The sequence below is a fragment of the Equus quagga genome, chromosome 13 (assembly GCF_021613505.1).
Source record: "Equus quagga isolate Etosha38 chromosome 13, UCLA_HA_Equagga_1.0, whole genome shotgun sequence".
Classification (NCBI taxonomy): Eukaryota; Metazoa; Chordata; class Mammalia; order Perissodactyla; family Equidae; genus Equus; species Equus quagga.
This window is the reverse complement of record NC_060279.1, coordinates 17,101,127-17,225,593: the sequence shown is the minus strand read 5'-3', so window position 1 is coordinate 17,225,593 and position 124,467 is coordinate 17,101,127. Positions and strand designations below refer to the sequence as shown.

General features: G+C 40.0%; 2 protein-coding genes across 6 annotated transcripts; both read right to left on the bottom strand.

The window, feature by feature from the left end:
• Positions 1–5,863: 5,863 nt before the first annotated feature.
• Positions 5,864–53,931, bottom strand: DHX9 (DExH-box helicase 9). The gene is made up of 28 exons (XM_046682558.1): positions 53,836–53,931; positions 50,675–50,807; positions 49,886–50,026; positions 38,854–38,965; positions 37,756–37,868; positions 37,015–37,163; positions 34,593–34,639; positions 32,594–32,730; positions 32,148–32,237; positions 31,891–32,052; positions 31,672–31,749; positions 30,688–30,879; positions 27,811–27,952; positions 27,296–27,378; positions 23,150–23,306; positions 20,716–20,816; positions 18,916–19,129; positions 18,642–18,736; positions 18,290–18,363; positions 16,963–17,115; positions 14,865–15,025; positions 13,931–14,042; positions 12,938–13,099; positions 12,696–12,823; positions 10,454–10,683; positions 10,172–10,287; positions 9,361–9,561; positions 5,864–6,514 (listed from the first exon to the last, which is right to left on the bottom strand). The coding sequence occupies exons 2-28, from the start codon at positions 50,783–50,785 to the stop codon at positions 6,121–6,123; spliced, it is 3,855 nt and encodes a 1,284-aa protein (XP_046538514.1). The 5' UTR covers positions 50,786–50,807; positions 53,836–53,931; the 3' UTR covers positions 5,864–6,120.
• A 13,648-nt stretch (positions 53,932–67,579) lies between these two features.
• On the bottom strand, positions 67,580–109,784 carry NPL (N-acetylneuraminate pyruvate lyase). 5 transcript variants are annotated; one of them, XM_046683199.1, is made up of 12 exons: positions 109,740–109,784; positions 105,916–106,001; positions 96,830–96,903; positions 95,002–95,089; positions 90,846–90,903; positions 89,742–89,817; positions 81,765–81,857; positions 80,340–80,488; positions 80,169–80,215; positions 77,789–77,894; positions 74,643–74,682; positions 67,580–72,009 (listed from the first exon to the last, which is right to left on the bottom strand). In XM_046683199.1, the coding sequence occupies exons 2-12, from the start codon at positions 105,981–105,983 to the stop codon at positions 71,825–71,827; spliced, it is 984 nt and encodes a 327-aa protein (XP_046539155.1). In that variant the 5' UTR covers positions 105,984–106,001; positions 109,740–109,784; the 3' UTR covers positions 67,580–71,824. The 5 variants fall into 5 exon arrangements, with proteins under 5 accessions (XP_046539155.1, XP_046539153.1, XP_046539154.1 ...); XM_046683197.1 differs by having other exon boundaries at positions 109,646–109,782; XM_046683198.1 differs by having other exon boundaries at positions 77,789–77,873; positions 109,646–109,782.
• Between the last annotated feature and the right edge of the window lie 14,683 nt (positions 109,785–124,467).

Here is a 124,467-nt window from a genome sequence, read left to right as displayed (position 1 = left end):
AATTTATCACCTTATAGTTCTGTAGGTTAAAGTCTGACATGGGTCCCACTGGGCTAAAATCAAAGTGTTGATAGGGCTTTGTTTCTTCCTGGACATTCTAGGGGATTTGTTTCCTTGCCCATTTGAGTTGTTGGCAGAATTCAGTTCCGTGCAGTTGTAGGATGGTGATCCATTCCTCGATGGTTGTCAGCTGAGAGCTGTTTCCAGCTTCCAGTGGACACTGCATTCCTTGGGTTACGGCCTCCTTTCTCCATATTCAAAGCCGACAATGGATTGAGTCCCTTTCCTGCTTTGAATTTCTCCTGCCTCTTCTTCAGTCTTCTCTCTCTGACCCACTCTTCTGCCTCCCTCTTCCACTTTTAAGGACTCTTGATTAGATTGCGCCCACCCGGGGAATCCCGGGTAATTTCCCCATCTTACAGTCCTTAACCTTAATCACATTTGCAAAGTCCCTTTTGTCACCTAAGATATGTATTCACAGGGTCTGGGAATTAGGATGTGGATATCTTTAGGGGGCCATTATTCTACCACCTATCTTAACCAATTTTCTAGGTCAAGGGAGGCCCAATTCTAATTTTACTCCTAAAATAGGATTTAAGAAGAGTTTCCTCCACCAGGACCAACTATCCAGTGCATAGCTTGTCTATGTTTAAAAGAGATTCTAATGTAGAACCTAAAGGAGAGATGGTTCCATATTTCTGCCCTGCCCTCCCTTTTCGTGCACATACTTGGCTTTCCTACTAGACTGTCTTGGAGTACAATTCCTACTAGAATTTCTTGGAGTACAGACAGCGGGTCTTAGTAGCCATCACATCCCAAACTACTGTGAATGGCAAGTAGTTTTAAAAGAATGCTACCAATGGGTCTCTGCCTAGGCAAAAGACTGAAAGGAGTTTTACAATCCAGGACTTTTAAGGGTTATCTCATCACAGTTGGTGAGGATGGAAATGGTAGGATTCAGGGGGTGAGGACTGGCTAAATCGAGATTAGAAGAGTGGCTTTGGTGTGGAATGAAAAGGGATGAATTAGAACCCCTTTTGGCCTTTTCGTAAGGGCCTAACACTGAAAGTGGCCATGCCACTGCCATGCCAGTAGCAGCTAAGGTAGACCCTCAGTTGAAGAGCAGAATGGGAACCATAAAGCTGGAGCCGCTTGTCAGTCTATGAGGTAGAAGCAGTGAAAGCGGCAGGTGGTTTACAAACCAAAGGACTGAAAGGCGCTCCTCAGCAGCACAAGGTAGAGAAGTTGCTCTGGTTATAGGAACAAGTTGCTATTCTTTGTGAGACACCCAAGTTGGGAAGTGTATGCATGCTATAGATTTAACAGTTACAACCAGAAAGCAATAAATTTGAGAACAGGGCTCTAATTTTTCAAAGTATTAAAGTGAAAGAGAAAACTACATAAATATACTATATGTTCAGTGATTGAACCAAATCAGGTCTTCTTAAAGTACAGACAGATTCAGAGTCTGTGAACTACCTAAATGTTAAGTGAAAATCTTTTTTGAGGAAGATTGACCCTGAGCTAACATCTGTGCCCATCTTCCTCTACTTTATAGGTGGGATGCCTGCCCAAGTACGGCTTGATAAACGGGGTATAGGTCCACACCAGGGATCTGAACTGGCGAACCCTGGGCTGCCGAAGCGGAGCGCGCAAACTTAACCACTACGCCACCAGACCGGCCCCAATAAGCAAAAAATTTGGTGTTCATCATTTTTGATTGAGAGTCCATAGCTTTCATCATATTCTCAAGAGCCTCTCAGCCCTCAAAAGCTTAAAACCACTGAACTAGATAATATTTAAGTTTTCTTTTACATATTTTTTATTGTTATTCAATTGAGGCCTAAAACAGTTGTCTTTTAACAATTTTTTTTTTCCTACAGGGCACTGATTTGTTCTGTAGAAAACTCAGGCAACTTTATAACTCATTAATATTTTAATACTAAACATTATGCCATTATCTATTTTTTGGTAATCTGATATTTTCAGATTTTGCAGTTGCATAAGAAAGATGAACATTTATTTACCAATAAAATTTTGAAGCCATTGGCAGGTACCATTAGAATACTAGCTTAATTTGGAAGTGCTTAGAACAATTAGCAACACCAAAAAAATGTTCATTTTATTTAGATCAGCAGGTTAACCTAATCCTATTGTGCTTCCTAATATTTTAGTTATAAATTTGAATTATTTTAGTAACTACTAAAATATTAAAAATAACCACTAAGTATATTTTACTTTTTACAGGTTAACATGAAAATATTATGCAGGTTTACCAATTAAGATGAAAAACATTAAACATTGGATTATGTAGCCAATTCTTTTTGTTTCCTTTAACTTAAATTTTTATTTTTAGATTTGAAAGAAATACGCAATTTCAAAGTTTGGAAATTCCTGAAAGATCTCCTATTAACATTAATCCTAAGGTCACCAGCTCATCCTGGTTTGCTGAGGACTTTCCCAGTTTCAGGACTTCGAGTGTCTCAGGAAACCACATAGTTTTGGGCAAACTGGGCAAGTTGGTCATCTCAGTTAGTTCCCAGGAAGTAGATTTTCTTAAAAGCTAAATTATAACCAAAGTAGTCTGATAAGTTCAGATGACATCAGTTAACTTGGAAAGATTCAATAGTAAATTTTCCCCACAATTCAGAAAACTTTTATACTGCAAGTAATAGGACAGTCCACAAATATTAAAGGTACACAAGTACACTTCTAATAACTTTCCTGTCTTCTGGCCAATTCAAATCTAAACCTTTCAGATAAATCCAGTGGAATTCAGGAAGCTTTTTCCAGTTAAAATCAAAACTCACAAGTCAGTTCCAGTCCAATCAAAAATTCAATTTCTGGTGTTCTTTACTATCCTCCCATCCCAATTCTGCTTCTAGATTCAGAGAGAGGGAAACTGGCATTCAAATATGTGCCTAACCACAGGTGATGATGTCCTCTTTCTAGTTGTCTGTGCTGACTCTGAACTGATACAACTGTTCATGTTCTCCTGGTCTGTTCCTCTTGACATAGCTTATGTCCAGAGGGTTTTATGTGGAGCTTCACAGCACGGGAGATCCCATCAAGTTGTAGCTGATTTCTCAAGGACACTGTGCCAACATATTTTCTCTTGACACAGAGAGCTCTGCAGCCTCGCTTCCTGGAACTGGCACATCAGCTTACTCCCCCAGTTAACTTTTGGGCATTTCTCTGAGCCAAAGGAAATTTACATTTCTCTTCCACATCACTCTCAGGTTGTCACTGCTACAACCTTCAAACTTAGAAGTACACAGTGAAGATGCCAGTATATAAGCTGCCAATCACAGAACAGGTACAAGATGAGGCCCACACTCATCCGTGCCTGAAATTCTAGAAGGGCAGACCCAATTTTGTCAGTGCCAACTCTTACTATATTCCCAAACCCCAATGTATGTGTGTGGTGAGAGGAGGAGTGGTGAGCAGCAACTTGACACCTTTCTCCCAAAATTCTCTGCATCCAGCCCCTTTCACCTCCTGAATCTCCTATTCAGGGATGTAATCAGCCCTCATTTTGGAAAACCTTTCCCCAATCATCTCACACCTGCTGCACCATCCCTTAGACTGAATATTCTCTGTCATAGGCAGACTGCAGGAGGACGGTTGAGAAAGGAAGGAAATGCAACACACCGATGTCTCCAGGTATTAATATACCACAGAGTAACATTAACTGTAGCTTTCTGCTCTGTAAGTCTGATCATTCCTTCAAAGGAATCTGTGGATGTTAAAAACTGACTTAAGTTGACTTCCAGTTACAGCTATGACAGTCTGATACTTGAGTCCCTCCAATGTAAACAACTAGAAAATCAAACTATCTTAAAAAACCAATATATACACAGATGCACATACTCACATAATTATATGTTTACATATATATATTGTGTAGCTATGTGTATGTGTATATGAATCAACTGCTTTCAGATATCATACAACAGGCAATGCAGAACTATGATCCCCAAAATAAGGGAAAGAGATGAGATGAGCCCTAAGATGACTCCTTCTGTGTGGAGGCACTTTCTGGATCATAGCAGAGGAAGAAAGAACCAAGCAGAGCACAGACTCACTGAGTTGAAGAGAAAGAGATTGAAGTTTGGAGAGGGTAGCTAAAACTTGTGGGACAGTACAAAGAGGAGGAAGCTGCACAAAGAGTTCTAGAAATCTCCATAGGGATTTCCTTAGGTTTTTAGCTGAATACCAAAAGATTATTAGAACTACACCTGAGTGGTTCTTTCAAATTTTGAGAATGTAAGTTCACATCGCTTCTGGCCTTTTTGCAGCTATCATTTGACATCTCCTTTCTAGCTGAAGTTGTTGGAAGAATGAGTACCAGCCAAGTACTAACACCTTTTATGGAAGTTTTCAGGACATGTGCAAAGGGCAAGAGAAAGCATGGTCCACTAATGATGCCAGAAGTTCCATACGGCTGTGGGAGTGAGGAGGTAAGAAGGGAGTTGAGCTTTACCCTGAAGGCAACAGGAAGCACTGGTTAAGCCAGGAGCGGGTGATGGTGGTATTAGATTTGTATGGGAATGTTTATTCTAGCTGCAGTGTGGAGGAGGGACTGCAGACAGGCAGGACCACAGGCAGGAAGATCAGTTAAGAGGCTGCTGCATCACTGTACATCCAAGTTAATGAGAGTCTGAATAGAACAGAGGCCATTGGTTTATAAAAGCACGACTAAAAGATGTTTTGGAAGGTGACCCGACTACATGTGGTAACATACACAGCTCTGGCAATTAAGTAGCTGAAAGCTTCTATCTGTGATTAAAAAACAAACAAAACAAGTGAACAGGGAACAGACTACAGGGCATAGGGTGAATTGGGGGTTTTCTTCAGTTTGCAAAGTGCTGAATTTTTATTTCTGTGGGATATCTAAGCAGAAATGTATGCCCAGTGAACAGCTTGTTTATATGGTTTGATGCTCAGAATGGAAATGTCAGTTGGAGGTACAGATTTGAGAGTCCAAATAGATAGTCACCAGCTTAGTGACAGTAAGGTGAGGTGAAGGACATATGTGGAATGAGAAGCGGATTTTGAAAAGGACACTAAGACAAAATCTAACTTGCCCAAGATCACCCATGTGTCAGACAGCAGCAGTAAGATATGAGCCCAGTTCTGCCTAGTCTAAAACCTTTGTAATCTCTACTATACTGTGCTATTTCTCAAATGAGAAATATGTGAAAATTCATTGGGAACTGTAAAGCTTTATAAATGTATAAACATCTCTACTAAAATAAACCAGTTTAACAAATATCCTTTGGAATACATGTTAATGTAGACAGTTATTTGTGAAATATCCAAACTTTCTGCACTAGTAAAGCTTCACTTACCTTCATTCTTTGCCTAAATATAATCTTTATTCAAGAGTTTTGTGGATTAACTTCTAATTAAAATTAATTTTCTAAAAATTAATTTTTACACTGGAAACGAACATAGAAAAGAGAACGCTGACCTTGGTCTTAGATTTTTCAAAGATAAAGCTTGAGAAAAAGTCGAAATGTTTAGCCCTAGGTCAAAAATTTTATTCAGGTGCAGAGGTCCATGTGCATTGTGTACTGGCCAGTATTTACTGTAAGAATAACAATCCCATTCCGAGGTGATTTATTCTGACTACTACAAGAAATAATAGCACTTGGCATACTTTGAAACAGAGTGGACAGTTTTTCCTCTGATGTTTAAAACTAACATATAATTGGCATTGTAAAATTATTCTAACATGTAAGATCAACAATTAACTATATGGCCAGCATTCAGTGTAATACTGAATACTGTAATTAGTGTAATGCTGAATAAAATAACATCATTTCCTACTGTATTAAACTAAACTCAAGAAAATATCAAGTTAATTTTAAAGGCAAATCTTTACTTCTTAAAGAAAAAATACAAACTGTGGTACTTTTATAACAGGTCATTATATTTTACATAATATAAACAAAATCACTAACGTATCTATACGCTTGGTTTCCTTAAACTACAGTGAACCACAGAATGGGTGGAAAACGGGTTTACTTATCGGCAGCAAATAAACAACTTGGGGAAATAGGTAGCATGCATTTTTTTTTTTTACTCTCTATGCATAGGCACTGACATAACCAAGCTTTAATAGCCACCACCTCCTCTTCCTTGTCCAAAGTAGCCACTCCCATAGCCCCCTCTGCCACCTCCTCGCTGAAATCCCCCGGAACCTCTGTAGCCTCCTCCACTAGACCCTCTGTAGTCTCCTCCCGAGCTGCCTCCATAGCCACCTAGGGAACCTCCTCTGTAGCCTCCACCACCACCTCCACCATAGCCTCCCCGATAGGAGTTGGAGCCACCACCATAGCCGCTGCCACCATAGCCTCCACCTCCACCATAGCCTCTGCCACCTCCATAGCCTCTGCTGCCATAGCCTCCACTGCCATAGCCACCACTGCCGTAACCAGAACCTCCCCTTCTGTATCCACTTCCATTATCATATCGGGCCATCTTGGGAGGACGAGGACCATCTCCATACCTAGGAAAAGATAAAACCACCACTTTAGCAAAGCCTCCTTAATACTGGTCAACTAGTCACAAAATAGAAACCTTTAGTCATATTTGAAAATTTAATGCATAAACGGAATGAAGCCAAATGCACAAATACAAACTGAAATGAAATAAATCTGCTACTCCAAGAGAGACACAGGAGCTTGCATCAAATGGAACCACGTGCTTTTCTTACGTTCTTTCTGATTCATTCTCAAAGATTTTAAATTTTGGCAGTATGTCCTAATGGGGTTCAGGGTAGGCCACTCCAAGATGCGCCAGTCTGGTATGGGGCTTATTTCGAGCTGAAAACACTAAGGGCTCAGAAGACTCAGAAAGAGCATCAACCTCCCCCCGCCTCCAAACTGTCTAAAAGAATTTAACACAGAAGGCCTGTTCCAGGAAGGAGCTCATCACATATGACAGCTATAGTATGATGTAAAATAAGTGTGATAGAAAGACACCAACACACACATTTTTTTGGCCCAGCAAAACCTATTTAACAAACATTTGCATTCCATCTCCAGGTAAATTGCCTTTCCCTCTGAAATCCCAAGTCACTACCCCCAAAATCCTCCTTGTCTATAGCTGAAGATATTTAAACAGGCAGCCTCAGCCAGATGGCTGAGTTACTCAGCTTCTCCTGGGTTTCTCCCACGCATACATGCTATTAAACTTCGTTTGATTTTCTCCTGCTAACCTGCCTTTTTAATTATTTGACCAGTCATAAGAACCTTAAGGAAAAGGGGGGCGGGGGAGAGAGAGGAATTCTCCCACTTCCCCAACAGTTCTTACAACTTTAAGATAGTTCTCTTTCACTGAGCTCAACTATAAAGCATTCTAACAAAGCAATAATACATTAGAATGAGGCTCCTGGAGCTAGCAATAAATTACTTGATCTTTATCACCAAATATTTTCCTGCATTAACTCTGAAATTTTTTTTTTTTTGAGGATGATTAGCGCTGAGCTAACATCTGCTGCCAATCCTCCTCTTTTTGCTGAGGAAGACTGGCCCTGAGCTCATATCCGTGCCCATCTTCCTCTACGTTATATGCGGGAGGCCTACCACAGCATGGCTTGCCTGCCAAGTGGTGCCGTGTCCACACCCAGGATCTGAATTGGCAAACCCTAGGCCGTCGAAGTGGAATGTGTGAACTTAACCGCTGCACCACCAGGCCGGCCCTCAAACATGTTTTTGAAAAATGTCTTTGGTAATTCGTTTACAGCTAAATCTATTTCATGTGGCAAACAAAGAAAATGTGCAGAAATCATGATGTCTCACCAACTACTCCAATTCAACATACTCCAAACTGTATATTCCTCCTATGCAAACCTGTCTCATCTATTTATTTCTCCCCATTTCAATTCTCCCTACTGTAATTCAGGCCATAATTATATTCATACATCTTAAAATCTTTCTTGTATTTATCTCATCCTTTCTAGTTTCTGGACTTTTGCCCTTCACAGAGCAGATTATATGTGAAGCCTCCTCGATCACCATCCCTCCTGCCGAAAGTAACTTATCCTCTTCTCAACACCCATGAGCACAGCATCTGTATCTTCCTAGGATAATTACCTTCTATCTTTGTTTTTGTAGATTCTCCTTTTCTCAATAATTCCTCTACACACCTCACCCGCTGGGAGGAGCACAATGTAGCATCATAATTAGAGCACTGTTTTGGGAGTCATATCGCCTAAGTTGGACTCCAGTTCTACCACTCACTAACTCTATGACCCTGGGTCTTAACTTTTCTATACCTAGTTTATTTATTTATATTAAAGGGGATAGACCAAACATCAAAATGAGTTAATGTCAGAAAAGCACCTGCATGGTGCCTGGCACACACTAAGTACTATGTGTTTGGTTAATAAATTTTAAAAAGCAATTAACTCAGTTATAGCCAAAATGGGAAACCAGAATCCATAAAGCACATAGCAGTTCTGTGTAACAAAATTCTAACAGTTTATAACCAAATGCAATAAGTGATCCTTGATGAAGAGATTCAAGAACATTTTTAGGTAAGTATAAAAAGTTTTACACATTTGTGTATTAGGTAGTGTTACTGTAACACTTAAATTTTTTTAGTATGATCAGGGAATTGTAGGTATATTCTTAAAAGATATATGAAGTATATTGATGTAAATGTCATAATGTCTGCAACTTAATCACAAATGATTAAGCAAAAGAAGTAGGTGTGTGTCATATATATAAAAGCAAGTGTCACAAAATGCTGACAAACGCTGAACCTAAGTTAAAAGACTGTATGGCATGCTCACTGTACTATTCTTATGCCTTTTCCCCAGTTAAATATTTCCAAATAAAAAATTGTGGCCAAAGAGAAATTTAAAAGGTGAAAAAAACTAAAGCAAAGAAAACTTTTTAAGAATTAAGAGAAATTTCACACTTCTTTGCTTTAAGGTATCCACATTCTTGTATTTCCCTAAGATAAACCCTGAAGCTTTTCATCTGAAGCAGCAGCAACTTACCCCTCATCAACATTTTTTATTTAGAGATGGCAAAACAGCACTGTGCAAAGAGGACCGTCTGGGCTCCGTCACTTTCCTGTCATGTGACCCACCCTGGACTCTGTATGTACTTTTAAGGTCCCTTTCTAGCTGTAACATGCACTGATGTAACAGATTATTAACAGAGACAAAAGCAAGTAACATCCTTTTTTATGAGTGTGTTAACCAGAACTAAATTTCATATTCAGCGTTTGTCTAGATTTTTAACTTAAATAACAAGGCCTCTACCAACTAACTATGGGAATTTTAGGCCAGTATAAGCTTACTGTCCTCTGCTTGGTTCCAAGAGAAGTTCTTGTGGTACTCACCGTGTCGTGCCGATCATAAGGTTGATACCAGCAGCTGAAGGCCTAGAGATCTGGCGGATTGTGTTCAGCATACGCTCATTAACAGGGTCCAACTGGCTGATGATATTAGGCTGTTTGGTTACTTCAACAACCAGAGCCTCCATGGCTGCCCGGAGAGCAGTGACACAAGCAGCAGCTTCATGAGATATTTGCAATTTGATCCTAAAATAGAGAAAAACAATAAAAAACGAGAGGGGGTACACACAGAAAAAGACTATTACCTCTCAATTTTACACATGGCAAGTGATGAAATAAATTTAACTTCTTACCAAGTACCAATACTTCCAACTACTGTAACAGCCTCAGACTTAAGCAAACACAGGTATGAAGAATACCAATAATCTACACTACATAAAATTCACTGCTAGCTATTGGCACAAGTTGTAAACCACAAAATCTATCAAGCAAAATACTGTTAGCAATACAGATCTCTCAGGCTCCTACAAAAAATGAAACGAGACTCAGATTGTTGGAGTTTTTTAAGTTTTCAGGAATATGACTGTTCACTAAGCTGTATTCCCTTTTTGCCAAGTGCTTTCTACACACTTACCACCAGTCTCTAACCAATGTATAGAGTACATGAAAAAGGTACTCAAACTCCAGATTCTAATTCCTTAGTATAGTATTCATGGTGGTAGATGCAGTTCCAAGGCCCAATGCATTTGCTTCTACTGATATAGCTGATTTAAGACTTACCACTAAGCATGAACCACACTACCATGATATACTACTCTAAGAATTCAGTCTGGAGTTCACATCTGAAAATGCATACCAGTCATCTACAAGCACAATCTGCCCATCAGATTGGACTTTCTTGGATGCAAAGAGAAGCAGCTGCAATGGGGTGACTAAGGTCATGCCTTTAGCAGAGATGGCCCGGGTTCGAATCTGCAGATGGAGAAAGAGGCAAAGAGAAATACTTGACATTCCAACTGACAGTCAACTGCCACATAATGAACTATGCTTTGAAAATTAAAACTCATATTCCGACCGCCCATTAATGAGTTAAGATGATTTGGATTTTCAATAAACTTCTAAACTAATCTTTTCTTACCTTTTCACCAAATACAAAGAAGGGAGACGGGTATTTCATGTCTTGGCTGCTAAAAGGACAATTAACAGATGACTTATGGATAAGTGCATTACGCCCTTCAGTGGTGAGAATCTTTCTCTTTTCCTTATGATAGCATACATTTGGGTATACACCAAAGGCCAGGAGAGAGATAACAACATCCAAATTATTATCTGGTCCAGTGTTAGTAAACACTTGTGTCAACAAACAATCTGTTAAGAGGAACGGGGTAAAAAAAAAATCAGATATCTGGCTGCTACTCACATTGCATATAAACTAAGAGAATTAGGAGAACTGACTCCTCCTCCACCCTCTTTTTTCAAATAATCTTCCTAACTTCCTCTCTTCTCAGAACTCTTGTACCCAGATTAAGTTCAAGGAGAAATTCTGCTAAGTTTCCACAATAAGAAAACTAAAATGTCTATAGTCTCTTATAGACTCAACCATAAGATAAGCTTGGAGTGATTACTTTAAAAGAAAAAATCTCTCAATCATCTACTCTCAGAATAAGAGACTAACACGCCGCCAGTCTAAGTATTCCATCTGCTGTTCTTAAACAGCTGTTCCTTCTAGAGAAGATGGAGTACCGATCTAAAGGGAACCCACTGGAATGAGGGCTGATGTTTTCACTCAGACTGTTTTATGAGTACTTCATCACAGTTTGGAAAGTATGAGGGTTAAGTGCTAGGAATGTGAATATATTTTGTTCTAAGACAAACCTGAATTCTAGTCTTATAACCTCCTAATGGAATGAGTCTGGACAAGTAATTTAAACTTCTGTGTCACTTTCCTCTTCTATAAAATGGAGTAGTAATAGCTGCATCTTAGGATTGTCATGAAGATTCTATCATATAAAAAATGTTCTGCCCTTTTCCTTTGATTTTGATAAAAATAGACTAATGTAGCCAATGTACAACAGATGAGAACTACAGTAGTCCCCCATACGAACAATTTTGCTTTCTACAGTTTCAGTTACCTGTGATCAGCAGTAGTCCAAAAATACTAAATGGAAAATTCCAGAAATAAACAATCCATAAGTTTTAAAATGCACACTGTTCTTAGGCCATTCCACTCTGTCCTAACCCAAGACGTGAATCATCCCTTCGTCCACACTGTGTACACTACCCACTTGTTAGTCACTTAGTAGCAACTGCAGTTATCAGATCAATTGCTGAGACATGGCAGTGCTTGTGTTCAAGTAACCCTTAGTTCACTTAATGGCCTCGAAGCACAAAAGTAGCAATGCTGGCAATTCGGATATGGCAAAGAGAAGCTGTAAAGTGTGTCCTTTAAGTGAAGCAGGTACAAGTTCTTGACTCAACGAAGAAAGAAAATCATATGTTGAGGTTGTTAAGATTTATGGTAACTTTTATTACAGTATATTGTTATAATTGTTCTATTTTATTATTAGTTATCGTTGTTAATCTCTTACTATGCTTCACTTATAAATTAAGCTCTACCATAGGTATTTATGTATAGGAAAAAGCATAGTATATAGAGGGTTCAAGCATCCACTGAGGGTCTTGGAATGCATCCTCCTTGAACAAGAGGGGACTACTGTATTTAGATAATATCCCTTTAAAATTTGCCATCTGTCCAACTACTTTCTATCTCTCAACTAAACAGCTATTTCTGGTTATGTGTTCCAGCTCTCAATGTTTTAGGAAATAACTCGGTCTCTCTTGGTACAATAGCTCAACCACACACAAGAAGTGAGCAGTTAGATTACAATTTCTACATCACATGAAGTCCTCTGTAACTGTCCTCGTACACCAAAACATCAAAGCCACTGAAAATTTAACAGGATAGAGTTTACTTCACATCTAACAATGAATATACGGGCACACTGATAAATCACTTCACAAACCACTATTTGAGGTTATTCAACATACTCCTGATTCTAAAGCACTAAAAGCTAGATCAGTACTCTTCACAAGATAAAAGAGATTTTTAAAAAACCTCCCCAAAAGTAGCACAATTCTTAAAACATCTAGTAATCATCTGTGTACTATGGTACAATCTGAGTATAACCTTTTGTTCCTTTTTTAAAAGACTGAATTAATGTGAAAAACTGATTATCACCATAGTTTAAAGAACCAAGAAATAGCTGGGAACACAGAAAAGGCATAGGGTCCAAAGTTTAAAGCTAAAATACACTGCACTGCATGTGTGTGTACTACATAAATGTCACTTCAGATATGTCTTAAGAATGTGAGAGTTTTACCTTCTGGAAATCCAGAATTAATGAGAATCTCTTTGAGCTGAACTTTGGCTTCCCAGGTCATTCTTAGTGTAGCCATATTGAGTCTTTTGTGCTCACAAAAACGTATCTCTGCTTCTTCTCCACCCATTCTAAAACAAACAGGTATGCTGAGAGTCATTCTCAAAACCCAGAGAACTAGATAGAGATTAGCAACTAGAGACAGTTCACCCAAATTTTACAACTCTCCTCTTTCAAGCTCATACCTAGCATCATCCCAAGCTTGGAATACTGATAAAAGGGCCACATGATCAGAAAATCTGTTTCCAGCAAAATTTCGATGCACATAGCCCAGTCGCTTTCCTTCACTGATGAAAGGCTCTGGAAAGCAGGTGGCAGCAGAGATAGTACAGACAGCATCTCCCACACTGAAACACAGACAGATCACATCTTTTTTCTTTCTTTCTCTTCTTTTTGGGTGAGGAAGACTGGCCCTGAGCTAACATCTCTTGCCCAGCTTCCTCCTTTCTTTCTCTCTCCCCAAAGCCCCAGTACATAGTTGTATATCCTATGTCCTTCTAGTTCTTCCACGTGGGATGCCACCACAGCTGTGTGTAGGTCCGCACCCAGGATCCCAACCAGTGAACCCTGGGCTGCTGAGGCAGAGCATGAGAACTTAACCACTACATTACTGGGCCAGCCCCCTAGATCACATTCTTGTTCCAGCAGCTCAAGCAGGATTGTCAACTGTGGGTCAGTCTTTATCGGCTATGATCCTGCTTTATCAGCACTGAAATTGGCTTAACAAAGAACTTTACCGCTGCTCTCTCCAAAAGGAGAAAGGGAAAAAATGAGTTCTTATATTAACGGATGAACATTTACCATAAATTATGATCAAAATTTATATTTTTCTTTCCCTATTCTCTTTCCCATCTTACCAAATGTCTTAATTTTCAAAACTTTCTAATAAGATACACCTGTTTTCCTAATGCTACTTCTCGTTCAAGGACAACTACTTAACCTCCTAAGAGGAACTATACTTCTCTTTTGAGAAATCTGTGCTCTTCCCTCAACAAGTTGGGCCTAGTGTTCATCTACTGGTTCATACTTTTTCTCAGTATCTAAAGTATGCCACTTCTCTACTTAAGAATATTTAATTTTTTCTTCTATCTGAGCCCATCCTGTTTTTGTGGGGCGTGGGATAAGATTTGTCAAATTGTTCTACCATTTAACTACCAGCAATAAAACAAAGCACTTACTAGAAAATACACCCCATTATCATCATTTTGCCAAGACGAGGCTCAATGGGGAGTTTCGCCAGGATTCGTCCCAGAGGAGTCAACTCATCATTGGCATCTAACGCATCAAGCTCTATGGGGAGATATTTCTTTGTGAGCAGAAACAGTAACAAACAACCCTTTAACCTAGGCAAAGATAAAACATTTCTTTATAGATTAAGGTTACAATCATATACTTAAGTTTTCATTATTTGTCAAGCCAACTGCCAGCATCATGCCCACAGCCAACAATTCTCTTAAAAATAGAAAAAAGCCAAATCCTGGAGCACCTAATAACAAGAAGGTACCAGAATTAGGCCCCGTATGTTGTAAAGCTAAAGACGGTCAATGAGAAGTCTATAAATACAGTAATAACTATAACGGCAGCATAAGTACCTATGTGCTCATAAGTCTCATACTATCTACTGATAATTTTGAGAGAGAAGGAAATGAAATCTGAAGAACAAAAGTCTGAAGTTCATCTAGCAGATGAGTACTAGATTCAAAACTCAAATTCAGATCCCCCGGCTCCAACGCCCTTATTCTTCCTACTGAACTACACTGCTTCTATAGTAAGTGTGACTAGAAAACATAGATAGATGTTCTAAGAGATGAACACAAAATACCATGGGGACCATGAGTAATTCATGTTCTGATCATTATATGTTGGTTAAGGGATGACATCCTGCCTTTTCTCCATTTCTTTCCGAAGTAAGACTCATGTTACCACTTTCTTACCTCATATTGTTCATTTGATAATACTGACCATACTAGTGCATAAGGCAACTTTGGAAGCCTTATTATCACAGCCCTGTGGACTGTATCGTCTTCTTGATTCATTTGTTAAGTGTTACATGCCAGGACAAGACAGATGGTATAATTAACATGTGTTAGGTAGGTCTGTATTTGTGGGTACCTCTAAGAGTGTGCTCTGCTTCAATCACAGCATCCAAAGGTGGAGGTTCAATTGCCTTGGCCAGGAATTGGCCAATTGCTCCCAGACGCAGAAGTTTTATGCTCAAAGCAATTTCATGCAATGGTGTTCGGAACATCTCTGGTGTCATGTGGGTTTCCAGTCTAAGAGGAAACAAGCATAAATAACCATTGTCCCCTGTGTACACGTTTGTTTAATAAAATCTTTGCAGAGAAAGAATCAGATAGATATAGTTGCCTATCCTTCATCCTTTTACAATCATCAAAGAACATTTTATATTTACCACAAAGACTCTCTAACTGGTTCAGTATTGGCTTACGACTTTACACTTATAGCTTAATGGCATTTTCAGCTGAATGAAAGAAGATGAAAAAAATTATGCACAATCCTCATTTTCTTACTCCCACCTATGGGTGCTTGAGGTCCTGCCTGATGACAAACATGGGTCAAAAACGGTAGCGAGACCTTCTGTGAGAGATATGGGCTAATACTAACATTTCCCCACTACCCCCCCCCCACCCTTCCTGGTCCATATAAATTTAGTGCAACTGGAAAAGACCTTATAGATCATCTAACCCTTTACAATTTTAACAAGAAAAGTTATAATAAATTAACATCAACAATGATAATAGCTAACATTTACTGAGCACTTACATGTTAAGCACTGTTTTCAGTATTTTACACTATTAACTCATTTAGTTCTTCAACTAATCCTATGCATGAGGTATTACATTATTTTCCTTTTTCAACTGAAGAAACAGACAGAGAAAGATTAAGTAACTTACTCTCATTTTATAGAATGGGGAAATAGGCCCAAAGAGTGTAAATGTTTAAGGGTATGCAATATATCAGGCACAAGTAGCATTAAAATCCAGGTCTGTACATTTCTAATTCAGACTTATTCCCTACAAATTATTTATGATGAAGATTCATGGGAACCATTTACAGGTGGTTCCAACACTGCTGGCAGGACTTAGATGAACTGAAATCAGGTTTACATAAATGCATATAGCATATCTATTCCCCACCCTACAGAGAAAAAAACAAAAATCCCTTCTTTAGGTCTATTCATGCCATTACTAATTACCAGGTGGTTTTACTCTAAGACGTTAAGAGTTAGTTGTTTCTTCAGTTCAAGGGACAATCTAACTTTTAAAAAGAACTAGGTATATCTTCCAAATGTTGCAGCCAGTCTCCTGAGTTAACTTCTGATGCTCAAATAAACCCACATTTATAATTACTAGGGAGCCATATGTTACCAGTATAAAAGTACATCAAAGCTGTTTTGATTTTTCTTCAGTGCATTATACACATCTGGTCATCTAAATTAGTCTGTCCCACAATTCTTTATCGTGATAAACATACACACACACAAAACCCCAACCTACCTTATCAAGTGGTTAAAGCTAATGCACACCATATGGATCTATAGAAACACACACCTAAGTACATATCTTAAATCTATAATTCAGAGAGATAAAGATTTTTTAACCAATAGGTCCCATCACAAACATTCCCAAAAAAGACTCTGTAGTATAAATGAAAACAGACAAGGTATTAACAGACTTGGATTTCAGTCCTGGACAAGTCAGCTATGCTCCTTGAGCTTTAGTTTCCTTATCCAAATAATACTCTCTGTATCTCAGGCACATAAGGAAAATCATACGAGACAGGTGATGCGCTAACAGGGAAAAAAAGAAACATTCTATATATATATAAGTACTATTATTTTAATGTCATTTGAGAAAGCTAACCACTCCATAAACATCAGTAATCCCAACGTGATAAAGCTATGTGGAGCCAAAATAATGTCCAGATAGCCTCCTTTAAAAGGTTATTAGTAAACCAATATTGAACATGCCACCATGAACTATTTCTGATTTCTTTTCATTCTTACCACAATCTCATTATCCAAGATGCTTCCTCCAATATACTTAACTGGTGGCAATTATGCACTGAGTTCATTAAGTTCATGGCAGGGCGGGGGTGGGGTGGGGTGGGGTGGGGTGTGGATATGTAAAGGGTTAAAAAAAAAAAATCTTTCTTCAAGAAAAAACCTTTACTCATGAACTAGCCTCACCTTTCAAAGCGGGCTCGGCTACAGAGGTGGAAACAGAATCCAGGCCGCACACGGCCAGCTCGTCCTTTCCGCTGCTCAAGGTTTGTTTTAGATGCCCATACTGTAGCATAGTTGGTCATATTGTTGTGAGCAGTGAACAGCTTCACTTTCTGCCTAAATAGGAAAGGGTGGTTAATTCTAAGACTCATATGTACTACCAATACATAACTATTATATTTCCACTAAGTGGCAGATGCTCTCCAGATAGCTATGCTTACTTGTGATGTCTATTTGTGAACAGCACCAATAAGAATTTGACTCCACACTCTCCTAGCTATCAACCTACTAAAAGGCAATAATACACACGTGCCACTTACTAACTTGATGGATGATCTTGCCCATGTTACTAACCTTTCTGTCCCTCATTTTCCTCATCGGAAAATGAGTATAACACTATTACTTTTCTCATAGGGTTTTTATGCATAAACTTTAAGTGAATTAATGAATGTAAAGCTTTTACACAGAATCTGGCACATATATGCAAGTAACTGATAACTATACAGGCCAACTCTATCCCAAAGTTTAGTTTAACTTTTAGGGTATCTATGATCTAAAGATTATGCACTAAACCAGAATATGTGGCAATTCTGATGATATCACCAAGCAGTGTGTGTGTGGTCCTTTTGAACCTCTGTGCAATCTCAGAATCCTTCAATGTTACAGACAGGCAGCTAGCCCTAAACAATTGGGATTGGCACAAAAGAGCCACACCCTAAAGTGGGCACTGGCAAATCTGTTTCAACTGCCAGCAACGGCTGAGGGACTATACAGAGAACACATGGGACATCAGAACACATGGGACACAGGGGACATTTGACTTTTTTTGTCCCCTCCGTATATCAATTACCACATATTACTTACCTATACATAATGCCTCCCTGTGTATTTCTCAGGCTCATCTCATATCAAATGTGAAGTCTTTTAATTCTTAAATGAGTGACCTACAGGTAGGATACTTGTCCTGAGCTAAATATTGGTCATCTTTATACATGCTATTGTATGGCAGTGGTCAAGGGAAACACCCAAGGCAAAATGAGCAAAACACCAGCAGAAGAGCAGTGGGAAGCAGCCAGAAGTTAGAGTTAAGCTTTGTCACTTTTTACCATGATAAGTGATTTGTGATGATCGATACCAAGAATTATCAATTAGCCTATTACCCAGGAAATACAGATGCACAGTAATTTTGATGATAAAAATAAGGTGTTTCTGATTCTCTTAACTGATATTAGATATTACATGGGACATTCTGAAGATTTATTCTAGGCAAACAGGTTCCTTGGGAACTTACTTGCAGGAGTCAATGACATAAACAACATCATTTATAGTAATGCTTGTCTCAGCAATATTTGTGGACAAAATAACCTGTGAAGAGACAGTAAGGAAAATTACACTTCAGAAAATATTTTCCTGTTATGTACTTGAAAAGACTGATTTGCTTGTGTAACAACTAACACGGAGAATTACAGAAGTCTTTAAAAAAATCACTGGATAATGAAAAATCTGCTAAGCTCAGGAAGAAAAGACCCTTTCTTCCTCAAATTATATGGATTACAATTTTTTGGATAGTTCTTTGAAGGCACGTAACATTTGTTTGATATCTATGTCACTTCCAACCCCAAAACTTAATGTTTATCATTTACCTTGGTTACTCCAGCTGGTACCGGATCAAACACTTTGCGCTGTTCCTCTCGAGGAATCTGAGAATGCAGAGGTAGAATCTGATACCTATGGCTTCCTATAACAATACAAAAAGGTTAAGGTCTAAAACTAGGAGCCTAGTTTAAAACTGCTCTACATTATGCATCTTTTTATTCAAAAACTGACACAACACTAAATTCTGTTTTCACATTTTGGCTACAGCACAAGCAAAAATACTCATTTTTCACTCTCAAATATGAGAATTCAAAGACTCACCAAAATGTGGATTCATTTCCAAATGCTTCTGCATAGTATAAATCAAATTCCAGCCAGGCAGAAAAACCAACACAGCTCCAGGAACATTAAGGGTCTCAATGTACTTAAGTAGAGCCTCAATGAGTTCAAAAGGAGTTTCCTTTTCATTCAATTGAGCCATGCTCATCTTTGTTTCTGGACCGTATTCATCACCACAGATCAGGTTGCAATTTGCCTACAAAAAATAGGGAGATATATTCTGGACTGTCTCAATTACTACAGCTCATGAGGTAACATTCAAATGACACCCAATGTCCTTATTAATTCTGATAAGTCACATCTAGCATATAGTAATTTAATTTCCAAAAATGTAGAACCTACTGGTTGACATACCAAATTTTTCTACTGAGTAATATTTCCCATAGAACATGACTAAAATTCAAGCACAAACTCTTAAATTTGCCTCTGAAACTTCTAATGGCTCCTTCTACCAAGAATATTTAACTCTTGGGACTAAAAACTCTCGGTTTTTCAAAAATACTTTCCTTACTGATTAATGAACTGTTCCTAGGATCCTCTCTGTGTATCAATTCCTATGTAATTACTTCATCTATACACAATGCCTTCCTGTGTGATTTCCAGGCTCATCTCATGCCAAATATTAAGTCCTTTAATTCTTAGACAAGTGTCCTGCAGGCAGGGTATTTGATCATTTTCACCTATTTCTGAAATAATGTGGTATTTTCCAAAAAGTCTGCCTTAGAATCAATGATAAACCAAGCCTTCAGTAATAACAAACAAAGCTGTTAAAATTGGTCTTCTTTTCCTCTGATAAGCTTTCTATTTGCTATTTGTTTACATCCTTGAGGTCTTCTGATTAAAAATACCCAATCCCAGGTTGTTTTCTATCAAATTCTGCATTGCTGGCTGTCTTACACTATTCATTCTGTTCAAATTTCCAGCTCCAAGATGCATTTTTATATTATCCTGGGTCCAATTCTCAAGCACTACAGAGTAACTGTCGCTTTTCTTTACTGTTTCTTCTTAGGAACCCCCTCCTTACGCTCTAGTTTAAAACTCTCTCCATCTGATAATGTCATCACCATACAGTCTCTCTACTCTAGGACTACAGTTGCTGCTTCTTCAACTTTACCGTACACATGGATCATCTGGATTATCTTATTGAAATGTAGATTCTGATTTAGTAGGACTGGGGTGGGGCACAAGACTGCCTTTTACCTGTTTCCCAGGTGCTTCGGCCCATGGAAAACTGAGTAGCCAAAGCCTTATAAAATGGAGTTATCTCTAGCTGCATGGGGCCTTTAACCATCTTACCCTTTCCTCTTCTTTTGTTTTGATCTTCATGCCAGAGATGATTTAACTCAGAGTATGAAAAGAGCTTGTCATTGAATGTGGAACTCTTTGGAGTGAAATGAGTCAATTCAAAGACAGACATTGTAGTCAGTTTTTTAAAAAGTTTTTTTTTTTTTTTGAGGAAGATTAGCCCTGAGCTAACATCCACTACCAATCCTCCTCTTTTTGCGGAGGAAGACTCGCCCTGAGCTAACATCCGTGTCCATCTCCCTCCACTTTATATGTCGGACGCCTACCACAGCATGGCTTGCTAAGCGGTGCCATGCCCACGAACTGGCAAACCCTGGGCCGCTGAAACAGAACGTGCAAACTTAACCGCTGCGCCACCAGGCCAGCCCCATTAAAAAGTTTTTTATAATGCTAACTCATTGTATGTTTTTAACTAAAATCATTCTCTTCTCTACAATCATTTGCCCAAAATCAAAGTTCTTCATGAAATTCACTTACATCATCATCCTCACCACCATCCTCCTCCTTATCCTTCTTCTTCTTGTCCTTTGGTGGAGGAACAAAGTGGGTCATCTGAATACAGTCTTCCAAAAAATATTCTGCCAGGACAATCCAGTTAGGTAAGTACTACCAACTTTCAGAATGCAGCAGTCTGTAAAACTCATTTTCGAACTCCTAATACAAAATTACCTTAATACCCTTCAATCTGATTCTTCAAAACTGCCAACAAATTCTAGTGGCAATAGCCTCTTTTCCCAATCAAACTCAGTGTTCCCACTTCTTGGACCTTGGAGGAGGGTGAGGTATCTTATTACACATTCCTACAAAGCCAGTCAGGCTATCCTCTCTATACAATATTCAGTCAAGGAGTTCACGGAATGCCTATTGTGCATGTGCACTACGTTGTACATTCCCACGGTGGGTGAGGTACATGTACAAAGAAGTAATGTCAATACAGTAACATACCACAGTCCATCCTTCCTCTACCAGAATGTACACATAAAATGGGTTCCTTTTAGTTACTACTCTGAAGAAGGACCTCAATGCAAAGGTTGGAACATCTGGCTGATCAATTATGCTCCTGAGGTTGTCTGATGGGCCCAGATGTGTCCCATAATCTAAACATTTCACCTCTGTACCCTAAGTGCCCCAAAGTGCCATTCTCATCACAATACATCAAGGGTACATACTATCAACGTGACTCATCACTGATGATGTTAAACTTCCTTACCTGAGGACTGTAGTGTCTGTCAAGTTACTCCACTGTTAAGTTACTCTCATTTCCCCCATCAATCTTCTACTCTTTGGAAGCAAGTCATTAAGCACAGTACACTCAATGGATAGGGAGTTAAGCTTCACATTTTTTGAGGGAAAGGGAGAGTATCCATCTAAGTTTTTTGGAATTCTTCCATATGAGAGGTTTATTACCTATTTATTTCTTCAACCATCATATAGATCCATAGGTATTTATATTTTATACTTAGGGTTATAATCCAGCACTATGTTATTTTGGTTTTTTGCTCAAATTATTCCAGCTTTGACCATTAACAGCTTTCAGGTTGGCTCTTCTGTCCCTTTGTTCCCATTATTGTGTGCTGTTTTAAAGCACTTTCTTACTTTCAGGCACTGCAAGATGCTCCAGGTTCATCTTGTATAGTCACTGCTTCAGCCTTAGAATCACCCATTTCTCCAAGGACAACTGGTTCCTTTAATTGGAGACCGTATTGGAAATAAGATCTGGATGTTGGGCATGTTCCCTACTACTGGGATGTCACTGCTTCTAGGCCTACTCAGCAGACAGAGCTAGGAAATATGTATGTATACTAACCCATGTATCCACACACATCTATAATTACTTCTGTACCTATCCATTTGTATCTAAACACAAATTCTCACTGATGTCTCTAACTATAATCCAGTACCACATGGTTCCTTCAAGCCTTCCCTCCTTTCTTGTAACCTCTCACTCCAAAGATAAACCTGGTTCCCACCACCTAACATCCATTTACTTATTTTTTTCAATCCCAGTATACACGTAAAGCAGTTTTAGAATTGTTAACCTGTACCCTCGTAAGATACAACTGCATTGGCTTCTCAGAGCTACCCTTACTTTCGAATTTCAAAAATCAGAACCCTTATGTACCTACTCATCATTTCATATCTGCACTGCAAATTTTTTAGCTTATTTTCAAGCCCTCAATTAGACTATTTTTTTATTTTTTGCTGAGGATGATCTGCCCTGAGCTAACATCCACTGCCATCTTCCTTTTTATTTGTATGTGAGCCACCACCTCAGCAAAGCCACTGACAGACAAGCAGTGTAGGTCTGTTCTTGGGAACTGAACCCTGGCCACCAAAGCACTGTGTGCTGAACTTAACCACTAGCCCACCAGGGCTGGCCCTGTAATACATTTTTTTAACCAAGCTACTACATGACTTTCCTAGAAGATGGTGATGATAAAACTTCTAAAGGAAGTAAAGAAGCTCTTAGCTACTCAGAAATACTTGACCTTGAAACACTACTTAATCTCATTTCAAAATCTGCTTGATCTGGCTCTAAGAATGATTCTCTTGTTAAGTCGGCCCTGGCTGCGTGAACTTTTAACAGTATTTCCCATGAAGTCTATAGGCCATATTGATTTACACTTGACTGTATATAATTTTAAAACTTAAGTTTGGCTCTAAGTAAAGGCCAGGAAGTTTACTGGATATGCAAATTCCTCAAGCAGTGAATGAAACTTGTTCTCCTCCTCAGATTGTACTCACTGCTGCTCACCTAAAATCCCAAGATACTACGATGCATCTAATAGTCCAATGTGGCCAGTATTTTAAATATCCTTCAGACTACTACTCCAATCTCCAGAATTAAGAAAATCCAAACACTACTGCACAAAAGATGTTCGCCCTCCCACCTGACTCCCACAATACTTACCTTGAACTGGGTAAGTCCTCCCAAAAACTTCAATGATAGGGCAATTGAAGAAATATTCACAGAACATGCTGGTATCAATAGTAGCAGACATAAGAACAATGCGAACTTCAGGATAAGCCTGAACCACATCACGCAACACTACCAAAAGGAAGTCAGTCTATTAAAACACAAACACAAATGAAACCAAAATTGCATAGTAAGTCTGTGCTAATGAGAGACCTAAAGGATTTCTTGTGCTATACAGCCACAAGACATCAGTGAAACTCGGTTTCTTAGGTGGCTTGTAGAAGTGTTAAGATAAAGGGTTACAATGGGATGCAGTTAACGGTATTTTTAAGAACACCTGTAGTCTAACAGCTGTTGGGATTAGAAATGAGTGCTATGTGGGTATGGGAAGGGAAGAGAAACAAACACTAACGAGAGCAAAGAATTCACCTAAGACTTTTCAAGGAAATTTATGTAGGCACAAACTTTAACTAGAGAAAAGGGGAAAGCCACGATGAGCCAAAAATCAGTTATCCAATCACCTGTAAAGTTAATCTTAAAAATACTGAAAAGGTCATATTTGGTTCAATCAAACAAAATAATGGCCAAGACATTTGTTATTTAATAACGCAAAGTATCCTTTAGCCCACCTAACAACACAGAAGCTAAAACTCTGATAAAACTTTTCTCTGGCTGTGTAGTCCTCTCGCCCATCACTCTCTGCCTCCTTCAATTAAAGAAAATCACCATCTTGAATCTTTTATTATTCCTTTCCATAACTTTCCTCTCATGTATACAGATACCTAAAATATATATATATATAAACATATGTAGAAATATGTTTTTAAATTTACCTATTCTTAACTTTACAGGAACATATGATATTTTATATAATCTTTTGGGATTTCCTTTTCTACATACTATAGTACTGCTAAGATTCATCCATAAGTGTTACTACAGTTATTCTGATGACTGTTTAATACTCCAATGTGTGAATATAACAATTAATTCACTAGTCGGTATCTGGTGGTACCTACTCAAGGTATCTGAGTTGTTTCCAGCATTTTATTATTGTGAACATGTGCCACTATGAACATTTTGTTCATGTCTTCTGCTCGACATATGTAAGCTTCTATAGCTAAGTGTGGATATGGAACTATAAAGTTAAAGGGTGTGTAAATGTTGAACTTCAGGAGACAATGCTAAACTATTTGCCTAAGTGGTTCCATCAATTCACATACCACCATGAGCAGTGGATAAGAGATCCTGCTAATCCTCATATTCTCTAACACTTGGCATCACCACTTAAATTTTATTAGTCAAATTGATATAAAGTAGTAAGTACTTTATTATAGTCTTGATCTAAACTTTCCTATTCACCAATGGGACTGAACACCACCTCATGTTTATTAGCTAAATATGTGCTTTCTTTTGTAAAATGTCTGTTTGTATTTTTTGCTTATTTTCTATTGAGTCGTCTGTACTTTTCTTACTGATTTGTAGGTGGTGTTTACATATTTCTATATTAAAATTTTGTTGGCTACATTAGAATCTTCTAGCTTGCGGTGTACCTTAAATTATCTTTTGAATGAACAAATAATTTTAATATAGACAAATATATCAGTCTTTTATTTCATGTTTAGTGTATTTCACATTTTAAGAAATCCTTCCAGAAGATCTAGAACTATGTTACTTAGTACAGTGGCCACTGGCCACACGTGGCTGAGGATATGAAATGTGCTTAATCTGAGTTGAAACGTGCTGTAAGCATAAAATACACATATTTTGAAGACTTAAGATCAAAAAGAGTGTAAAATATCTCAATATATTTTTTTATATTGACTACATGTAGAAAATATGTAGATATACTGAGCTTATTTCACCTGTTTCATCTTAAAATACGTAACTAGAAAATTAAAAATTACTTATGTGGCTCAGAGTATATTTCTATCAGATAGTGCTGTTTAGATGTTTACTTGAATAGATTTTTCTATTCAAGAGTTAAAATTGCCTTGGCATTTAAATCCTTAATCTATCTGGAGTTGATTTCCGTGTTTGGTTACGAAGTAAGGATCCAATTTCAACTATCTCCTTATGGATGACCATGTTTCTAGCTCCATTTATTAAATAGCCCACTCCCTTTTCCACTGATCTGATATGCCATCACTCTTAGACCAAAGCTGCATACAACACACAATCTGTTTCTACACTCTGTATTATTCCACTGGTCAAACTGTCAATCCACATACTATACTACCTTAATTATTATAGCTTCAAATTAAGTCTTCATATCTGTAAAGTAAGACCTTCCATTCTGCTCTTATTCAGAAGTCCTGGTTATATTTTGCCATACATCTTACCCATAAGTATTTATAATCAGCCTATTAAATTCTGTGAAAAATCCGGCTGAGAATTTGATTAGAATTGCATTCAAACTGTGGATCAACTTGGGGACAACTGACATCCATATAATATTCAGTCCTCCTAGCCAAGAACATGATCTGGTCTTTTTTAATGTTCTGTAATAAAGTTTTATTTTTCTTATAGAGATCATGCATGTCTTTTTGCTGGATTTATTCTTAGGTACTTGACATACTGACTACTGCAATGGTATCTTTCTAGTTGTTTTCTAGCTGTTCGTTTATAATATATATAATGCAACTGAATTCTGTGTATTAATCTTCTATTCAGCCACATTGTTAAATTTTCCTATTCTCCCACTGTTTAAAATAATTGGTCTGTTAAGTTCCTTTGGGTGTTCCCCATAAAGTGACAAATTTAGATAAGGTTCATCTGAAAGAGAACATAAAAAGTTTCTGCAAAGGCATTTTTCACTGTGAATGGTATATTAGTATAGACCTGACAGTCTTTCCAGGAAAGTTGACCAAAACCACTTAATTTTTCTTACGAAAATTGCAGTGATAATCCATTATGTTTTCAGTATGATTTGGAATAATTTAAACTTTAAGAATACTGGTATGTTACCATGCTAGTTAGACAATATTGAATAATTTTAACTAATTAGAAAAAAAAAAAACCTATAAAGAGTTCAAGCGATTTTGAATGACAACAACAGCAAAAATTTTAGCCTCAATGACAAAAATTAGCAAAAATTTCTGATTTAAAAAGCCATCTGATAAACCATCCAAACTTTCTTACTTCCTTTAGCTCAATCATAAAGGTCAAAATTTTGGCAAAACTAAAGATGATTAACAACAATGGCTGTAAAAGTATTTTCTATAGAGGAGGCCTTCTGATGAATGTTTTGCGGAATAGGAGTCTGGTGACAGTTTGAATGACATACTGTCCCCATCCAATAACACCTGTTTGGATATGTAAAATAGTGGTATAAAAGCAAGTCATTGCTTTATAGTATCAATTTTTTAATTATACAATTATATAATAAATTAATTCTATACAAGTTCTGCCAAGGACCAGAAGAAGAAAGGGGATGAAATTCTAGTTTTTTCCTAATTCTGGCAGGATTATCATTAACATCTAAAAAAGATAAGAGCTGTAAATATCCAAGACGACATTATTAATTATATTAAATTTTAAAATTATAAAATCTCCAATTCAAAGAAAAACTGATTATTAAAATTCCATTATCTATTCATAGTCATAAACATTAGTTCAGTTGCTGAATTATGCTAGTTCTTACTGAGCACTGCCATTATACTTTTTCTTTAAAGACTGGCACCTGAGCTAACATGTTGCCAATCTTCTTCTTTTTTTTCTTATTCTTCTCCCCAAAGCCCCCCAGTACATAGTTGTATATTCTAGTTGCGAGTGCCTCCGGTTGTGCTATATGGAATGCTGTCTCAGCATGACCTCATGAGAGGTGCCACGTCTGTACCCACAATCCGAACTCATGAAACCCTGGGCCACCGAAGCGAAGCATGCAAACTTAACCACTCAGCCACAGGGTTGGTCCCTATACTTACTAATCACTTTTAGAATTGTGTGAGTTTAATAAAGGAAAAACAGGCTTAATGGCCTTGCTAAAAAAAAGGTGTCCAACATCTTAAGTGACTGAAGTTCATAGTTTTGATAGAAAACGTAAGCATGAAGAAAAGGGAAATAAAACAAAGACTCTACTTTGATTTCTCTTTGTACAGAATATGAGGATCAGTATCTTACTGTAACGCTCAAGTTACTCACATTTATGTCTCTTTCGTGTATTTCATCTACAATTACATGACTGATTCCTCGAATGCCTGCTTCTAATTTTCTTAGGAGCACACCTTGAAAAGAAAAACAACTGGAGATGAGTTTCTATTTTGATTAAAGTAGGGGGGCATAGAAAAGTGCAAAGAAACAAATTCTAGACAACTATGCTTCAACTAATATAACCCCAAGCATCAATTTAGGAAAGAAATAATCACTTGTATATTTAAATTATTAAAAAGGCTTTAGTGTACTCTGAAACACATTTGTTTAATGAACACATTTGTCTATTCAAAGATAGAACTCTAGTAACGTATTTCATTTTCTCTGAGCTATATCCACCAGTAGGTACATACTATCCATGAAGGAAAAAACTGCCAAAAGTTCTACTTAAGAATTCTGCGATTGGCTCCTGGATTTCCAGCCATTTTGTGTTGCTACCGAGTGTTCTTCACAAACAATACAATACAAAACACAAATGAAACACTAAAATAAAACTCATTACTGACCTACGGTACAAAACATTATACTGGCATGAGGGCGAGGAAGTACAGACTCAAATCGAACACTATAGCCACAGCTTTTTCCGGGCTCTTCTCCTCTCTCATATGCAACTCGCTCGGCCACAGAAACCGCACTGATTCTCCTGGGCTGAGACAAGGAAAAAGAAAACTGATATAAAAGCTACAAAATTGCAGTTACATTTGTTTATTAGAATTATTAAATTATTGTAGTAAATCTGTCCCAGTAAACAACAGAACCAATAGTAATGTTATCCTTAGGAAGCTCCAAATCTTATTAAAGAAAAAAATCAGGACAAAAAATGTTACCAGTTAATTCTATGGCAGACACTTAAAAAATGCTGTTTTTCATTTTGTATATAAAATGATTCCAAGGTTTTTATAGAAAATCAAATTTCTCCACCATTGGCCCAAACTCTTAATGATATGCAGAGTGATTTTCCAGTAGGGAAGGGGGCAGAGCGTGCATGTAACTTTTCTTGTAAGTGCCTACCACAGTGAAGGCATACGTTTAGAAAATTACTTAACTGAGATATATGGGTATTAGGAAGGTGAACAATCTTCTATGCCAAATCTACTGCAGCCACCTTTCATTCACTTATTAACTCACAAGGTAAGCATTCATTGCATATTTGCAACAGGTGCCACAGAAGGTGCAAGAGAGGAAACTGAATGAAATCACTCCTGTCTTTGATGAGCTTACATATCAAGAAAAACTGTATACTACTGTTTCCAGCAACAAATATGCTGAACCCTAAAGGGAATGCTACAGGTTAATGTTTTAAGCTTTGGGCCTTGATTTTTCTGAAAACTGTTCCTTAGGGTTCCTTATCTTCTAAGTACACAAAACAATATTTACTTCGTGGATACTACGCCTATTACGATGCCCTAAAGGTACAGCTATGGAGGGACATACAGATTTATAAAGACCAAATGCTTCTAAGTTGTTTTGGAGTTTATTGTGTGAAAAAGTTCCTAATGTCAGGTTGTATTTTAGTTCCTTGCTTGAGAAAACTTTCTGAGTTTCATATTTAGCTCAGTACCTACATGATGACATTCCAAGTTACGACAAGACTATTTAGGAAATCAGATGCTAACACAATCTTAAAAAAAACCAAAAAACCAAAAACCCAATAACTTCACTATAGCTATCAATATCCTTTGAATTAACACAAAATACAATTTATTAATTTCTATATCCCTAATACAAGGGTCCCTTAGGATATGGGGTTAGTAACAAATACAGGTAAGTGTACAATCAGCTAGTTCGTATTTATTCTGTCCACAAAAATAAGGGATTAAAAGATGCCTTCTTGAACATACTGTGTTGAATTTTCCTGACCTCGTATTTTGTCTGGTTTATGTGCCTTGACTTGCTGAACTATGCTAGCTTTTATTGACCACTCTGATAAGTACTCTGCACCTCACCAGCCCTCAGTAATAGTGTCACACGAAGGACTGAACTCTGTCTGTCCATCAAGAGAGTTCTGCTCATAGCTATGCGAGGGAATGTAAGAATGATATTTCACTAGAGATATAAAATACAAAGTTTTCTGGATCCTTTAAAGAAGTTCTTTGCATTCTATAAACAGGTAAATGCTCAATACTACTTTCTCTACTTTTGTTTTTCCTACAGTTTTCAACATGTCTACTAAATAACTGGCTTCTAGAAGAACTTGAAATTCACTAGGAAACTTGACTCTCCTGAGGTGTAACCATAACGCTACTGGGAATTCAGGGGTTGCTTTTATCACCTTGAAACAACCATCTTCAGACACCCTACTGACCAAATTTCCTTGAGTATGAACAGAAAACATCAATATCAAGACTCAAACAACAAAGAAACAAATGACCCTACAATCTCCTCCTCATATTTTATATGCTTCTCTGACTTAGCAGCTTCTAGTTTCCTCAACGGCCCTGTCTGTAAAACGAAAATATTTAAAATACATTCTAAAGAGAAGCACTTCTTTTATTTACAACTGACTCGACTGGAAATCTGTGTGATTTTTCCTGAGGGCAGTATGGCAAAGTGCAAAAAAGTGAAAATACGCACACCCTTTGATCCGATAATCCTACATCTAGGAATTTATTCCAATGAAATAATCAAACAAGTGTATAAAGATGTATGCGCAAGTACGTTCATCCTAGCATATGTAATACCAAAATATTAGGAAGAATCTTTAAAAATCTTCCATCATTTAAGAATAAGGGTATAAGCATAAAATGGAAAATTATAAAGTCATTAAATAATTACGCTGTTGCTCTCAGGCCACACGTTTACGTAACAGGGACAGGTTAAGATGGCGTACGTGCAGCTTGTATACAATAAAGTCTGAAAGGATAAAGACTAAAAGTAAAATGATTTCTTCTGGATGGTGGGATCCTGAGTGGGCTTTCGTTTCTTTTAAAATTTACTCTATTGGCTAATTTTTTCCCAAGGCGTATGTACTATGCTCAGAAAAAAGGCAATTAAAAAGTAATCTAATCCTTATGATAATTCTTAGCTCATTATAAAGACTGGCAGGATAGGCATTTTGTGTGGGAGAACACTGCTTAATCTAAGACTACTAATGAATGTTTCAACACTTCCCAGACTGGATGCCACTTGACAGCCTATGAAGAAGCTGATCTTCGTATCCCTTGAATAATTTACCCCTTTTCCCTTGATCTCCTGTGCTTCCATAATTGTTTTACATACTGTCCCACAGTGAATAAATACAAAGCAAGGCTCACCGATAAAACATCTATCAGTACCTGCAGAGCCACCTTTTCACATACGGCTTAAGTAGCCTACAGGTATTTCCACCTCTCAAACTGCAGCCACACCAGATACACACCTTTGTAAGTTGGCTCGCTACTTACCTGAGTGACTACAATATTACACTCTGCTGCTCGGTCATTCTGGATAAAGTCATCTAGAATAAACTGGGGAACTTGTGTGGTTTTACCACATCCAGTAGCACCTCGAATGATGACAACTGAATTTTGACTAATCGCTTCCAGGATTTCACTTTCAAATTTCTTCACAGGCAGTAACTCCCTCTCCTGTAAGATCTATATTAGAAAAGTTACACCTCAGTCAGATTTCTACCAATATACACATTAGAAGTAACTGTCTTTATTTTTTTTTTTTAAAGATTTTACTTTTACTTGTTCTCCCTAAGCTCCCCAATACATAGTTGTGTATTTTTAGTTGTGGGTCCTTCTAGTTGTGACATGTGGGACACCATCTCAGCATGGCCTGACGAGCGGTGCCATGTCCGCACCCAGGATTCGAACCAGCGAAACCCTGGCCCACCGAAGCAGAGCGTGCGAACTTAACCACTCGGCCACAGGGCCGGCCCCCAAAGTAACTGTCTTAACGCTAAAAAAATGTGCTGTCTCTGCAAAAACGTATTCCTTCCCACTGGCTTAGTACTCAAAATATACTTTTTCATAAAAGTATATATTTCTATCTCTAATAGAACTGCCTCTTTTTTACTAAATTTCTGAAGAATCTATCTTGCGGCCTTGTCCACACCCTTATTTTCCTCCTTTCTCCTTGAACATTCCATATACATTCCCTTTCTTCTAACATTTCAACATTGCTTTATTCATAAAATAGTGAAAAACACCAAAAACAAAAAAAGAGCATTACTCCAAATCTTTCCACTCATATTAACTAAAACTCACAGGCGCTTAACTGACAACACCTACCCTCAGAGGAAACTAGGATTAGAAGTTTAGAAAGTATCTTTGATCTTCCTTCCTAGAAAGGGCAAAATACATTCTTCACGTTCCTTTTGCCCACACTTAGAAAGTTCTGAGGCTCTGGGCACCATATGTCTAAATACTTCACAGACTTACTGCTTGCAAATCATGATCCTGTTCCAGCTGGTACATTAATTCATTCTTGAGGTCCATGCTTATTTGTTCTGGAGTAGCCTGTAAAATGGGAAGGCAACAGTCAAACAAAAGCACATAACTCTGCCTCAAACTGAAGTTATTTTTTATCTAGACATCCTTTTGAAGTACATGCAAGAGTAAAACACAAGAGTCTGATCTCAAAAACAATGCTGTACTTACATAAGCCAGGGGCCCCTCATCAATGTTGCTACTAGTCCATGGATTCCAGTTGGATTGTGGAGGTGACCAAGGAACCACACCCATTTGGTTTTGTCGCTGAGACGGCTCAAAGTGAGCCAATTTGCCAAGGTTGAGTACAACAGGCACAGAAGGATCATCAGGCTATTGAAAAATAAGAAAAACAAAAAAAGCAATACCAGTTGCTTATCTGACTAGAAAGTTCTATATAAAAGTGAACTAAATAGCTGTATCCTTACCGGGGGAATGATCTCAAGATTTAGCTCTTGAATGATGTTTTGCAGCTGATGCTCTAAATCCTGAGAGAGGTTAACTTTGTAAGGCTCCACCTAGAGAGAAAGTATGGTCATGAAACTCATGTAACGCACACATGCACTACTCACATCTACTATGGCAGGGTTAGACATACGCAGTCAGCCCTAGGCCTACACTATTCCTACAGCCAATGAGTCAGTTCCCTTTCGTGAAAGAATTACTTCACCAATTATTTACTTGTTACCCACTATGAACACAAAATTACGCCATTTCCATGTCTTGAGGTAAGACTACTAAAACTATAAACTAAACTTGAGCCAAATACTTGAATCTTTTTTTTTTTCAGTTTGCTTTTTCTTGCCCTGTTTTGTTGTTTTCAAATACTTGAATCTTATAATATCTCCTTGGGCTACTAAGTCTAAAGACTCACTGTCTCTCCTTCTTTCTTCTTTGTAAGTCCAGAGTAAGCTTCAATCACTTCAAGATGGTAGAGTTGTCTGACAAGCGACAGAGCACAGGACTGTGCTGCCAGTTTTTTATTTGATCCATGTTCGCGTGCAAAAATCCCTATAATTTAAGGTCAGGATTACCGAGGACAGAAGGATAAATCATCTGAGTAAATAAATACCTTAGCATAAGCAACTAGGGGTTTAGGTACAAAAGCCACACTAAAATACAGAGTATGCCACGGGTTCTAAGTTCTTTTTCATTCTAACTGCTAACCAAAAGCAATTTCATACAGTTTATCAACTAAATAACCAACCATCTTGATTACACACAAACCATCATTATAACAGCAAATAACCTAGTTCACAAATATTTTAGGTTTTGCAGGCCACACGGTCACTATCACAACTACTCAACTCTGCCTTTAAAGTGTGAAAGCAGGGCCGGCCTGGTGGTGCAGCAGTTAAGTTTGCTCGTTCCGCTTCTCGGTGGCCCAGGGTTCATCAGTTCAGATCCCAGGTGCGGACATGGCACCACTTGGCAAGTCATGCTGTGGCAGGTGACCCACATATAAAGTAGAGGAAGATGGGCATGGATGTTAGCTCAGGGCCAATCTTCCTCAGCGAAAAGAGGTAGTTAGCTCAGGGCTAATCTTCCTCAAAAAAAAAAAAGTGTAAAGCATCCATGCACACTACTTAAACTAGAGTTTGACAAACTACAGTCCCAGGGACTAAAAACAGCTTTTATGTTTTTAAAGAGCTGTAAAAATAAGACAAACATAACAAGTGATGTACGTGACCTGCAAAGCTTAAAATATAAATGATCTGGCCTTTTACAGAAGTTTGCTATCCCCTGACATAAACAAATGTAGCTATGTTCCAATAAAATGTCATTTATAAAACAGGTAATGGGCTGTATTTGGCCAGAGGGCTGTAGTCTGCTGATCCTGGCATTAGACTGAATCTAGTAGTTACTCATATCCTTAAAGAAAATGCTATATTCCTCTCCTCCAGTATCATTCAGCTTTAGGAGAGATGACACAGAGCACGGAAGGGGCACAGATACCTTCCTGCCTAATTAGCCAATTCAGTCAAATTAATGATGGTCAGATCAATGGGCTGTCAGAAGTCAGACTGCCTTTACCCTCTTAACATTTCATCCATTCAAAATAACTTATTTTTAAAGTCTAGGATAAAGAATTCAACATCATCTCCTGATGACTCATTCAAAGGTTTGATTCTATCAGGAAAGTCTTTCATATACTAAATTTAAATCATCATTGTTAGTCATACAATTCTCACACTGGAAAGAATCTTAGGCTATTCCTCTCAATGTGCAGATAAATAAATCGAGTCCAGCAAGTAAGGTGCGATTTATTCAAAGTCACAAAACTTTGTTAGTAACAAAACCAGGTACACAGGGCTAGTTCCTTACTTTCAAGCTAACACACTGCCTGCTTTAAACTTAGATATTATCTAAGACTAAAGAATACACGCATCATGTCTTTGCTTTTTTATTTCCTTTATGAATAACCCCAATCGACTACTCAGGGTAACTTTCTCACCTTTTGTTCTTGACTCTATGACCCTTAAATGCTATACATTCACCTTTAGGCTTCTAATCTCATCACCTGATTCACTCCTTTCTAAATTTCACCTAGCTAGTTTTACCTGAATAAACTAAGGAACACTTTCACGTAGAAAGATAAAAAAGATGTTTTAAAGTTCTTTGACACTAGCAGGCTCCTAAGTAGTCTACCATCTCTTACTCTTTGAAATATGATGCTGGCATACTCTTTTCCTCACATGCAAACTGGGCCCTCTACTTCATATAATTACTAATATTCTACAACATCCTAGATGCCACCTTCTAACATGCACTCTTTCAATTAACAGAGCTTACATATATGTGGCTCAAGACTTTAATGTGAATATTATTCCACTATACAAGACTCAGAGTATCAGAGAAGCAGTAACACTTACTTCTGCCCAGCTGCTTGATATAAATGGTCATTTCTGCAATAAAGCTCCTGTAACAACATACACAAACAAGGTTAGGAATTTCTGTTAGAAATTACTAAATCCAGGACTCCCAAATCAGGCAGGTTTCCAACTGCTTAGGCAAATCACAGCAAAAAAACCATTGTAAACATTTATTTCTGTTCGATCCTAGAACAAATGAAGTATTGAAGTAAACTTCAAATAATGTATGACATGGCAGAAGACGGCTATAATCAAAGTCCATGAGCCAATTGTTTACGAAAAGAAAATGTTAGGGTTTTAGATTCTGTATTTACTTACTCTTACCCTTATTGCAAAGGTTGCAGTTGAATAGCTATAATGCACTCGATGAAGAGGAATTTTCTACTTAGCTTGAGGCCAAAAAATAAAATAGCTCCAAAACTCTCAAAATTATAGTGATTATTTTAAGATCCCTTTGCACAGGCCACCCACTAATAACTTCAATCTGTTAAGCTAAGCTAAATATATGCATGCAAGCACACATACACATGGACACACAAACACTATGCATATATCAGTGGCTCCTGAGGCAGGGGTCTGGTATCTGCCTGCAGTTGGAAGCAGCCCTTGATAAAAAATTTAGCTTATTTATATCACATTTATTTAATTCAGGTTCTGGAGAGCAAAGTATTTTTGAAAATTATAACTAAAATTGCCAGCAGATTCTAGGAAATGAATTTAGGTTTTAACGAGGGAAAAGCTACCCTCTGAAAACTACGCTTTCTGGTCCTTCCACTGTTCAGGTATACTCTAACCTTGACTTTGTGCTGTGAATAAAAGGTTAGGTGAGGCTTAAGAAAAAAATAAATGTTAAGACTCCTTCCTATACCTCTTGTGAACTGACCTTCAGGCACAGCGGCTTCAGGGGTCAAAGGCCACTGGCTTTCAGGGGAACAACGTCCACCCTTTCATTAATGACACCGATGCCAGTATGTTTCTCAGCCAGGCTTAAAGTCAGCACTCAATCTCATTCTCCTCCACCTAGGGGGAACAGCGACACCAGAAATCAGTTTACAATAGTTTCCCATGTGATTGCTTAGTTCAGCCTAAGCAGTAGCACATGTGTGTATGAACACAGACCTCTGGTGTTGCTGTCTGTTATGCCTTTAAATAAAAGACATACAAGGAGCAATGCTGTCCTAGCTCCCCCAACTGTCTTTGGCCTCCCTCATCGTCATATCCTGAATTCTTCAATTCTTTGTATCAGAAGTCAATGGTAAGATACTGTTAAAAAAAATTTACAACAAGCTTCAGCCACACTTATCTAACTGTTCTTAAGGTCACCAAATGCTACTAAACCCAATTGGTTCAGAAAGACAAAATATTAAAAGTAAAATCATCAACAAATGTTATCTTTTCTTTACAACCTGTAAGGGTTTTTAAAAGTCTGACATCAGAATTAAGTATTTGAGAATTCAGGATTGAACAAAACAGTGGGCAGGAGAGGGAACCATGCTCTGAAGATCATTTTGACCACAGTGTCAAAGTTTTATTTTAGTAATAATTATTTTAGGGTTACTAGATGTACCCAAGGGAGAACACTTTGATTTTCAAGGAAAATACTTTTAATGTATTTTGAATAATTTATTTCATATAAGTAAAGGACAGCAAATTAAATCATCAAGAAGGTTTCCATTATAACCTTCCCTCCCTTCCAATGAAAATATAGTGCCCCCAGAAGAGTCTAATCCATATGAGCCTTCCTGGGAGTAATAATTACTACACCCTGGAATGCTCTCAGGAAGAACAGCAAGCAGGCTGAGAAACACACTGTCACTGTTACAACAACCTCCCTTTATGTTCAGTTTATAAATTTAACAATAAAAGTAGGTTAATTTAATTCACAGACTGAGGCTGTCCTTCAGCTTTATAATAAGCCCTTAAAACGTCAACAACAGAACTCTTGAGAGCTGGCAACTTTCAAAGCTGAAGGGAAATTCTGAGACTGCAATCTACCTCTGAGACTCTCAACCTTAAGTGTCTAACTTGACCCATTAAAGAAATAATCATAACTGCCTCTAACAATACCACGGTGAATAAACTCACCACCTCAGGCTGATTTTTAAGTTAATTACGGACAAATCACCACTTGTGGCTATGACTTTTGCCTCTCAAATTCAAATGAGAATCTTAAAAGTTTAGCAACAACAAACAGCATATTTTTGCAGAACAACTTAACACAGCTAAAATCACACTCATAAATGAAACTATAGTAAACTGCACATTACAAATCAATGACAAATTTTCTTGTGCAAAGTATATACTTTTTCACAATTTGTTGCTAATTCACAAACTCAACCAGATAACATGTACAAAAATAGAACAATGAATAGACAAAACAACCCTAACTTATTATAGAAGGGAAAGAGTGAAACAAGCAAACCTGTTGTGATCAGGACCCACTTGGGTGTACTTATATTCTCCTTGGATCTTTTCTTTTTGGAAATATTGATTCAGACGAGCCTTAGCATTTTCCAAGGTCCAGTTTCCGTGAAGCCCAGCATTTAAATCCACTTCTTCTGATTCTAGTGTCTGTTGAATCAATGATAATTAAATTTGGCTGCACTAATTTTATTTAGTTCAGTTATGCATATTTAAAGTACAGAAATTTATAACAATACCTTCTTTGTACCATCCTTTATAATGGAAAAGCTATTTTACTAGTCAAAACTGAGCCAGAATTAGTTTTTACTGCATCTCATGGCCCCAATGTACAAACAAGCTATTTGTTAATGTACTATATTTAAACTGTTACTAGGAAATCTCTGACAATTCTTTTTGTAGTTTTAACACTTTAAATATATTAAGTGGAAAAGTAAGCTGTCCTATCAAGACCTTTTCACTATGAGTGCTCATGAAATGAGGTTTACTGAGGTGACTACAGTTCCAATAAAGCACTTGAGGAGAGCTTTTATTACTACCAGGAAAAATACTGTTTTATTTCATATGTAACGCTAGTGACCAGATTTAATGGTTAGCCTAGGTTTATGGTATCTTGTGTGTACAAGCAGTCTCAACCACTTAAAACAATCATCAAATTACTAAGTTGCAAATATTTTAAATACTGCTGTGCACTAAGTCCTAAATCACATTCCTGGAGTTGAATATAGGGTGATAACCTTACCGCTTGTACTTCTTGCTCTTCCTTTCTTGAGTAATAATCCTTCAAGTTGGCTCCTCGATCCCAGGTGGGTCCAGGAACACCATAGCCAGAGGCCCCAACTCCAGAATTATTTTCTATTAAGGAAAGAAAATGCTTGTTCTCTTGATGAATCAAACTAAATATTTTAAAGGATGGTCCTAATTTAGTTTTTGGCACTCCACAATTAGAAATTCGAGGTTTCAATTATTTAGAAATGGACCCAAAATTTCCATGACTTATTTGAAAAGTGTTACATGACTGAAGTAGAGGTCAAAATTGCTAATTCCAAGGCTGGTATGCAGGCGAAAGCACTAGTAATGATCATAAGTGACTGACAATCCGTCATACATTATCAATGTAGCTTTGGTTTTCATTTGCTACATATGTAATAACTGATTAAATGATAAAACTGTTTCTTTGCTAAATATGATCTTGAAAGAAAGCTAACTGCTAGTGCTGATGACGGAAATAAGGAGAAGCTGAAAACGTGTGAGAAAGTGATGAATGAGACAGTAACTAAAAACAGTAGTTACTATTAACTTTACTAAGTTTATTACAAGCTTTTAAAAAAATTTACTCCTCACAACAATCTTATAAAGTAATTACTACTGTTATTCTCGTTTCATATATACATGGATCTGAGATTTAAAGTAATTTGGCTAATATCCTAGTTAATCTACCCTACAGTGGACATTCCAATAGAAGTTTTGATAATATAACAAATTCAGCAATGGCTTGGATCCACAAGGTAAACAAGTCTATATAATATATTCGGTAGGAGTAAGTTAGAAACAAAAAAGGGAATAAATAAGACCCTTTAATCAAATGTTTTAGCCTATGCAAAATCTATCCAGAGATCAAAAATTAGTAAACGCTAATGACAGCAAGGATTTAAGCTGTACCACACTTTTATAAGAGAAATTAAATGATCTGATGGTATCTGCAAATTTATGAAGGCCTTGGATTCTCTCGGCATTACAAGTTTACTGTAGCTATTTCTTTCTATACTATTGAGATGATGACCAAGCAAGACTGTGTATATCTTATTCTCAGTCATGTGGAAACATGCAAGTCCCTTACCTGCCTTGAGAGCCAGATGTGGAGGAAGTGGCCCTCCCATGGTTGTTGGTAAACCTCCACCAGTATTTGCTGTGTCAGGTATATCAGTAAGTGGGGATGGAGGAGGTGCTACCTGCAAGAGGAAAAGTCAAGGTAGTGTCAGTAATTTCACCTTCACAGGGACTAGTAAACTATTTTATACTTAAAAGAGGCCCTTGTGTTACCCCTCTTCTCCCCATAATATTAACATCTTTGTTTTCAGTGATTAAAAAATATGACATTCTCATTTCAGGAAGAAAAGAATAAGGGTAACAAAATTATCCATAATTCTCCATCTGGAGATTATATATACAATATGTACACAAATATAAAATTTTCCACAAAAAGAAGGAAAGGTTTATGCTGTATAGTTAATTGACTTTTTCCACTTAATATCTTTATACATATATTCAACATTCAAGAAGTATGTTAGGAGCCCTTTACATGGTAGACATTGTTCTGAGTACTGAGGATAAAACAACGAACAAAACAGACAAATGTTCTGTACTTGGAGAGCTATATTCAAATAGTTATATTCTAATTCTATATTCTGATAGATAGACAATAAATACATACATAATATGCCAAGTATGACATAATACTCTAGAAAAAAAAAAGCAGAAAAGAAAAATAAGGACTGTGAGAGAGCACTATTTAAATAAAGCAAACAGTGAAAGCTGCATTCATTAGGTAACATCTGAGAAGAGATATGAAGCAAGTTATCCGGGAAAAGAGATTTCCAGAGAGAGAGGGAACATCAAGTTTCAAAACAAATGTAAAATATTTTATGTATGTCATCTATTTCTTTAAATACTGATCTACATGAATTTTTTTTTCCTTTGGTGAGGAAGATTAGCCCTGAGCTAACATCTGTGCCAATCTTCCTCTATTTTGTATGTGGGTCACTGCCACAGTGTGGCTTGACTATTGGTGTAGGTCCATGCCCAGGATCCAACTCCATGAACCCAGGCCATCAAAACACAACATGCCACACTTAACTACTACGCCATGGGGCTGGCCCCAGTCTACATGAGTTTTAATGACTTACTACTCCATTGTACGGATGTACTACATATAACTCAAGTAATAACATGTTCATGGACATTAGACTAGTCAATCTTAAATTATAAAACAATACTACCATAAACTCCCTGTATTTTGGCTTATTTCTTTCAGGAAAAATTCATAGGAGTGAAATTCCTGGGTTAAAAGGCATCAAACTTTTAAAAAGCACCTTAGTGCTCTACAGAAAGGTTGCTTACTTCCATACTTGCACCAGCACTATCTATGAGAATCTACTTCCCCACATCCTCTCCAATTCTGGGAATTATGGCATGCATCTTACATCTTTATCATAATATACTAGTTTCATTTTTTGTCATAGCAACCTATTATTTTAATTTACATTTTCTTTGTCCATTATTCTATCTGGACATTCACTGTTCTCATCAATTTCTAAGAATTTAACATTTCAGTGCCATTCATTCTTTGTCATACAAGTTACAAATAATTTTTGCTTGCCCTTTTCCTCTTAACTTTATTAATGATGCTTATTGCCCCCCCAAAATTTTGTTTTTGTTTCTGTAGTCAAATCTAGTTTCTGCCTGGTCATCCTGCATAAAATGGCCTTCACTATCCTGAACCCTATTTGGCATTGTCTTCTAATATGTATTTTTTTCCATTTTGGAGCTAGTATTATGAAAACTACTTTTAACTTTCTCAAATTCTTCTTAGCTATTCTTCAGTAATAACTTTTCCCAATTAACTTTTTAATCTAATTTATCAAATAATATATTAAATTTATATAATTGACTCAGGGAGAACCGACTTCCTTATAATGAACTGATTGACACCTTATTATATAACCTTTCATCCAGAAACATGGTATGGCTCTACATTTCATCAAGTCTTCTATCTGGTGAGACAATTCTCCATGGATATGTTGTGTTTCTCCAAGTCCTGTTTAACCATCTTTTCAAGGATGTTTAAAAAGCAAATAACCTTGCAAGACAGAGATAATATCTTCCTCCAGGGTAGGAGGCAGACTGTTTCCCAAGGAGGATAATAAAGACAGGTGGCAGGTTTGCCAGCATCCTCCTTTTAAGACTAGGGTTTTCCTAAGCTCAAAGTACCTCAGTTGTGATACAGACCCACTGTGTCCTCAGCATTTTTCATCCCTTTGCTACTTTCTCAATTTATCATTTTAGTTTTGCCAATATATACACTAGCATTTCTAATGCTAGGTGGACTGGTACATTGTGAACTGACGTCTTTTCTGCTTTCTTCCTTAAAGTTGATTTTGCTATTAGTTTTGCTACTATTTTATTTTGTACTTCATTTGCCTGCTATAGCTTTATTCATGTCTTTATTTTCAATCTTCCTCACTGAAAGATTTATTTATTTTATACCAATAGCATATGGCTTGAGGCACAGTGCTCCTCCAAGGGCAGGGCTGTGGAGGTGAAGTACAGCCTACTCTGGGAAGAGCCTAACAGCCAGGTCCCACGAAAAAACCAGTAGGCAGCACTGGTACCACAATGTTTACTTTTCCTCTTTCTACCACTTTGCCCACTCTAGGGCCACAATTATGCTCTACCTCACTCTCTATCTATATCAACTTAAAAAATTTCTTCCTTAAGACTTGAGGAAGTAAACAACTTCCTATTTTCCAGTGATGAGAAGTGCTATGAATTGGATGCTCTGTCTCCCCAAAATTCATATATTGAAATCCTAACCTCCAGGGCTGGCCCGGTGGCGTAGCAGTTAAGCGCACACGTTCCACCTCAGTGGCCCAGGGTTCGCCGGTTTAGATCCCGGGTATGGACATGGCATTGCTTGGTAAAAGCCATGCTGTGGTAGGCATCCCGCGTATAAAGTGGAGGAAGATGGGCATGGATGTTAGCTCACGGCCAGTCTTCCTCGGCAAAGAGAGGAGGATTGGCAGTAGTTAGCTCAGAGCTAATCGTCCTCAAAAAAATTAAATAAAGAAAAATAAAGAAATCCTAACCTTCAATATGATACTATTAGAAGGTGGGGCCTTTGGGAGGTGATTAGGTCATGAGGGCGGCACCCTCATGAATGGATTAGCGCCCTTATAAAAAAGACCACAGAGAGCTCTCTGGATTTTCCACCACGTGAGGATATAGCAAGACAGACTTGTATGAACCAGGAAGTGGGCCCTCACCAGACAGTGAATCAGCTAGAGCCTTGATCTTACACTTCCCAGCCTCTAGAAGTGTGAGAAATAAGTTTTGGTTATTTATAAGCCACCAGTCTACAGTACTTTGTTACAGTAGCTCAAACTAAGACAGGGAGGATTTTCTTTTTTACATTTCTTGATCAATTAAGATAAAAGTGGAAGGAAAGAGTGTATTAAAAGTGTGTCATGGTGTATAACCTTGGCTCTGCTTAAAGAAGAAGGTTTAATGACATGACAAAATGTTTATTATATTTTAAAAAAGCAGGTTATAAAACATACATACAATACATATTCTATCACGTTAAAATACACATTTAAATACTTAAACATTTAAATAGTAGATTTCAGCAACACTGGCAATATATTTGACTTCTTTATAATTTTTATGTTGCCCCAAATTTCTACAATGAACATGTATTTAAATGCTGTAAAATTGATGTTTTTAGTTCTAGAAGGAATTATATATAGTCAGTAAAACATGAACTAGTGAAAAGTGAAGAACAGGCAATTCTAAGGAGGAAATTAGAAATAATTAACATTGAGAAGTGCTCCAATTATTAACTAAAGAAATGCATAATATTAAAACAAACTATCATTTTCTCTCTTAAATTGACAAATAATTTTTTAAAGACTACCAAAACTAGTAAATCTATTGATATAGATACACTGAAATATAAAATTATTCAAGTATTCTCAAAATCTTGCAATATTACATTAAGAATTCATACTATTCAATATATACTTACTGACAGATTGATGTGACCAACCCCCCCCCCAACACAAGTGACGAAACAGGTTCACTATTTCAAAGGGCATATTGTTTCTATGAATAAATCAAACAAAATCCCCATAAAAACCAAAAACGTTTTCATCTAACAGAAGGAAGCAAAGCCAGAAAAACTGCTTAGTATATATAATTTAAAAATTCAAGTTTTAAGAAAGGAGAAGAGTTGTATAAGGAAGTCTCATGAATTCTCACTGTAGTCATTCTTATTTTTACTTTTGAAAGCCTGTTAGATTAAAGTTGATCTATCGAAACAAAAGGTCTTGTTCAAGATGAAGAAATATATATAGCTCCCTGTCAAGTAGTAATAAAAGATTAATCATGTTTTAGTCTAAGTAAAAGTCAAGAACTGATGAATTCATTACAAAAAAGATACAATTTCCAATACCTAACAGAATGTGAAGCTTACAGAATAGTATGAACAAAGGATGCGATAATTATGGTATGCAAGACTTACATTTAAGGGTATAGGGCCAAACCCTACTGAGTGAGGGGAAGATGAAAAATAAAATTAAGGAACAGTGAGAAAGACAGGAAGATAATCAAGAAAACTGGGTGCTAGAAAAAACAAAGGAACAGTGTGTTGAGATGAAAGATGTGAACAATAAAGCTGGAACACTGATGGGGGGGAAGGGAGGGTGTTCAATTTACACTAAGAACACCTTTTTTTTGGTATAGAAGAAAACACATCACAAACAAATGCAAAGAAGATAACGACTAAGAATCCAATAGAAAAACGGGTAAGACATATGGAACAAGTTCATTGAAAAAGAAATGCAGATGGCCTTTAAATGTCAAAAGATCTTCAACTTCACTTACAGTAAGAGAAAGGCAAATAAAAGAGACACTGAGATATCTACCACAGATTGACAAAAATATGCCAATGGTGAGGTTGTAGACCAAGGTTGCTCTTTGACACTACTGACATTTTGGCTAGTTAATTCTATGTTGTAGAGGACTGTTCTGAACATCCTAGGATGTTCAGCAGCATCCCCGGCCTCTAGCCACTAGATGCCAGCAGCACACTTCCTCCCCCTCAAGTCCTGAGAGTCAAAAACACATCCAGGCATTGCCAAACACCCCCAGGAAGGTAAATTCACCCCTGTTGAGAACCACTGCTTTTCGCAATGCAAATAATACAACTCCTATGGAGAGAGAAATGTAACAGCTTGCCAAATCACATACGCATATATCCTTTAACCTAGCAATCTTATTTCAAGCAATCTTTCCCACAAAGAAAAATACATATGCATAAGGCTATTCATTTCAGCATTATTTGTAACAGTAAAAGGAAAAAAACCAAAGAAACAAATGTCCATCAACAGAGGCTGGTTGAGTAACCTATGGTACTATGCAAGTAAAAAACACGGTAGGTGGAGAAAAAGAAAAATATGTACAATAAGATAGTGTTAGCATAAGAAATGAGAGCTGGGGTAAAGGATATTAATATATATACATAATTTGCTTATAGTTAGAAAAAGGAATATTGATCAAAAATTAAAAAACAAAAAACTGGAAGATGTGAAAAAGGATGGAAAAGGCAGGACAGAGGCCAGATTTTTCTAAATATACTTATTTTACTGATTTAAAGTCAAATCTATGTAAACGTTTTATATAATTATCTGATTTTAAAAAGGTGATCCTTGATGTTCCTCTGCTGCAGATGCTGTCACGCTGTGACCTGTATCAAATCACAGGAACGATGCCGGGGGACCCAGGAAACTCAGAAATGGCAAAAGAACTCGTGAAATCAATGGACTGAAGTTCTCCATTACATTTTTCATTTTAGATCAATTTTTCTAAGTGCATGTCCCTAGAGAACATTGAAATTAAAAAACACCTGGGCTGGCCCAGTGGTGTAGTGACTAAGTTTGGCATGTGCCACTTTGGCAGCTGGGGTTTGTGGGTTTGGATCGCAGACATGTACATACACCCACTCATCAGCCATGCTGTGGTAGTGACCCACACACAAAAGAGAGGAAGATTGGCACAGATGTTACCTCAGGGCCAATCTTACTCACAAAAAAAAAAAAAAAAAAAAAAAACCCCAAAAAACAAACAAAACCTCAGGAATCAATCTGAGCCAAAAATGAGACAACTTAAACATCTAGCCAAAAATGAGACAATTTAAACATCAAAAAGAAGATAACAAATGAATCAAAATACATTACATATTTGAATCAATGAGTTCCTGATGATTCTGGAAAAAAATAAAACTAGTGATGACCTTTGGAAAGGCTAGGAACCACTTTATTATTTTTTTAAATTGTTAAAATAAAGGGAAAGAATCAAACATTTATCTTGCTTGTCCTGTATAAATTATACCTCAGGGTGACTAAATTATTGATAAGGAAAGGTTTAATGTTATAAAAGCATTCCAGCTAAAAATCAAAAGAATCTGCTAACAAAATAATAAATCTACACAATGATCACCAGTGGCTGCTAACATCATGTGCCTCCTCCTAATGGAAGTATAGAACATTACCTTTGGTGATTTCTCGTTCCTGCCCCTCCACTCCAATCAAATTGGAATCTGATCAAGTCTCTAGATCTAACTACCAATTACGGGAAATGGAGAGGCAGGGAAACATGTTTCATAATACCACAGCAATGTAATCTGCAAAATCCAAACTGTGGGAAACTAAATGATGTGCTTTCTTCAACAAACTGTAAAGAAAAATGAGAGAGAAAGCAAGAGGAAGAGAGAATCTAGTAATTAAAAGATTAAGAGATATCAATCAACAGCAGAATATGGACATCATTTAGAGCATGATTTAAACAAACTAAAAAATAGATTTATGAAACAATCAGGAAAATCTGAATACTAATTGGCTATGCTGGGGCCCAGGACAGGCCGCCCCAACACATTCATATAGAACGGCATACTGATTATTTTCAATTAAAGTCACTTCAGAAATAGCCAGTACAAGAAGGGCACTCTGACCCTTCTCTGTCTCTCTGAATGCAGGAAATAAATCTCACACGTTAAAGGTGTTCTCCCTGCATCCTTATCACCTGAGCTAGGGAATTCGGGGCTGAAGCCCGTATAAACAAACCTTTTACTAATTTACCACTTCAAGCCTAAACTCTGCTTAAATTCTTCACTAACTATGTACCCTAAACCTAAGTTTTTTTGTCCTGTCAATTCCTCATGAACTTATGGTTTCTTTGTGTAAAATATATGTGAACTGCCTGCTTTGTTCACTCTTGGAGCATCATTTTTATGATCTCCCATATGTACGCATTAAATTGACTTTTGTTAATTTAGTCTTGCATCAATTTCATTATTAGTCCAGCCACAGGAACTCAGGAGAGGTGGAAGGGGGAAATTTCCCCCTCCTTGAGAGATATTTGAGGACATTATATGTTTTTTCTGTTTTGTTTCAGGTTTGATAATGGAATTATTATGCCTTTAAAAAGGATTATCTTTGAGAGATACAAACTGACATAGTAACAGACAAAAGATAGGATGTCTGGGATTTGCTTCAAAGTAATCTAGAAGGAAGGAGGTAGACAGAACTTGGAGATGAATCATAACTGGTCATGCTGAAAAGTGTTGCAACTGCACTATGGAAACACTGGGGTTCATGATATTATTCTTACTTTTATACATATTTGAAATTATCTACAATAAAAAGTTTTAAAAGTATCCTTTTCATTTAGAAACGGGTCACTTTTGGCAAGTGCATTTTGTGGAGTGAAAGGTCAAGTGCTAGATGAAGTAAGTGACATGAACAAGAGTTTGGCGGAGACAGGGAGGTAAGATAAAGATGATAGTTAAAAGTAGAGATTGGCTTGTAATATGATTTCTTCCCAAATACATCCACTTATCATTCATTCATTCATTAAACCAAAAAACATTTACATGCCTGCTATACAGACCAGGAACTATTCTAGATGCTGGGAACAGTATAATGAACTAAAATGAGACAAAAATCCCTGCTCTCATGAAATATGAGGATCTAGGGGGAAAAATTAGGTTAGAAGAAGGTTTTTCAATCTCAATACAACTGACGTTTTGGGCTGGATAATCCTTTGTTGTAGGAGGCTGTCCTGCGCATTGTAGGGTTTATAACATCCCCAGCCTCTACCTCCCAGATGTCAGTGTTACCACCACCCCTTTCCAGTTGTAACAACAAAAATGTCTCCATGCACTGCCGAGTATCTGTGGCAGATACAATCACCTCCAACTGAGAGGTTAGAAGTTAGTCAGTGCTATGGAAAAAATGAAACAGTGAAAAGAAATAAAAAGTACCAAGGTGAAGGTAGCAGTGGATTTGCAATTTTAAATAGGATGGCTGGGGAAGAGTGCTCAAGGCACAAAGAATAGTTAAGTACAAAAGTCTTGAGGTAGAAAAGGACTGGCATATTTGAGGAATGTAAGGAGGCCTGTGTAGCAGGAACAAAGGAAGTGAGGGAGAAAGCAGGAAATGCATAGTTAGAGCATTTAATGGGAAAGATGTGAACGTGTTAAAATGCTAATAAGAAAAGGACAACAGGGTATTGTTTCTGATATGGCCAAGTAAGCTCCTACTAGACTGACCCCTCCAGCAAATAACCAACATGAGCTCTAGGGAAAAAAAAAACACAACCCTCTCACCTCCCACCCTGTCCCGCCCCGCCCCAAAGACCCCCACAACTATATGCAGGCACTGAAAAATAAACAAAAGCTGTCAGATTCTCGGGGGAACTTGAAATGAGAAAGCAAGGAATCGCAAGAGTGTAATTCCTGTTTATTACGGCTTTTAGCTTAGGGGAAACCATGTGAGGTAGCTAAATCTCCAATAGAAAACTCAGTCTTTCTGGCCTGAAGAATCAGAGGGTAAAAGTTTGGGAAAACCAAAGCTGCAAGGAAGTGAGGAGGGAATCCTGTAAAGGAAAGGAAGAACCTCAAATTCTGTGTATAAACTCTGCCCAAATCTCTGGCTAACCCTTGAACTACACATATACAGGACAGACTCCAAGCCAGCTAGCAAAGGATCAGAAACTGAAGTGAGATTTGAGCTGTTACTCAAAAGATAGTGTTTGCGGTTTGAGCCCAACCAAATTAATTGCTTGACACCAAAACAACAAAAGCAATACTTTTTTAAGAAATATAATTTAGAGTCTCTACAACATAATATTCACAATTACCCAGGACATAAACCAAAATTACTTTACATACAGGAAAAGGCGATCTAATCTCAAGAGAAAATACAATCAAGAGAGCCCAACTTTGAGATGGCCCAAAGGTTAGAATTGGTAGCCAAGGATGTTAAAAGCAGCTATTATAACTATGAACAATGACATCAAGGAAATTCACATTCATATTATGAGCACATGATTATAATGAATGAAAGGTAAGAAATGTCACCAGAGAAATAAAATCTGAAAAAACAAAAGCTGAAAATTCTAGAAACAAAAAACAGAATCTGAAATAAAAAATTCACTGGATAGGCTTAACAACAAATGGAAGTGACAGAGAAAACAATCAGTGGATTGAAGATAATCAACAGAAATCACCCAATCTGAAGAACAGAGAGAAAGTAGGAAAAAAAGAAGAAAACCTCAGGGACCTTTGGGATAATGTCAGAAGGTTTAACATATATGTTAACATACAAACCCCAGGAGAAAAAATGAGGCTGCAGATACAATAGCCAAAGTTTCCCAAATTTGTGAAAGACATAAATTTACATACTAAGAATCTTAGTAAACCCCAAGCAGCATTAAGTACAAAGAAAACCATATGTACTCACATTACAGTCAAACTGCTGTAAATCAAAGATAAGAAAAAAATGAAAGCAACCAAAGAAAACAACACATTACTTATAGAGGAAAATAATTTGACTATAGTTGACTTCTCATTAGACAATAAAGTAGTAATGGAACATTATCTTTAAGGTGCTGAGAGAAGGAAACTGGCAACCCAGAATTCTATATCCAGTGAAAATATTCAAGAAAAAAGGTAAAATAAAAAACATTTCACATAAAAGAAAATTAAAGAGAATCTGCTAAGAGCAGATCTATACTACAAAAGAGGAAAGGCTAAAAGATACAGAATAGGTCGTAACAGATGGAGCAAATGGCAATGGTTTCAAATATTTGAAAGATATTTGAAACATTCTTTTCAAAGAATCTTCAAGATCATCTTGTCCAATCCCTTCACTTTACAGATGTGCAAACCAATGTAATCAAAATCCTATAATCTTTTAGTGGTACAATCTACTAGAAAGTAAGTCTCTTGACTTCTGGGTCAAAGCAATGGAAGAAATACAGGTCTATCTCATTTTATTGCATTTTTTAAAAAGACCCCCCACCAGCAAAAAGATTACAACTTGCTGAAGGCTTGGACAATGGTTAGCATTTTTTAGCAATCAAGGTTTTTTTAGTTAATGTATTTATTGTGTTTCAAGACACGATGCTATTGCATACTGAACAGACTACAATACAGTATAAACATAACTTTTATATGCACTGAGAGACCAAAAAATTTGTGTGACATGCTTTATTTCGATGTTTGCTTCATCAGGGTGGTCTGGAACCGAACCTGCAGTATCTTTGAGCTATGCCTATAAAACATTTTTACCTTTATAAACAAGTCAGAATATAAAAACTCAGTGAAAATAGTTAAAACTGACACAGATATCATTCCTGAAGGTTTTATGAAAACTGAATCTTTCATTTAAGTTACCTAAGGAATTTACTTAAGTCATAATGTACATCTTTTTATAATGACAATCCCTCTATTTTTGTGAAAATTCAAATTTTCATCTTTTAATTAAATGAGAAATAAAACATTTCTTAAAAACAGTACTAGAGAGGGGGCTCTGTTGCATACTTACATAATATAATTAAAGCTAATAAAAAACACAATAATGATATTCCATTGCACAAAATACTATTTTCTCCCTGCTACCTAAGTGTCAATGGGAGCAAACAGTGTCTTAAATTGTTCCTGACTTTTATATGTATGGGCCACTATGTATGCATCACCATACATAGTGGGTTGGCATAACCTTATACATCCCAAGTGCTTAGCCATAAGTACTTACCCCAATAGCTGGGACTTCTTCACTCTTTACTTCATTTATTCGAACCAAATAGTTAACAAAGTCTCTGGCAGCATTGCTCTGTGCATCTTTTTTATTGGTGGAATTGCCCATGCCAGTGTAATTATATCCTTCCACTCGAACCTTTAACAGACAAGGAAAAAATGTATTGAGATTGACCTGGGTAATCCTGGGATTTAAAAAGTTCATAATTCAATAGTCCATTAAGGGTTAACTGTTGGAGACATACTCTATAAACACACTGAAAATAACACACCTATGAGACTTCACAGGCTAGCTTATGAAAAAGCTTGAATCATGCTGCCCCTCGATAAACTAATCCAAAAAGAAGAATATTAACTTATGTGGCTTAGATATTCTCTTCTCACGTAACAGAATGTTCCACATTAAAATCCAATTTCGTAAGATCCAAGAACAAGCTCTCCATTTGTATTTATTTTAAGCACTTCAACTTGAAGCGATCAAGAATTGCTCTACTTTCTACAGGAGTCAGTAGAAGTGCAAACAGCAGATGCAACTTTTCTAATCTGCACTGCTGGTAGGTATGGAAGCTGAGGAAGATGCATGTTCTAATTAGAACAATCTACCTATCAGATTGTTCTAAAAGTAATGTTCACTTGAAAATGATTTATAATGAAACAACAGCAGGTAAATCACAATAAAGAGCATTCTCTAACATGCAACACTTTAACATTTCCAAATAGAAAATGTTCTTTTAACACCAAAACAAGCCTCAAAAATCACATAAATGTAAATGTTATTCTTTATTACCTCACATGTGAATTTCTGCCTGTTTTTGTTCCCCACTGCTCTAATTTCATAGGATGGGGTCATCTTCCTTTTGCCACACCAGGCATACAGAAAATTTTTAACATCACCCATGATTCAAGTGTCTTCTTCAGACCTAAGAAAACAAAAGTTAGTTAAAAACAGCATTATTGGGGCCAACCCGATGGTACAGCGGTTAAGTTTGCACGCTCTGCTTTGGGTGCCCGAGGTTTGGACTGTGGGCACAGACCTACAGACCACTCATCAAACCACGCTGTGGAGGCATCCCACATACAAAATAGAGCAAGATTTGCATGGTTAGCTCGGGTCAATCTTCCTTACCAAAAAAATCCAAAACAAACAAAAATCCAGCATTATTTATAAGAGCAAGTATTGGAAATTAACAATCTGGAAATAACCAATAATTGGAATTTACTGAAAATCTAAGTTAAGTACAGAATAGTCTATCATGCTGCTATTAAAATTGCCTATGAGGAAATTTTAGACATGATTGGAAAGTCATGGCACATTAAAAGAAAAACTGTAAGATTTGAATTACATAAAAAGCATATATGCATAAATCAAGACTAGAAAGAAATAGCCCCCAAAATGGTTATCTTTGGGTGACTATGAGTGATTTTTATCTTTTTGTAAAAAATATTTTATGTAATGTGTCCCCCTACCCCGCCCCATTTTTGTTTTTAGAATAGGCAGCTTATGTGTTTTAACTCAGTTCTCACAATGGTAGATAACATTATATGGTAGATACTATTATCATCTTTTACAGAGGAAGAAACTAGGGCATAGAAAGTTTAAGTAACTTTTTTCCAAGTCACCCACCATGGAGGCCTAAATTCAAATCCAAGTTACTACATTATGAAATGGTTACCAATCATTTTGTGCATAAACCCAATAGTTTATTCTCATTCCGATCACGTCTCCTTGGTAGACTGTCCTTAAAGTTGTAGGTTATATATTATATTAAGTCCAAATGTATTAAATATTCAGTACTTGAACCGAAAACAGTAATGTTAAATATTCTGTACCAATCTCTCCTTTATGTTTTATCATTAAAACTCGAGGATATTAGCTTTTCTAGAAGCGCAACATAGTTGGCATTCTCCCTCTACTCCAATTATAAGATACCAAAACATACGGAACCCATGAATCTAAGTCTAAATTATAAACAAGGTATCTGAGATCAAATTTAGAACCAATGAAAATATGTTATGAATTTAGTTTGCTGTGAGAAGAAACCCCATTACTAACATTAAACTTTGGTCTTCTGTTAATGTTTAGTGCATTCTGTTAGCACATAAGTCTAATGTCATCACACTGGACCCCCTAGTATAAACTTGTTAATAAGTCTATTCCGTAGTCACGGGCTAACCCTGGGGACATCCTATTAACTGAAAAGTTATGGAAAGCTGAAGATGTCTATATATAAACTCCCCCCCCGAATAATTAATTCAAAAAACAAGTCCTCAGGATGAATGAGTATCATGACATATGAAGGACTACACCATCAAATTCCCTCCTCCCTAGTTTCACCTAACTGTAATATTCAATATCAACTGTATGCCAATGATTCCCAAATATATATATGTTGAAAATTCAATCTTCTCTCTTCAAATTTCGAAATAAAGTTCATCCAGAGGCAGCCTCCTGGCATAGTGGTTATTAAGTTCAGGGCATTTCCTTCAGAGGCCCTGGGGTTTGGGGGTTTGAGGGTTCAGATGCCGGGCTGCGACCTACCCACTTATCAGCCACGCTGTGGTAGCCACCCACATGTAAAGTAGAAGACTGGCACAGACGTTAGCTCAGGGTTAATCTTCTTCAGCAAAAAAAAAATTAAAAAATTAAAAAAATATCACGTTCATCCAACTGCAGCAGTAACATACCCAGGTGAATACTAACGTGGCATCTCAGTCAAAACAGAATTTTAAATTTCTTCCCAAACCTGTTCCTCCTCCTCCTAATCCCCAGTGTTCCTACCTCCTTAAATGGCACCACCATCCACTCACGTCACAATTTGGGAGTCATCCACTCCTTCAAGATCCTCCATAGCGATCCCGTATGGAGCCCTTCCTACGTGCCAGGCAGTAAGAATCCTTACAGGATCATCTACGCGAACTACTTTACATAACCCTTACAACAACTATATAAATAAGCATTATCGTCATCTCCTTTTCACAGGTGAGTAAACTGAGACAAAGAACAACTTGCCCAAAGGACAGAGCTCTACGTGGGGGGGACTCAGAATTCCAAACCGGGTAATCCGACTGCTAATCTACTACGCAATTCTGCCTCCAAAACACGTCAGTAACCCATTCGATTCTCTCCATCTCCCCGGCCACCGCTACTGCACACCTGGAGGACTCCAATAACGTCCTAAGTGATTTCCCCGTTTCCACTCTGGCCACCCTAAAATCCATTCTCCTCTTAAATCCATCTCGCCACACTCCAGTCACATGGCCGCCTTTCAGCGCTCACTAATCCCTGCTGCCTCTGCAGTTCAGCTTTCCCTCCGCATCCTCACAGCTGACGCACCCTCGGTCTGAAGGCCGAGATCCCAGCCCACAGGGCTACCTCTTCGAAAACGCCACCCCTTTCCATCCCATCTAAAGCAGCTCTCTCCCTCTCCCTCTGCAACTCCTCTTTCCCGAAACCCGCAGGCATTTGTTTTCCTGGAGTCCCCCTCCCCCACCAGGCCCGCGACCTCCGCGAGGGAAGGGGAGGGACTGCGCCTAACGTGTGCACCGCTCCGTCCACAGCGCCCGCGGGGCAGCGCCCCGTATTTACGGCCTGAACGAATGAATGAAAGGCCCTGGGCGCGTCCGCGTCACGGCGGGCTCCCCACCAGACCATTCACCCCCTTTCGATCGGCGGCGACAGCGCCACCGCCGCACGAAGGTCGGAGGAGAAAGTGGGGTTTGTCTGCTTCGGACACAGGACTGGGGATGGCCGGGAGAAGGAGTGGGGGCCACAACGCTGCTCCCAGCAGCGCCAGCGCCGTGCAGCTAGAGGCTCCCAACCCGCAATCCGGGAACCCGGCGGGCGGCTCCCCTTCCCCCACCCGTCGCCGCGCTCCGCAACAAAGCCCGGCTGCAGGGCCTCGGGGCTCCACGCCGCCCCAACGGGTGGCGAAGACGCCTTGCTCTTACCGGCCTCCGCTTCCCGGTGCCGGAGAGCACAGCTCTCTCCAGGCGGCCCTTGACGCCGGCCTTCCTCACAAACACCCGGCAAACGCGCCGCAACTAGCGTGGAGGCGGCGACGAAATGGCTCCGACCGCGGCGCCAGAGGGGCGGGGTCAGTGGGCGTACGCATGCGCAGGAAGCCAGCCCGGCCCGAGGGCGTCCCGCGGGAGGGGCGGGGCCGCCGCAACCTCGCGATGGGGAGCGTCCTGTCGCCTGGGAGATCGGCTGACCCTTGCCCGCCGCTCCCTAGGCCGGCTTTTCCCCGTCGTGCGCTAGCTGCTTTGGAACATTTTGGGTAGTTTTGATGCTGCAAAATGTTTCGCACCTTCTGTCATAGGGACAGATGAGGTTCTTTGAAGCCAGAACTGGAAATCTAGGGTGCTAGCTTCATAGGGTTGTTGAGATGATTGAGATGGCACGTGAAGGGGGCTTAGCGCAGTACCTGGCACATGATAGATGTTCAATAGGTGGTATTGTAGTGATTTCGATACTCTAATGCGAACATCTCCTGAAAGAGAAATAAGCTCATGAACGCAGGACCCCTGCCTGGCTAGCTTAGGCCACTCACCGCAGTGCTTGGCACATCCTAAGTGCCTGGGAAAAACTAGTTTAATGAGTAGATAAAACGTGCAGGGTTGTCTTTGCTTAAATTGGATATCCTTTGTCTTCAGAGTCTTTGGAATAATTTGTATCCTTAACTATCATATAATAGTCACTGTTAAAATTTTTAACTCTAATTCTTCCCATGAAGGCAACATTACAAAACATTTCAAGTTGGGTTTGTTCCAGATAGTGGTTGTCCCATTATCTGGGCCCATCATACTATCCATCCTTATTTTCCATCTCTTTCATTACATTTTTTCTTAACTCTTCTTGCTCATAGTATTCAATCCCTTTCACTTTGTGGCTCTTACAATCAGAACAACACAGTTTATCATTTACTCATCCTTTTATTTTCTCCATATATTTGCTGTCTTCAATTAAGAATAAAATCACTGAGGGAAAAACCTTAATTTTTAATTTATTTTTTACCCATCAGAGTAATCAAAGCAGCAGGTACCTGATAGTTATTTGTGATAAGGGAAACTCGATTAGCATAAATGGATTGCAATTGTTTTGTAGTAGGTAATGAACACAGCAAAAGTGTGAGCATAGTAAGTGTGAATAAAATTTTCACAGGTGGATCTTTACCCTCCAAGGACTAAGGAAAATTTTATTATTGATTTGGTTCTTAATTTAGGCATTACATCTGAGACCTACAATCCCCAGGGGACTGGCATTACCTTTGTAGGTTGCCCCTGGCGACTAGCACCCTCTAAGATCTTCCTTAACATTTGCAGATGAAGCTTCAAAACATGCTCCAGAAATAAAGAAAGTGGAGATTTCAATCCAACTATTAACTGTTCCCAGTATATGACTATCTAGAAAACTACAGAGGTTAGCAAAGCAGGACAGAAAAGTGTGGGAATTTATTTTAAGCTATGATAAGGAAATAAGTAACATTCTTTCTACCTAAGAATGTGGAACTGAGGCTACAGATCACTCTTAATGATCAAATAATAAAAGGTCTGTTTCAAATGGGTTACTTAACATTTCAGATGTACCTTTCTGGCTAGAAATGACTTAGTTCCTGAGGTTGGTAGATAATAAAGGTTATAAAGATATATATTAAATTTAATCTGTAGATTGTATGGGGGGAAAAACTGGCAAGTTTTCTCAGACCATTTGTTACTTCTGCCAATCAACTGGACTGAGGCAAAGTTTCTGGCAAGGAGGATGGGATGGTTATAACTGACATTTATGGTTAAAATGGATGATGAGAAATGGAAGAGGATGCTTTGGCTCATCACTCTTTCTGTTTTTCAAATACACAAAGAGCTGGGGAGAGGGAATGAAATAAGAAAGCCTGATACCAGAACTAGCATTTAAGCAAGGTCATGGTGTCTTGAGGAGGCCAGGGCTGGTGAAGTTGGAGCCCACTCAGAAGCTTATGAACACTAATGACACTTGTGCCCTTCATCACTCTTGTACTAGCATATACAATGTTGTACCCAGACAGGGATGAAAGGTTTTTTAATTAAAAAAAAAAAGTCTCACAGAGACTTCCTGACAGCTGGGGTGGCTTGACTTCAGACTCTTAGGAAGTTGCTTATGCTGTTGAATAGGTTGAAGTCCTTGTATTCAGGATTCTTCTTGAATTATACAACCTTGTGAAATTTCAGTTGTACATTATTGTTAGTCATGTTGTCGGTGCACCACTTCACCCTTTGTGCCCTCCCCCCACCCCCTCTTTCCCCTGGTAACCACCAATCAGTTCTCTTTGTCTCTATGTTTAACTTCCACCTATGAGTGGAGTATTACACTCTTTTCACTTCAAAACCCAGAATAAATTAGGTTAAAATTGGTAGGTTTACATTAAGAGCATATAAAAAGGCAAAAGAAGTGAAATTTCACGGGGGGTAGAGAGAAAGGCAAAATGAAGGCAGGCAGGCAGAGAGGGTGGGTGCTGTCTGCATTCCAAGAAGGTATCCAGTCCAGAAGGTCCTGTGGGCCAGACTCTTCTGGCGGTCTTATCAGTGCACCCGTGGAACCTGGATGTCAGACAGGTTGATGAGAAAGATCTATAAAAAAATAGTCCCCTTAAAGAAAAGTTCGAAGGTACAAACCATAAGGCAAAAAACTAAAGGCATTGATTATATCTAAATTAAGGATATCTGCTCAATAAAAGACACCATGGCCCAGCGGTTAAGTTCTCTCATTCTGCTTTGGTGGCCCAGGGTTCGTTGGTTCAGATCCCGGGTGTGGACATGGCACTGCTTGGCAAACCATGCTGTGGCAGGCGTCCCACATATAAAGTAGAGGAAGATGGGCATGGATGTTAGCTCAGGGCCAGTCTTCCTCAGCAAAAAGAGGAGGATTGGCGGCAGATGTTAGCACAGGGCTAATCTTCCTCAAAAAGAAAAAAAGAAGAAGAAGAAGAAGAAAAAAAGGCACCATGAATGAAGTTAATAGATAGTTGACAGAGTTGGGGAAGATATTCATGATGTTTGAGGTTGTCAAGAGATGATTAACTGTTCTAAGCTATTCAAGGAACTCCTTCAAATCAATAAGAAAAATGTAGCAATCCTCACAGAAAAATGAGCAAAGGACATGAAGCAGCAGTTTTCAGAAGAGGAAAACCAGAAGGTCACTAAGCATACTCAAGGTGTTCAAAAGAATTAGTAACAAGAGAAATGCAATGAAAACAGCACTCAGATGTCACCACATATCCATTAGATTGGCAAAAATTAAAAAAGTGAATAAATGTCAAGTGTTGGTGGTGATGCGGGGATAAAAGATTCACCATACCCAGCTGGTGAAAAAGTAGACTGGTACAGTCATTCTGAGAGAAATCTGATACTACTTAGTCAAACAAATTGTGTAAGTGGGTAAAATCAAAAGACTTTACTCTTGGATATATATATACCTATATATATTTATAGTGATTATATATATATATATATACACACATCAAATTCTAATGAATTTGATTCTAATGAACACATATATAGTAAGATATATATATATATACACATATCAAAGAAATTCTCATGTAATTCCAAAAGAGAACAATCAGATATGTTTATTACAGTATTATTTGTATTGGCAGGGAGCTGTAGGCAATCTGGGTGTTCCTCCCTAGATAGATAAAATGTAGTGGACGTTAACCATGGAATCAAATGCAGCAGAAGAAATGAATTGGATATACATAGACCTTGAGGGTACAGGGATAAGTGAAAAGAATAAGGAACAAAATAAGTTATATAAGATCATTTATATAGATTAAAAGTGACAATACATATTTTGCATAAAAAATTTTTAAAGATACACATTAAACACATTAGAATGGATGTATGTTATGGGGGAGAGGAATGGGAGGGAGGGATTATTTAAAAAGGGAGATTTCAACAATTCTAGACTCAGATATGGAAGATTGTAAATGATAAAGATGTCAAAGACGGACACATGGTCTAATTCCTACTTATGTTAATTAAAACAATTATTTGTTGAAGGCTTTTTTTGGTACTAGGCACTGTTCTAGAGGAAACAGCCATAAACAGGATAGATGAGATCCTTTGCTCATGGAGATTACACTTAGAGACTTCTGCGATAGAATAGCTTTTATCAGACCAACCCTCCTGCCAAGAACAACTCTAAAATCTGAAGGAAAAAAAAAAGTCAAAAGAAAACAGCTGTTTCAAGCATTAGAAAGCAATCAGGGCAGCTAACATATGAGGGGCCAAAATCCCGGGGAAGAGAGAACAACAGAGATTTTGTGTCACTTCTCACTTTGAGGCATTTGCTGAATCCCAAGCTGCCTGGGGCAAAAGATCAAGATGCCAAGTAGAGAACAGTGGTAAGAGGCTGAAAAGCTAAGCAGAGCTCTCAGCAGTCTCGTGGTACTGGAGAGACAAGCCTGGAGTCCACCAGGGAAGAGAGGCCCTGGTAAACGCTGCAGGCTTTCATCTGAGACCCCCTGCAGAGCTACATTCTAAGGGGAAGGACAGACTCTGGAGAATGAAAGCTAGCCTTGAATCCTCTCATTTCCTGATTAGACCAAAGTGCTCTGCTTTACTCTTCCTGCCAGAAGAGGAAGATAAAATAATCTACAACCTCTCAATTTTTTTTTTGTAGAGTTTTCCACATTCTTTAGAAAAAAAAATCTCCAGGCAACCCAGGAGACAGGCCAAATGACTGAAAATCAAGAGAAAAAATATAATAGAAACAGAGCCATAAATGATTCAGACATTGAAATTATCAGAGACTGTGTAAGACTTGTGATTAATATGTTTAAGAAAATAGATGAAAACATTGGAGATATTTTACAGAGAGCTGGAATAAATGAAAAAGAATCAAATAGAAATTTTAGAAGTAAAAATACAATAACTAAAATTCAAAACTCAATTAATGAGTTTAAAATAGTTTGTACATAGCAGAAAAGAGGATTAGTCAATGGGAAATAGATCAGTAGAAAAGATCCAGATTGACCTTGCAGAGAAAGACAAATGATAAGTACATAAAAGAACCTAAAAGATGACTCAAACATGGTACAAAGGTCCATGTAATTCAAGTTTCAGACGTAGAAGAGACATTGAATGGAACAAAAGCAATATATGAAGAGATATTTTCCAAAACTTATGGAAGACACAAAGTCACAGATTCAATAAAGAGATTGCATTTTAGCAGAGAGACAAACAATAAACAAAGAAGCAAGTAAAATATTCACTGGTAATAAGTGTTATGCAGAGGATTAAATATAACTCTGGGATACAATTTGACTGGGTGGCTATTTTACAATGGCTGCTCAAGGAAATCCTCTCTGAGATGGTAATATTTAAGCTAACATCTGAATGGTGGACAATAAAACAGCCATGTGGCACCCTGGACAGGAGCAGCTCCATCTTGGGCCTAGAAATTTATTTCAACAGGGACGGTCTGGGACCCAAATAACTGGATATTTGGGAGGAAGTGATGGTGGGGGATAAATGGCTATTGTTTCTCCATGTGATCCTGATGTGGGTCAAGGCTGCCCCAGGTAGAGAAGCCCAAGGTGTCCTGGCTTACATGCTGATCTATATGACCTGATGGATTTTATGGTGTGGATCAGGGTTGCCCCAGGGAGAGAAGCCCAGGGCATCCTGGCCTACCTGCCGATCTATATGACCCAATACATATCTAAAGTGGTACGACCACACAGTAACCAGACCCCACCTGCACTGATACCATTTAATGACTTTTTACATCATCTTTCCTTTGTCTAGTAAAAATAACTCACACACAAATGCCTTATAAATTTAGCCCTAACCCTCAACACATTGCAGCTTTTCACTGCTCATAGGTTCCGTCCCCATGCTATCCTCTGAATAAAGGAGCACTACTACGAGATCTTAAGAATCCAAGAAATCTTTCTTTCGACTCTTTGGCTCTCCGAGCCCGCATGAATCCTAACTCCTGCCTTGGAAGCAGACCTAGTGGCCATAGTTTTTGTAGTTTATTTCATTTCTTCTGATCCATTTTCAGACAGTGCCCTGTAAGAAAGTTCTGTGAGTCTTCTGTCTGTGTGGCACCAGCATGACTCTTTCCTGAACTCCTCCAAGGGGGTAAACTGTTGGGGCAGATCAGCAGGTTTTCAACTAGATGCAGACTAAGCTGAAGGAACTCACCCCAAATTTTCACATGTAATCAATTCAATTAATTCCGGTCCTTTCTATTTTTTAAAAAAATGGAGGTAGTATTTACATACATAAAGGTGAACGTGAACAACCCTTAAGTGCACAGCCCTCGGATTTTGTACCTATGTGTAACCAGTGGGACCACCCCCAGAGCCAGACACTGACCATTTCCATCATCCAGAAAATTATCTTGTGTCCCTTCCCAAAAGTAACCACTATTCTGACATTTATCACGATTGTTTTGCCTGTTCCTGAACTTCATAAAAGTAGAATTGTGTAGTATGTACTGTTTTGTGTCTGGCTTATTTCACTCAATAGAGTATTTTGGAGATGCATCCATGTTGTTAGGCATAGCAGTACTTTTTTTATTGCTGTTTAGTCTTCCATTTTATGAATATTCCACAATTTGTTTTCCCATTCTCCTGTTTATGGACATTTGTTCTAGTTTTGGCTAATACGAAGAGAGCTGATATGAACATTCTTGGTTAAGTCTTTGGTCCTTCTGCTTTTGTTTTTTTGTCTTTTGGGGTTTTTTGCAATGGGGGAACCACAGCCCTTTGAACTGCTTGCAGTATTGAGGTTCCATCAAAGCAATATTTAATAATTTTATTAAAATGTGACCCCAGCTCTGTGGCCATTAATTCTTTTTTTTCTTTTGTTTGAGGAGGATTAGCCTGAGCTAACATCTGCCGCCAATCCTCCTCTTTCTGTGAGGAAGACTGGCCCTGAGCTAACATCTGTGCCCATCCTTCTTTACTCTGTGTGTGGGACGCCTACCACAGCACAGTGTGCCAAGCAGTGGCATGTCCGCACCCAGGATCAGAACCAGCAAATCCAGGGCTGCCAAAGCAGAACGTGTGCACTTAACTGCTGTGCCACCAGGCCAGCCCATGTAGCCATTAATTCTAACTATCATCAGTGAGGAGGGCTTAGAGATAGTTGAGTCTCCTGATCATGATTCGAAAGAATTTAAAAGACTTTGGGCAGCCTTTTGAAGAAGAAATTCAAAGACTGAAGAAAAAGAAAGTGTAGATTGAATGCACTGTTTCCACAAAAGAGTCACTAAGTGGCTATACTAGTTTTCTGTTGCCACATAACAAAGTACTCAATCTTAGTGGCTAACACAACACCTGTTTATTATCTCACATTTCTGTAGGTCACACTCTTGAGAGAATGGTAGAACATTAAAAAGACCATGGTCCTATTTGCTCTTAGGAAGACTAAATGAATTTTATGAGGCTAAGTTTCAAGTGTTTTAAGTGGGTTGTTGATGGTCCATTGACCAGAGAGCAAATGATGGTTTTCCTGTTGGAAGGATGAAAACCGTGTGGACGGGAGTGCGGGAAGAAACCTGCAGGAAAAGACTAAGAGAAGGGACATTGGCTCTGATTCCTGAGAGTGGTCTCTGTTGGCCTACGGCCTGGAATGTGGCAGGTACCACTGTTTGAGTGCCCGGGAACTGTGCTTCATCAGGAATCTAACCCAAGTCCTGAAGTGCAGGACTTTGGGTATCTGCTACTGAACAGTATGGTCACTCCTATTGGTCCAGATGAATCAGATGTCACCTCTCTAGGGAAAGTCAACCTGGGTCCTAGGCTGAGATTGGTTGCTAATATGCCTTTTTATTTAAAAAATAATTTATCTATCTAATTCTTAAGTTAATGCATAGGCGTTGGCCCTGTGGTTAAGTTCACGTGCTCCGCTTTGGCAGCCCAGAGTTTTGCTGGTTCGGATCCTGGGCGCCAACCTAGACCGCTCATCAAGGCATGCTGAGGCAGTGTCCCACACAGCACCACCAGAAGGACCTACACCTAGAATATACAACTTTGTACTGAGGGGGCGCTTTGGGGAGAAGGAAAAAAAAAAGAAGATTGGCAACAGATGTTAGGTCAGGTGCCAATCTTAAAACAAAACAATGCATAAATGATTGCAAAAAATTTAAATGATATAATAATACATGAAAAAAAATATTAGTGTCATGCTCCTGAGAGCCAACTGTTCAACTTCCAGGAAGTCTGTGAGCCAGCTGACGTCATGTTGTAGTTTGAAATCATCATGGTGGGAATACTTAAGACCATGGAAACTGGCAAATGCTACAAATCTGGGCTTCTTTCCCCAACCTCTGCCAGAGCCAGCTGTTAACCATTTACTCGCTCCCCACTGGCCGTGGTCTGGGCAGGTCCTTTGGCTCCTCTGGGTTGAGTCTTCCCTTCTCTCGAGTCAGGGGTAGGGTGGATGCTGGTCTTTCAGCTCCGGCCTCCTGCTCTGCAGCTGGGAAGCCTGATGTTGAATTGTGCTGCTTCTGAGCTGCCTTGGAGCCTGCCTCCTGAGCCTCAGACTCAGCCCGTGATGGGGCGGTTGGGAGTGGCACCTCATGCGGTACCCAACTGCTGAGGTTCAAGGGCTTTCCACACTTCAAAGCGGCCTTCAGTGGTCGTTAGAAGACCCTCGGTCCTTTGAGGATGGCAACGCTTGCCAACTGCCTGTTTCCCCAAGCTTTATGTTCTCCTCCAAGGATGAGACTCCTGAAGCAAATGCTCTCTGAGCACCTTCACCCCTCCCATTTGAGGCTTTTGGAGTTCCTTTGAGCACAGCTCTGCTCACATGTCTCTGATCACTCCATCTCAGACTACTACACAACTTCCTTCATATGCACGCCGAACGCCAGTCGTGCCCAGGTTCTGTTCTTAGCACTGTATATACACTCTGCCTGGACAATCTTATTCTTCCCATGGTTTCAACTACCATCCATGTGTTGCTATCTTCTAAACATCTATCTCCTTCCAAAACCTTCTTCTGAGCTTCAGACCAACACATGTAAATGCATGGTGGACCTCTCTACATGATGTCCCCCAGGCTTTGATTCTTGGGCGACAATCCTGATTCCTTCATTATTGTGACAGCCTTTAAGATGGCCAACAGTACTCTTTGCCATCTAAAATTTATACCCTGTGTAGTCCCATCCTACATTGTACTAGGGTTGATCTTTTTGACTAATTAAAGGCATACAGAAGGGGATGGTAGGTGATTTCTGAGATTGCTTTAAAAGACTGTGGCTTTTGTTTTGGGCTTTGGTTCGCTCATGCTTGCTCTTACTCTCTTCTCTCGCTCACTCGGATCTTTCTAGGGGAAGCAAGGTGCCATAGTGTGGTGAAAAACTGAAGCCTCTGACCAACAGCCACAAGGAACTGAGGCCTGCCCACAACTGTGTGAGTGAACCTGGAAGCAGACTGTCTAGCTCCAGTTGGACCTTGAGATGAGTGAAGCTTGACTGCAACCCTAAGCCAGAACCACCCAGTCACGCTGCTCCTGGATTCTTGACCCTCAGAAACTGTGTGAGTTAATAAATATTTGCAGTTTCAAGCTGCTAAGTTTTGGGGTGATTTGTTACACAGAATAAATAATAAACACAAGTATCTTCCATATCCGGGTTCTGTAGATTCTTCTTTTTAAGTATCTTTCATTTCATTCCCTCCTCTCCATCCCTGCTACCACTTCCTTAGTTCAGAGCTTCATTGTTGGTTACCTATTGCAGCAGACCACCAAATGGTTTACTTGTTCCCAGTCTGTCTTCCCAGGTACTCATCACAGTGCTTCAAGAGTAACATTTTTTTTTTGAAGAAAAAGATTAGCCCTGAGCTAACATCTGCTGCCAATCCTCCTCTTTTTGTTGAGGAAGACTGGCCCTGAGCTAACATCCGTGCCCATCTTCCTCTATTTTATATGTGGGATGACTGCCACAGCATGGCTTGACAAGCAGTGCATAGGTCTGCACTTGGGATCCGAACTGGCGAACCCTGGGCCGCCAAAGCAGAACGTGTGAACTTAACTGCTGCGCCACTGGGCCGGCCCCAAGAGTAACATTTTTAATACAACAAGTCATCACATACCTCCCTACCCCATACACACATAAATACTTCAAATCTCTCAATGATGGTGACTCATTGGTTTCCCATTTCTTGTCTATACCTCTTTGACCTGACGTTCCTCTAAAATCACTTAGCAAAAGGCATTCTCTTCTTGTGTTAGTTACTGTTTCAAATAGTCACACATGGGTCATTCAAGAGCTCACAGATATTCTCCATTCCCTACCCTCTACTGTTAGATGGAAGCAGAGTCAAAAATTCGCAACCTAGGAAAAAATATGAGGGTGGTACTATAATCTGGGCTGTAGTAATACCAAATGCAAATTTCCATTTCAGCTCTTGCCTTGGGTTTAGTATCATTTTCCACTGTATTTTGCCAGCTACCAGTTAAAAGGTTTAGCAATGATATGTTTCTCTGTTGTATAAACACATACTGAATGCCGTGGATAGCTACCAAAACTAATAACTAATACTTCACTGTGCATATGATGTGCCAGACACTCTTCTATGAACTTTACATGTATTACTTTGTGTATTCACAAGAAGGTAGATATAATTTCCATGTTATAGACGAGGTAACTGAAGGACTGAGAAGTTGAATAACATATTGTAGGTCACACAGCTGGTAAATGGTGGAGCTGAGACTTGAACCCACACAGCCTGGATCTGAGGTCATCCTCATAACCACGAGGCAGCCCTGCCTCCCATACAACCATGTTATACTGTTTGCCATTTCGTACTTTACTGAACCCAACTCTCCACTACATCAGTAGCTCCTTGGGCTTGAATCTTGAACACTGGCTAAGAGGTGTTGTTAATAGTAGACAAATGGTTTTAAGATTCCAGGTGTAAAATATGGTCTAGTGTTACGGAGTTAAGATTCATATCATGGCTCTGCCACAGACCATGTGTGACCTTGATAAAGATATTTAACTTCTTCCTGCCACAGTTACTTGATTTTAAAAATGGGAAGATGCTATATTGTATCACTTCTAAAACACATTTTTACAAAACATTTTGATATCTCTGGAATGAGATGGCATGTCAAACTTTATCTGTTTTTTTCTTTCTCAGAGGTATATAAAATAATGATGTCTTACAATCAATAGCATCTTACATTGGATGAAATATCATTACCTACATTATAAAGTAAGTATAAAGAATAAATAAGCATGTGAAGTTCAGTACCTGGCATACACCATATTTAAAACTATTTTTTTCTAAAAAAACATAACATCTGAAAATCACATTGTGTTCATTGCACCCATATATGGTTGAAAGGCTGAGGCCCCACCAAGAGCAAGGTTGCCGAGAGGTGTACAGATAAGGATCCAGGGTGAGCTGCAGTGATCAGTATGTCCTAGAGCACAAAAAGTGATGTGCCACCCTTTAGGGACAAAAGGCACCAACCCAGAACATCCCAGTAAGAATGTACATTTCACCCACTAGGCATAATTTTGTTAAAATAACAAGCCACAAAACACCAAGCTGATCAGAGGCAGAATCTGGATCATTCTTCCAAGATTTAGTTTTAAACGTGTCACTACAGTAACCCATGGCTCAAAAGCCAGGGAGAGTTTGGTCTACCGTTAAGTTCAAATGATGCTGTAGACCCAGAGAAGGATGCTGCTGAGAACAACTGTGGGTGCCCACTAACCGAGCAAACAAAACAGAGTTGGAGAAAATAAGGACAGGGCCTGAAATGTACCCAGACACAGCAAATGCAATGCTTTAAAACAAGAGAAAAGTTAAATTATTTTTAAAAAGTGGAATAATGGTACTGATAATGGGCTATGACTTAAAGGACTGATGACTCTTAACGTGATGAATGTCACAGATGAAGCGTGTAACCTGGATTCCAGCAGAAATGAGTGTCCAGATTTTGAGGATGAAGAATAAAACATATCTGATACCTTTAAAATTATATTCTTCCTTGTTAATATAGTCATGGTATTCATTGAAATGCCAATTTCTATTAGAATTATTACTTTTTTATGGCTTGCTGTGCATATAGGTCAGTGAATATTTGCTTTTTTTGCTTTAACAAGCAAGCACGACAGTAGAAGTCAATCCCATGTATTATTTTTCTATATCCATTGTACCAATTTCTATTAAATCATTTGTTTATCTACAAGTTCTGTGGCTACTTGTACAGAAATTTATTCAAGTTCATTGGATTTTGCAACTTGCTTTTTTCCACTTTTACAGTTATATTTGCTTTCTCTGCCTTTATTCTATAGGAATTAGTTTAACTTTACAGTTTGGCTTGTTTCTTACTTACATAGTCATCGAAACATGATATTCACATTTGCTGTTACGATTCTCATGTTACAGTGTGAAGCTTTATTTCCCCGTGCATTTGTATATTCGAGCATTTTGTTGCCTGCTTTATACCAGCTCTCGCTCATACCAGTAATACCTTTCTATAAGGTTATGGGGTTTTACTTTTTTTCAATGTTAAATAGTTTCACATATTCAGAATTTGTAATTTTCTACTGGATACTAGTATAGAACGTACTGTATTTTTATGAACTACTTTAGAAAAACTTTCAATAAAGGTAAATGGGATATGCTCACCCATTAGGAGAAAATGACTGTCAGATTGGAACACGTAAGCACAATATAAATTTGCTGTATTTAAAAGAGGTATCTAAAGCGAAAGATTCTAAAAGCTTGAAAAAAAATAGGGGGGAGGGAGGATGCCCTAAATAATACCACTGAAAAATAACAAAAATGTTGAATACAATTAAAAAAATGCATTACTGTGCTGCCAAGAAAGTATGAAAATGCCTTAAAGGTAAAGAAACATGAAGTGAATGAATGAATTCCAAGAGGCAAGGGAACCCTGTTTAAGCACCTGCCCTGAAAGAGTGTGCTGACCCCTGATGAACTTGACCTTCCTTTTACTAAGAGCTGCATGGGGCTTAGGAGAAAGGAGACCAAGCCTGGAGGCTGTCCAGAGCAGAGGATGAGACCACCAGAGCAGAGGCTGAGACCACCGCACAGCCAGCCAGGATGCCTCACGCCTTCAGTGAACAGTGAACAACAACGGCAACAATGAAACAAAAAGAAAAACAAACACAGTATAACAACAAAAAACAAACCCCAAAGAAAAGTATATTAGGGAAACTTGTCTGTTACAAACTACATGCTGGGTAGAGGGAAAAAAAAGATTCACTTCCTGTGATACTCCCCAAAATCTCAAGTCAATTATTTTAAAGTGGTCACTAGTCAGCAGGGATAAATCACCTGGATGAATTAAAACCACGTCCTCTTGGGTAGAATGCATGTTTCATCCAGACTTCAAATAATTCCCACATATAAAGTTCCATTGAACACAATCTCAAATTTAAAAATCACAAGATGTGAGGATCTAAAGTACCAGGAGTGAGAACTAGCAGAAAAAAACAGACATCAGAATCGTGCCTGTAAAGGTTTAGATACTAGAATTATCTGGTACAGAATGTAAGTGTACTTATCCTTAAATAATATGTTTAATTCACTCCTGAAAACCCGACAGCTAAATAAAAAGCCACTAAAGTAAAAAATATTTTGCTTAATTTTAACCAGAAGAATCATGATCCCTATTATCCAAACCCAAGAAAACTAAAGATTTCAAATAGAAAAATATATCAATTTTTCCACAAAACAACTTTATAAACAACAATTTGTAACAATATAGTTTGTACATAAACTATAATATAATAAAGGCATATTGTAAACTTTCTTTTCTTCCTTCTGCACTGTTTCCTTTACCAATTTTTCAATCTTTTGTGGGGCTTATAGTTATTTTACACTAAAAATAAAGTTATAGTCAGAAAAACACCTTTAGTTTAATGCTCCTATGACTTATAAGGGCTTATAGGACCTGTCTCCTTCCTTTAAACTGTTTCCTTCCTATTCTTTCCTTGGTGTCTGAACTCTAGTCCACCGACTTTTGTTCAGTTCTTCACACTCCAGACTCTTCTGTGGCTTGGAATTGTCAAATCTGTGGCTCCTACTTGGAATGCATCCTCTGCCACTCTTTACCTGCCTGGCTCCTTCCCAGCCTCCTAATCTCAGATTAAGTCTGATGGAATCAGAGCACCCTCCCTCACCACCTCATGGAAGTTGGTCTCTCTTCTCCTGCACCCCCATCCTCCGTCACTTTCCTCTGGCCGTACTGAGTGATCCTGACGGAAGACCTACAGACAGGCGCGGTTCTATATAGACGAGCACAAGAGCAAAAAGTGGATACTCAGTAAACTGATTCTGGAGGGCTGTTCAAATTGGCACATCGAAGCTGATTGAGGCTGTTTCCTTAGGAAAAGGACAACGCTAGTTGGATCAGTGTTCTGGGGAGTCCAGGTAGCGATTGCAACCTGAAGACAATCTAGGCTTGTGAATATTATTTGCAGCCCTCAGTACAAGATGCTTTACATGTGCCTATTCGATGAAGTCCTGAGGCGGATCACTTTGTTTCACCCCAGTCCAAGGATTCCCAGGAACGTTCTACGTGATAATTGTACCACCTCCTTCTACCTGCTGCAGGGTGACCTATAAATGGGGCAAACTGGACTTGGACTATAGAGCACTCTGAGATGCTGATGTGCTTGCCTGCTAGGGGGAGCCCACTTCTAGGACCTCAAAGATAACTCTATTAGGTTGCTGGCTAATGGGTGGGAGGAGGGCTGTTCCTCACACCAAAGGTTGGCATTTGCAAACACTTCTGTGCCTACATGGCCTCACCTAACATATGGCTCAAACCCGGGACCCTGGCATTTATAAAAGGAATCCCAGCTGCTGTATAGAAGATGTATCAGGGGTGAACACTTGATGTCCAGTCTCCTTAGGTGATCCACCTGGCACAGAACTTGAACACTCCCTGTAACCGGTGTACTCGTGTAGGTAACAAGTCTTGCTGGATACGAGTTCTGTATGCATTTTGTGGAACCCATTCCATTACATTTACTGTGTGATAAAATTTAAGAAATTCCTGTAAGCTTTTTCTTTTGGTTGTCTAATTTAAACTGCAAAAGAAGTCTCCTATGTATCAAATGATTTCCTAAGAGTCACCAAAGGGGTTGACAAAGAAAAACATGATTTAGGTCAGTTATTTTGTCCACCAGGTAGCCATTTCTCAGCTCCAGAAACCCAAGTGCAAGGTGATGTCCCACCTCTACCTAGGGCTTAGCTCTGCTGTTTGCATAATTTTGGTTCCAAGTTTCCTTAGTTTCATTGAAGGAAATTGGGGGCTGAGTGAGCACGCGATAAGAGGGATGGTTAAATGAGTTAGATACATTGTTTGCTCTTCTTGATTTGATGGGCATGTATGTCCCATTCCATTTCTCCTCATATGAAAAGCCTAGGTGAGCCCAGGGGTGTACATGGCCTTGGGTTACAGAGTCACTCTAGAAAGTCCCCCAGCCCAGCCTCGCCTCCTCTTAGACTTCAGATTCCTGAGAGCAGAGATGTTCTGTGCCCTTCAGGTGATCATAAAGAGGAAATTTCCCTCAAGTTGTAGCAAACGGCCTTTCTGAGGAACAATGCACATTACCCACCAACCCCACACACTCTGGTTATCTTCCTACAACTTTGAATAAACCCAAGAGAGATCCTAAGTAAAACCAGCCCTGAAACCACTTTGTCCTTCCAACCATCCCCAATGAAACGATTTCAGATTTCCATCTTGAAACAGAGGTTAAAAATCAGCTTTTAGTATTGTGTTGAATGAAATATTTCACATCATTACTTTAGTTTTAACATTAAAAACTAATTCAAAGATAATAGTAAGTTCATAATATTCCAAAATTTTACTTGTGATGAATTAGTAACCTACTGCTATATATAATCATTCATTTCTAAGGAATTGCATGTTAAAATAGGTAGAGCTATCATTTTCAATCATGATATTACTCTGTGTTCAGAAGATTTCATTAACCATCTTAAAAGTCCTCTAAACTTCGACTTCACAGAGCAAAAACAGAAAAACAGAGTTCTTTGCTTAGTGGATGCCCAAGATTTATCTTCACTGAAATATTAATTTGGCTTTAATATCATTAAGTAAGGATATCGCATCCAGAACCAAACATTGTAACAAAAACCTCACTTTTCTTCTTTCAAGAAGTTAACAGCTATAAAGAAATAAAAGTTTCAATGTGATAGAATATAAGCTCACATAACCCATTGTGGTTCAATTTTTAATTCAGATACCTTACTCCTGAAAGAGAAAGAAATACGAGAAAACAGTATATGTCATTCCTGGGCGAAAAGAGGAGTGAGGACTCATGTGTGGAAGTTAAACAAACACAGATAAGGAGAACAGATTAGTGGTTACTGGAGGAAAGTGGGTGGGGAGAGGGCCAAGGGGGTAAAGGGACACATATGTATGGTGACAGATAAAAACTGGACTGTTGGTGGTAAACACGGAGCAATCTACACAGAAACTGAAATATAACAACATACACCTGAAATTTACACAATGTTGAAAGCCAACACGACCTCAATAAAATAACTAGAAAAAAAAAGAGGAGATACAAATGTAACTCTTCTTAACCAGCTGACCAATTGAAGAGAGGGTTAGAAAAGATAACTGAGTCCACTGATAATTTATAATTCTCATTTTGAAAAAGTTCTCTTTTTAATTTTAAGAATTAAAGAGTAAACTGATATGAATTGCAAATACTTTTCCTCTGCCATTGAGCAGACTAATTAGAGAAGAAACAAAAACCAAATCTCAGGTAATTAACAGACTGGATAATCAAGTTTAACATCACCAGGGGTTAACTGTCAATATACTGTCTTAGTAGAAAGCACACACCAGGGTTTGTTAGAAAGGAGACTGAACAGCCAGAGATATATTACGGAGAAAGAAAAGAGTAAAGAAGGCATGGACAGGGGCCAGTCTGGTGGCATAATGGTTAAGTTCGAGCATTCCACATTGGCGGCCTGGGGTTCATCGGTTCGGAACCCCAGAGTGGACCTCCACACCGTTCATCAAGCCATGCTGTGGCAGCATCCCATATACACAACAGCGGAAGATTGGCACAGATGTTAGCTCAGGGACAGTCTTTCTCAAGCAAGAAAAACAAAAAGGCCTTCGCCTCCAATAGTTCAGGGTGCTACGGGGGAGAGACTTTCTTCTCAGTGAGGAGAGGGGAAGTTCGTGGTGCCCAGAGCAGAGCTCTTTGTTTGAAACTTTGAGTTTTCTGTATAGCGACAAGCGGAGACTTGAATTCTTCTTTGGGGAAGACCTTTCCTTTGTTATGTGAAAACCACCCTAGCTGGACCTTTGGTTATAAGAACTGAAGCAAGTTTTTACCTTACCCAGTGTTTTGGGGGGAAAATTGTGATGTTGCAATTAATCTGAAAGCAGATGTTCTTGAGTTAGACTGAGCAGCCAAGGGAGCTGGTGTGTTAACAGTTGTGTGTAGTTGAGGCATGTTGTAATTTGGCATTAAAGTTAGTGGGCGTGCCTAAAAGCAAGAGCCCTAGATTCCAAATGAATATTTATTAAAATGAAAGTACGTTATAGTGGTTTGAAATTAGAAAAGCTTAAAATGGGATTAAGAGTCAGAAATCAAGATAATGAGACCTCCTAAAGACAGCTGGAATTAACCAATTAAAATTTTCCTCTTGATTCCATCTCATCCATACAAGGAGAAATTTCTCCACAAATATTTTGTGAAATATTGAATGACTTACAGCTCATCACTCCTTTTTTTGCCTCTTCACAAAATAAAACTTTTTAAGGATCATAGTAGGTACTTAAATACTTGTTGATTGATGTGAGATTTCACTTGCTAGGAAAGAGTTTAGTTTAAGTTCTTCTAAAAAGTTCTTGATTATTCAAGGTGGATTATATCTCAATGTACACACTCTGATTTAATAGAGAGGCACTAACTACAGGCTCCCAAGTTTCCATCCTTTAAATCATTGAAAGAAAGGAAATCCAGGCTCCTCAGTTTAGCTTCAGCATTATCCGTAAACTCCCTCGAGGCCTTCTGCAGTGGAAGCCGGGGTGGGCCCATCGGAATCCCGGAGACCAGAGTCATGATGGCTTTGGTCTGTGACACTCCAAAACCTAGACAGGAAAAACAAATGAGGAAACGTGACTGGGATTGTCAGCTTCACCACAAACATCCCAAAGAAGAGATCACATTCTTACAGTGACTACTGTGATAGGATAAGGGGGTACTAAAAGATGGGAACATTTCTAGTCAATATGGCAGACTGAGCAGATGTAGGAAATCCTTCTTCCTTATTCAAATACATAGAAACGTGGGAACATTTTTAACAAGTTGACAAACTATAAAATGAAGACTCAAAGTCAACCTCGAAAGCAAGGAGGGACCAAAGGGATCAGGGATAAAGAGGTCAGGGTGGTGAGGAGTAACTGAAGCCAAATGGTCCGTGAGGATCATCTGATTTAGGGATATACTGTTGTTGATCAAATGATGTAGGACTTCATTGCCGGGACAGAATTTAATTCAAGCACATCTAAGAAGTCCCTGAGAAATGTACTATTTAAAGTAGTTTATGACTCAAAGCCACTGTTTTAGAGCTGGTGTTATAACACTGGAGCAGGAATGCAAAATGAAGCCTTGGGTCTGTGCACAGCAAGGAGCTGGAGTTAAATTCCCTTTGTGAAACTGGTAGCCAGCCTTTTAGGAAAAGCAATAGAAAAAAATCCAGCCCATTGGCCTGGGGATAGAGAAGCAAAGAAGCTTGGGCTGTGGATGGAAAAAGATCATATGAAAGAAATGCCAATCCTGTGCTATACAGAAATATGGACCCATATTTGCATTGCACACTTGGTATAGGAACCAGACTAAGAAATTACCCTAAAGACTGATTAGAACTGGTAAAACTATAGTGTCCTAGCAGAGGCAAATGTAAAACCTCTTGATAGGACACCTCACAATGGATTCCCCAGGAAACAACAGTTCTGAAGATGAGTTCAGAAATTACTAAGCACGTGAGGAAAAAGAAGCCACATGAGAGCCAGCAAATGCACAACTGACAAATTTCACATCCTGAGAACAGCTGATACAAAATTCCAAAAGAGACTTCATGGAGATAAAAGAAGGAGTAGAAGCCATAGGCTAAAATATAAAAAGAACAGGAAAACGTGAAATAAAGCCAAAAAGAAATGAAACATATATAATTAGTGAAACTAAATAGGAGAAAACATAGCTAAAGATAGAATTAGTGATTTTGAAGGTTGAGCTAAGGAAATAATCCAGAACACAGCACAGAGAGAAAGATATTTGTTTTCTTAACTGGCTATTATTCTCAGATCCAAGTTAACTTAGTTACAGTAACAAGTGACCATTGGGAAGAAAAATACTAGCATGATTAAATATATAGAATATAGTTTGATGAATGCAAAATGGCCCTCATAGGCTTATTACATATGGTGGAATAGGGAGCTACCTTTATAAGACTAAAAGTTTACTAAGATAAGTCTCTCTTTGACTAAACCACGAAAACTAGAACCCCAAAGGCAGTGTGAAATGAGTTCTTTGAAGATATGTTCTTCTAGATCATAAAAACTACCTTCAGGAGTCCCCTTTTAAAATGCAAATATTATGGCCAAAGAGACAATCCTTTCAGCTAACATCTTAGAGCTATATTTTGCAAAACTGCTGCAATATTATGGCTGGTGTGCAAAGTGATCTTATATACACAGGTAAACTTTTAGTTCTTTTAAAAATTTAATAGTTTGATATCTACTTTAATGCATTTTAGGGACATATAAATATCATACCAAACCCAAAATTGTGTGAAAAGCATTGCTTACAACAAGGGAATAATAATAGGCAATTAATAGCACTGGTAGCACACAAATACCACAAAACTCATGAAGGTGGAAAAGCAAATGGGAAACACTGTCTTTGCAGGATTAAGGTAGCTAGCTGAGAACCCTGTGAGAATGAGGGGCATAACACATAACAGGTGCTTGGCGCTCAGGAGGAGTTGCCAGGATGAGGTAGAAAGGTTCTGTAAAGGAGGTGGGAGATCTGCCAAGAAGAAACCTAAAACTTTTCCTGGACTTGACCCAGGTTCTCAAGAAGGGCCAATCTCTTATAGAAATGGAGTGAATGGTGGCATTTGTCATTTGCCATGGGATAAGACTTAGGAGACTCTGGAGAGATTTCTTTACTCAAATTCACAACATTTTCCTCAAATTTTACATTGTCATCCAAACCTCCATCCATTTAAGCTTACCTGTGAATAAACTCTCTTTAAATTGCAAATACTCTTGGGAGAGCTGTCAGTCATTCACAGTTTAGTAAGATCTATATTCAGATTCCCTTCTTCCAAGCACTTAGGCTGAAATCAGCCACAGTGGGGCAGTAGAATTTTAATGAGCAGAGGCAAGTAAAGGGAGGGGGGGGCTGCTGGTATAGGAGAGAAGGAACAAAAAATGGTGTGTGTGCAGAGTCGGGAGGTGAACAAAGTGCTAAAATGGAGGAGAGAGATTTGTAGAAGGGGGCCAAAGTCCCTCCAACTAGGTGTACTTCACCAATTTATAGGGTTGGCCCTGAAGGTTAGTTTTGGAAATAAAACTCTGCTCACAACAGAGCACTAAAAGGCGTTCTTGTTGAACCTTCAGAGAAAGTGATGCAAGTCCCTCCTCACTTTCTCCCAAACCCTCAGAGAAAAGTCCATTTCCTTTACGCTCTCCAGTAGCAGACAAAGCAGGAAACTTACCTAGTTTGACCACAAAGTTGATGAATCTCTGAATACAAAACTGAAAAGGAATAAACAAATGTATAGTCAGTATTACCGAACTGTGATAACAACTTCAAGCACTTAGAGGTCAAATTGCAGAAACCCCAAACTAAAAAGTCCACACACCTTAGTTTTCTGAAGGTCTGTCAGAGTGGAGAAAGACAGCCACATGAGGATGGTTGAGATCCATCCAGGATATATTAGGATCTTTTCATACATACAAGTTTTAGAAAATGGGCCCACGCAGAAAAGAAGCTCCAACAATAGAATTGTACAAGAGAGATAAGATGGGGGAAGGCATCCTTTACCCACCTGGCTTATGTAGGTAAACTGATCAGCTGGCACAGTTGTTTTCAAAGAGGAGCACACTAACCTCTGGGGCACTTTCCAAGATACCTAAGGGGCACTTGGCTGTGGCTAAGATTTATGGGAATTAATTTCTATAGCCTCAACTTCCATAAGTGCTATTTTCTAAAACTGATCAGAATAAGAATTCACATGTAATGGAGGAGCAGGTTGTCCTTTTATATTTCCCCTTTCACAGTCCTTCTCCCATTTTTGAAAAACATACCTCATATATCACTGCCTAGGGACACCTCTGGGAACCAAATAAAGGAGCCAATCAAAATGTTGATATTGGCACTGACAAAGAGTGACAGAGTGATTCCTCTAATTAATGGATAACAAGTCCTCTAAAAAATCATAGAGTTTTCAATTTTTTGCTTTCAATGTTGTTACTCAGGTTGTCAGCTGAAAATCATTAAATGATCAAGCATTCCGTGATTTTTGGCATATGACTAAAAAACCGTTCAAAGAATTGAGTGACACTTCTATAGCAAAATTTCTTCTATTCTCATCTACTAACTTATAGGAATGGGGTTTCACAGCACTTATTTCTCTGCAAACAAAAAACAGAAATAGTACTGATGCTGAACTTTAACTCATCCTAGCATTAAGTAATATTCATCCATGAATTCATGAACTAATTCATTAAAAGAAGACTCCCGTCCATCTCATTAAGAGATGCATTTTCAATAACATTTTACTTTTATGTTGTTTTAATCAATTGTATACTACTAATAAAAAATTCAATGCAGAATAAAATTTTAATACCCAGAGCCTTACAAACAAATATATATATATATATATATGTTCTTTTTTCCCCTCATACACAAGCTATAGCACATTACATTCACAAGTCCATACTTTGCTGCTTTTTGATACTTAATGTATCATGGAGATATTTCCAGATCTGTACATACAAAATATCTCATCCTTATAAAGGACCATATGTAATTCCATTGCATAACTCAAACATAATGTATTTAACGATTTCCTTATGGATGGATATTTGGTTGTTTCCACCTTTTGTTATTATAAACAATGCTGTAAGGAATATCTTTGTACACGTGTCATTTCCTTTATGTAAGCATAACAGAGGGCATTTAAGTCCATGATAATGAATAAATTTAGCCCTAACTTTTTACTTGTCTGCTTCTTCACTTGACTGCAAACTCCTTTACGACAGAGACCAGCTTTATTGAAATTCTGCACTCAGCTCAGCCCTTTGTATATGAATAAATGAGTAAATGAGACCCACTCCCACTTGCCTTCAGTAAGAAGAAACAGAGAATGTGGTAAACTAAATTCCTTACCAATACTGTTGAGTGGGATGATTTATTTGAGTGGGACTAAAGGAAAAGAAAAAAAGATGGAAACTGGATCAGCCAACAAAAGAAACCACTGAGTGAAAGGGTCCATATCACAGCTGTCTCAGTTTGCTCCATCCTATGATTTCCCTGTCGTTCAGCTCAGAACGGGCTGGAATTTTCAGAAATAACTTTTTCTTGGAAACTAAGGGAAAAGATAATAACCGTGAATGCAAAGAGATGGCAGAGTCCGTACAATTCAGACCTCTTATCTTAATTTAAACCAAAGTCTTGCCAATGTTTAGTTTACTTGGCATAGCTTCCTAAGTCCTTACCCTGCTCCTGCTCTCAGCTTCACTGGGTCTGGGGCTGAACAAAGGGAAAATTAAATAAGGTATTTAAACTTTACGTAGAATGTAGATTCAGGTTGGCTCACTGTTCAGGACTAAAGGGTGGGGGATTATTAATCACTCCTGGCAACTGCTTCCTCATATGCTCTCTGGGTTGGAGCTCAGGTCACTTCCTCTAACCTCCAGGATGCTTTGCACTTCTGCTCTGTAATCTCTGATTGCCCTGATGGTGGCCTGTTCAGTTCAAAAAGACCCCTTATCTGAGCTCTACTGGGACGGACCACCTGCCCTGATCTTGCTTATGCCTTTCATTCCCACTTATTTTCTTGGGATGCTCCTCTCAGTCGCTTTTATTACTCTGAAAACACCTGTGCCTTTGAGCCTCCAAAAGTCTTTTGCTTGTGCCTACCCTATTTCTTTCTACCTCATCCCATTTGTCTAAAGTACACACCCTACTCAGCTGCTGAGACTGGTTCTACCTTTCAGTGAGGTTCTTCATTTTCTGCACAGAGAGGTTGTCCTCTATGTAACATTAATAGCAACCACCATTTCCTCTGGGGTCCTCCCTGTAACATATCAGCTCCTGCTGCTTTTCCTGTTTCAAAGTCAGTATCTTCTCCTGGATCAACCACAAGGCTCTTGTTTCCTGCCTGGTGGATGTTTTCAGTTCTCAGCACATTTCCAGGGTGAAGAGCACTGACCTGCTCTGACTTTGGATTGAGTCTCCCCATTTTAGGTTACCAGCTTCACATATCCCCTGGTGACTCAGGTGTGACGTCCTCAAGGGGATAGCATGTGGTCATTTCCCCAGAAATCTATCACTATTATTTTACAGTCACAAAAATACTTTGAACATACAGTAAAAACAAGATCATTTCTAGGAGGACCAGAGAGGAGTCATTCCCGTATGGGGCCTGTACTGATTAGACATGTAGGGAACATGGATGACAAGGACAGGTTTGGTTTTAAACAAGAAAAAGTAAGGAACAGAAGGAAAGCAAAGAAAGAGGCAGCTAGGCGATTTTAATGAGGGCAGGCGTGGTAGGAATGCTGATGAGAGAGAATAAGAATTATCCAGTGGGGAAGAAAAAGGCTGCGATTTATGTGAAGTGAAGAAAAAGTTAACCTGATGGTTCAGGGCTGAAGAGAAGTCCTTTCGTTCAAAAGCCTCCAACATCTGGTTTGTCTTTTTTCCCAGGTAATTATAGGTGCTAGAAAGAAAACAGCACATCCTGCAGGATCAATAACTCAGTGAGAAAGGTCCAGATCTTCAAACCCCTTTGCTGCTTAAAAGGGAAAAAAAATACGCCAGGACTTCCAGAAGTCTATTTAGGCCCTAATCTATCAGAGGATCAGGTTTCTTCAAGTTCTGAGGTTTCCAGCGAGACCACGCAGTGCCAGGAGGAGGCAGAGAACACCAAAGCAAATAAAGGAAGAAAAACAGAAAAAAGATAGTTAGGAAAAAGAAAAAAGAGTGAATGATGGAGGTGTATTTGCTAGGGAGCAACTGAGGCCGGCACCTGCCCCAGGGCCCACACAGAGGTGTAGTGCTGGGTAAGAACCGTGGATAAAATGCAGTATCTGAGGAGAGTCCTAAAGTCTTATGCTGAGGAACTGGGTGAATGGAGCACCACAGTAAAAGGGGCAAATCCCAACAGATGACCTAAATTCTTTGCCAACTTATTTATTACCTAGTTTCTAATAATATTAATAATGATAATAATAAAATGAAAGACCATTTGTTGAGTGTCTATTATATTCCAGGTGCTTGACATAAATTATGTCTAATCCTCTCAAAGTCCTGCCAGATAGACCTGTTTTCTATTTCACTGTGAACAAACTACGGCTCAAAAAAGGGCCACAGAATTGTCACAGAGGCTTTCCATCACTTCATGCTGACTTTTATTACAAGTGAACAAAAATGAAGGTGAGAATGTTATTTGATCTCATAAAATGTTCTTGTGGACTTGGAAAAAAAATCACTAACCGTACCAATAAAGAAAATTATCTTAGACTAATCATGGAATTCTTAGGGAAACCAGCAGGCAGAAGGTTATAGAAATTCGTAACAAGGATGTTTCCTCAGTTTCTAATGACTTCTCATATAGTAAGTTAGTATCAGAAAAATGTATTTATCTTGATGTACCAAGAACAGAATGTTGTTGGTACCTCATATATGTAGACCCTGGAGTCAACAGCAAGGGATTCCAGGAACGTGAAGTCGCATCATCTTCTGGTAATAAATTAAGGAAAAATAAAATCTATGAGCGGAGATAAGTCACTTGCAGATGTGAAATATCCCTAAGTCACGACACGTACATGAATGTCTGAAGAGTTTCAGATTACTAAAATTCTAATCCCAGTGGTCTTAGGTGTATCCTCAGTTAGACAAAGAGGAATGTGATGATAATTAAGAAGAAACGAAGTCTAACCAAATGCACTTTGCTTATAGATTATGTTGACAGAATTAAAACATCTAGTATGGAGGTCAAAAAACAAAAGTCAAAAAAGTAAGAATTTCCAGGGGAAAAAAATGTTCCATGTTCAGCAGATGCAGGCATTCTGGTTTCCTCGGTAGAAATGTCCCTGTAGTGGTGATGGATACTGCAGGCCACCCTGGTTGGTGAACAAGCCCTTAAAACCATCCAACTCAATTACTCTTCCTCAAAGCCTCACTCACCCAGACACATTATGAATATTACTTTGCTTCCCTTGTACTTTTCCTACTTGGAGGAAACATACTTTCAGTTAATGCAAATATTTTGATCAATCTGCTTGCAGGTGCACTTCTAATGAATTAGATTAACACGTGCAGTGGACATGCTAATCGAATTGCCCACCTTCCCTAAGCCTTCTGCTGAGCAGTGATTCTACTTTCCTGGCTGCAGCTGACTGGATTTTAGGTGGACACCTGGACTAGGCAGTGCTATCTAGTGACATCCTAAGATGCTACATTTGGGCATCATGATTGGCCATGTGCAAGTGGAATCAGAGAAAGCCCATCTGGAAAGAAAGACAGAGGGAAATAAAGAGATGTGCAGAGAGATGCAGAGGTGAGAGTCCAAAGGGCCAAAGGTGTAGAAGGATCTGCCTTGGCTGTTGAGGGCTCTGCAGTTCCAGGTTCTCATCCTCTCTGAGGCCTGGCTGTACTTCCGCCTCTTGGGTTTTATGTAATCTCCCAGTATTTTATAATAACTTACCTTCTTTCATGTAAGTTAGTTTGAATGGGTTTCTGTTATTTGTAACCAAATGATTTCTGACAAAGAAATTCGGTGCATGCTCTCAGCTTGTGTGCCACACCGCTAAGGCAACAGATGATTCTAATAACGACTGAGTTGCTAACTGCTAAGCTCTACTTAATTCCCTTTCACTGAAAGAATGTGGGAAAGAAAAGCAGCTTCTATTAGAAAAGGTGTACATGCAAGAAATACAACTACTTAGATGATGAATGTCTCTGTGGGGGGACTGTACATTTATAACCGTTGGGAAAAATGAGTCATACTTACCTGCCCACAGCTCCAGTAGCTCCCATCACCAGAGCACTCAACAGTTGCTAATCAGAAACAAAGAGTATTCACTTTTATGAAAAAGAGAAAAAGATGCTACTACATAAGAAGCTACATAAATTGTTTTGGAGGGAAACTAACCTACTGGGATATGCCAGGGGGGTGACTTACCTCATCCACCCCAAAAAGGAAAGCAAACTGTCGTTGGCGATTTTGATCTACACACTGCCCGAAGTCTAAGAGATCTGTGTCACTGAATTTCAGCCCTTGGAAGGTGGGGATCTTCTCCTGAATCCCATCTAACACCTCCTCGGCACGAACTGCTCAAAACAATAAACGACTCATTAATCTGCACACCTCCGGAAAATATCAAATAACATCTCAAAGAGACCTACACATCTGCATTGAGCTACCAGGGGCTGCTCTCAGCTGGAACTGACTGCAGACTGGACATAATCACTTGCCCTTGCTGAGTAGTTCCCATGTACTTGTCAAATTATAGCCCCAGGGGCCGGCCCTGTAGCCGAGTGGTTAAGTTCGTGCTCACTTAAGCAGCCCAGGGTTTCACGGGTTCGGATCCTGGGCGCAGACATGGAACCACTCATCAGGCCATGCTGAGGCAGCGTCCCACATAGCACAACCAGTGGCACTCACAACTAGAATCTACAACTATGTACTGGGGGGCTTTGGGGAGAATTAAAACAAAAAAAAGATTGGCAACAGTTGTTAGCTCAGGTGTCAATCTTTTTTTTTTTTTGAGGAAGATTAGCCCTGAGCTAACTGCTGCCAATCCTCCTTTTTTTGCTGAGGAAAACTGGCCCTGAGCTAACATCTCTGCCCATCTTCCTCTACTTTATATGTGGGATGCCTACCACAGCATGGCTTGCCAAGCAGTGCCATGTCCGCACCTGGGATCTGAACCAGCGAATGCCCAGGCTGCCACATGGGAACATGCGCACTTAACTGCCACGCCACTGGGCTGGCCCCTCAGGTGCCAATCTTTAAAAAAAACAAAAAATATAGCTCCAAGGCTTCACTTCCTTGAAGACAGTAGATGAATGTTTACACATTTATAAAGCACAGCTTCTGTTTTTCTTTTAAGGAACTTAGAAAGGAATGGGATTTAAAAAATAATCTAAGAAATTTCATCTAATTGCAATAATCTTCTTGCTGGAGAAGTATAATAATAATAGTAAAAGAAAAGCTAGAAGAAAAGTGAGAAGGGATCAGAGTATGTTCCTAAGTGCCAGGCACTGAGCATACAGTAGGGTACAAGGTAGACACAGTCCCTGTCCTATGGGGCGTATAGGCTGTACCTCCCCATATAAGAAGGAGAGGTGTGTGATTGACACAAAGTGTGTGGACGTGCCTAGGGGTCAACTCATCTTTCATACTTAACCTTCATTATAAGATGGTGTCAGTGATTGATAAGGGCTGACTTATTTTTGATGAGAGACTTATTCTGAAGCAACTGGAACACCTAGGCAATAGTGTCATGCTTTTGTGACGTGGGGTGGGGTGCGGTGGGATGGAGTGGGGGTTTCTTAGCGAAACAGAGTAAGACGTGAGACATGGAGGGAAAGAAGGAGTACTTACTTTTTACCCCTGTCAAGGCAGGGATGTGATAGTAATAAAATGGCAGTGCAGGGGCAGCAGCAGCCACCTCCTTTAGGAAATTAATCAGGACATCTGAAAGAACAGCAGGAAAAGTCATAGTGTGAACAAGCAGAAAACACTGGCTTTCCCTGGTAAAAAAAAAAAAAAAAAAAATGAACCCTCCAGTGAAATGTAACCATCCTTTTTGGAAGCCAAAAGTTCTTGACCACTCTTACCATCCCCGAGATTGCTACTGCAATGTCTTTGCAACTGACTTCACTGAAAGTTTTATTTTCCTTTCTGTAGAGAAGCCAAAACAAGATGATCACTTTCCTGCCATAGTAAACTGTTATTAAAAAAACTGGTGTAGAGGATTCTGGGGAGACGGCGGCATAGCAGGACTCTGAACTCACCTCCTCCCACGGACGCAACAAATCTCCAACTACCTGTGGAACAATTTCCTGTGAGAGAGATCCGGAAACTGGAAAAATAGAACCCCCACAACAAGGGACAACACTGACAGGGGTGGAAGAGGCAGAAATACCCCTCTGCTGAGGGAAAACCACATCCTAGGGTGGTGCTTCACGGCCAGGAGCAATCTTAAAGGCAGGAAAGCTTTTCCCCAAGGAGTGGGGAGATCTGAGTGGGAGATCTATGCCACAATAGGCATCCCAGCCTTTGAATTCGGCACAACCAAGACAAGTTCCCATAATACTTGGCTTTTCTGGCTTTTACAAGCAATGGGAATACCCCCAGAAAAACTATAAAACTTCAGAGAAAGAAAAACCTGCTCTTAAAGGGCCCACGCATAGATTCACCTGTTCTAACACAAAAACACAAGAAAGAAAAGTACACAGTCCTTTGGTAAAAGAGACTCACTTGCTAAGCTCTGAGTGCATCTCACAGAGGCAGGAACAGCTGGTCCCATCTCTCTAGGGACTGAGACACTGGTGACAGCCATTATTGTGACCCAGTACAGGCGTGCTGACACAGATGCTGGCAGATGCTATTGGATTTCTCCCTCTGGCCTGTTAGCACAGGGGTTTGCCCCTCCCATTAGAGCACCGATTTAATTCAGCTCAGCCAGGGCTGGCAGCCTATGTGAAGGACAGGCCCTACCCACCAGCAAGCCTGTGGGCCCACATAAGTGGGGCGTGTGGGATCTCTGCAGCAGGGTGAATGGGTTCCCCTCAGCAGGGCATGCGTGAGGGGTGGGCCTGTGTTGGTGGGGTATGTAAGCCCATGGGCGGTAGGGCATATCAGCCACAGCAGACTTGTGCCACTGGCCATCTCAAATAGCCACACGGGGGATCTGCCGCACCTTCCAATGCCTGAAACAATTGTGTGCTGCCACGCCTGGGGCTGGATCCACCCCTCTGTGCTCCTGAGAGAGCTGACAATAGCTTTGCACTGCAGGGAGCCTCATGAGAGGCATACAGCAATTGTGAGCTCCTAAGCCTAGCACCAGCCACTCTGGGGGCCTGACTTACATAACAGCTAAACAGCAGCAGGTGTGTGCTATTAGACCTTGCAGCCAGCCCCATGCAGGGGCTTGCCTCACCCACCAAGTGACTAAACTGACTACAGCAGCTACACACAGTTGAGCCTTAAACCAGACAGCCCAGGGGCCAGCCTAGCCTACACGTGTGCCCACAGCAAGAGCAACCATGCCACATCAAAAGGGCATACACAGTCCAGACAGTGGAAATTCCTGGAACATTCAGAACAGGTGATGAGAGGGAAGCACATTGCTGGGCCCCATAAGGCATCTCTTACATAAGCCCACATCTCCAAGATTGGTAGATGTAGCTGACCTACCTAATACATAGATATAAGCACACAGAAAGAGGCAAAATGAGGAGGTAAAGAAACATGTTCCAAGTAAGGGAATAGGACAAAACCCCAGATAAAGAACTAAAGAAACAGAAATAAACAATCTACCTAACAAAGAGCTCAAAACAAAAAGTCATAAGGATGCTCACTGATCTTGGGAGAAGAATGGATGAACTCAGTGAGACCTTCAACAAAGAACTGGAAAATTAAAAAGGAACCAATCAGAAATGAAGAATACAATATTGGAAATGAAAAATTCACTAGAGGGACTCAACAGTGGAGGAGATGATACAGAAGAATGGATCAGCGAGCTGGATGAAAGACTAGAGGAACTCACCCAAACTGAACAGATAAAATAAAAAAGAATTATAAAGAACGAGAACAGTCTAAGGGACCTCTGTGACAACATCAAGCATACCAACATTCATATTATAGGGGTCCAAGAAGAAGACAGAGACAAAGGGGCAGAGAATCTATTTGAAGAAATAATAGCTGAAAACTTTCCTAACCTAAGGAAGGAAACAGACATCCAGGTACAGGAACTGCAGAGAACACCAAACAAGATAAACCCAAAGAGTCCCACACCAAGACACATTATAATTAAAATGTCAAAAATTAAAAATAAAGAGAGAATCCTAAAAGCCCCAATAGAAAGGCAATAAGTTACATACAATGGAAACCCCAAAAGGCTATCAGCCGACTTCTCAGCAGAAACCTTACTGGCTAGAAGGGAGTGGCATGATATATTTAAAGTGCTGAAAGGAAAAGACCTCTAGCCAAGAATACTCTACCTGGCAAGGTTATCATCCAGAATAGAAGTGGAGATAAAGAGTTTCCCAGACAAATAAAAATTAAAGAACTTTTATCACCAAGAAACCAGTCTCACAAGAAATGCTAAAGGGACTTATTTAAGTGGGAAAGAGAAGGCCACAAATAGGAATAAGGAAATTATCCAAAAAAAAAAAAAAAAGCACAATAAAATCACTGGTAAAGGCAAAAATACAGTAAAGGTAGCAGATCAACCACCTATGAAGATAATAAGAGGGTCAAAGGACAAAATTACTGAAATTACCTATTTCCATGATATGAGGGTAATGGATACACATTAAAACAGAGGTTAGATATGATATCAAAACATAAAATGTGGGAGGAGGGGAGTAAAAGAGTAGAGCTTTTAGCAGGAGGTCAACCTAAGGAGACCATCAACTTAATATAGATCATTATATATGTAGATTATTATATATAAACTTCATGGTAATTGCAAACCAGAAACTTATAATTAATACACAAAAAATTAAGAGAAAGAAACCCAAATATAATACTAAAGAAAGCCATCAAACTACAAGGGAAGAGAACAAGAGAAGAAGAAAGGAACATAGAAGAACTGCTAAAACAGCCAGAGAAAAAGTAACAAAATGGCAATAAGTACATACTTATCAAAAGCTACTTTAAATATCGATGGACTAAATGCTCCAAGCAAATGGCAAAGGGTGGCTGATTAGACGAAAAAACAAGACCCACATATATGCTGCATACGAGACACACTTCAGACCTAAAGACATTCACAAACTGAAAGTGAAGGGCTGGAAAGATACTCCATGCAAATGGCAATGAAAAGAAAGCTGGGGTAGCAATACCTATATTAAACAAAATAGACTTTAAAGCAAAAACTGTAACAAGAGACAAAGAAACACATTACATAAGGATAAAGGGAACAACTCAACAAGAGGATATAACACTTGTAAATATCTATGCACCCAACACAGGCTCACCTAAATATATAAAGCAATTATTAACAGACATAAAAGGAGAAATAGACAGTAACACAATAATAGTAGGGGACTTTAACACTCCACTTACATCAGTGGATAGATCATCCAAACAGAAGATCAATAAGGGAACATTGGCCTTAAATGATGCATGAGACCAGATGGACTTAGTAGACATATACAGAACATCCCATCCAAAAACCTCAGAATACACATTCTTTTCAAATGCACATGGAACATTCTCCAGGACTGACTGAATATTTGGCCATAAAACAAGTCTCAATAAATTTAAGAAGACTGAAATAATACCAAGCATCTTTTCTGACCACAACTGTATGAAACTAGAAATCAACTACAGAAAGAAAATTGGAAAAGCCACAAACATGTGGAGATTAAACAAAAATCTACTAAATGATGATTGGGTCAATGAAGAAATCAAAGGAGAAAGCAAAAAATACATGGAGACAAATGAAAATGAAAATACGGCATGCCAAAATCTGTGGGATACGGCAAAAGTGGTTGTAAGAGGGAAGTTTATAGCAATTCAGGCCTACTTCAGCAAACAAGAAAAATCTCAAATAAACAATCTAACAGTACACTTAAAGGAACTGGAAAAAGAACAAAGACCAAAATCAGTAGAAGGAAGGACATAATAAAATCAGAGCAGAAATAAGTGAAATAGAGATTTAAAAAAAAAATAGAAAAAATCAATGAAACCAAGAGCTGGTTCTTTGAAAAGATAAACAAAATTGACATACCTTTAGCTAGACTTAACAAGAAAATAAGAGAGGAGGGTCAAATAAATAAGATCAGAAATCAAAGAGGAAAAATTACAACAAACACCTCAGAAATACAAAAGACTATGAGACAATACTACAAAAAAGTATACACCAACAAATTGGATAATCTAGAAGAAATGGACAAATTCTTAGAATCATACAACCTTCCAAAACTGACTCAAGAAGAAACAGAAAATCTGAATAGACCAATCACCAGTAAGGAGATCAAAACAGTAATCAAAAACCTCCCAAAAAATAAAAGTCCAGGATCAGATGGCTTCCCTGGCAAATTTTACCAAACATTCAAAGAAGACTTAATACCTATCCTTCTCAAACTTTCAAAAAATTGAAGAGGAGGAGAAGCTTCCTAACTCATTCTATGAAGCCAACATTACCCTGATACCAAAACCAGACAAAAAAAAAGAAAATTATAGGCCAATATCATTGATGAACATTAATGCAAAAATCCTCAACAAAATACTAGCAAATCGAATACAACAATACAGGAAAAAGATCACACAGTACGATCAAGTGGGATTTATTCCAGGGATGCAAGGATGGTTCAACATCCACAAATCAATCAACATGATACATCACATTAACAAAATGAAGACTAGAAATCACATGGCCATCTAAATAGATGCATCAAATAGATGCAGAGAAAGCATTTGACAAGATACAGCATCCATTTATGATAAAAACTCTGAATAAAATGGGTATAGAAGGAAAGTACCTCAACATAATAAAGGCCACATATAACAAACCCACAGCTAATATCATTCTCAATGGAGAAAAACTGAAAGCTATCTCTCTAAGAACAGGCATCAGACAAGGATGACCTCTTTCACCACGCTTCTTTAACATAGTATTGGAAGTCTTAGCCAGAGCAATCAGGCAAGAAAAAGAAACAAAAGGGATCCAAACCGGAAAGGAAGAAGTGAAATTGTCACTATTTGCAGATGACATGATTTTATATATAGAGACCCTAAAGAATCCACTAAAAAACTTTTGGAAATAATAAATGAATACATTTATTCATTGTATATTGCAGGATACAAAATCAACATACAAAAATCAGTTGCTTTTCTATACACTAACAATGAAGTAGCAGAAAGAGAAATTAAGAATACAATCCCATTTACAATTGCAACAAAGGGAATAAAATACCTAGGAATAAACTTAACCAAAGAGGTGAAAGATCTGTACAGTGAAAACTATAAAACACTGTTGAAAGAAATTGAAGAAGACACAAAGAAATGGAAAGATATTCTGTGCTCTTGGATTAGAAGAATTAACATAGTTAAAATCTCCACACTTCCTAAAGCAATCTACAGATTCAATGCAATCCCTACCAAAGTTCCACGAACATTTTTCACAAAAATAGAACAAAGAATCTTAAAATTTATATGGAATGACAAAACGCCCCAAATAGCTAAAGGAATCCTGAGAAAAAAGAACAAAGCTGAAGGCATTACACCCACTGAATGCAAATCAAAACTACAATGAGATATCACCTCACACCCATCAGAATGGCTATAATTAAAAAGACAAGAAATAACAAGAGTTGGAGAGGATGTGGAGAAAAGGTGGGAATGTAAAGTGGTGCAGCCACTGTGGAAAACACTATGGAGATTCCTCAAAAAATTAAGAATAGAACTACCATATGATCCAGCTATCCCACTTCTGGGTATTTATCCAAAGAACATGAAAACACGAATGCGAAAAGATATTTGCACCCCTATGTTCCTCACTGTATTCACAATAGCCAAGACTTGGAAACAACCTAAACGCCCATCAATGGATGAAGGGATAAAGAAGATGTGATATATATACACAATGGAATACTACTCAGCCATAACAAAGATGAAATCTTGTCATTTGTGACAACATGGAGGGACCTTGAGGGTATTATGCTGAGTGAAATAAGTTGGGTGGAGAAAGTAAAATACTGTATGATTTTACTCAGTGGAAGAGAAAAGCAACAACAAACAAACACATAGATACAGAGATTAGATTGGTGGTTACCAGAGCGAGGAGGGAAGGGAAAAGGGTGAAAGGGGTAATAGGGCACATGTGTATGGTGATGGATGTTAATTAGTCTTTGGGTGGAGAACATGATACAGTTTACACAGAAATTGAAATATAATGATGTACACCTGAAATGTATATGTTATAAGCAAATGTTGCCTCAATTAAAAAAAAAAGAAACTGGAAATAAAATAGACCCAAAGTTCTGATACATGGATTAAAAAACCCCACAAAACTGGTGCAAACCTTCCCACGTATTAAGAGAGGTTCATGAAATACTCTTATAAAAAGCAGAAGACCATCAGCAGGACTCTTGCTCTTTTGCCCCAGAGGGCAGCTAAGTATGGTCAGTGAACAACAAGGACTTTGCATTAGAATCAAAATAATAAAGTTGTAACTGAGAAAATTCTACAATAAAAAGATAAAGAACAACCACTCAAAGAGGGAAGTTATAAGAGTAGTGGCACATTGCAAAATAACTCAACCATAGTTTGGTACTTTTCCCTTTTTGGGAGAAATCCAGATATATCAGAAGAGAGCTCACTCTTGTTTACTAAGGAATTGGGATTTCCTACATCATCCAATGTGAAGTTCAACTGCAACATCACTGCAGATGATAAATAAATCCAGCAGAATTGCTTACGCTTTGGATAGTAGGAGAGAGAATCTTACGTATTTCCTCTGAATACTGTGATGATGTATTCTGTCTACAATAAATATTTCTGACAAAATTATTATGTATAATATGCTATTTTTCCTTTGTCTATCTTTTGGGAAAGGTATTCATGTAAAATTTTTTTAAACCATGTGGAAAAAAACTTCAAAATTTTTCCATTCTAGATTCCTAAAATAGCAATATTTAAATTACTTATCTATATTAACAACTATTTTCTTCTATCAATAATAGGTGATATTTCACGGTAATTTTGACCCAGCATACATTTAGTTGTGGATTTACTTAATCCTGCCTACAAATAACATCTTGTCTGTTTTTAATCATTTTAAAATTTGTATTTCTTTTTTTGCTAATCAAAAGGATTAAAAAGACTCAGTATACTTGGAAACCACAAACAGTTTCTATAGAGAAAGCAGAGGAGAAGGAGAAAGGAGTAACTTGATATTTTGGAAGACAATGGATATTTCTGTGAAACTTCTTTTCAAGTTCATCACTGACTCAACGTTGAATAAAATCTGTAGTCTCATAAGGCCCATCATTTATATTTCTCTTTTTTGAGAAAAATGGTCCCATGCTTTCCCATGTGACTGTTACTCTGCACAACTGATTGGACAAGGAGTGGACCCCTGACCCAAACACAGGCACTTATAGGTTGACCCGGGGCTTGGTGAATGATTCAATGGAAATTCTTGGCAAAAGAGTTGAGGCTGTTTAATAGTCTTATTTTATGGATCCAAGGAGGCCAAATATTTGGGAGAACTGCTACACCAATGCAACTTCATGCCTCCAGTCCATAAACATTTACTTTCACAAATTAAATATAACCATTTTGAATGAAGGCAAAAAGAAGTGGACTATGTGAGGCCCTGTGTGTTTGGACCTATCAACTCACCTTTGTTCCATGGCTTGAGAAAGAAAGGTGCAATGACAGCGATGCCATCAGCTCCTATATCTGCTGCATGTTGGGCCTTCAAAAGAAGAAAGATGACCGTTACGGGTCTGGACACAATTCTGATGTGTGTGGGTGTGAGTGTTTCCCCAGACCAACAAGCAATTCTCCAACACCAGTTGGGTGTCCTACAGTTCAACTCAACTCTGACACTATGTACCCAGAGATAGTCAGATTCCACAGGTTAAGGACTCAGTCCCACAAGACTACACCCCACCCCCAACTGCCTTCACATGTCAGTCCTAGGCCCAGGTTATCACATATGCTTCTGACTGACTGGTTATAGACAGGAGGTGGCAACAACCCCTTCCTCAGGCTGATTAATTTGCTAGAGCAGCTCACGGAACTCAGAAGCCTTTTACCTACTGGATCACAAGTTTATTACAAAAGGATATAACTCAGGAACAACCAGATGGAAGAGATGCATAGGGCGAGGGATGAAGAAAGGTTGGGGAGTCCATGCCCTCTCTGAGCTCCAGGGTGCCACCTTCCCCAAATCTCCACAGGTTCACCTATCTGGAAGCTCTTTGAAACTCGCCCTTTTAGGTTTCTATGGAGGCTTCATTAGGTAGGCTGATTGATTAAATCGTGGGCCATTGTCAATTGTTTCAACTTCCAGCTCCATCCCTTCCCCTCCCTGGAGGTTGAGGGTTGGGGCTGAAAGTTCCAACTCTCTAGTTACATGCTCGGTTCTCCTGGTAACCGGCCCCCATTCTTAGGTGCTTTCCAAAAATCACCTCATTAACATAAAAAGAGACATCTTTATTGCTCTCATCACAGGAAATTCCAAGGATTTTAGGAGCTCTGTGCCAGAAATGGGACAAAGACCAAATACATATTATTGTAAATTACAATATCACAACCATCCTGGAATAAGTGATTTACTATTTCACCTACAGCTTAGATACTAGAGGTTAGCAACAAACTCTAAACATGCCAACCGATGCACCACTAGAGAGTAGAAAATTAGCCAAATTTCATGAAAAATGTCACTACTAGTGAGGAGGCCCCTTGAGTGGTCTCTCCCAGGTGGACCTGCATACATACCAGTTCTTGTGACTCCTTCAAGCTCAGCGCCCCTACGTGAATTACTATCTGATCCAACCTGCAAAAGAGAACACACTGTGGCATCACCTGAAGTTTACAGTAACACAGATGGCCTCGCCATCCTGGTTTGTGCTGGTTTCAGCAGTTGGTGAACATCTCATTAACCTCAATCTCAAGACTATTAAATTCTACAGTGGTCTATTTAAGATCAATGTAATTAGGGACTAAAAATAATGTCCAGGGAATAAAATTTAAGGTTCAACCAGGCAGTGGAATTTTGAAACCAACAAACTGATTAATCAATACTTGAATACTTATTTTGACCAAGCATTGTTTTCTTTTTGAGGAAGATTAGCCCCGAGTTAATGCCCGCTGCCAATCCTCCTCTTTTTGCTGAGGAAGACTGGCCCTGAGCTAACATCCGTGCCCAACCTCCTCTACTTTATATGTGGGACGCCTACCACAGTACGGCTTGACAAGCACTGTGTTGGTTTGTACCCGGGTTCTGAACCAGTGAACCCCGGGTGCCAAAGCAGAATGTGTGAACTTAATGGCTGCACCACTGGGCCGGACCCGACTAAGCATTGTTTTAGAGGCTGTATTTGATAGTGCCATGTGCGTGAAGATAAGTATAAAACTGAGATATTTTTGGTTGGAGATAAAAATAAAGAGATTCCTCAAAGAGCACAACCAGAAACCAGCTATATGAGAAATGAATTCGCTGTAAAAATCTTTTCCCTATCTTGTAAGTCCTCAGAATTCGGCTGCAAGAGAGGTTTTCTGAGACTCCAATGTTCACCTTTGGGGGTGCTTCACATGGCCCCGAGGGGGGAGGCCACGGCAGGACTGGTATTCTCAGGAAGGATTAACAAAACTCAGCCGTGAACTCAGTCAGCGACGGACTCTGAATGACACATATACCATCCTCAAGGGATGGAGACACCACGTGCCTGCTTAGGCCCAATCACTGAGTCCTCCCATGATCCTTGACTTGTTGTATCTTAGGTAAAATAGGAACTAGTGGGAAGCGACATGATCAGGTTTGCATTTTTAAAGGATAGCAGAAGACTTCCGAAAGGAGAAGAGAAGGCTGGCTGATGTGTTTTCCTCTTACCAACAGCCTTCCTGCACAGCCTCCTTAAACCCTTCACTACCCTTCCTCCAGGCTTAGGTTAAAGCAATAATCTATACCCTCCTCCTCTCCACCCTGCTTCTAGAGAAAACCACCCTATGGCTTTAATACAAACTTGAAATTTCCCAATTCAGGAGAATGAGGCTCCAAAAAGCCTTCTGGTCGCCATGACTCACTTCCCTTTCCAATTTCCTGCAGCGGTTACTCCAAATCTTGACTATTCTCCTCAAGCTCTAAATTCCATCCCGACTCCTTGTTCTTGGCAGATGTCTTCGCTTCTTACACACCAAAGCTAAAGATGGTTTCACACAGTCTCTCTTACTTTTCCCCCTCTTCACCTCTACACTCAGCTATGTCACCATCTATGCTTTCCTCCCAGCTTCTCAGCTGTCTTCTAAAGTTACTCCATCTACTTTTGGTTTTATTTCAAGCCCCCTGCCAAGACCTTCCATCAAAGGCATCAGTTCTCTACTTTCTTTTAATCCCTTCTCCCATGGCAGTGTGCTTTCAACATAGAAACGTGCTCAAGACTTCTCCACTTGAAGAAAAGAAACTACCCTTCTTTTAATCCTGCTTCCTCCTCCTTAATCTACGACTCCATCTCTCCTTCCCTTCACCAGGAAGGTTTTTGCGAGAATAAGCTGCATTCACTGCCCCCACTTCCACACGTCTGCTGCATTCTACAGCTCACCGCAGTCTGCTTCTGCCACAATAACCTGCTGGCTCTGCTCTTGAGGTCACTGGTCACTTCAAATGGTCTTCTCAGTCCTCTAGCTACTGACTTTCACAGCATCTAATAATTATTATAACAAATGTTATAACGAACACAGCATCTTCTGCAAATAATTACAAGGAATTCTTATATAATACTTAGTACTATGTGTCAGGCACTGTTCGAATCCTCACCACCACCTTACAAGATAGGTGCTATTATTCCTATTTTACAGATGAAGCACAGGGCAGTTAAGTGACTTGCCTGAGTTCACAGAGCTAGTAAGAGGCAGAGCCAGGACCCAAACTCAGGCGGGCTGGCTCTACAGTCCTCGCTCTTAACCTCCACGCTGCATCGCAGCTCTCTGAAACCACCCTTCCGGCAGTGACAACATTCACGCCCGACCTCCCTCCTACCCTCCTGAGGGCTTTCTGTCTCTGCCCACTTTGCTGTCCCCCTTATTTCTGGTGCTTTTTTTTTTTTTTTTTTGAGGAAGATTAGCCCTGAGCTAACTACTGCCAGTCCTCCTCTTTTTTGCTGAGGAAGACTGGCCCTGAGCTAACATCCATGCCCATCTTCCTCTACTTTATACGTGGGATGCCTACCACAGCATAGCTTTCTGCCAAGCGGTGCCATGCCCAAACCCGGGATCCGAACCAGCGAACTCCGGGCCGCCGAGAAGTGGAACGTGCTAAATTAACCACTGCGCCACCGGGCCAGCCCATCTGGTGCTTTTCTTAATGTTTATCCTTAACCTTCTTCTTTTCTCACTCTGCCCATGGTCTTTAATATTTTTGGAACCAGGACCTGATGGAAAATTAGCTGAAAGCTGACGGATCACCAGAAAATGCTTATGTGGACATACACTCAACTTGGCATGCAATACAATTTCAGAGTCCTCAAGGTGCTCGGGAGCCATTTAAAGATTCCCAAGGTGGGGCTGGCCCAGTGGCGCAGCAGTTAAGTTCGCAAGTTCTGATCCCAAGTGTGGACATGGCACCGCTTGGCACACCATGCTGTGGTAGGCATCCCACGTATAAAGTAGAGGAAGATGGGCACAGATGTCAACTCAGAGCCTATCTTCCTCAGCAAAAAGAGGAGGATTGGCAGTAGTTAGCTCAGGGCTAATCTTCCTCAAAAAATAAAAGATTCCCAAGGTGGCCATGGGCTTCACACTGACCACCTCTGCTCCTGGCTCACTTGGGACTTCCCTCTACTCTTCGCCTCCCCCTAAGGCAACAGCAATCACTCCTTTCCCTGATGCCTGTTTATAGTACTTATCACAAGGATCAGTTTAAGGTTAGTTTCCATGATCTGACATCTCCATTGGACAGTAAGCAACCTGAGTGCAGAGAGCTGTTTTATATCCTCAGTGCCAGCACAGTGCATAATACACAACCAAAAAATAGAAAATGCACTTTTCTTTTTTGAGGAAGATTAGCCCTGAGCTAACATCTGCCACCAATTCTCCTTTTTTTTTTTTTTTTTTTTTTTTTTGCTGAGGAAGACTGGCCCTGAGCTAACATCCATGCCCATCTTCCTCTACTTTATATGTGGGATGTCTGCCACAGCATGGCTGGACAAGCAGTGCCATGTCTGCACCTGGGATCTGAACCAGCAAACCCTGGGCTGCTGAAGTGGAATGTGCAAACTTAACTACTGCACCACTGGGGTGGCCCCCAAAATAGACAATGAATAAAGCTTGATTAATTGAATGTGCTTCTTGAACTGCTCCTGTCCTATTTGTTTAACCCTGGCATGAATTGAGCATTATAACAAAAATATATCATTACACTGAAGCTTGGAGGATGCAGAAAGTTCCGTAAGATTATGAGGAAGTACCATAAAGAGCATGCTGAGTCATACGCACTGAGAAGATCTCTGAGGAAGCAACAGGGTTGATAGGCATCCATCCTGAGAAGGGAAGGAGCATGAGTTGTTCAGCAGAAGAGCCAGGAGCAGAGCAGAGTTGGTCACCAGCACCTTCCTCTCATGTCCCCTTAGCCCAAGGACAGGTAACCCAGGGGGGACTGGCCTGGTAGATAGATAAGAGGCAGTTTCCAGTTTCCAGATGGAACCTCTAAGGGCCAGGTGTGTCTTGCAGTCCCGCTGCTCTTGCACACAGAAAGGAAGGGCGCTCCTCCGCCTCAGCTCTTTGCCCAGGTGTTAGGATCCTCGGGTCCTGCTCATTTTCCCACAAGCTGACCTTGAGCCTGGCCTCTGAGCAGAAGGTGGGGAGGCTGTGCCACCCAGGGAAGAGCCGCACTCCAGCTCTTGCAGATGAGAGTTTTTATCACCGTGGGGCCACTCACTTGTTCCTCCCTTTTGTCACCCACTCCTCTGCGACCCGGCGGCGCTCTGAGATGCTCAAGGACAGGCCTTCTCCCGTTGTGCCGTTCACTGTTCCAAACAAAGAGGCAGTCAGTGGGACCAACAAACACACTTTGCTCCTCCAACGCCAATGCTGGGAGTGCAGGGTCAGAAATCCCTGCTTACGAGCAAGTGACACAGAGAAACATCAGAAGACAGAATCCAGGAGGGGAAAATGCCATGTTTCCACTTTCACCTGAGACTCAGTCTTTTTTCTGCCTTCCCCTTGTCAAAGGCAGCAGGAAGGTTAATTATGACTTGTAATTACAATCTGTCCTTGCTATCAGGGACAGAGAGCACATATTTCGAATGGAGACAGAGATGACTGCCCACATTTTAGGCAAATCTCCAAACACATCCCCCAGTTCTATATTTGGGTTTGAAGGACAGGAAAATCAAGACCATTGAGTACTGGGATGTCAAGTGGTCGTAAGTGGGAGTTACTTACGAGGACAGTGGTATATATGACAGATCTAACACGACCTCTGTCTAAGTCTGACGTGGCAGTGCTCTATGACAGCTCATGTTTTAAATGATAATTCATAAGAAAGCACTAGGATATTAATATTTCTTGTAGCAAGCACTCTTATATATTCACTTATTCTCACAACAACCCAGCAAAGTACGAATGATTCTTCTCATTTACAAATGAAAATGTGAGGTTCTGAATCGCTAAATAACCTAAGTTTGAATCTACATCTGTATGATTGCCAAACTTTCCCTTCTACGACAATCATCTCTTAATGGATCACAGAAAGGATGCAAGTGGCACTAGGATACATTACTGGGGCCTAATGCATATGGCGGCACTTTGGATCTCCAATGCTGAGCACTCAATTGGGGCAGAGGAGGAGGGTGGGAGGCGAGGGGCAGCAGGAAAGATTTTATCATTCCTTTGGGGTCTTGACACAAGTCAAGCATGCTCCAGTAGCAGGGATGTTCCTACTTCTTCCCCAAACCCACGGGAACCTGTAGCCCTCTGAGGAGGAAGAATCTGTCTCCCCATCTATGGGCTGGAGCTATAGAGGGACACCAAGAGGTTCTATAATCAGGTTTCGCTTTTGACATGTGGGCTGGACACCTCTTCACAGAAGTTTTAGCCTGTTCTGATTATGACCACAGTGCCTCCAGTTCTGAAGCGGCCCCTGCTGGCAGAGCAGTAGCTCAGGGCCAAGGTGTAGTGTCCCCAGAATGAGAAGCAATCCAAGGGGCCGAGTGACGAGAACGCAACACGAGGGGCAGCTCAATCGCAGGTAAGTATAGTTCTCAGGCTTAAAATGTTCAAGGTCTGATCTTTTAATTTCCATCGTCTATGAAGTAAACGAGTGTAAGTGCTAGACCCACGATTCCTCTGTGTGCCGCACTTAGAGCCTTTCTTACGCTTACAGTAGGAGAGGTCTGGGTGAAGTGAGAGTGAAGCCCCTTAAGAGAGAGAAGGCTGGGTTTTGTAGTTACCCTACCACCTCTTGGCTGAGTGGACTTGAGCAACCTAAATAATATACCTGAGCCATAGATTTTCTTCTTTAAATGGGAATACAAATAATAACTTATCTGTTTGGAAGGCACACCAGCAAATTAGATAATCTCCTGAGTGCTTTATAGGCTTAAAATGGATGAGTCCACAAATTCATGGATTTTACACAGCTTAGCCAGGCTCAGTCACAACCGATGACACAGTGACACTGTGACCTCCTGGTTAGCAATCAGTTGAGAGCTATTTTCTGAGGACTGAGCTAGAGATATGTAGTGAAATCTCTAAAAATGACTTACCAAAAATATTCTTCACTCCCTGTTCTTCCACAAGATAATCCACATACTGACCAATTACTGAAAAGTTGATTTCTCTAAAAGACAGGAAAAAGAAATAGAAAACAATGCATATTTAGCTTTTTTTGACATTTTTATTCAACCAAACTCCAAGTCTATAAACTCTTCTCTCTTGTTAATATTTATTAAAATCCACCTAATCAGTTTGTGAAATTCTTAGCCTGCTCTGAGTAATGCTTTTTTTTTCTCCTGAGTCTGGTGATTTCTCTACTCAGTCAGGTGTGTCTCACTTATGTGAGCAAAACACTATTAGTTATCAACAAAGGCTTTACCTTTAAATCTCATCACAAGTAATATTTAAAAAGTAGTTACTTAATCATCTTTTGCCCTTTTTAGGAAGAGCAATGGTTGGGAGCATGGTTAAAAAAGAACTTAACATTTTACATTCAGTCGGAAACAATAATTTTTTAGGTTTACAAGATAGGAAAATTCAATCTTAACAATTTAAGAATTTCAGCAGTTAATAGTTTTTTCTTTTTTTCTTTCTTGTTTTTTGGTGAGGAAGATTGCCTCTGAGCTAACATCTATTGCCAATCTTCCTCTTTTTGCTTGAGGAAGATTGTTGCCGAGCTAACATCTGTGCCAATCTTCCTCCATTTTGTATGTGGGACACCACCACAGTATGGCTTGATGAGCAGTGCATACGTCTGCACCCAGGATCTGAACCTGTGAACCCCAGGCTGCCAAGGCAGAGTGTATGAACTTCACCAATAGGTCACCGGGTCAGCCCCAGCACTTAATATTTGTGATAACAAATGAAGGCTTAAACTGTTTTTGCTAGTTTTAAATTGAAGAGGATTAACATTTGGAAAGGAACTTTGTGTCACTTTGCCTCTCAAAGCGTGTCTGCGGAGCAGCAGGCAAGGCACCTGGGGGAGTTTGTTAGAAATGCAGAGTCCCAGGTCCCACGGAGCCCTACCCAGTGAAAATCTGCATTGTAACAAGATCCTCATGTGATCTGCATGCACTGTGCAGTTTGAAGAGCTCTGACTTTGTAAGGATCTGATGCTTAAGGCAATAAAGGCTCTTTTCCTTATTGATTCTAAAATCTGGAAACGGACTCACATACAAATCATAGAAAGCGACCTGTTCTCCATCAAAATGAAGATGGGAAGGATAGGGGATGGAGAGAGAAAATCCAAAGGAAAACTGTGTGGCAAGTCTGCGTTAAATGTTGCAGAACCCCTGGTTACCTTGCCAAGAACACAAAGTACCAGTTGGCTGCCGTTTGCATTTTTGTCAATGGGGCCAGAGAATCCTAACTTAATTTTAACCTTATTAACATTCTTTTCATCTTTATTATTATATTCCTTAAAAAACAAAAACAACACAAAAAATCTGATGCATAGAGAAAACAAAGACATCAAAAGGTATTTGTCAAAGGGAATAGAAACAACAGAGATAAAACAAAGACTGCACAGGCAATCAATGCCCACAACACGCAAATGACAACTAGCTGGAGCCTGCCACTTGGGAAAAGGTGTGCTTTCATGTAGTTATAAGCCTCCAAGGGGAGCAGACTCCCTCTGTGATGGCTCACGCCCCAGCACTGCCCTGCCCCACTCGCTCAAATGCAGAATCCTGGTCTCAGTTTTGCTAAGCAGGGAAGGCTCCTTGAATGCATGACAGGAACGAATTTAGATTGTTCTTACATAAATGGAGGATGGAGAAGTGAGCTGCCTAGACAATCCATCTCGAGACCCTCATTTAGGTCAGCCTGACCTGCTCAACTTCTCGAAATCTCTCTGCCTCAGACATTTCTGGCCTCTTGGAACCACACCTTTACAATACAGTAATGAGTTGCTTAACGACGGGGAGAAGTTCTGAGAAATGTGCTGTTAGGCAATTTCTTGTTGTGCAAACATCACAGGTGGACTTACACAAATCTAGGTGGTGTAGCTTACTACCCACCTAGACTATATAGTATTAATCTTATGGGACCATGCGTCCGCTGTTGACCAAAATGTCATTATGTGGCTCATGACTGTACACCTGCTCCTTGCTGCTTCCATCAGCTCTTCCCCACTTGGGATAAGCTCTGAAATGCAGGACAATCAGCAGGCGCTTTGTTTGTGTGACACTAACTCTGGTTTTGACCACTGATGTCCATCTACTCATGCAAGCAACCAGGAAACAGCCTCTGGCAGACCCAGGAGACTTATGAATCACAGGTTGGAAACTGGAAATAAACTCACTGGGCAATAGCCTGTCGGAGTCACAGATTCAAACACAGTGGCTCCTGTATACTTTCACTGAAGTCTTTTTTTTTTTTTTTTGAGGAAGATTAGCCCTGAGCTAACATCCATGCCCATCTTCCTCTACTTTATATGTGGGATGCCTACCACAGCATGGTATGCCAAATGGTGCCATGTCCGCACCTGGGATCCGAACCAGCGAACCTCGGGCTGCCGAGAAGTGGAACGTGCGAAGTGGAATGTGCGAACTTAACCGCTGCACCACTGGGCTGGCCGGCCCTCACTGAAGTCTTGATACCTCCCTGTCCCACCTTGGCCACACCCTCAAAGACACTGAGAGCAGGCCTGGCTTGTTCACCAAGGACAGGCCTGCAGAGCTCTGGATGGTCGAGGCCTGCTAGGCACTGTCCTCACTCTGATCTGCATTCTTCTGGTTTAATCTAATGCTTTCTCATTTGGGAAGGGAAGCTGGAGAGCTTGCTTCCATTTTCAGAAATCCTTAAGGAGAAGAAACCAACTGAGTCTTCTAGGGCGTATGTGTGTATCCCCCAACGTGGACTCTAAACTCAGCAGGGACACTGCCCACTCCCCTCGAGTAGGCCTCTAATGAGCCCAGTACAAGTGCTCAGCATTCTGTCTGGCTCCAATTAAATGCTGTTATTACTCCTCAGTGACAAAAACTGGAAATATCTCACACTCTCAGCAAAGCTCACATCTCTGTCATCATGAAAATCATTCAGTAAATTGTTTATATCCATTCTCCAGGCTTGAGCAAGAACTTGAAAGGCAGGAGCTGTGCCTTTTACACTTACAATCCCTTGTCTGCACTTGGCATGGCGCGGATGCTCAATAAAGGCTGGTAAAGGAGGCGTGACTCAGAAACTTACAACGATGGTGAAATACCCATCATCTCTGCCTTAAAGGCAGCTTATACCCATACTGGCACGATGCGTTTAAATTCCACTATGATTTTAACTGAGCAAAGGAGATAGCATATATAAATAACTAAAATATTGAGGAAAATATGATGAAGGATATGACTGAGTTAAAGTGTACAGGGGTTCAGCAGGGGGACTGCTAATTCCAATGAGGGAGGCTGGGAAGGAAACTCCAGGGAGGAGGTGGAATAATAAATAGGATGAAATCCCATCATCCTCCCTCCCACCTACATCCTCCAGAGCTGCTATTTGTCTGGCCCTACTCCAGCGTCCTCCTCTTTCCTGGCAGTTGGCTGCACCCTAGGCAGATCTAGGCCAGTAAGTGAAACCCATGGTTCCTTCTCCTTCCTCAGTGAATTCCACACTATTTTATGGCTTCAGTGGGTAGTGCTTCTGTCTACACTACGCCCTCCCCACGCTCCGTTAGGCCTTGCTGGATGACAGCTACGACAATTTCACTCAGGTTAGGGGTGCTAACGGGTGATATGTCATCTATCTCTTCAAGAAAGCAGTTTTCTGCGTCTTATAAAATGCCCCTAGCCCACAAGAGTGACACTAATCGTGGGACTTCTGGGGCAGTGGCAGAGTCACCCAAAAACATCCCTGGACTTACGGCCTTTTGGAACTACCAAATCCCCTTAGAAAGATCACAGGTTGATAAGGGATGATTCCTAAGCACACTGTTTGACTTTCACAATGTTAGAATTTTTTTCATGTTAAAAAAAAAAAAAGACTTTTATTTGCAAAGCCAGAAGATCTAACAAGGCCAGGCCTACATTTCCATACAGCACCAACTGGCTGGGAAGAGCAGTGACTGCCCCCTTCGGAGGCACAGAAGCCCCTCAGGTCACCTCAGGGATTGCAGATTCCTGCCTGATTAGAGGTGCAAATTTGTGGCCCTCGGCAGAGATGCTCAGCAGCTCCAGTCACAAGTGAGCGCAGTGAAATCACCCGTGGCTGTTGTCACATTTGTCACAAAGGTGCCCCAAATAGCAGGGCTAAGGAGGCAACAGGATGATAATTGTCTCTGGGACTTCGCTTCTTTCCCTGTTTTCCCACCCTACTCGCCCTCCCCTTGGTATCTGGGTTTACGGTCCTTGCTGCAGGCACTCCATCCGTTATCAGGAAGTCACTAGAAAGGATGGAAACGACGAGATTAGATTCTTCTTCTCCCCACTGGCTGGCTGGTTGGGGCTTGTTGCTCAGGGAAGCAAGAGGTGGCACAGCCAGTTCACTTGAAAACACTGGCTTGGCTTTCCATTGCATTGTCTCTTCCTCTGTGAGCTCCAAGCACAGATCTAACCACTGGCCACCACAGGGGAGAGTGTCCCAGAACCAAATGCCATGCCTGCTGCGGTCATTCCCATACTTAACTCCAATTCAATGTCTTAATTTCAATTCTCATGGCTTCGGATTCTTTGCCTTAGGTCCATGATTTTTCTTTTTTAAATAAAAGTACTTATTTTTTTCATATTACAAAAGCTATATAGTTTATTTTAGAAGCTACACACAATAAAAAAGGGGAAAAAAACCCTCAGGATCTCCCTGGAGATTATTACTTATTAGTTTGATATTTTTCTATTCACAAATACATAATATAGTATTTTCCTAAATAAATAAAGTCATATTGTACATAGCATCATATTTTTTTCACTTAGCAGCCCAAATTGAATATTTTCCCACATCTTCAGATACCATTATTACACTGGCTACACAGCATTTCATGTACAGCCGAACATAAACCATTTAGCTAATCCTCTATTCTTGGACATTTAGTTTACTTTCAAACTATATAAGAGGAGAAAAAGTTTACCAAATTATTTTTGGACAAACCGAACTGTGAAACTGCATGCGAACTTTCTCTCTTCCCTTAGGGTATAAGGATAACAGAATTTTTCTGACGTGGCTTTCCCTATTGCTGTTCATTTCCTCTCCTGGTGCATGACACACAGGGAAAGACTTTCACTTTGAGAATACAGAATCACCAGGACAGGCTCTTTTCATAACTGGCATGATGTGGCATGCATATCAGAAAATCTGACATTCCACTTTTTTGCCTGTTATGTATAACTCTCAGCAGTCAAAGTCAGATGGAAGTTATGTACGCTTTCGGCAAAATAACTCTACTCGGCTATTTCAAAACTCCTTCAGCAGAGAAGCATGCAGGGACCGTACTGCCCCATCTTGCCAGAGGTAGACAACGTTCTGTTCTGGGAGCCTGGGTCATTGAGTGTACCAACACAGTTAAAAAGACAATAATCTATACAACTCCGACTCCAGTGGGCCAGAACCGCTCTAACTTTGTTTTTACTACAGGGTGTTGTGAAGATTCCCATGGTGAAGTCAAGGACATTAAAGAGAGAAAACACGACTTTTTAGTGACATCTTGGCCAATCTGAAAATGGACTTTCTGTCCTAATGACTGGGTACTTGCCTGAAGGAAAAAGTGACTTCTTGAAACAACTAAGGAAAGCAAAAGCCTTTCACTCTGGTGTAGAAAAACATAAGAGTTGGGATGGGTAGAGAAAAACTCTTCCTTTTCAGCCATGTGGCTAGGGGTAAGCATTAATCTTTAGGATCTTGGTTTCATCAACTGCAAAAACAGAGATAAGAGCCCTTTAACAGAGTTGCTGTGAAGATTAAATGGCAACGTGTATATTAAGCTGCCCAGGACAGTGACTGACACATGGTGTTTAGCCAGTCAGTGTTAGCTCCCTTTCCTCATGAAATAACAAAAGTACCCATCACGAAATAAATGTACCACACCCTGTGCCACATGTTTAAGATACAAAGATAAATAACATACATGCTCAGTCCTCAGTATTGCCTGATACTCAGTAAATACCTGTTGAGTAAGGTTAAGCAGCTCAAAGCCTGTTGGGAGAGATAGATATGTAACAGAGTTATTGTAGTAATTATTATAATGACACAATTCTAATGTAATGTGAAAAGATATGTACACGGTGCTGTGGGCTCACAGGGGAGGGCTCTCTAACTCTTTTTAGGGAAAATGGGAAAGACTCACCAAAGGTGGGTTTTGACCAGTGAACAGAAGTGTGCAGTGGAGTAGAGAAAGGAGACACTGGCGACAGAAAAAGGCAGAGGAAACAGAATGGGGAAAGGCACAGAGGGAAGAAAGGGTACGAGGTGTTTGGGGAAACAGAAACAAAGCAGGAAAGGTAGATTGTAAAGGAGTAACTATGTCATCCCAGAGTCTGGGCTTTACACTTTAGACCAGTTCGTCTCAGACCTTAATGTGCTACAGAATGACCCGGGGATGCAGGTTCTGGTTCAGCGGTATGTAGTAGGGCCCGAGATTCTGCATTTCTAGCAAGTTCCTATGCGATGTTGGAGCAAATGGCCCACGGACATACAATGAGTAGCAAGGCTTACACAAAAGGGAGTCAACAGAGATTCTTAAAGAGAAGAGTGACATGATTAGCTTTATTTCCGAGGATGCTCACTGGGCGCCAGTGTGGAGGATGCACTGGAGTTGCAGGGACTTCACACATTCTCATTCATGGGGATCACCACAATATCCCTAATGACAACACGAAAGGACCACAGACTCTTAGAATTCGAATAGGTCTTAGGGATAATGTGGTTGAACACCTTCTCTTTGCAACTATGAAAGGGAACTTTTAAACAGTGACAAGACCTCCCCAGGGTCAGACAACTAGCTGGTGGTCAAGAACCCAGATACTCTAACTAAAATCCATTTAACCATGTTCTTTCTGCCAATCTCCCCCAGTGCAGGATATCAACTTAAATTCAGAGAGTTGAATCATTAATGAATATTCCTTAGAATTACTAAGACAAAAGGATGCAGGGGAATAGTTATTGCTCAGCCATTCCAAATTATGGAGGCCAAGGTATACAGCATGAGCCAGGTTAGGAAAATTTCTGTGACAGCAGGTCACCAGGAAGAATTTCCAGGTGTTAGATTCCAGTGACCTTTCTTTTTGTCCTGTGTCTTGGAAACATGTCTGAAGTGCAGATTCCCTTGTGGGCAAGTAGCTTAATGCTCACCTGCTCTTGGCATGTGCTCCAAACCTGCTTTGTACCTATAGGAATGTTTGCATGGAGCAGGTGGTGGGAGAAGGAAACTAACAAAGCTTATGTGCCTACTCTGTGCTACATACTAACACACATTATAATTTAGTTTAATTCTAACAAGGCCCTTACAAAAAAATGCATTCTTATTTTGATTTCACACCTGAGGAAAGTGAGGGTCCTGGAAGAGAAAAGAATTGATGAAAAAAGAGGAAATAGTGAAATGGAGGCAGCAGGGCCAGAGGTATTTGGGAAAAGGAGAAGGACCCAGCAAAGCAGAGTCATTTTTGAAACCTCTAATACACAGGGCCTGGTGTCCCAGGAAAACAGCAGAATAAGGAGGACAAACACACTGATACTCTCAGTGAGTCCCAGATGAACAAAAAGGGCTGTTTTAAGAAGCCACTTGTAGACTACGAGGGGTCTGATTAAACAGGTTACAGGAGCATCAACCAGACTTAGTGTTTTGAGCTTGTACACAGGATGTTACTCCATAATAGGAAGTAAACTCTGCTTGCTCATGCAATCACATGTCTTCTGTTTTATCTGCCCAATAAGTGGCTGACACACTGAGAAAAAGCTGACTTCAGGCTCTTCTAGAACTAGTGGAAAGAGAGCAACAGAAAAAAAAAATTGCTGTTAACCACTGAGTAATCTAAATGCCATCTCACCAAGAATTTTACTTAGACCCAGTAAAGATGTGATTTTTCATGAATCTTAGAAGCTGGAAGCCTTGAACTCCAATGATCTAAGGGAAAACTGTGATATGGCCAACTTTGAATGAGAAGAGTGTCATGAGAAATTTCATCGACTTTAAAGGGGTAGGCTTAAGGTTTACAAATTCACCAACAGAAGACCAAAAAAACGAAAGTCTTATTTAAAGATATCTTAAATACCTCATCTTCCTTTCACCCATCTTATGCCACAATAGCAGTTCAAACTTATTGACCTAAGTACATACTGACCCTGTGCTAAGCAGTATTATATGGATAATCTCATTTAATGCTCATAACTCCATGATGTAGGTATGATTATCATTATATTTTATAGAGGAAGAAAGGAGAAGCTTAAAGAAGCCAAAATTCTATTTCGGTAGACTGATTCCTTTAACAGGTCAAAAACATTTAGATCCAGGAGGTAGATGAATCTCCTTTTTATTAATGGCAATATCCAGAGAGGAGTTATAGTCTGTGCATGAACACCTATGGCAAATTATCTGATAGTATAAGCAAAGGAACCACCATACTATTCATCTGGAAGTAAAATACTTGCTTGGGTAATGATTTCTCAGCAAACATCTGCTGTAACCTCCCACTCCTGCAGGCTCCCCAACATTTAACCAATGTTGGAATGAGACTGTAAACACCCCTAAGGGGGCCACCTTGCAGTTAGTTACCTTTCCCACTTTCCTCAGGGCAGGACATTTTCATGAAGTCTATGAACAGCCCGGGGTGAAGTCACGCAGGCGTCTAGAGACAGGATCCAGAGGGGACAGGCCAGTGCTTGACATCAAATCTTGCTCAAATGAGATTCTCCTTATTCAGCTCCACTGGCTTTATTTGGCAAAGCCGGGGCTCTGATGAAATCCAAGGAGGATTTGCTTTGTGGAGCTACAGACACTGGCAGAAAGGCAAGCTGCCACATCTTACCTTCTCTCTGTCTGCACTATTTGTGGTATAGAGACCTCCTCTCTGACTTGGGGTCAGAGACAGTGCAGCAGGGTGACTGACAGAAGCCGCCCTTTGGCGACAGAGGCAGAGTCTGAGTGACTGTTATGATCGAGACCTTCTGTCCATTTTGGCAGAGTGAGAACAAATTTCTTTAGGTCCCAAATGATAGTTACCCATGCTCGGTCATCGGCGTGATGGTTGCAGCAACAAGACCTTGAAGTTTCTTCTTCGGGGAGGCCATTGAGCTGCTGACAAGAGTCTGGAAAACATACAATGTGATTCTTTTCCTTCTTCAAGGAACGCTAATTAATGATAAAACTCCTGGGCAAAGTCTGTTCCCAGTTTAGAACTGTGAGAAATGCTTACAAGGACACAAACACACAGAGCAAATGAGAGGAATGTAAAATTTTAGAGCTTAATTCTATAGGGGAGGAAATTATTCTTTAAAGACAGGAGACGGTGGTGACAAGAAGGCAGCAATGTTCCGGGAAACTATCATCACAAAGGCCTCCCATTTTATCTATATAGATGACTGAGGCAATCAAACTATTTTCAAATTTATTGAACGATTCTTTCAAATTCTAATTTTGACCAGTTTTGCCCTGTTTTCCTAGTTCCAGCAAACCATGTAAACTGCATCACAATTATTTATTCACCTCTCCCCCACTAGACCAAGCTCCCAGGACAGGGGACATATCTCATTGTCTTTCCTTTCCCCACATTGAGCACTTTGCTGAACGCCTCGTGTTCAATTAAAAAGTGATGAATGTGTGGGTGACTGAATGAGGTGTTCAGATTGTTTGGATGATGACCTCCACAGATGGGGAGACCAGTGCCGAGTCAACTTGACCTCACTCACGTGGGGCAAAAGGATCCCTCACCATCTGGCAGAGAGTGTACATGTCCATAATCAGCATAAAAAAGCCAAGAAGTTGTCCAAAACTGGCAATGAGAGCAATAGAGCATTGTGCTTAATAGTCTGGACTCTGCAGGCAGACTGCCTGGTTCAACTCCCAGCTCCGCCACTTACTAGTCGCAGAAGCATTATTATTTTTTGAGCTGGAAGACATAAAAATTTGAAACTACAAAAGCAGAGTCTAACAATTAAAGAAGAAAATAAAATATCAAATAGTATTTGGTGACAATTACATAAAAGATGGTTGGCTTAGAGCAAATACAGTGATGTCTATAGGTAATCAACAAGAGGGGGTATAAGTTCTGAGGTCACTGGTATATTTAAAAACCCAATGCCCACTATACTTAAATCTGACACATATAATTATTATGAACTAGCTCATTTTGTTTGCTTTTTATAGCTGTCATATCCCCAAAAAGGAGTATACACTTATGGAGTACAGAGGTCACATCTTCTACTTTTTCTATATCTCCCAAGCATCCCAGCTCAGGTAAGCCCCTAAAACCAGAAACAGGACAAAAACATGAAAGAGTACAATACAGCAAAAGTTGTGGTCCTTGTGGAAAGCCAATCTGATACCTCCCCTTACAAACAGATGAGTCCCCAGCAAGACTTGCTCCTGAAATTAAGTCAAATCCTTCAAGTAGCTTTGCTCTGTTCTGAAGGGCAGTCAAGGGGAACCTCACCAGATATATAGGATACTAAGATTTCTCCGACTTTTCCTAGTTTGAGGATGAGACTAAACTCCTGTTGGAAGTTTTGAAAGATAAAATGTAATCACCTGGTCTAGGAGGAAAACATCAGACCAATTACACAGGTCCTGTCTACCCCAGAGGAATGTCTGAGCATCAGATACGATCGATACCATGCCTGCTGCATATCTCCTCCCGGCACTTCTGCAAGCATCTCAATACCCCAAGGGGAACTTGCCGTCTCATTCTCTGAAGGATTTCTTCCTTTGTTTCTTACAGTAGAGGGCTGAGCGTGCTAGCCCTAGAGTCATACTTCACGGGTCTGCATCCTGGCTCCATGACCTGCTAGCTTTGTGACCTTGGCACTATTATTCAACCTCTCTGTGATTCAGTTTCCCCTTCTGTAAATGGAGATAACATGACCATATTTCTTAGGGTCGTTGAGAACTGAACGCACTACTTCTTGTAAAGTGATTAACGACAGAGCCAGGTACATAATAAGGGTGAGTGCAGTCCGCTCTGTGAAGCCCGTCTGATGGCTATAGCACGTCAGCAAGTACGATTATTAGTCCCTTGCCAGCACCCTCTTTCCTGTCATCTCAGCTCTACTGGTAACTCCTCTTCAACCCTCATTACTCTTGTCAGTTCAGGGACTAAGTCACTTCACTTCTCTTATCTTCTTTCCCTGCAATCCTTTCCCGCCCCCTCCCCCCCCCTACTGCCCTTCTCATAACTTACCCTTTGTTACCTCTTATCTAGGCCAATGCGCATAAGCCCAGGACCTAGGGGCCCATAGGGGCTCAAGAAACTTTAAGCGTGAGAGCTGGGTTCAGCATTAAAATTCTCCTAAGTTCAACACTACTAGGATGTTCACACTAAAAACTTCCATATTGTTGTGCTTTTAGTAGCATTTACTCCATACTTAGGGCAGTTACACTGATATGCTTAGGACGGTCGGAAGCTTGGACTGGCAGTTATATATACCTATCTTTTATTGAAAGAAATCAAGTTAAGTGCACTTAGGTGCAGTCTGATTAATTAAAAACTCAAACCCTGGGGCCTGTGGGGGTGTGGGATGGGAGTCGGGCATCTCTATCCTAATCCTCACTCTTCTTCAATCCACATAGGCTGCCAGATTAATCTTCCAGTAGCACAGGCATTTCTGCTCTGCCTTTGCCCTGCACAGAAAATGCCAATAACATCCCCTGGCTTCCACAGGATAAACACCAAACTCCCCGGTCTGGGTTTCTGGACAGATGTCTTCATGCCTGGAGTGCATGCACTGCACTGTCTCCCGTTGCTCCTCCCTACCTTGTACTGACTGGCCTGCTTCCCTTTCTCCTGTGGTTCTCCCACCTGGGAATGCCATTATCTCCCACTGTAGCCCCTTCAGTCTAGCCAACTTTTAAAACTCACTTTTTAAACGCTAGGGAACATTCCCTGATCTGCCAAGATGAAAACAATTTTTCACCTCTCAGAACTCCTCAAACACTTGCTTTTTATTAAAAACCTTATATCAGAGTTATTAGCAGGGTAGTTTCTGCTCCTCTTCTGGCCTGTAAGCCATCAGGGAGCAGGAACGGCTTCAAAAATCTCTCTGCACAGAGCAATACACCAAATAAATGAGCCAAGTTTGCTAACTTTGTGAACTGTGAGACTCTTATGGAACAGATGGAGAAAAGATCACAACTGCAACTGTAACAACAACTGTAACTGAGAACGATCGATAGTTTCTAAATTTGAGGCTTAATGTGAACTTAGAATGTTCTTACTGAAACACTGGGGAGGGGCTATTATTCTTGGATCTTATTACCTATATCCACAGACAAGAACACTTAGTACAAAGAATTCAGGTTGCCGAAGTCAAATGATCTTAAAAGGGCAAAGTTTCAAAAAAAAAAAAAAAATCTCCGGAGGAGGAGAAGGACGCGGCTCTGGGCAAGAAGATGACTTGAGAGAGAAATCTTTGGAAAGGAAGAAATAACAGAGAAACTAAAAAAAACAAAAACAACAAAACGCAGAAATACAACCAATGCCCCGTAAGATGAAAGAATTATATCCAATTTAATCTCTAAACTCTCTTCTGCTCAACTGATGATTCTGATCATTTTGGGCAAAGGATCCTTAGAGACCGGCTATGCGGTGTGAAAGAATCCAGGGGCGCAGGTCCCTCTGCCCGGGTCTGTCGGGCACTTGCTCCCGGCCCGCAGAGTGTCGCATTCACACTTCCTCCAGCTCCATTTCCCAGCTTATCTGCCTTCCCCCTTTCCTTCAGGCCGTCCCCGTCTCACCCACCCCCGAGTCTCGTCCCCCGCGTCCCTCTGCCCAGACCCCGTGGGGGTCTGTCCATCCCGGTCCGTCCATCCACGCCAGCGCGGGCCGCGCTCACCCGAGCCGCGAGGTCAGCCTCCGCCGCCGCGGAACCCGCCGCCGCTCCGCGCTGTGCAGCCGCAGCTCTGCGCCGCCCCGCCGCGCTCTTTATGGCCCCGCGGATGCCCCGCCCGGCACCACGTGCCCGCCACGCCCCGGGGCCCTGGGGACGGTAGTTGAGCGCCTCTTTCTGCGGCGCTGGTGGAGCTGCACGGTCACGCGTCCCGCGCCCCCAAGACGTTATGCATCCGTGGAGTCTCCTCTTCCCTGGGCGGTACCCTAACGGTGTGGGCTAAAGGAACACGCGCGCGCCGCCCTGGGCCCCCGAGAGTTGCAAGCATCCGAACTTGCACCTCGGTGCCCGGGAGCTCGCGCTCACACGCGCCTGATCCCGCCGTGGCCAAACCTCTCCCTTCCTCTTTCTCCCGGCCGGTCCTTCCGCTTGCGGACGCCTCCTGGGCTCCTTCCCGTCTTACTTTCCTTCTGAGCAGGGCCCTGCAACGACAGAATTTTCGTGGTTCTGGGTGTTGAAATTTGGGCTGCTGTTTCAGAAGCACGCTGAGAACACTGACGGCCCGGCGGGGCCTCTGTGCTCTTCAGGCAGGGGCTGCTGCCCGCAAGCTCAAGTTCAAAAGTGATGAACGGGTCTTAAAAGCGGATCAGTTACGAATGCAGCAGCTTTTCTGGCGTATTCTGGAGAACGATTGAAAGACTTTTGAAAGGGAAAAGTATCTTTCATCAAAATCTCTACTTGCGGGAATGTCAAGAGTTTATTTTCTAATATCATGTACTGTGTTAATAAGTGGGAAGCATAGCCATAAACAAGTCCAGCTTTCTCTTGCTGATATGAGTTAACCTCAATTTTCCATAAATGGCTGATGCTTATTTCATTTAGAGAAAATAAATTTCCCAAAGGGCTTTCTAGTTTGCAAAATGCTTTTTTAAATCTGTTACAATGGTCCTTTCATTGCGCATAGTACCAGAAATTAATTTGTAAAACAATCCTACGTGGTGGGTACTAATTTTTTAATTCGTATTTTACAGATGAGGAAGCATCATCCCATTTTACAGATCAGAAACAGGGTTAAAGAGCTGAAGTGATTTGCCAAAGGCCATAGAGCCAATGAGTGGTTGAGCTGTCGTTTGATTTCAGTAATCTGGGAGCTGGTACTTTTAACCACTACCCTATGTTACCCTGCAAAAAAGGAAGGAAGAGTCCTTGGAACCTCTGTTTGTTTTGTAATATTAACAGGAAAATTAGATCCTAACCGGACAATGTTAGTAATTTTTTTCAAAATCGCTCTTTAATATATGCAAAACTAAGTATTTCAGTACCCAAAAGGTATAGGTCATTAGGCTTAATATTGTCAACCAATAAAGCAATATTCTAAATGCATCAGCTACTGTTTATATAAATGTGGTAATATAAAGGAATTCCTTAGAATAATGTCCTAGGTTTTGTCCGGAAGCAGATGCTAAAATGGGATTTGACGTGCAGGAGACTTATTGGCGGAGGAAACTGGAGAAGGCAGAGAGAGCCCTCAGACTGTCATGCAGGGCTGACACCTGTTGTAGGAGACAGCAAGAAAGAGGGTGGGGGAGGAAGAGTCTCACTGAGTGGTGAGGGGCACATCACAGTATCCACCATATGCCCTTAAGAAATTCATGGCCTCTACTGTGAATTGTGGGAGAGACATCTTTAAAAATATACAGACCTGTGCAAAGATATTAAGAAACGCTGAGGGGAGGCTAATCTGGGTGGAGAGGCGAGTGCGTGTATGTTTGTGAGTATGATGAAGCAGGAGAGTGTTTTGGAGAAGTCTTCCTGGAGGAGGTGATACCTGAGCTCAGTCTTGGATGACCGAGTAGGCCTTAAAAGAAGGGAGAGTCAGCAAAAGGCTCACAGTGGCATCCTCTAACACTTTCTGATAAGGGCCGAGGGCTCTGTGACGTTTCTTCTGTTGTTATCTGGTGTTTTAAAATCATCATTACTTAACTTTTCATGCTTTTATTTCTTGCCCCCTAACTCCACTGGGAGTGCTCAAAGCAGGCACCACATCCTGTTTCTCTGTTTTTCCCACGGTGCAGAGCGTGGTGCCTCTCCACCTGCAGGCCAAGAGGGTGGATTCGGAGACATTTACTCCCTTCAACTCTCCGTTGTTTTTAAAAAATCTCTTGGGGTTCCATGTCATATTTTCTTTGCTACAATTCAGGTTTGAAACCTGGTGATGTAGAAGAAAGGGCTTGGGGAATCTAGTGCGCTGTAACTGGCCACACGCTCTATACTTGGAGCAGGAGATAGAGCCCTATCACAGGCTACTGAACTGACCGTGGCGGAAGGGTGGTTCCCACAGAGGTTCCCCTCACCTTCTTGTAAGGTTGCTGAAAGGTTCTAGTACCAGTTCCCATGTGTGGGTTCCCCATACTAACAAGCAGCAGTTCCCCAACACCATCTGGGTGTCCTACAATTTAACTCAGTTCTGACACTACCCATAGCATCGGATTCCACAGGTTAAGAGTTCAGTCCAACAAGACTGCCCCTGACCCAACTTCAGCTGCCACTTCAGACCCAGGCTGCTCCCTGAGCTTCTGACCAGCCTGCTACAGATTGGTGGTTCCCATGATCCCCTCCTTGGACTTCAGATAACAATCGCAAGCCTAGGGTGTTACCCATACTTCTGACCAACTAGCTATAAATCAGAGATTCCCGTGCCCCCCTCCTTGGGTGGATTAATTTGCCAGAGCAGCTCACAGAGCTCAGAGAAACATTGTACTTACTGGATCACGGGTTTATTATAAAAGGATATAACTCAGGAACAGCCAGATGGAAGAGATGCATAGGACAAGGCCTGGGGAAAGTGTGTGAAGCTTCCATGCCCTCTTCAGGTGTGCCACTCCCTGCTCCTCCACATGTTCACCAGCCCACAAGCTCTCTGAGCCCTGTCCTTTTGGGTTTTTATGGAGGCTTCATTATATAGGCATGATTGATCAAATCATTGGCCATTGGCAATTGTTCAACCTTCGGCCCCTCTTGGCTCCCTTGAGGTCAGGGAGTGGGAATGAAAGTTCCAACATTCTAATCACAGGTTGGTTCTCCTGGCAACCAAACCCCATCTTTAGGTGCTTTCCAAGAGTCACCTCATTAACATAACAAAAGATAGATTTATGCTCTCATCACTTAGAAGATGCCAAGGGTTTAGGAGTTCTGTGCCAGCAACTGGATGAAGAGCAAATATATATTTCTTATTATAAAATCACAATGTCACAGTTGCCTTTACCAGAAAAGAGGAAATGGATTTTAGACAGCCAACCTACCGCTACATTGGGGAACATCCATGAAGGAGAACTAAGTTGGATTTTAAAGTGTTGCATTGCATTGTGGACCAGAAAAAGCTCTGTGCATAGGTGAGCGAGAGATCTTTCCACTCAGTGTAAAGAACATATAACCAGGTTAGAGGTATGAGAATTACTCCCAGAATTTCTGGTTGTGTGGGTATGTCAGTGGGGCTGGTGGAAAAGCTGGGGTTCATTTTTGCATCAAAGTCCAGAGATCTTCAGAGAAGGGAGCAGGCTGTGGCTAGAATTTGGACTGATTGCCAGTCCCCAGGACAAAGGCCCTTCCTTTTTAGGGTTCAACTTCTGAGGCTGAGTGCCATCTAGTAGAGGGACATCTCTTGAGAGGAGAAAAGAAAAGCCTGTGCATAAGCTTGGTTTCAGAGAACCCTTTGGGGTCACAGGAAGGGACAGTTTTGAGAACAGTATAGTGCAGTCATGCTCAACTGTCTCCTGGCTCAGCCCTTTGGTGAATGCATACTGGATTCTTAAGGAGAAGGAGCCTGAAGGAAAAAATGAATTGAACAGGAGAGATGTACTTCCATATTTGGCATTCTTAACTTGGGATCTGTGATTCCAGATTTTTTTTTTTTTTGGTGAGGAAGATTGGCCCTGAGCTAACATCCATTACCAATCTTCCTCTTTTTTCACTTGAGGAAGATTAGCTCTGAGCTAACATCTGTGCCAATCCTCCTCTACTTTTATATGGGAGGCCTCCACAGCATGGCTGATGAGTCAAGTAGGGTTGTGTCCCAGATCTGAACCCATGAACGTGGGTGGCCGGAATGGAGCATGTGGAATTTTAACCACTTGGCCATGAGGCTGGCCCCCAGGTTTTTTTAAAATAATGACTTTATTGAGATATAACTCAATACAATACAATTCACCCATTTTAAGCATACAATAGTTCAAAAATCTACTATATTCACAGAGTTGTGCAACCATCACCACAATCAATTTTAGAACATTTTCATCCACCCCAACAACCTGTACCCATTAGCAGTCACTCCCCTTTTCCTTCCCACTCTGTGCCCCCAGCCCTAAGCAACCACTAGTCTTTCTGTTTCTGTAGATTTGCCTATTCTGGACATTTCATATAATGGAATCATATGTTATGTAGTCTTTTGCGTCTGGCTTCTCTCCCTTAGTGTAATGTTCTGAAGGTTCATCTATACTGCAGCATGCGTCAGTACTTTGTTCCTTTTTATGGCCAAATAATATCCCATTGTATGACTATGCCACATTTTATTTATCCATTCGTCGGTTGATGGACTTCTGAGTTGTTTCTACTTTGGGGCTATTATGAATAATGCTACTATTGTGATTGCAGATTTTAAACCTCCTGGAATTTTGCGGTGTCCTTTTCCCAGTGCAGTTAGTTTACAGCATTCTGGCCTCTGTTCAGTTCTGCAGGAGCCCCAAGTCCTTACCAAGATCAGGGCTTTTACACGTGCCCAGGATGCTCGGCAGCTGGCTGACTTCTACTCATCCTTCAGATCGTGGCTCAAAAGTAACCTTCCTGAGAGGTTACCAAGCACAGACACCCTCCCCCCCCCGCCCCCATCTGGGTGACACCCTCCTCCTCATAGCACCCAGTACTTTCCCTTCCTATCGCAACTTATTAGTGTGTTTAGTTCTCTCTTATTAGTATGGAAGTTTGGTCAGGACAATGACCTGTCCTGTTTCCTGGGACACACATAGTGCCTGCTACATGGTGGGCACTCAATAAATAGTTGAAATAGTGTGAAATGCAGAATGAATGCTGATAACTCTGTGGCCTGAACATAGGCTTTTGCACTGGTGGGAAGAGAATGCCTCCTTGTTGACTGGTGTTGATGCAACAGTAGGGCCCCTGGTGGCCAAGAGGGGTGGTGTTAGCACAGAGACGGGAAACTAGGGAGCACCAGGACACAGGAGCTGGACGAAGAGGATTGTAATGCCTCTTTGAGGGTGAGAAGGGAGGGATTCCTAGCGTGGATTAAATCTGGGGATGTTGCCTTGTTGTGGACTTTGAGACCCTCATTCTGAATTGTATCTCTGCATTGACGTGCCAATGGGTTGCACACATCGGTTTGTCATTCCCTAATAACTGGAAAACCCTTTGAAAATTTGGGCTTAGTTTGACTACCAGCAAGGGGGAATTATCAGGGTGCCATTGGTTGAAAAGAGAAGAGAAAGTTGATAATGTTGATTTTGCTTGGCAGGGCATCTTTGACAATATTCAAATAATTACAGAGGCAAAGCTTCCTTTTGAGAGTTGTTCAGCCTGTATTACGATTGCCTACATGAGCATTAGGCCTTTGGGAAGCACACAAATGGGTCTATGCTACTTGTGACAGTGGTCTAAAATGTTCCCCAGGGATCTCAAAGAGAAATAAACATGTCTTCTGAAAGCATCCATCCCAAAGCTCAGTAGCTGCTCATATTATGAATATGGTAAAAACTCACCACTAGGTGACAGCCTATCAGCAGAAATTGCTTTCTCTGTTAATGACTCCTTTCCAAACTGGAAGTTTCTGGGAATATCAGTAAACCAAAAAACATTAGACAATCTTTTCGTGATCCCATTTTCCCATCCTCCTTTTCCCCAAAATCTATGCAGTTAACATCTTCCATTTTAAACATTCTTCTTTAATCTTCGTCTCTCTCATTAGTATTAAAATAATGAAAAAATACGATTTATAGAAACAGAAATTAGACACCCCTCCCCCCTAAATACTAGTTCTTTGAGTTTTGAAGATGAAATGGCTGTGAAGATGAAGACCAGTGGGCTCAACTTTTTGATGTGTAGAGGATACTTAAAATTATGGTGCAAGTTTAGTTTACAAGTATTTTCTCCCTCATGAATAGAACTCTAAGCTTCCTTTCAGCATTTGAATTGAAGATGGGCAATTAGGAGAAATATATTTTAGTTCTTTTATGAAGAACTTTCGTTTTATGTCCCTTTTGAATGAAGGGGAAATTCCCTGGAAATAGTTCAGTGAGGTCAGTACAATTTGAAATTTAATTTGCTTGCATCCAAGGCTGGTTCAATTCTGCGTAACAGCTAAATTTAGGTGCTAATAGTGGGCTCCGGAGGTGTAGGCCTTCTGTCAGCTGGTAACACAAGGCAGGAGCCCAGATCGCCTCTGGGGAGCACTTGGGGAGAGTTATGTGGTCCTGTGCCTCCTTATTCCTTCCCCCTAAGCCATCATAGTTATCCTGGACTAGTACACTCAGATTGCAGCTTGCAGTGTCATTGCCACTGTCCCCATTGGCCAGCTTCTTCTGGGCCTACTGGAAAGCTCCCCTAAGTTATTCCAGAGTCTCACTCTTTGTTGCTGTGCTCCGTTTCTCAGGGTAGGTATCTTAGCTATAGCTAAATTATGTTAGCTCTGAAAGAAAAACATACAACCTATATTTGATCATGCATTTAAAGGTGGACCAAGCAGGTAAAAAAAGCAAAATACAGAACAGTATTTATTCAGTTCTTTCATTTGTATTAAAAGAAAAAAAGTGGTGTGTGTAAGGAGATACCTGTATATGCAGGTATGTTACCTGGAAGGATAACAGTGTTAATTCAGAATATTGAACAACTGGTTCAGCATTGGCCAAAGGGATGGCTGCCGGAGGGTTGCTGGGAATGCTCTGATGTCTAAGCTTTAACCCTTCAATGATTGATTGAAATTCTGTGGGGGCAGCACTCCAGGGGCTTGGAGCTGTGGCTTTATGCAAACCGGTAGGGAAATATTTAAGTATTTTAACAACCTGTGCCATTGTACTGTTGCACGCCAGCAGCTGTCAACTTATTTTCCAGGGTGCCCTTTAGTACTGTTTGGAATGGGTTTTTTTTTGTTTGAATTCTATTCACTCACATACTTTAGATGGAATTTCATTTTATTCAGCTCAGGAGATAAGTCATATTTTTAGAAATTGGTTCTGGACATTTCTGGCAAGTCATCTGACTCCAGTCTGTCTACAGCCTCAGGGCCGATTTCTTTCATTCCATCTTACCAGGAATGCCTCCACGCAGAGCCTTCCGTCAGCCCCTGTCACTTTGCTTAATCCTGTGGGTTTTTTCCAAACACATGTCAAAGATTTTATTTAACTCAATAATTAATACGGAAACCAGGAAGATGTTACAACCAGTTCGAAGGAGAACTCAAAGGACCACATGTATGTGGACTGAGAAGCAATTCAAGAAATGAATTTACAGATCGACGTAAGACCAGCAGAACTGGGCATATCCAGAGCTTGATGACCAGTTGCATTCCACTGGACACAACTTGGATTTCTCTGAACAAGGGTTGCTTGCATTACTATCAGTTTTCTCCAAGTTAACTTCTATCTCTACAGAGTTTTAAAAAAAGTTTTTCGCCAGGCTTATTGAGATATAATTGACATATAACATTGTTCGGTTTAAGGTAATAAGTGCTTTTTCATGTTCACACAACTTTTGTGTAAATAGAAGCTGTGTTTCTCTAAGTTTTATCTATGCCTCAGCCCTAATGGTAATGGTTATTATATTAACGGTAATGACACGTTGCATTGGTTTGTGCCTTCACCTGCCTAGTGCAGAACCACCCTTCCCTCCAAGTCTCCCCCAGTTTCTCTGGGACGGATGGTGGTACCTCAAATATGCTCCCTCCCATCCTTTCTTTCCTTCTACTTTGAGCTCCTTGTTGGTGTCCCCTGCCATGAAGCCACTGGGGGGCACTGTCTCATCTCAGCCACTGTCACAGTCACTCTCGGCCAAGGTTGCTCTCTCCTGGTGCCTAAAGATGTGGAGAGAAACCCCTTTTCTTCTGCTTTGCTGCATTTTTTCATCCAGGCCCCAAAGCAGCATGACTTGTGTCCAGTGTCTCACTGAGCCCCTTCCCTCTCTACCTGTAGGTTCTCCCTCCACAGGGCTCAGGCATGAGTCTCTGGAGCTAAGGCAGGGAACCAAAGTCAGAGATGAGACATTTTTTCCTTCCCATCCCCCTTTCACCACCCCAACGCCACCCCTTCCTATCCTCCTTTCTCCACCCCTAGGCTGCCACAAAAACATCTTCAAGCAGTCATTTCCCTCAGTCTAATCAGCTCTAACCAGATCAACTGCTTGCTTAGATTTATCAGAAGAAGTTGACACTTAGTGGTGGGCACAACTGGGCTCAGGCTGACACCCTGGCCACACATAGTCTATTCACACTTATCCCACGGCACGGTAATTATCTGTTGGCCTGGCTGCTTTCCCATTAGACTGTGGGTTTCTCAAGTGTGAGTTCCTAACTGAGTGATATTCATCTTTGTATCTCCAGCAGCCTGGCCTTGCCTGTTACATGGCAGACCTTGATAAATACTCTTGAAAGAATAATTGAACATGGTCATTTAGCAGAGATTTGCAAAAGGGAACAGCTCATCTTTACCAAAGGGATGCTCAGGCGACACATGCCGAGGGAGGGAAGCTCCTCTGGAAGGGAGGCCTCCATCCTGCAAATCGCCATTCAGAGCTCTGGAGGCTCCTTGGGTTTTCAAGGGTGGAGAAGATCCAGGGTCAGAGTAGCACTTTTAGGAGAGGCTTAAATTGATCTTTTTTGAGAGAATAACATGTGGAACAGTGATTGACTAGTCACATTTTACTGTGTATCTGCCAATTGAAAAAACAAGGACAAAAACATGGTAAAGGGTACAGTATGGCAAAACATATCGATCAGAAGGGGAAAAAGCAGATGACACACAGGGACAGAACATTTTATTTGTATCATCCCCAATTCAGAGAAATGTGGTTGACTCAATGCTTGATCCACCTAAATGTTTGTGGCAGAGGTAAAAGTGACACACTGAGGAATGGGTTTGTTAATGCTGGAGATGGGGCGTTTATTCTCTTATTAATTATTAGAAGTAAGGCTGATGTGTGATAGACCAGTAAGTGTAAATGACTCTTCAACCAAGAAAGATAAAGAAGTCGTATAATTACCTGACTTTCTTCTCTGAGAAGCAAACCTATGAATCACAGCTGAGACAGACATTCTTCAACTAGTGTGTGAGAAAACAGAGACACTAATTATGTTTATTAGGATAATAATACTTAACACTTACTTCAAGGCATGGCATTTGCAGAAATTGGAAAAAATAAGAATATTCTTGTGGCAATTACAGGCACACAGTGGCAATATCATAAATAATCACGGTCTTTGGAATGATTTCAGAGATGAGGAATGATGGTTTAGTTTCAGAGAGAGAGAGAGAAGTTAAGCAATTTGTTGAAGATCACACAACTAGTAAGCAGTCTCTTTAATTCCAAAGCTTGACCTCTCTCTGCTACATGGCAGTGCCTCCCCAGTCAGAGAATGTTATAATGTAAAATCTTCAGAGGAAATACATTTGATTTTTATGAGATTTAAAGAATGGTATTGTCTGGTTATGTGTTTTGGTTTCCGTGTTCTATGTATACATAGAAAAACTTAGGTAGAGAGAAACTGAATGGCTTGCTAGGCAACAAAGCAGGTTGGACTGAAGGATAGTGGCTGGAATGACCATGGGGCACAAGACTTCTGTTACCTGCAACTTCTCTATTTCCTGCTCTAGGTTCTAGATAACACAGCCTACTTCAAGCCCTTCAGAAAATCAGTCAACCAGTCTCTCAACCCGCTCACCAACCTGCCCACCCACCAACCAATAAACCAGCCAGCATTTGCTGAAGGCCCACTTTGCTGTTCCTGGAACAGTGTTTGGCACTGTGGGAAATGCTAAAGCAGGACCATACAGAGTCCCTGCCACCCTGATGCTTATAATCTAGGTGGAGAGACAAGACAAAAATACATGACAGAATTACAGAATCTGACAGAATGTAATAAAGTGCTAAATTGTGTGGTACAGACAATTAGAGAACAAGACAGTATATAATAAAGTGCTAATTGTGTGGTACAGACAATAAGTATAATAGGAGTTCAGTGAAGGGATGGATGAGTGTGGGCTGTAGTCTTCAGGGAAGGCTTCTCATCATGTCAGGCTGCCGTGTTTACCCAGTGCATGATGGGAAACTGAATATGAAATAGAAGATGGATTAAGAACAGAATAACCGTACTGTACCGTGGAGTCTCGTCTCAGTCTGGATGAGGACAGAAAGAGAAAGAGTTCTTTGAGAGGTGGTATTCTCCATTAAAAAGGAGAATAGAGAAATACCTTATTTTCTTTATTAATTATGTTACAGAAAATTTCCACAGAAACCTAAAATTGTATTTTAAATTGAAAAATGTTTTACGTGTACTAGGAGAGTTCAGTATTTAAAGAAATCGTGTCATAAATTTTTTTCATTAACGAAGAATTCTTTTATATGATAATCACTTACTAGTCTATCTTTATACAGGATTCCTTAAAGCAAATAAATAGATACTCTTGACTACTACTGGCAGGACTGATAAAACTTTTGCAAGATAATTTAGCAATGTGTACTTCAAATCTTGAAAATATGCATATTCTACAGCTTATCAGTTTCACTTCTGGGGAATCATCCTAAGGATGTAATCACGGCTGATTGCAAGAATAACTGTTCTACAAAGATAATTATCACAGAGTTGAGAGAAACTGGGGACATCTAAATGTCCCCAAATAGAGGACTGATGAAATAAATTAACACATATTTATAAAATGGAATGTGTAGTCACCAAAATGTTACCATAGAAAGATATTTAATATGATAGAAAATGTTTACAGTATGTAGATAAGTAAAAAAAAAATCTGAAACTTGTAGAGTATGATTCCATTTTTGTTAAAAATATGTTTTATGCAGAGAAACATCTGAGTGGTGAAGATAGATGTAATTTCCACTTTATGCTTTTGTGTAATTTCCAAACGTTTTCCAAGCTACATGGCTTACTCTGTACTAAAATGTGTATTAAAAATCCTCCAGCTCTCTGATTTGATTTGTTTTGGAAGTTTGGGGAGTTGCTTTGCACTGTCATCCAGGGAGTTTTCCTAGAGTGGGGTAGAGCTGTCCTGGAGGGATTCCCACAGACCTAGGAGGTAGGTTAGAGCCAAAGATCTCACACAACGAAGAAGTTCTGGGCCAAGACACAAGCATCGGAAGAATTATGCCACTCTCCTTTCCACTATAATTAATTCCTATTTAGCAGAGTGTATACCTTACTTTTGTGAACTCAAATCAAGGTGGGAGAGGTTTCGGAAGTATGCACACTCTTTCAGGCTCGTACAATGTGAATTTTTAGCAGCAGAGCCCATCAGAGGAGCGGAAAGCCCAGGGCATGAATCAATTTCTAAGACTTCTGGAATAATAAAAAAAAATACATGTAGCAAAACAGAGTTAAAAAAAATTTGTGGTGTATTGAAATGCTTGTCTTGAACAAATCGATACCTTTAACTTGTAAAATACAAGAACAGGAAGTGAAAATACTTGGAGGTTATGTCAGAAGCCTGAATTTGAGATCTTTGGTGAATGTGGGGTCCAGGCCAAATCAGGCCCCGCCTTGAAACCACGTGAGGGATGTGGAATTATTGAAAACGTCAGAAAAGATCTGGAAAGGATTTTGGAATTTTTGGTCCCTGGGATTTTCCATGTCTAAAAGTGAAAACAAAATACTCGTTTTCTATTCCGAGAACTTTATTTAGAACTGTTTTGAAAGGGGCCTTTCTCTGAAACATTTTAATACAAAAACACTTTATTTCCTCAACCTATGATTTGATGTCTTCCATTTTCTAGGTTTCGACTAATTTAAGGTCTTAAAATATACATATTTGAACGCATTCAGTTAATAATTTTCTATTTTTACCTCATCCTCTAGTTTCTCATCTTCCCGTTGGCCCAGTGAAAATAAAATGCAGCGAAAGAATTTTACTTTCTTTCCTATGCCCCCAAAATATAGAGGAAATCTTTGGACAGCCGGATTTTTTGGAAGTCAAACCTTAGCTAAAACTGGGACATGTTTGCCTCTTTTTGAAGAATCCATCCTAAAGGAAAACTTCTTTTGCTGAGATGGGCAGCGTCCCTGGAGCTCAAGTTCTGAAGACTTTAACTTTAAGACTGGGGGCTGTGGTGTTGAGGGCCATGCAGGAATAGGATGTGTAGCCTTAGCCCAAGCTCAGGCAGGGCAGTGTGACTAGGGTTGTCAAATTTAGCAAATACAAATACAGGATGCCCAGGGAAATTTGAATTACAGATAAACAGTGAATGTTTTTTTTAGTGCAAGTATGTCCTAAAAGTTGAATGGGACATACTTACGGTAAAAATTGTTTATCTGAAATTCAAATTTAACTGGGTGTTCTGTATCTTACCTGGTAACCCTAACTGTGACAGAGTTCTGTCAATGAATCCTGGAGCCCGGGGGACCTTCGTACATGAAGAAGGGACTAGAGAAAACATTGACAACTGTTGTGAGGAAGTGGGTAGGAAGCTTGTCATTGGTCTGGGGCTGTGGGTGGGAAAAGTTAAGTGTCCCATCCGCCTCTCCAGGAGTAAATTGTAGGATTCAAATTTATACAACCTATGGGATATAGAAATCTCAACTTGAGAAATTACCGTAAAAACTGGTCCAGGACATTTGAACCCTCAGAATTTCCCCAGAAACAAACAAACTGCTGTGCTGGGCTACTCCTACAACTTAGGCACACAGGTGTCCACTGGGATAACCAGCCCTGCTGAAGACGAAGTCTTAATGAAAAATTACAAACCAGGGGCCGGCCTGGTGGTGTAGTGGTGAAGTCTGTGCGCTCTGCTTCAGTGGCCCGGTGTTTGCAGCTTCAGATCCCAGATGCAGACCTAGCACTGCTCATCAAATCACACTGTGGCGGCGTCCCACATAGAATCAAGGAAGACTGGCACAGATGTTAACTCAGCGACAATCTTCCTCAATCAAAAAGAGCAAGATTGGCTACAGATGTTAGCTCAGGGCCAGTCTTCCTAAGAAAAAAAAAAAAAAACGAAAAACCAAACAAATGAGGAAATGAATCACATTGAAGGGGAACGCAAAGATAAACCGGAAAATTAGCAACCTAAGAACTGAGCTAAAAAATCTGCAAGAGGTTACGAAATAAGTATCCTTTAAATATCAGAGACATAAAGGGAGGAATACCATGAAAAAATAGTTTATTACGAAAAAAGAGCAGGTTTATTTGAAAAAGAACCACATAGAAAGTATAGAAATTAAAAATATGTTTGTTGACATTAGAAACTCAAAGGGACATGTTAAATAGCACATTAGACAGCTGAAGAGAACGAGAGAACTGGAAGAAACAATGAAGACAGTCACCCAGAGCACAGCACAGAGGAACAATGAGGGAGAAGAGTATGAACACGCATAGGAGAAATGGAGGTTAGAATGAGAATGTCGTGTGTGTGTGTGTGTGTGTGTCTGCGCATAAACACAAACGTACACAAACACACACACACACACACACATAAAGGAAGCCATGAGGAAAGGGGAGAGTAGAGAGAACAGAGATACATTGTTAAGATACAATAGAAGTGGCTTAAAAAAAAAGACCCTAAAATATAGAGGCCTAAACAAGATAGAAATTTATTTCTCTCCCATATAGCAGTCCAGATGTCAAGGGCTGGTAGAGTGGCTCTGTTATTTTCACTTTGTGGCTTCTGTTTCAGGATCCCTCACGGCTTTTTTAGCTCCGGCCCTCAGGTCTGCCTCCTAGGCAGGGGTGGTGTGGGGGAGTTTTCAGGGAAGAGAAAAGGGGCATGCGTGCCCATTTCCTTTAAGAGCACTATTCAGAAGATACATGTATCACTTTTCATATTACAAAGCCATTGAGGAGGCAGGGAGAGTTTCTATCCATGTTCCAGAAAAAATTGATAGTTCTATTCTCAAAGAAAATAGAGAAAAATGGATATGGGAGGGCAACTAGCATTTTATCCCACAGAGGTGAGGCAACATTAGAAGATATCATGAGTGGGAGTTTTCCAGAATTAATGAAAGACAAGGGTCCTAAGACTGAAAATGGAGCACGCCCCAAGCTCTATTTAAGAATAAACCAAACAAATTGGGCTGATATTGCAGACTATTAAAGTAAAATAAAAACATTAAAAACAGCTAGAAAAAAACATATTAATCACAAAAGAAAGACAAGTAGATCAATAGCATACTTCCTATCAGCCACAACAGACACTAGAAAACGATGAAATAATATCTTCAGGGTGTTGATGAAAAATGATGTTCAACCTGGAAATCTATATCCAACTGAACTGTCATTCAAGAATGAGGGAAAAATAAGGGCATTTTTTGATGAATAGTTTAAAAAATAGACTCTTGTTGAAAGAATGCCCGAAGAACATACTTTGCACATTGAATACAGAAGGAAGGTATGGGATGCAAGAAACAGTGGTAATCTCCTCCCTGTATAATATTCGTGCACTCAATTGCACTTAAAAATCCATCTCAAAATACGTAAAGCAAAAATGTGACAGGATTGTGAAGATGAGAGGTACC

What these genes read in the sequence shown, in the direction of transcription:
- DHX9 (XM_046682558.1), bottom strand. Translation starts at nt 50,785, where the DNA reads ATGGGTGATGTTAAAAATTTTCTGTATGCCTGGTGTGGCAAAAGGAAG. An exon ending in TAATTCTGGATTTCCAGAAG is followed by an intron (nt 10,684 to 12,695) that starts GTAAAACTCTCA and finishes TCCTCTTAACAG; the next exon opens with ATTGTTTGTTGACACAAGTG. An exon ending in ATTGTGCTTGTAGATGACTG is followed by an intron (nt 9,562 to 10,171) that starts GTATGCATTTTC and finishes TCTCTATTTTAG; the next exon opens with GATCAAATTGCAAATATCTC.
- NPL (XM_046683197.1), bottom strand. Translation starts at nt 109,714, where the DNA reads ATGGACGGACCGGGATGGACAGACCCCCACGGGGTCTGGGCAGAGGGA. An exon ending in GCGGGGGACGAGACTCGGGG is followed by an intron (nt 106,002 to 109,645) that starts GTGGGTGAGACG and finishes TATGTTTTCCAG; the next exon opens with ACTCTTGTCAGCAGCTCAAT. An exon ending in TCCTTTTTGGGGTGGATGAG is followed by an intron (nt 80,216 to 80,339) that starts GTAAGTCACCCC and finishes GTTTCTGATTAG; the next exon opens with CAACTGTTGAGTGCTCTGGT.